Consider the following 144179-nt stretch of genomic DNA (forward strand, 5'->3'; position numbering starts at 1 on the left):
ATACTCGTAAAACTCCATGAACCTTGAATCAGCATACTCGGTTCCATTATCTGACCCGAGACATTTAATTATTCTCCCGATCTGGTTTTCCACCTCAACTTTCCACAATTTAAACCTAGCAAACGTCTTTGACTTGTGTCGCATAAAGTACACCAGACCTTCTGTGAGTAATCATTAATGAAACTCATAAAGTACATATGTCCACCCCGTGATAATACTCTTACTGGCCCTTAAACATCCGAATGAATGTAGTCAAGAATACCCTCCATTTTGTGAATGGCTATTTTGAACTACACCCTGTTCTATTTTCCACGAACAAAAAACTTGCAGAAATTTAGCCTGCATGTTTTTATACCCTTCAAAAGATTCTTATTATGAAGTTCCTTCTTCCTATGCTCACCTATATGCCCTAACGACATATGCCACATAACAATGTTATCTAACTCAGAATCTGTAGCTGCAACCTCACCTACAACTGTAGTACCCAATAGTGTATAGATGTTTCCCACTAACTTCAGTCCCTTCATCACTATTATAATGCCTTTACATACCTTCATAACCCCACTTTCACACTTGTAACTAAATCCGTTACAATCCAAAGTGCCCAATGAAATTAAATTCTTTTGTAGATCCAGTATGTGCCTTACATCATATAATGTTCTTACAACACCATCATTAATTTTAATTCTGACATTTCCTTTTCCAATTATTTTGCATAAAACTTCATTTCCCATTAGGACATAGCCAAAATTAATTGACCTATAGGTGCTAAACGATTCTTTATTTGGTGTTATGTGATAAGAGCACGTCGAGTCTAGGATCCAAGAATCCGTGAGACGATTTAACCCCGATGAAAAAGAAAACATATCACCATCACTGTTTTTTGAGTTTCCTTTTTCTACTACATTCACAAATTTTAAAGAACCTTCTTGATTGTGAAATTTCATTGTTGGCCTTCTTTCTTTGATGAAAACCTAGCAGTGTGCTTGTTACCTCTTCCAAATTTAAGGTTTCTTTACCCTATGTTAGAGTAGTACCCATATTTTCATACGTATGAGACACATGTAGGGAATTTGTTGGCGTTTTGAGTCCGATCTTTGTTTTGATGCTGACAAACACACGTGTTACTTCTATGTGTAATCTAGTGACTGAACAAGTTATAATTCAACACATACATAAGGGGAAGTGGAATACAAGAGGAACTTCAAGTTTATCATCATTCTGGCACATTTCATGGAGTCTTGAAGAGCAAAAAGAAGATGAAGACATTTGTATATTTCATTTGTAATGCATTTATTTTTTATTCTAGTTTGTAATAATGCATGCATATGCATGATATGCTTTGAATGCTCAGATAGGCTATAGACAGACCTTAGGGTAGTCGACTAACCTTAGGTTTTTATACCCTTTAACTAAATTGCTGCTGGCTTATTTCACACATGGTTGAATAAGCTCAAAAAGACCCTAGAAAGGTTCTTAGGTCTACACTTAAATGAATATGAAAATAGGACCTTAGGCTAAAATCAAAAGGACTTTAATCGACCGAACCTGGTAGGTCAAATTGCCTTGGTCGACTGAACTACTGATCGGTCAAAAAGTTGACCTGGATTCGGGTGACCGAACTCAAATGACTTGAGTGTCCACGGTTGATCGAACTCGTGTCAGGTACTCTTTCCACCAACTCGGTTGCCCGAACTTCACGTTCAAATATGCCTCGGACGACCAAAAGTTCAAGTTCGGCATACCAAACTTTAGACCGAGCGATCGAATCGCGCCCTCTTTTGGAGAATTGCCTCGGTTTAGCAAACAGAACCAAAATTCAGGAACCCAAACAAGGAAAACCTGTGTTTTCCATTGTGTCTATTTGGGCGACCAAACTTATAGCTCGATTGACTGAAACTCTCGGGTTGCTCATTTTTAATTGCAGTAATTAAGGTCAAAACTTAATTAAACTTTTTTGAAAATTCCCAATAGGTCCCTAACGGTCATATTTCTCAGAATCTCTATATATACCCCCTTCATTTGTTTAAATTGCAACTTTGATTAGTTATGTTTTCTCTCAAATCTTTTAATTAATCAAAGTCCCCCCCAACTACATTTTCATTTCAAAAATCATTTTGGGGTAAATATTTTTACTCTCCAATAACTCTCTTTTATTTATTTCTTGAAAATCATTTTTACAAGAGAGTGTTTATTTGGGCATTTTATTTTCATTCAAAGCTCTATACTCTCATTTACTCTTCACTTTGAAAATTATCTTAAGAGTAAGCTTTGAGATTTCTCCACATATTTCCTTGGTAAATATGTTGTTGGAGAAATATAGTTTTGCATTCATGCTTTCATTGAAAAATCTTTGTAGTGTAAAAATTATTTTGAAAACACCTTTACTCTACTGAGCATTTATTTCATATCTTTTGAGAGTGGATGTTTTATGAGCTTAATGTGTTTGTATGTTTTAGAAGCATTTTCATGTACAAAAATGTTTTCTATGTACTAGTTAGGTTCAGCCCGTTAATTGAACTGTGGAGTCTCAGTCCCATAAGTGACACCGGTTCGGTTCAGCCCGAAAATTGAATTGGGGAGTCTCAGTCCCATAAGTGAGACTAGTTCGGCTCAGCCTAGTAATTGAGTTGAGGTTTTCCTCGCCCTATAAGGAGAGGATGTAAACGACTTCTGTTCTGTCCGTTTAAGTGAGTAGGTATAGTGTAATCCTTGGGAGTTATGCCCAAGACAGGGACGTAGGCTGGTTTAGCTGAACCTCAATAACAAATATCTTGTGTCGCTCCCTATATCTCATTTAAATCACTACACTTTAAATTCAGTATGTGCATGCCTATTTATTTACTATTATATTATTTGCATCCACACTTTTATTTTAACTGAGATATGCTGCACATGAGTATGCTTGTACTCACAGTTTAATTATTTCACATACACGTTTGCATTATGAATGAGATATGATTTGTGGTGAATCAGTGAAATGTTTAATCGAAAAGTTTTTAAAACTCAATTTACCCCCCTCTTTGGATCACACAAATTACAACAAAATTCAATAGCTACAATGCCTTGTCTTCCTCCTCGAACTTCATATCAACCCACATCAAATCACTTACAATATGATTGAATGCATTGATGTGTTGGTTTAGATCCGAACCATCCGCCATCTTAAGCCAATACAACTTCTACTTAAGATACAATTTGTTCGTTAGAGACTTAGACATATACCGACTTTCAAGTTTCTACCAAACAGTTGTAGGAGATTCCTCATCCATGACGTGACACAGCACGTCATCGGTCAAACAAAGTTTGATAGTCCCCACAACTTTCGCTTCCAATTCCTTTCAACTTGTTTCATCCATACCTTCCGGTTGACTTCCATATAAAGCCTTCACCACACCTTGTTGCACTAACAAATCTTTAACCCTTCTCTACCATAGTTTGAAGTTTCCTGTTCCATTGAATTTAACAACATCAAACTTTGCGGAAGAAATTCCAGAAGTCATTACAACAATGCTTTGATACCAATTTGTTGTGCAAATCAATGTGTAGCGGAAACAAACAATCTTACAATGCAACACTTAACAATGAAATATACAAAAAACACAATCACATAGAGTATAATGAAAGCAATAAAACAATGACACGAAGAATTACGTGATTTGGCAATGCCTACATCAATGGGAGCAAACAACAATGAATTTTTACTATATGGTGTCCAAAAGACACTGAGTTACATAATACAACATGTATATATAACTTTCCTGGAGGCTTTCCCTCCAAAACCCAGCCTATCCAGCTTCCCAATTTAAAATTTGAAAACCAACGTTGAGAAACCGAACCAAACCGTCGATGGTTTCGGACTGTTAAGTGTTGCATTGTTAGATTATTTATTTCCGTTGCGCATTAATTTGCACAACATATACATTAATATAATAACAAATAATATATACTTTAATTTTTTTTCTTCACATAACATATATCTTAATTACATTGTATTATTTGAAAAAAAAAATTAATTTAACTTACTAAATAAAACACTTTTTTTTTATTTATTCATAAAATTTAATGTCTTTTATATATAGTGAATATAGATGATTTTTGATCACTTGACAACTATTTTAGTCATCCTACGGTTGTTTGATCCTTGCCGTTAAAAAGTTGCTAACAAGTTAAATGGAATGAAATTAAAATAAAATAGTATAAAAATATTTTTTATTATTATAATTAATGAATGTTAACTTTGTTAGCTTTTTAATAGTTTAGAAAGTATTACTTTTAAAAGTTTAACTAGACATTTATCATGAATAGCATAATTTAAGGAGTCCCATATTGTATGCGTAATAGGAAAATCTTAGGATTAGAAGGATGATTTTGATTCCAACTATATGAGACTCCTTTTATAAGGCAAACTCGTGAGACGAGTGGGACAAAGTGGACGATACCTTAATGGTTTTGAGTTCAAGACCTTTACATTTGATATTAGAGCCACTTTAGGGACACTATTATGTGGATGGATCCTATGCAGAGGTGTTGCTAAGAGAGGTATAAGGATGATTTGAATTTCAACTATATGAGACGCCTTTTAGAAGACAAACTCGTGAGACCAGCAAGTCAATACGGATAATAACTCACTAGAGTTGAATTCAAAAGTATTACACATTTGTTATTAAATTTAAAAGAATACGGAAATAGGATATCATTTTAATAAGAACAAGTCGATCGCCATTAATTAGTGAAAAAGACATCTATTATTAAATTTATAACATGGGTCCAATATTTGGGAGCTTAGAATTGGTATTCACAATATGTGCTTGGGAGATTAAAATTTGAAGATAAAAATTTTATTTGAACAGATTTTGATAAATATAATATATATATATATATATATATTAAAATTTATTTAAATTTATAAAAAATAAAAAAATAAAAGTTAAATTTATAATCTTAACAAAAATTTAAATTCAAATTCTTAAGAATTTGAGAAAATATAAAATAAAATAAAATTTAAAACCTACAATTTTCATAATAACCGGAAAAGACACAAATTTAAATTGGAGTTCCAAATAGGTTTCCATTTAGGGTTGAAAACTTGAAATGGATTTTACTTTTAGCGAATTACCAGGGTTAAAATGTGGTGTAACGGCATATGTCACGTTCAGTTGTCGTGGCGTAGTAGCAGTGCGAATGTCCCCACTCTTTCAGCCCAGGCTAGGCTGACGGCCAGACATCACATCACAGTCTCATACTCGTGAAATATGCAGCATGAGCAGTCTCCCTCTGTCATCCGCACAATACTATCGCCAGATCTCCATGGCGACTCCCCCTGAATTCCACAGCTTCATGCACCAATAGTCTCTCTCTCTCTCTCTCTCTCTCTCTCTGCTCCTTCTTTCAGAATGCCCTTGAGTGTCGAGGATTCAACACTTGACACTAATCCCGGCAACAAATCCTCAGAAAGACCGTCGTGCTTTAAGAGATCACGAACAATCGCCGCCGGCGAGCTTCGACGAGCCACCCCTCTCTTCCCTGCCCTCCGCCGCGTCTCCTCCTCTCTCTCGTGCTCTAACCGGCCGTTTGGTGCGCCGGCTCGGCGTGCTTCTATTAAGGCTTCGATTTTCGATGGCCGACACGGTAGGCTGGTGGATGCCGTGCAAGGAATGAGTGCTTCTGCGGCGGAGTCGATACCGAAGGTGGAGAAGGAAGTGGTTCCGATGGCGGCTCGAGTTTCAGGCTCAGGGACTACAGACGGCGCTTGTATAATTTGGAGATTCAACTGTTCTTGGGTTCTTTACTTGGTTAGTGATTCAAATTACTTCTTTGTGTACTTTTTTTTACTTTCCCTTTTTTCGAGCTATTGATAATGAGAGTAGAATATATATTCTACCTAGAGTTTGTGAAATCTAAAATGCTGCAAGCATCAGTGTGGTTGCAGCAGAGACTGTAGGAGAGACAGATACATGTGGCTTTTTCAAAACCTCTTTGGAGAATCTGGATCCTCGATTCTATTGTTTGCCGACAAAAAGAAAAAGAAAGAGAGAAAAATTAAAACCTTCTTGGACCGTTCAATGTGAAAACAACTTTTCATTTTTATAGTCTGTTTTTTAATTTTTTTTAATTTTTAAATTACAAATATGACACTATATTTTTTTTTAAAGTTGTAAGACGCAGCGCCAAATTTGTAAATTTTATGAAAAGTGGAAAATGAAAAGTGAACAATTTCTCACAACTAGATAGTTCCTTTATTACCCAGAGAAAGAGAAGCGCCTTTATTTACCTTGGCCATTATCTTGATAAAAAAAGGAAAACATTTTACCTAATGTTTCTTTTTTGGTTCTGAGGGGAAATATTTATGGACAGAACATATTGTCATTTGGAAATATTTTTCAAGGAAACAAAGTAATCTTTCCCTAATTTTTCTTTCTTTGGTTGGGGGAATATTTTTCCTGGGAAAATAATTTCTGCTGTCTGGTAGACTGGTACAATGAAAAAGTTGATAATTTACTTTACTTTCACAATCAATGCCATTTAGCAACTGCGCTCCAACCCTGAGCCTTTTTCTCCCTTAGAAATACCTTTACTCACTTAGTAAAGACAGACTAAGATCATGACATAGTAATCATCCCTGTTAGAAGCAAATTTTGCCATTCCATATGTTAAAATTCAGCCTAGTTCAACAAATAACACAGTTAAAACCTGCGCATGGTTCAAAACAAACAGCCATACAATCAGTAACCTGGGCATATTCTACCTTTAAAAAAAAAAAAAAAACTGGGCGTAAATAAACTTGACATAGTTTAATTGCAAACAATCATCCATTCAATAAATTCCGCCTTTGTCCAATGACCTGTCCCCACTTGCCAACTTATCAAAGCAAACATCTCTTCAATAACCATTCATTCAACTTCATCATAAACTAAAAACAAAACCAAATTTGTTGAAGTCCATCCATCAACTTACTGAAGGCACGATTTTATGCCTATAGGGGAAGCTTTTGAACAACCACAAATTCCACCCTCCTTCCCTTTAAATTAGCATTGTCATCAACACCAAAAACTGGTTGCACTTCAGTATCATCATGTTACTTTGCAAAGCTTACTTTATCATAAATGTTGCAAGTTATCATAGTTAAAAATATAAAACAAAATACCACAACTTGAGATTGTTGAATCATTAAGACATATTGGAAAATTACAAATCAAATATAGAAAATTACATATTGAAGTTGGAAGTTGGGCGCAAGTAGTAGTTCACGGGGAAGAACACACTGGTAGATGTTGTAAAAGAAATTGTTAGCAAGATACAACTATGTGTGTAAATGTATACATACCTACCTCGTATAAATTTATCCATATGACACATAGACCTACCTTGTATGAATTAATGCATGTGACCATGTGTGTAAATACCTACCTTCTATTGATTAGACCATGTGATCTATGTGTGTAAGAACATTGTATAAATTGAGCCCTTTAGGGCCAATAGAAGACACATCATTCATTCATTGATTTCAAACTATGATTTAACTAACATGGTATAAGAGCCATGTATGATTAACGAAAATGGTATAAGAGCCATGGTACTAACATGGTATCAGAGCCATGGTTGCCAATCCTCCACCATGGCTGGTGCTCCCCTACTTCACTGCTTGTCATCGCCAGTCCTTTGTCATCATTGGCGCTCGAGGTCTTAAATTTCGAAGTTCCAAAAGTATGGAAGTTTCAATGGAAATTTTGATTGCAATGTCAATTTTTATTTTGATTTTGATTTGAAAAAAATAACGGAAATCAATAGTAAAGCATTGAATTCTTTTATGAAACTATATAAATGGTTAATAGACGTAATAATGTAAGTTTTAGGACTAATATATTACAAGTTAAATACATCTATGTTGTGTATGAGGTTGAAAAGTTGTAATATAATATGTGTATCAAACACATATTTGTAAGATAATATGCATCAAGCATATTCAATTAATACAAATGAAACTCATAAATCATTTAAATGTTATTTATTATACAAATAAAGGTAATTTAGACATAAATGGTTAAATCAAATGTTGTTGTAAGTTTATTTTTTCATATAATTTCAGAAGCCCTCGTAATAATCTTTTGTTTTGGAAAAAAAATAATAAAATAAATTAGGAGAGAAATTTCACTTCAGTCCTGAGTAAGAGCGGAGCTCTACCAATTGAGCTATATCCTCCCGAGCCAAGTGGAGCACGTGAAGGTGGGGGTGGGGTGGGTTGCATAGCAGGATTGAGGAGAACTTTTCATAAATGAAAGACTAGCTAATCGACCTCCTAAATTAGAGTGGCAAGGGTTGGAACTAAAAAATGCTTTCCTTCTCCCTTCCCTGACTCTTTATCTTCAGCTTCAATTCTGCTTCCTGGCGAGAAATGTCATTTGAATTTTGAGGAAATTTTATTCTATAGCTAAATTTTCAACATGTTTCAATGGAAATTATGCAAGACAGAAATCGATTGCCATTTCGAGATTGAGGGTGATGGAAATAAGAAATTTCAACGGAAATTTCCCGTGCACACCAATGCCACCTTTGTGCACCCCATTAGTAGCACTCGCACATGTCATCATAGACTGCGTAGCTCCTTGCTCATCTCACTAGGCTCATATCTGCACCTAACTCTTTGCTCTCTTCTCCTTGCTCTTTGCTTACGTCTCTGAGCTCAGATATGCTTCTATCTTCTTATTCACCTCTTCGGGTTCAAATATGCTTCTATCTCCTTGTTCACTTCTTCAAGTTCAGATATGCTCCTAGTTCCTTGCTTGCCTCTCCGGGTTTAGATATGCTCTTGGCTTATTGCTCACCTCACTAAGCTCAGGTATGCTCTTATCTCCTTGCTTAACTCTCTAGGTTCAAATATGCTCCTAGCTCCTTATTCACCTCTTCGAGGTCCTTACTCACCGCTTTGGGTTTAGTATGCTCCTAGCTCCTTGCTCACTTCTTCGAGCTCATATATGCTTCTAGCTCCTTGCTTACCTTTCGGTTTCGGATATGCTCCTACTCCTTGCTCACCTCTTTGAGCTTAGATATGCTTCTAGTTCCTTGCTCACCTCTTCGGGTTCAATTATGCTCCTGGCTCCTAGCTTCCTTCTCTGGACTTAGATATGCTCCTAGGCTGCCTACCTTCATGTGCACCTCTTCGGCCTCAGATTTATGGAATACCATGACCACAAATGATCACGCTCCACCTTTTGCCATTGCTCCCTAAGTGTCCTATGTCATTTTCAACACTTAGTTTTTGTTAGAGGTTATTTATGTCTTTTAGTACTGTAATTATTAAGTGTGTTAATATGTTAATTAGTGAGAGTTAGTAAGGGTATTATTGTCATTATAATGTATTTAATTTGTATTATAAATAGAGGGAGAAACCTATCTTCAAGTTAGGTAATTCATTTTAATAAAAATCTTAACTTGGTATCAGAGCTAGGTTCCAACCTAAACCCTATTCCTCGTAGCCGTCATTGGAAAAGCCATTCCTGCAACTGTCCTTTGTAGATCCACCTCCACCCCTCATTATTTCACAAAACCAACCATATACTCAAAAAAAAAACCCTTCGAAGCCTAACCCCACAAAACCCCATTGCGAAAGGAGCTCCTACGTGCCGCTATGCGCTGGCCAAATGCCGGCAGTGCTGACCCCATGCGCTGGCATGAGTGAATTTCCGGCCACCTTTTGCTTTTTTTTTTTTCCCTTTCCTCTACCATGTTTTGATTCCTTCTTTAGACAATATTATCAACCTTTTGGGCCTATTTTTTGCTAAAAAAATCCAACCTTTTTCAACCATATACTCGCGATAGTCTGTTAATCTCTGTTCATGGTTTTTTAAGGCGTCTTTGTCAATTTTTTGGAGCAGTGGTAGCGTTCATATATCCAATTGTGAGGCTGTGGCAATGCTATATCCGTTGGTGAATCGTTCACCTCATCCATATTTGTGTCGGTGCTTCATGTAGAAATCCCAAGTATCTTCGAATATCTTGGAGTAATTTAGGGAAGTATATATTGTGTATTATTGAGAGAGATTTGTTTAGGAGATTATTTCCATATTTAGATCTTCCGATTGTATTATAAATATTGTAAATTGGTCTGTACAAAATTATTAAAGAAATATAGAAATTTCATTATGTTTTCATGGTATCAGAGCTAGGAGATTAAACCTAGCCATTAATGGCGGAAATTGCCAGCCAAAGTAGAGGTTCGATGACCTCTGAATCTCACAAGGTCCTCCAATAGAATTCCACAAGGTTCGAGAACTCCATGGATTCCTCTTCATCACCAAGGCTCTCGTCACCTTCTACCAGATGCCACTATAACGGCCGAGACAACCACTGTTACTTATCGGGATTAGACAACTATTCCAACCGCAGCCGTAGCTGTAGTCCCATCCATGGCTATAGAGCCCATCACCAGGATTTAGATCGCTGCCGTCGTCGTCATTCCGACTCCTACAACCGTCTAGATTTCAGAACAAGCCCTAGAAGGTTCGGTGATGGCGACCATCACAGGAACAAGAGCTGTGTGTATCTCGGTCACGATTTTAGGGGTAGGCATGATGACTATTCGGAGTCTAACGAGGAGCTGAAGGGTCTGAGCTTCAAGGAGTACCGAAGACTCAAGCGCCAGAAGCTTAGGAAGATGTTGAAGAGGTGTATTTGGAGCTTTACACTGAGCCCTCCGAGGAACAAGAACGAGGACGAGACGAAGAGTAGGGCGATGGAGTTCCACGTCTTACGCTTGAGGATCTGGAAGTAGATCTGCGTATGGATGTTCGGAGAAGAGAAAAATAAGAGCCCGCGAGAAGCCATGGCTTCGAAGGGTTCCAACGTCAGAGAGACAAATGCTAGAGGCAATTGAAAAAGAAGAGGCAATTGAAAAGGAAGAGGCAAGATTGGAGCAAGACCTTGGCGTTTTTGGTTTCGACAGAGAGATTGGGATTGATGAGAAAATGTTTAGGCAATTGGCGGACCAAACCTCATTTAGTTATTACAGAGCTTTATCTTCCACAAATATTTCTTTGGGTTCTTTAGCCCAAAGAGGTAATTTTTTGCAAGCCTTGAATATAACCTCTTAATCCAAAACTCTTTGGATTATTGATTCTCGTGCTTCTGACCACATGACTGATGCCTATCATCTTTTCTCATCATATTCACCCTGTGCTGGAAATTTGAAAGTTAAAATTGCAGATGGATCACTCTCTTCTGTCGCAGGGAAAGGGAATATTCGACTCTTTGACTCCATCACACTAGAGTCTGTTCTTCATGTTCCTAATTTATCCTGGAACTTACTATCCATTAGCCCATTAACAAAAAACTCCAATTGTTTTGCTAAATTTCTTCCCTCTCATTGTGTTTTTCAGGACCTATCATCAGGGAAGACGTTTGGCAGTGCTAAGAAGTATGAGGGACTCTACTACTTTGAGGAGGCTAATGTGAGTGAACAATGTAAAACTACTATTTGTGATTCTGCATCTGTTTCTAGTGATAGTGAAATTCTGTTATGGCATTCTAGGATGGGTCATCCAAATTTTCAATATCTAAGATGCTTATTTCCTTCCATTTTTTTCAAATAAAATGTCTTCTAAATTTTAGTGTGAGATTTGTGAACTTGCAAAACACTAGCGTAATTCCTTTCCAAAATCCACATACACACCATCCAGACCCTTTACTATGATTCACAGTGATTTATGGGGGCCCTCACGCTCTCTTAATCGCACTCACATGAGATGGTTTGTTACTTTTATTGATGATCATACTCGTATTTGTTGGGTTTACTTGTTGAAAGATAAACTGAAGTCCGTTTTATTTTCGCCAGTTTCCATTCCATGATTCAAACACAATTCCAAACTCACATTCAAATTTTACGCACTAATAATGGTACGAAATATTTCAATGATATCTTGGGACATTATCTTCAAGAAAATAGAATTGTTCATCAAAGTTCCTGTGTGGATACCCCTCAATAAAATGGGGTTGCTGAACGTAAAAATAGACATATTCTTGAAGTAGCTTGGGCATTGATGCTCACTACAAATATGAAAATAATTTTTGGAGCAATGCCATTTTAACAGCTACTCATCTCATTAATCGAATGCCTAGTCGAGTAATTTCTTTTGCCACTCCTTTCCAGAAACTCCAGGAATGGTTTCCTAACACTCGGCTCCACTCCAATCTCTTTCTGAAAATCTTTGGATGTACTGCATTTGTTCATGTTCATGCTCACAATCGGGATAAATTGGAACCTTGTGCCATTAAGTTCGTTTTTATTGGTTACTCTCCTACTCAGAAAGGCTACAAATGTTATGATCCTGTTACAAAAAAATTGTTTGTCAGCCTTGATGTCACGTTATTTGAAACCACTCCTTACTTCCCAAAACCCTCTCTTCAGGGGGAGAAATGGAGTGAAGATCGGTTCTTTGATTTCTCTATTGATGAATCCGTGCCATACATTGAGTCTACCATTGCATCATTTCCTGAGTCTACCATTGCATCATTTCTTGACCTGTCATGTACAAAAGATCACCTAACCTCAGGGGGAGATTAAAAAAAAAAAAACAACACAGAAATACTTGTTTACTCAAGAAAGCCAAACACAAAGAACAAGGAGAATCTCATACGTGAGGCACCAAGAGAGTTGGAACCGGTGATAGCTCCGAGCAACCATGAGTCCACGCCCAATCTCGATTAGGTAATAGATGGTCATGAGCTCCCTTCTGATAAGCCTCTACCTGATGACATCAATTTATCCATTGCAGTCAAAAAACAAATTAGGTCATGTACTCAATATCCCTGGTCAAAATACATGTCTTATAAAAGCCTGTTTACAGAATATCGTGCTTTTACTTCTAACCTTGACAGGATAAAAATTCCAAAGAATATCCAGGAAGTCTTGTAGATTCCTAAATGGAGGGAAGCTGTCATGGAGGAAATGTGTGCTCTGGAAAAGAATGGAACTTGGGACATTATGAATTTGCCGAGAGGGAAGAAGCCAGTTGGTTGTAAATGGGTCTTCACAGTGAAATATAGAGCCAATGGGATAGTTGAACGATATAAAGCCAAACTTGTTGCAAAAGACTCTACACAGACCTATGACATTGACTACACAGAGACATTTGCACCAGTGGTAAAATTGAATACAGTTCGGGTCCTCCTGTACTTGGCAGCTAACTTAGATTGACCACTACGGCAACTCGACATTAAAAATGCATTTCTAAATGGCAAGTTAGAAGAAGAAGTCTACATGATGATACCACCGGGTTTCAGTAAGAGAGGTGATGAAAATAGAGTATGTAAACTCAAGGAGTCCTTGTATGGACTCAAGCAATCTCCCAGCGCATGGTTCGACAGATTTGCGAAAGTGATAAAGAATCAAGGATATTGACAAGGGTAATTAGATCACACTATGTTCTTCCAATAGTCTGAAAGTGGTAAGAAAACAATTCTGATAGTGTATGTTGATGATATAATCCTAACTGGAGATGATACAGTGGAGATGAAAAGATTAAAGAAAGTCCTAGCTGTTGAGTTTAAAGTTAAAGATCTAGGACAAATGCGGTACTTTTTGGGAATGGAAGTTGCTAGATCAAAAAAGGGTATCAATGTTTCTTAGTGAAAGTATATCCTTGATCTCCTAACCGAAACTGGCATGCTTGGATGCAAACCTAGTGAAACCCCGATTGAAGCAGTAAAGAGGGTCGAAGACTGCGGAATACCAGTTGAAAAGGAGAGGCGTGAGAGATTGGTTGGTAAACTAATTTACCTATCACATACCAGACCCGACATTGCATTTGCGGTAAGTATGGTAAGTCAACACATGCATTCATCGAAAAAGACTCACCTAGATGCTATGTATAAGATCATCAAGTACCTTAAGGGTTCTTTGGGCAAATGACTCTTCTTCAAGAAATGTGAAAGTAAGGAAGTAGAAATTTTCACAGATGCTGATTAGGTAGGTTCGGCGGAAGATAGAAGGTCTACCAATGGATATTGCACCTTTGTATGGGGAAATTTGGTAACTTGGAGGAGCAAAAAATAGAATGTAATGGCTCGAAGCAGTGCTAAAGCTAAATTCAGGGCAGTTGCACATGGGATATGTGAAGGACTGTGGTTACGGAAACTCTTGGAAGAATTACAAATCTCGGTGAAATTCCCTATCAAACTCTATTGTGACAACAAAGAAGCCATCAGTATCTCTCTTAATTCAGTTCAACATGATAGGACTAAGCATGTAGAAGTGGACCGACATTTTATCAAAGAGAAGGTTGAAGAAGGAACCGTCTGTCTGACTTATGTGCCTACCAAGGAACAAACCGTAGACATCTTTACTAGAGGGCTAGCTTGCTAGAGCTTTGATGATTTCATTTGCAAGTTGGATATGATCAATATCTATGATCCAACTTGAGGGGGAGTGTAGAAATCCCAAGTATCTTTGAATATCTTGGAGTAATTTAGGGAAGTATATATTGTGTATTATTGAGAGAGATTTGTTTAGGAGATTATTTCCATATTGAGATCTTCCGATTGTATTATAAATATTGTAACTTGGTCTGTACATAATTATTAAAGAAATACAGAAATTTCATTCTGTTTTCACTTCACATAGTTTGTGATTGTCTTAATTAGTTGTGATTGTTCCTCTTGTTTGACATTGGTGTGGCTGCTGATTTGTGAGTGTTGGGATGGAATCTATGAATCCCAAAAATTTGTTTCCTACATCGCTGCCACGGATAATGACTTAAAAGTTGGTTGGAAAGAACTATGTTCAATGGTCTAAAGTTGTTCGTGTTTATTTAGCCGGTTTAGGAAAATCTGACCACTTGCTTGAACCGATCCTTCTGATGAGAAGAGAAAAGAAGTGTGGGTTCAAGAAGATGCCTTGATTGTTTCCCTCTTATGGAATTCAATGGAGCCATAGATTGCATGGATGTGTATGCATCTAGATATGTGCAAGGAGATTTGGGATTATGCCAAACTTTTATACTGTAGTAACATTACAGGTATGTATCCTAGGAGTACTTTCAGTTACAACAAGGAAATAGGAGTATTGTAGATTATTTTGGACAGATGAAGCATATTCATGAGGAGCTTAACGTTGTGCAACCTATAATTGCCGACGTTTGTGAGATGCAGAAGCAGAGGGAGCAGATGATAGTCTTTCATGTTCTAGCAAGCTTGAGACCCGAGTTTGAGCCAATCCGGTCCCAAATACTTAGTAGTGCCGAGCTGCCATTGTTTGGCGATGTTTATTCTTGTGTCCTTCATGCTTCCTTTAGCACGTATTCTCCTGCTCTTGCATCTAGCTTTGATAGGACAGCCTTTGCTACACAGGGTGATTCTAGTTCTCTACCACACAGCTGCAAAAGTTATTGAGGTGGTTTGAGTGGTCATGGTGGTAGAGACGGAAGCCTTAGCCCATTCTGGGTGGAGGAATGCTATTGTTGAAGAGATGAATGCTTTACATGACAATGGAACTTGGGACTTGGTACCTTTTCCTCTTGACTAGTCTGTGGTTGGTTGTTGTTGGGTTTACACTGTGAAAGTCAACCCTGATGGTTCTGTGGCTTGTGTAAAGGTTCGTCTTGTTTCTAAAGGATATACTTAGGTGTACGGTTTGGATTATTTTGATACTTTTTCTCCGGTTGCCAAACTTACATTAGTACGTTTGATCATCTCCTTGGTTACTACTTGTCAATGGCCTCTGCATCAATTAGATGGGAAGAATGCCTTATTGCATGTTGACTTTGAGGAGGAGGTTTATATGGAGCAACTACCTGGGTTTATTGCTCAGAGGGAACTAGGCTTAGTGTGTCAGCTCAAGAAGGCTTTATATGGTTTAAAATAGTCTCCTAGATTATGGTTTGGTCGTTTTAGTGCTATAGTACTTGAGTTTAATTTTCGATGGTGTGCAGTGGATCATTCCGTATTTTATCATCATATTTCATCGGGTAGGATCCTTCTTGTTTTTTATGTGGATGATATTGTTATTATAGGTGATGATGATAAAGGTATTCAGAGTCAAACTTTTTCTACAGACTAAGTTTCAAACCAAAGATTTGGGATTGTTGATATACTTCTTGGGCATTGAAGTATCTAGATCCCATATGGCAACTATTTTGTCACTGAGGAAGTATGTTCTTGATTTGTTAGATGAAACTGAATCGTTGGGATCTAAATTGGTCGATACGCCCATGGATCCTAACAACAAGTTAGTGACGAATATGGGTGATTTGCTACATAATCCTGGACAATACCAGAGACTTGTTGGAAAATTGAATTATCTCACAGTCGCTTGGCCGAATCTATCTTTTGCAACAAGTGTTGAGTCAATTTCTAGATTCTCCCAGGACAAGTCCTTGGGTCATAGTAATTCACTTCTTGAGATATCTCAAAGGTGCATCCGGGAGAGGCCTTTTATATCGTGATTAGGGTCACACTTATATCCATGGATATATAGATGTAGATTAGGTTGGGTTGCCTTCTGACTGGAGATCCACAACTGGGTACTGTATCTCGGTCGGTGGTCATTTGGTTTCTTGGAAGAGGAAGAAACAAACTGTGGTGGCCAGGTTAAGTGCCAAATTAGAATATAAGGCTTTGACCCACACTACTTGTGAACTTGTCTGGTTGAAGAACATGTTGGAAGAATTAAGTATTTCTCATTCTCAGCCTATGAAGTTGATGTGTGACAATCAAGCTGCTTTTATATTGCCTCCAACTTGGTATTTCATGAGTTGACGAAGCATATTGAAGTTGATTGCCACTTTGTTCGGGAAAAAATTGTGTAGAAGCTCATTACTACCGCTTATGTGAAGTCTGATATGCAGCTTGCTGATTTGATTACCAAAGCATTGGGGGGTGCTCGTGTCAAATTTATTTGTGACAAGCTAGGAACATATGACATTTATGCTCCAGCTTAAGGGGGAGTGTTAGAAGTTATTTATGTATTTTAGTATTATAATTAATAAGTGTGTTAGTATGTTATTTAGTGAAGTTAGTAAGGGTATTATTGTCATTAGAATGTGTTTAATTTGTATTATAAATGGAGGGAGGAGAGACCTATCTTCAAGTTAGCTTATTCATTTTAATCAAAATCTTAACAGTTTCTAAATTCAAGTTGGTCTCTTTACCTCGAGTTGGAGGGAGGATGTTAGCAAGATACAACTATGTGTATAAATATATCTATACCTACCTTATATAAATTTACCTATGTGACCCACATACGTACATTGTATGAATTAACGCATGTGATCCATGTGTGTAAATACCTACCTTCTATGGATTAAACCATGTGATCATGTGTGTAAAATCATTGTATAAATTTAGCCCTTAGGGGCAAATAGAAGACACAACAATCATTCATTCATTCGTTCTTTTCAAACAATGATTAGCTAATAGAAATATTGTCTGTTCTAGCCTACATTGTTGTGGACTAGCTACCATGCATTGTGTCGCAAGGTGTGAATACTGATGGTTCTCTGCCATGTGGAGTCAAATAAATGAGAATATGATTATCATTTCAAGTCAAGCATGCAACATGTAGTATCATATATGTTTTCTTGAAGTGGCCTAGATTTGTGGGATTTTGAATTGTATCACCAGGAGTAAGGAATGAAAAATTAATGTTCATAAATTAAAAGGGGAACACATCCTATCTAATTGACATTGTAGATATAGAATTATATCCGATGTTCACATCCACATGTGGCTAGGGGTGTAATTGGTTTATTATGGTTCGATTATGGGCCAAACCGAAAACCGAACCAAACCTTGTGGTTTTTAGTATTCCCAAACTGAAATCGAAATTGAAACCGAACCAAATTTATTACCCCCTGGAGAACCGAACATTCGGTGGTTCGGTTACGTTTTTTTTCCTATTTTTAATTGATTTTCTAAATATTCAACAATTGTTTTTCACAAGGGTTGTTGAGAATCTATTGGGCATTTTGATTTTTTATAATGTTTCATAATTTCAACAAAATTAAACCTGTTAAATAGTTTAGACAGCTGAGAATTTGTTGGTCTTGTTGAACCTTTTCTTTTTGTTCCTAATTCCTACTAGCTTAGTAGCTCCTACAAATCATCATAATGCAAATTACATATCAATTAACCACAGTGTCCCAATCCTTGGGCACTTTGATGATAAAATCTCTTTATCCCTAATTTCACAAAACAAGCAAGCAAATTCTTTGACACTTTAATAATTAGGTTTATTTGTTACTAATTACCCAAAATAAACAAACATTCACAATAATTAAATAAAATATGAAATATCCCAAATTAAAAATAAAAAGCAGATAGTAAAATTGTTCACCAAAAGAGAAAATCAATGGTTTTAAATTTTAAGGAATTGAAGTCATCCGCATTCTTCAATCCATATTCTTCAATCTTCAAGATTGTAGCTTCAATTCTCCAATCTCTGATGTGAACCCGTGGGATCGAAATCCCTTGAACCCACAAACAAATTGAAAACATATCCAAGAAAGGCAAGAATCAAGTCAAGATGATGTAGACCAGTTGAAATCTTGTTTCAAGAATCTAGATTCGGTGAGTACGCCACAAAGGGTTTGCCTTTGATATGTTCTTAGTTCAATCAAGAACAAGTAGAGAAAACTGAATTCTCTATGAAGAAAACTTCATTCAAGTTCAACTTATGGAGAATGTGGCTACAAGTTTGTTTTTAAACCCCTCCATGAAACCCTAGGGCTGACTAATGCCTACATCAATTAAAAGACATGGGCTGAACATCTCAAGCCGAAAACACCCTAAACTACACGCCTATAACTAATAAAAGAAGTCCACTTAATGAATTAAATAGGCCCAAACGCATACAACCATAGAAACATAAAATAGGCCCACACGCCTATACTTAATGAAATAAAGAGTCTGCACTAAACCACTAGGCTATGCCGCCCCCCTCTGTAGCTTGTATCACATGGATTAAAGCTGGTTCTTCTTCCTTTCAAGCCCATCTTGAATGTTGGGGTCTTGCTCGATAAATTTGCAAACTTGGCCCAAGTGGATTGCACCAATCCTTGCATTGCTTCCTTGATCTTCTTAGCGCTTGACCTTTTGATTGACCCATTTGGAACTTGCAAGGGATCTTTAAGACTTGGTTCACCATGGTGCCCATCATTCTCCCTCTCCTCAAAAGGATTCGACCTCGAATCGTCACCTACATCAAAGGGAGAAAGATCATAAACAGTGAAAGTAACAGAGACTTTATACTCACCTGGAAGATCCACTTTATAAGCTTTATCATTAATTTCTCAAGGATTTGGAAAGGTCCATCTCCTCGAGGATGCAATTTAGTCCTTTTATGGGCTAGGAATCTTTCTTTGCGCATGTCAACCCAAACCCAATCTCCTGGTTCAAAGATGACATGCCTTCGCCCTTTATTGGCTTGGGAAGCAAACTTTTCATTCCTCTGCGCAATTTGAAGCTGTATCCTTTCATGAATTGACTTCACCAATTCGGCCTTCCTTTGTCCATCCAAACTACTCCTTTCATTAATGGGTAAAGGCATCAAATCTAAAGGAGTAAGTGGATTAAAACCATAAACAATTTCAAAGGGAGAATAAGTGGTAGTATGCATAGTCCTATTATATGCAAACTCTAAGCAGTCCTCCCAAGTTTTTAAGTTCTTTGAATGACAGTGCGTAAGAGTTGAGTTAAAGTCTTGTTGACTACTTCGGTTTGTCCGTCAGTCTGTGGATGACAAGTAGTGGAAAATAAAAGTTTAGTTCCTAATTTTCCCCACAAAACCTTCCAAAAGTAGCTAAGGAATTTAACATCCCTATTAGAAACAATACTCCTAGGTACACCATGGAGTTGCACTATTTCCTTGAAAAACAAATCAGCTATGTTTGTGACATCATCTAATTTATGGCATGGAATGAAATGTGCCATTTTACTAAATCTGTCCAATACCCACAAAAATAGAATCTCTACCCTTTTTTGTCCTAGGCAGCCCCAAAACAAAGTCCATAGATATGTCTACCCATGGTTCACTAGGAATGGGTAAGGGTGTATACAACCCATGTGGTAAAACCTTAGATTTGGCCTTTCTACATGTAATGCACCTACCACATATTCGAGTGATGTCTCTTCTCAGCCTAGGCCAAAAGAAATGTTCATGTAAAATTTCTAAGGTTTTCTTGACACCAAAGTGTCCCATTAATCCCCCACCATGTGCCTTACATGCCAATAATTCATGCATTGAACAATTTGGCACACACAATTTGCTTTCTTTAAACAAATAGCCATCATGCTTGTAAAACTTACCAAATGTCGCTTTATCACACGCCATATACACATCAGAAAAATCAGCGTCATTGGCATACATGTCTTTTACATATTCGAACCCAAGCATTTTAGCACTCATAGAAGTAAGAAGTACATACCTCCCTGATAAAGCATCAACAACAATGTTCTCCTTGCCTTGCTTGTAACGGATGACATAAGGAAAGGTCTTGATGTATTTCATCCATCTAGCATGTCTCTTATTTAACTTACCTTGACCCTTGAGATGCTTCAATGATTCATGATCAGTGTGGATCACCAACTCCTTAGGCCAAAGGTAGTGCTACCACGTCTCTAAAGTGCAAACAAGAGCATAAAGTTCTTTGTCATAAGTGGGGTAATTCAGGGCCTCCCCACTTAGCTTTTCACTGAAGAAAGCTATGGGCCGCCTATCCTGCATCAAAATGGCTCCAATTCCAATTCCTAAGGCATCACATTCAATCTCAAATGTTTTGTTAAAGTCAGGTAATGCTAACACAGGTGCAGAACATAATTTTTATTTAATAGTAGCAAATGCATTCGCTTGATCAATCCCCCAATCATGGTCTTAAATTTCCACGAAATTGTCGAAATTTCCGTCGAAATTTCCGATTTCCGTCACCCTCGAAATCGAAATGGCAGTCAATTTCCGTCTTGCATAATTTCCGTCGAAATCCCAACGAATCATCCGAAATTTATCGAAACCTCGAAATTTAGCGGAATTTATCGAAATTTTAACTATGCAATGAAATTTTGTCGAAATTCAATCGAGAGATTCAAGAGTGAAGTGAAATTTCTCTTTTAATTTATTTCATTTATTTTATTGAAACAAAAGGTTATCACAAGTGCTTTTGAAATTATATGAAAAAATAAACTTATAGTAATATTTTATTTAACCATTCATGTCTAAATTATCAATATTTGTATAAGAAATAATTTTTAAATGATTTATGAATTTCATTTGCATTAACTGAATATGTTTAATGTACATTATCTTACAAGCATGTTTGATACACATACTATTTTACGACTTTTCTACATCATACAAAACATAGATGTATTTAATTTGTAATATATTAGTTGTAAAACTAATATTATTATGTTTGTTAACCATTTCTAAAGTTTCACAAATAATTTCATGTTTTATTACTGGTTTCCGTTATTTTTTCAAATCGAAATCGAAATTGACATCGAAATCGAAATTTCCGTACTTTTGGAGCTTCGAAATTTGAGTCGAAATCGAAATTTAAGACCTTGCCCCCAATGAAATCCAACATTCTTTTTAATTATTTCAGTGAGTGTTGTAGCAATGGTGCTAAAATCCTTAACAAAACGCCTATAAAAGCTAGCTAAACCATGAAAGCTTCTTACCACAGTGATGCCTTTAGGTGTTGGCCGCTCCTTGATGGCCTTGACTTTCTCTTCATCCACCTCAATACCTTTTGTACTAACAACATAACCAAGAAAAACAACTTTTTCCATACAAAAAGGTACATTTCTTAAAATTAGCATACAACTTTTCACATCTCAACACATCGAACACACATCTCAAATGCTCAATATGTTCATCTAAGTTCTTGCTATACACTAGGATATCATCAAAGTACATGACTACAAATTTGCCTATGAACGCCCGTAATACATGGTGCATTAATCTCATGAAAGTACTAGGCGCATTTGTAAGTCCAAATGGCATAACCAACCATTCATAAAATCCATATTTAGTCTTAAAAGCAGTTTTCCATTCATCTCCCTCTTTCATTCTAATTTGATGGTATCCATTTTTAAGATCTATTTTAATGAAAATACATGAGCCATGCAATTCATTAAGCATATCATCTTATCTAGGAATGGGATGACGACACTTTACCTTAATATTGTTGACCGCTTTGCAATCAACGCACATCCTCCAAGTCCCATCCTTCTTTGGCACTAGTAGCACTGGTACTGCGCATGGGCTCATGCTCTCTCTCACGTACCCCTTGCTCGTCAAATCTTCAACTTGCCTTTGAAGCTCCTTTGTCTCCTCCGGATTACTCCCATAGGTTGGCTGGTTTGGAATAACGGCTCCAGGTACGAAATCAATTTGATGCTCAATGCCTCTAATGGGCGGCAACCCACTCGGCATCTCCTTCGGAAATACATCCTCGAACTCCTGCAACAAAGAAACAACCAAACTAGGAAGAGATTGGTTAGTTTCATCAAGATTAAGATAAGATTCTTTGTAAACAAGCAAAATCATAGGTTGGTTTGCTAAGAAGGCCCGCTTAACCTCACTCTCCTTTGCATAAAAACTCATCTGTCTTTTCTTTTCTCTCTGCAGGTTCATTTTTTTTTTCTCTCGTGGCTCCATTCTCTTTTCTTTATTCTCAGTCACCTCTCTATTTTCTTTTTCACTCCCTCTTTTTCTCAAGGTTTCAACCTCACCCTCATATTTCTTTTCTCTCATTTTTCTTTCTTGTGTTTCGGCCTCACCCTTTCTTTTTTGCTCAATCTCACTTTTCAGCTTCAGGAGCAAGCTTGATTGTTTTTCCATCCTTTACAAAGCTGTACCTGTTCCTAAACCCGTCATGAATCGCCCTCCTATCATACTGCCACGACATCCCCAACAAAATATGGCTAGCATGCATAGGAACTACATCACAAAGCACCTCATCACTGTACCTCCCAATGGTAAAAGCTACCAAAACCTGCTTATTGACCTTTACCTCCCCACATTCATTCAACCACTGTAACTTATAAGGTCTAGGATGCTTTAGTAAAGGTAAGCTCAACTTCTCAACTAGGGTGGTACTAGCTACATTGGTGCACCTTCCCCCATCTATAAACATACTACACACCTTGTTGTTTACATAACATCTAGTATGAAATATGTTCTCTCTCTGCAGCTCCATTTCATCTACTTTAATTTTCGCATTGAGAGCACGCCTGACAACAAGAGATTCACCTTCTATGAGATATTCCCCTCCATCATCATCACTAGCATCGACCAACTCGGGCATCTCACCACTATCGCCCTCACTCTCAGTCATCACCTCCCCATTGTCAAGCATAACCATCACCTGCTTGTTTGGACATTGAGATGCGATGTGCCCTAAACCCAAACATTTAAAACATTTAATATCTTTAGTTTTTTGAAGGTTGGAAATCTACCTTGGGTTTGTTCTTCCTAGTTCCCTCATCTTTTCTCTTAGGTGGTTCGGCCTTCTCGTTTACTACAGCTCGATCATTTCTATCCCACTTTGGTTTCCAAGGATTGCTAGAAACTGAAGTATACCTTGCTGCCTCCTTTCTCTTTAACTGCCTCTCCACCTTCATAGCCATGTGCACAATGTCTTCTACCTCCACATAATGGTGCAACTCAACTACGTTGGCTATGTACCTATTCAAACCACTTAAAAATCTAGCTATTGTGGCCTTCGAATCCTCCTCTACATTAGCTCGAATCATAGCCCCCTCCATCTCCTTATGGTAATCCTCTACACTCCTAGACCCTTGTGTAAGGTTTTGTAGTTTTTGGTAGAGGTCTCTATAGTAGTGGCTAGGTACAAATCTCTGCATCATGAGAGCTTTCAACTCACCCCATGTTTCTACAGGTCTCTCATGATTCCTCCTCCTATTGGTCACTAATTGATCCGCCAAATAATTGCATAATCAGTGAACTCAATTACCGCTAGCTTCACCTTCTTCTCCTTTGAATAATTGTGACAAGCAAAAATCAACTCTATTTTCTTCTCCCACTCTAAATAAACTTCAGGGTCATTCCTACCTTGGAAAGATGGTATTTTCATTTTGATGCTCCCAAGGTTCCTATCTACCCCATCTCAACCCCTTGGATTTCTCCTAGGTCATCTTCCACGCCTACCTCCTCTAGGTCTGCCAATTCCACCCATTCCAACTTCATATGCTATGTCTTCCTCATCCTCATCATCTTCTTCGTTCTCATACTCATTTTCAACGCTAGGCTCACGTCTCCTCCTATCTCGCCCACCTTGCAGATTTCTAGTCACTACCTCTTGTTGATCCATCCTATCCCTCACCTCCCCAACACCAAATACAACCGTTCAAACTGTTGTTGCATGGCCTCCAACACAAAGAATGAGTTATCCGCCTCCTCCTTAGGTGTTGAGCCACTCTTATGAGACATTTTTAATGCGCTGCAAAACAAGAATGTTAGTGGTAAAACCTCACACACTCCCTTACGTGTTTACGCTCAAATATTGTCACTCCACTCATGCTTCACTCTTTTGGCCTTTTCCAATACTATTCTCACCCACTCTTGCCTTTTACCTTACTTGTTTTCCCTTTCAAGTTCTTTAAGAACTAGTTGAAACAACCTTGTATTATTCCAACCAACAATAGATTCAAGAAACAAGAAAGGAATAAAATGACATTGATCTCAAGGAATTTGTACGAGGAAAAGAGCAATTAGGAAACAAGATACTAAAGATGATATATTCGACCCCTTTGAAGATAAAGATCAATCAACACCAAATTACTTTAATTTTCAGATTGCAAAGTATATCAAAACAACCATTTTCGAAATTTCTTTTTTTCTTTTTTTTAATAACTATGCAGCAACCTTTGAATATGCTGCCTTGTCTTTATTTTTATTTTTTATTTTTTATTTTTTTTATAACTATGCAGCAACCTTTGAATACACTGCCTTGTTTTTTTTTTTTTTTTTTTTAAATACAGATTTGGTCACAAGCAGCAATAATAATTGCAATTTCCGAAAAATATTGATCTGATTTCAACAAGAAGAAACGGAAATAGAAGGAATCAAAGCAAAGATTACAGATTTGGAAATTAAAGCAAAGATTCGTGTAATCAATTAAATAATTCGTAGATCTGAATTCTTGAATCAAGTACACGAGTAATCAATTGTGAAAATCACAGATCTGAATTCAAGCACACGAAATTAGCAAAAATGAAGAAGGAATCGCCGATCAGAATAGAAAACCCTAGAACACGCCTAAGACAAAACCCAAATGCAAGAATTAGAAAGGATAAATCAGACTTGATTTGGAGCCTAAGCTCTGATACCAAAATGACGTGAATCCGTGGGATCGAATTCCCTTGAACCCACAAACAAATTGAAAACTTACCCAAGAAAGCCAAAAATCAATTCAAGATGATCTAGACCCGTTTAAATCTTGTTTCAAGAAGCTAGATTCAGTGAGAACGTCACAAAGGGTTTGCCTTTGATAAGTTCTTAGTTCAATCAAGAACAAGTAGAGAAAACTGAAAATTATTTATGAAGAAAACTTCATTCACGTTCAACTTATGGAGAATGTGGCTACAAGTCTGTTTTTAAACCCCTCCGTGAAACCCTAGGGCCGACTAAGGCCTACATCAATTAAAAGACATGGGCTGAACATCTAAGGCCCAAAACACCCTAAACTACACGCCTATAGCTAATAAAAGAAGTCCACTTAATGAATTAAATAGGCCCAAACGCCTACAACCATAGAAACATAAAATAGGCCCACACGCCTATACTCAATGAAATAAAGAGTCTACACTAAACCACCAGGCTAGGCTGCCCCCCTCTGTAGCTTGTATCATATGGATTAAAGTTGGTTCTTCTTCTTTCAAGCCCATCTTGAATGTTGGGGTCTTGCTCAATAAATTTGCAAACTCAGCCCAAGTGGATTGCACTAATCCTTGTGTTGCTTCCTTGAACTTCTTAGCTCTTGACCTTGTGATTGGCCCATCTGGGACTTGCAAGGGATCTTTAAGACTTAGTCCACCATGGTGCCCATCAATATCCATACAAGCATCATTCATAGTTCCTAATAAAATGAAACAATATGAAAGTTATAACAAGATAAAATTAAATTGATGATCAATGTTCATAAAAAAGATGAATGCATAATCTTACCAATATATCGACGGTGTCAATACTTGAATAATTTAGGCCAAATCTATCCAATTCTGAAATGAATGAAAAAGAAAAAGTCAATAAATTAGAGAAAAAATACAAAAAAATAATTAGAATAAAACAATTAGGAAATGCGAAAAAGATGCGTAAGAAATTAGTTTTTACCTTTCTCAAGTTTATCAAGTTCTTCAAGGTTTTCTTCATAGTTAAGTGGTGATGGTGAATTTCGCAACCAATCTTGAGAACATATAAGAGCCTCCATGATCTTAGGAGTCAATGATGTCCTAAAAGAATCAAGAACCCGACCTCCTACACTAAATGTAGACTTAGAGGCTATAGTAGCTATGGGGACAGCCAAAACATCATGTGCTACTTGTGAAAGGATAGAAAACTTTGGATTATTTATCTTCCACCATCCTAAAATATCAAATTGATGACTAGCCTCTTCAAGGTCCTCAGAAAGATACCTATCAAGATCACTCTTGCCTTCCCCACCTTCTTTTTTTGACTTATGCCTCTTGAATTTATCTGCCATAAGCATCCTTATCTTCATTAATGGTTTCTCAGCATCCACCATGCCACTAGAAGAACTAAAACCAATTTTAGAAGTTTTACCACTAGGTCCATTGCATTGTCTACCCCCATTTTTGTACTCATCAAACATAGAAAAAAATAACATCTTTCACCTTTTAACTCAAAATTGAAGATGTAGGAGGAGAAAACAGTTGCAAAAGGCCCCACTCCACATACCTTAACTTGTATCGAGGATCAAGAACGGTGACAACAAACATCACCATGTTGAGTTTTTCTGGATTCCCCAAATAATCATCATATTAGGTTCCCCCAATACAACATCTTGATTATTCCTTCCTCTATTTTTTATTTTATGAAACATCGATCAATCTTCACGTGTTTTGTTCTATCATGACCCACTGGGTTTTTTGCAATGCTGACGGTTGATTGATTGTCACAGAACATCTTCATGGGTTCTTCACCTGAAATCTTTAATTACTTTAGAAGCCTTCTTAGCCATATTCCTTCATAGATGCCATGTGCCATTGCTCTGAATTCAGCTTCTGCACTGCTTCTTGACACAATTGATTGCTTCTTCCTTCGCCATGTAACTAGGTTTCCCCACACATATGTGCAGTATCTCTTCTTTGATTCTTCTAAAAAAATAATCCTTTGCCTGGTGTTAGGTTCAGATATCGCAGGATTCTATAAACTGGCTCCATATGTTCTTCATTGGGATTGTTCTTGAATTGACTCACCATGCTGATAGAGAAGCCAATATTAGATTGGGTGTGAGACAAATATATAAGTTTTCCAACTAGTCTTTGATATCTGCCTTTATCCACTGGTGCACTGTCTTCCTTGGCTCCTAGTTTGGTTGTTGAATCCATAAGAGTATCTGCTGGCTTGCATTCGAGCATCCCAGTCTCTTTCAAAAGATCTAGAACATATTTCCTTTGGGAGACAAAGATTCCCTTCCTTGACTAGGCCACTTCCATGCCTAGGAAGTATTTGAGATTCCCAAGGTCCTTGATTTCGAATTCTTTAGCTAGAAGACTTTTGAGACTACTCATTTCCTCCTCATAATCTTCCATTAGAATGATGTCGTCCACATATATAATGAGGATAGAAATTTTTCCTTAAGGAGAATATTTAACAAATAGTGTATGATCTGATTGACATTGAGAATATCCATAGCTCCTGACTACCTTTGTGAATCTCTCGAACTAGGCTTTTAGGGATTGTTTGAGCCCATATAAAGATCTTTTGAGTTTGCAGACTTTGTTGTGTGTAGCTTGTGTCTCGAATCTAGGAGGAATTTCCATGTAGACTTCTTCAGCTAGTCTCCATTGAGGAAGACACTCTTGACATCTAGTTGGTGAAGAGGCCAGTCTAAATTTGCTACCAAATATAAGAGGACCCGCACTGTATTTAACTTGGCTATAGGGGCTAATGTCTCTTGGTAGTCGATTCCATATGATTTAGTGAATCCCTTTGCTAACAGCTGAGCTTTGAATCGGTTAACACTTCCATATTCATTGTATTTCACAGTGAATATCCATTTGCAACCTATTGGACGTTTTCTAGTTGGTAATTCTGTGATCTCCCACGTTCCATTCTTTTCTAGTGCACTGATTTCTTCCCAGACAGTAGACTTCCATTCAGGTGTATTAAGAGCCTCTTGTATGTTATTAGGAACTTGGATTTTGTCGAGGTTGGCAGCAAAAGATCTAAAATTTGGTGAAAGCCCCTGATATGACACAAAAGTGTATATTGGGTGTTTTGTGCATGAGCTCACACCTTTTCTCACAGCAATAGGACAATCACTATCATCATTAGTTAACTCATTATGGGAAGTCTCCGGATTAGAGTTACCTAATGGATTTTCACTTGATCTAGGGCTCGAATCAAACTCTTGGATTTGCTCAAGGGATGCTTGTTGTTCTATCTCTTTTTGGTTCCTTCTCCTCTGTGAATAGGTAATCAACTCATCATTTTTTGTTGGTTGAATAGTGTCCAGATGCTTATGTTTCATGGGAGATTCTAAGAAGGGATGTGAAGGAGAAATGGAGTCAGTAGTTGGAATAGATTCAGAAATTTGTGATAGGTGAGAAGGGCCAGAATCATAAGAAGGGTGAGATAACTCTTCAATATCCCAAAGCTAGAATTCCTATGTAGTCTCCCCATGAATTTCATAGTTGGAGTAATATGGTTATTGCTCAAAAAAGGTGACATCCATGGAGTGATAATATCTTTTAGTAGCTGGTGAATAACATTTATAACCCTTTTAGTTTGGGGAGTACAGGAGAAAAATGCACTTAAGGGCGCTAGGATCAAGTTTACCTTGGTGTTGACTATGAACATGAACAAAAGTTGAGCGCCCAAATACTTTGAAGGGAATAGTGGAGATGAGTCGAGTATTGGGAAAGGACTGAAGTAGAGTTTAATAAGGAGTTTGGAATTTGAGAATGCGAGAGGGCATCTTGTTTATGAGGTAGGCTGCAGTGAGAATGGCTTCACCCCAAAAGTGTTTCGGTACATGTGCAGAGAACACGAGGGAGCGGGCAACATCTAGTAGTTTCCGGTTTTTTCTTTCGGAAATTCCATTTTGCTAAGGAGTGTCAACACAGGAACTTTGGTGTATCATACCTTGACTCAAGAGATAATCGTCAAGAATGGATTTGAAATATTCTTTGGCATTATCAGTTTTCACAATATGCATTTTTGCTTGGAATTGTGTTTGGATCATGGTGTTAAAATTTTTGAAAATCTGACTTGCCTCTGACTTTTCTTTCATGAGGAATATCTAGGTAGGTCTAGTGTGATCATCTATAAAAGATATAAACCAGTGAGATCCAGTAATATTCTTGATCCTAGATGGCCCCCACACATACATCACTATGAATCATTGAAAAGGGTTGGGATGCTTTGTAGGGTCGGTTAGGATAAGAGTTGCGAACATGTTTTGAAAATTGACACATCTAACACTAAAAATCATTTGGATTTTTTTTTTATTGAATAATGAAGGAAAGAGTTTCTCGAGATACAAGAAATTTGGATGTCCTAACCTATAGTGCCACAACATAATTGCACTATCATTATTAGAACGAATGACAGAAAAATAACTTTGACTTCTAGACACTAAACAATTGGATTTGTGAATTGTTCCTTGAGGAGGATCATTAACCTTGAGAAGATAGAGCCCCGAACACGTCTTAGCACTGCCAATCGTCTTCCCCGAATCCCAGACCTGAAATTCACTCATATTTGGGAAAAATTTAGTCGAGTTGTTGCCAGTTGTGGTTGAGGGGCGTAAGTCATGGAAGGAGACAAGTGTGGTATTTCTAGTGGTTTATGTTGATGATATGATCATCACAGATAGTGTCCTTAAGTGGGATTGCAGATGTTAAATGTTGGCTACAAAAAGAATTTGAGATCAAGGATGTGGGCACTCATCTAATAAAGGTTTAAACTTTTGTCAGTGAAATGAGGCTGGTATGTTGGGAGCTAAACAACTTGTACTCCTATGGATCCCAATGGGATGTTTTATAGGGATGCTAGACCTAATTGAAGACAAGTGCCGATATAGGAAATCATTTGGTAAGCTAATTTATTTGACTATCACTAAACTTGACACATCCTTCGCTAGGGGTGGTGAGTTAGTTTATGAAAAATCGCAAGCAGGCACACTTCTACACTATTTGTAGGATTCTTCAGTATCTCAAGAGCTGACTTGACAAATGTTTGGTACATGAGGGTAATTGAAGCTGTGGTATTGGGGGATAGACTGCTGCACATTGGGCTGTTTGTTGAAGATTGAAGGTCCACAACTGGACCTTGCCATATAATTTAAGAAGGAACCATAAAAACGATGGAACCCACTATTTCCTTATCCATTTATATATAATATATGTTTTTGATACCAAATATTAATGCAATTTATTATTTTGAGGTGAAATACCTAGAAAAAATAAAAAATCGTGGTCAGGAAGGTTATAGTAGCAAAAGCCCTTGGGATTTTTATTTTATACATTGGAAAAATCCTTTTTGTTATTAATAGGTCGGTAAAGGATAAAAGAATAACTGAAAGAAAAGAAATGAATTTGTTATTCATCAAAGTTGTACATTTGTGGGAGACAAAATTCTATCTGTCATAGCATGAAACAAACTATCTTAGTGAGATTAGCATTTACTCATGGGTCTTATGTGTTAGTGAGCTAGCAAGGCTGAAGTCTTCTATGTCATAGGTGGGTTTCTTGATAACTTTTAGATTACCATTTTGCGTAAAAGCTTAAGCTGTTAAGGTTGTGGGCCAACAATGTATATCAAGCATCAACACTCTCCTGCATGTGCAGCCTGACAGGATGTGAAGATATAAACATACAGTAGATAACACCCATTATAGGGAGTAAAATAATTTTTTTAAACATCACATAATAAACGTGGGCAACAAGACTAGAACCCAAGATCTCTTGGTAACCTGCTCTAATACCATGTGGGATTACCACTTTACCTAAAAGTGGCAATAAAGCTTGAACGATGACAAAGCCTAGGGATATGTTTTCTTTTATAATCTTGTTTCCATTCATGTTGCTAGCAATCCTTTGTTTAATGAGAGGACAAAGCACATTGAAGTTGACTATAATTTTGTGAGAAATGTTGCAATGAAGAAGCTTGTGAGCACTCCATTTGTGAAGTATACTGATCAGCTAGGAGATGTATTCACAATCATTATAAGCTGGGTGCAACTGATACTTATGCACCTATAGCTTGTGGGGAGTATTAGAGAGGTGTTGGTTATTTTGTGCTTATTGTGAGCATGTGGGGTTATTTTTGTCATATATATTTAACTAAACAAATTGTGTCTGATTTGGAGAGAAAACAGAACATACATTTCTCTCTTCTAGTTGACTGCTCCTCTCCTCCCTCTTCTCCTTCTTTCTCCTTTTTTCTTTTACTTTATGCTAAAGTTCCATGTTTCCTCATTAATCCATTTAGATTGTTTTAGGTATACAACAAACTTTTCTAGGTCTCTGCTGTTTTCTTAAACAATCAAGAGAAAAAAAATTGCGTTTAAAATTCTACATAAAGAAAATAAAATTATAAATCAAAGCACAAGCAATTCAGAAAAACCAATATGACAAGTTCTTTGTGAAAAAAAAAAAGATGTACATTTCCAATTTATTAAAAATTCTGATTTTTATTTTACTATAGGCCCACTGTGGTCCGCCCCTTCCCCAAACGCCGCATACACGGGAGCTTTGTGCACCGGGCTGCCCTTTTTTTCAGAAAAGTTGTTTCATTGAAATATATTGTTGACACAGAGATGTATGACAATGATAAAATGATTAAAAAAAGTGTTGACAGTGTTTTATAGTGCATCATATATTTGGAGTGGAACCCGTTAGAATTAATAATTTGTAGCTTTTTTTGATTTGTGAAATTTGACTGTCCTCTGGTTGGAGATGCAAGGGGAACTGCTGTAGCTTTTAAAGTCCCCAAGGCTGCATTGGCACTAGCTCTTGATTTTTTCTGTTGCTTCCATTTTTTATGGTGTTGCTTGTCGGAGTGATTGACAGGGGGCTTGGGCATTGGATCTCCAAATGGTTCCCCCTTTAAGTGAATCTGGGCACTTTGTCTGCCTGCATGACATAAGGAAGTGATTAAAGCGAGGTTTTTAACTTTTTATTTGTACTGTATTGGGATTTGATGTGTAGGAAGTGGGGATATAATCTTCCATTTAGTTCAGTTTCTTGAATTAAATCTACACTGAAGTGAACTACGTGGATTTTGAAAATTTTAAACCAATGCTGAACTTGATAGCAGAAAAACTGAACTATGGTTACACGATTTGGTTAGGCAATTTGTTTTCTCTTTTTGGTCAGTTCTTCTAAAATGAGCTAAATTAAAAACCAATTCCAAACTTCTTTTGTCATGCTATTGTGTTGTTCAGCCAGTTTGAGTTTATGTTTGTGTTTCACAAGTGCTTGATTCTTCATAAAGGCGTGTGTTAGGCCATCGATTATCCGAAAAACTTAATTTGCTATTAATTGAGCCCAACAATGTCTATCAAGTCTTAACACTCTCCCTTCTATGCAACCTCATCTTGCATGTCGAGATGTGCACAAACAGAATAAAGTGCATTATAGCAAAGTTAATGTGGGAACCATCACAGATCACTTGATTTGAATTTAGGACATTTTAGAATATGAGCTCTTGCACCATGGTAGAACCACCAATTATCCCCAAAGTGTTAGCTGTTAGGAATTTGGCCCAACAATGTATATCACACCAACCAACATCATGTAAAAAATTCCATTGGTTATGCAGATGAGATGGTTATTATAATAATCTCTCTCTCTCTCTCTCTCTCTCTGATTTTAAACTTCCTTTTTTCTTTTCATTTATTTTTCTTTTATTGTAATTAAATAGAGTGTGATTTTGAATTCCTGTCTCTTATTTCTGATGATTTTATTATTAATGTTTCTATTGCAGCTCACTTTCTGTTGTATATTATCTGTATCTTATGTAATTTATTTATGGATCGAAACAGCAGGACTCCAGGTATGTTTCACCTTTTAGACAAATCTAACTTCCTTTTTGGATTCATCGTCATGATTTGTTCTGGAGTTAAAGTTGTTTTTGAAGTAGAGGTAGGTGTTTGTATGTTCAAACATGCTCATAATAAATCCTAATTTGCTTGCAGGAAGAGATTATTAACCTTCATAAAGAGTGTAGTCAGAAAGATGTTGGGAATAACATCATCAGAGTTTTGCAGCGTGAAGATATTAATTCATTGTCTTATTTTAGCAATGCTGATAGTAGAACTGTTGCTCTATATACTGTTCTGTTTGTACTCAGTATTCCATTTTTGTTATTCAAGTATCTTGACTATCTTCCTCAAATAAAGAATCTCTTAAAGAGGGAAATGAATAACAAGGAGGAAGTTTCCTTGAAGAAGAGAATTGCATATAGGGTGGATGTTTTTTTCTCCGTATATCCTTATGCAAAAATTCTCGGGCTTCTCTTTGCAACTGTATTTCTCATAGCATTTGGTGGCTTGGCACTGTACGCTGTTAGTGATGGAAGCTTTGGTGATGCTTTATGGCTTTCGTGGACTTTTGTAGTTGACTCAGGAAATCATGCTGATAGGGTTGGTACTGGGCCAAGGATTATATCTGTTTCTTTAAGTTCAGGAGGCATGCTGATATTTGCAATGATGCTTGGGCTTGTTTCTGATGCAATCTCAGAGAACGTTGATTCACTACGAAAAGGAAAAAGTGAAGTAATTGAGAGGAACCACATACTAATCCTTGGATGGAGTGACAAATTGGTGATTTTCTAGTTATTCATAAACTTGGTACATCACTTGTATTAGATTTTTTCTCCTTAGTCTGAGATTGGCATCTGAATGTTACATTCATTGTTATCAATGAATTATTGGGTTCATATATAATCTCCTGCTTTAGCTTTGAGAGTTTGTGGTACTACTAATATTTGTAGCCTTGAATATATGGCTATAAGAACATGTGTGTAACTGTGTATGTGTGAGACTATGCGCACACATGCGTGTGCATGTAGGTCCCTTTATGTGTCTGTCTTTGGGTTTCATTAAGATATTACATCACGCTTGGTTTGTGGAATGGGATGGGGTGGGAATGGAATGGAATTAAAAATTGAATGAAGAACATGCAAAAATCAAGTAAAAAAATTCAAATACATTCCATTTCATTCCTACCTACCAAAGATTTAGTATTGTTATTTATCATGCAATCTGTGAGCGTGTATATAGGGAAAAAAACAAGGTGCTGTTGGAAGTAGAACTCAGCTGCTTGAAAAACTGTGTCTGGTTGTGTTTGTTAAAAGCAGTTCCTGTCAGATTTTCTTGGGGGGGGGGGGAGGGCGGGCATTAAACAAATAAACATATCTAGTATGTGCGGAAGAAAATTTGGTTTAAGATCAAGCTCACTATGTGCAGGAATAGAGTTCATAATCGGATTTGGTGCTGTCAGCCTTTTTCTATGTTTTTTTTTGTTGTGCTGTTAGATTCTGTACCTCCTTGAGCGAGGTCCTGGGAAGACTTCTATATCTGACAGTCTGTCTGAACCCTGAGCACTCTCATTTCTTGTTTACTGAGGTTTTCTCAGTGCTCTTAATGATTTGATTTTCTGATAGAGATGGTTCACCATGTGAACCATGAAGTCACATTTTCAAACAATTTGAGGGCTGAGATGTTGATTGGTCACAGGGTTCACTCTTGAAGCAGCTAGCAATAGCAAATAAGAGCATCGGTGGTGGTGTTGTTGTTGTACTTGCTGAAAGAGACAAGGAAGAAATGGAAATGGATATAGCAAAGCTAGAGTTTGACTTCATGGGGACATCTGTCATATGCAGAAGTGGCAGTCCTCTCATATTGGCTGACTTAAAGAAGGTACATTCGGGGTACCTTTTTGCTTTTTTTTTGGAATATTTAAAATTTTTTTTCTTTATTGTTTTGGTTGGGTGGGTATGGGAGGGTGAGGGGGGTAATGGGGCTGGTAGTTGGTGTAATTGTGTTAATATTTTTCTTCTATATATTTTGCTTTAATTTTGGGTAACTAATCTGGAAGCCATTTGTATTGATTCTTGTTCATTTATGTACAGGTCTCAGTTTCAAAGGCCCGTGCTATTATTGTATTGGCATCAGATGAAAATGCTGATCAGGTTCTTTTCACTTTTTATTTTCTATTTCTACAGTGTGATTATTATTATTATTATTTTTTATTTTTATTTTAAAATTAATTCTATGTTCATATTATTCTCACCAGAGTGATGCACGTGCTTTGAGGGTTGTGCTCAGTCTCACTGGAGTAAAAGAGGGTTTAAGAGGTCATGTTGTTGTAGAGATGAGTGATCTTGATAATGAGCCCTTGGTGAAGCTTGTTGGAGGAGAACTTGTTGAAACAGTTGTTGCACATGATGTGATTGGACGTTTGATGATACAGTGTGCTCTCCAACCTGGCCTCGCACAGGTGAGTTTATTGAGATCTGTTTACTCTCTCTCTCTCTCTCGGTCCCCTTTTTTAATGAGAAAACAGTATTGCAAATATTTTAAGGTTGATTTGCCCAGGGATTATGAAACTATTTTCCCAATTGGCGTGTTTCTTGTATTAGGACAGCAGTTATTTGTGCAAAGGAAAGTTCAGCCTTTTAGTGGCTTGAGTGCAATGGCAATATTTATCACAAGTTTTGTTGTACTTACATTTGTATTGTGATCTTCGCTTCTGTTGAGGAAGCTTTTGCATTTGGTCGTTATAATTATTTCATTTTTATTATTCTCATTTACCTTTGGTACTCATTGGCAGTGCTTCATTTTTCATTCTAGTAATCAATGTGAGGTAATGTTCTCATTGCCTAATCCTATTGTGTGCTGTAATCATAATCCCACGTTGTATTCTGTTTAGTAATATCATGGAAATTTAATACTGCTTGTTTTCATTTTAGCACAATTGTTTCACCTAACAAAAGAACAATTTTTTTCATGAATAGAGTAATTGTTTCATGCAATATTTCAATGCGACCTTTTCATTTATCGCCTTTTATTGTAATAAACTTTCTAGGCCTCGGTTATTAATGGAAATCAAGTTGACTGTATTTTTGAAATGACAGGATACAGATGTATATCTAGAATGAGGTCATAGATAGAAAAATATATTCATCGTCATTGCTGATAGTAGAACTGTAGAAGGTTGACTTGGTGCAATGCCAAGTGCTCATCCATCCAGAGTGGAGCTGTGGGTTTGAATCCAGGACTCAGCCACTTCAGGAATGGGGGGCCACCTAGCATCCACCTTACCCAGGCCCTGCTATAAACAGGACCCTTGTGCACTGGGCTGACCTTTATAACTGATTGGACCATGAACTGACAATATTCCATGAAACACTTCTATAACATCTGATTGTAATTATAAAATCTTTACATTCTTATGTGATGTAAATCTGTGAAGTCATTTAGTGTTGAGTCTAGAAATGTACCATAGGTCAAATATCTGTCAATTACATTGCCAAACACGTTATTATATAGTTCCGAGTGAGTGTACTTCGTTCCAAGTTGGGGGAAAGTTATGGTTTGTAGGTTTGGCAGATGGAGGTAAGTCTTCTTTGAATGATGCATTCAGAAAAAAGGTGATTTATTAACCACATGCATTGATCTGTTGGGGACAACGGTGAAGGAGATTTGGTTTAGAGTTGAATTAGGTTTGGTTATTGTTCACAGCACTGTATCAATACTCTTCATAACCCTGTAGTGTGCTGTCTTCTTGAGGCTGTTTTTACTTTACTGTGGGTCCAATTTTGGGGTATTTTGGGTCTTTATTTATTTTTTAGTTATTTCTGGGTTTCTTTTATCTTACATATAGTTGGTGATGTTCAAGATTAGTTAATTTCAACGTCAATATTAAGTGTTTGTTTTTGTATGAAATTTCTTTTATAACTTAATGAAGAATTATCATACGTTTGTTGCAAACTTATTGCTCTAAATGCTCTAAGATGTGGAGGCTTTCTTCTTTGTATGAGTGATTCCTAGAATCTATTAGTGTGAGGCTACAAGTTACATGCCTTCTTATTTTTTCTATTCTAATTCATTGGCTCCAAACCAGATTTGAATCCACAGTTTTCTAGCCCTAATTTCACCTTCTGAACTTCCTTCTCAAATCTGAACCCTAAACTAGTTTCTCATATTTTCCCTTTGTTTTTATGCAGCATGGAGTTTTCAAATCTTTTTCTTAAAACACTTCCCTCTGATAAATTTTAATATTATAACATGCATGTTGGTACTGCTATGCTACTTGATTAAAGCTCTGAACTCTTGGGAATGTGGTGAAATGACTGCCCTCACTGAGGTAGATATATCAGTCTTAATTCTTCTAGACATACTTCATGCTAAGCGCTATATATATATATATGATGAGCTTTGAGTTCTATTTCCTTGAAACTGCTGATACTTTGTACCACGTTGTAGTCTGATGTGACATCATGATCAGATGGGCCAGATTTTTTTTTCCTTTTTCTTGTAGCAGCTTTAAGTTAATGGTTTCTAACACCAGCTTGTTTATCCAACCTTGAGTAGTTGTTTACATATGTTTCTGGCAAAATAATGTCCTTATTCCTTTGGCAGATATGGGAGGATATTTTGGGGTTTGAGAATGCTGAGTTTTATATCAAAAGGTGGCCTCAGTTGGATGGAATGCGTTTTGAAGATGTACTTATTTCATTTCCTGATGCAGTTCCCTGTGGAATTAAGGTTGCTGCAGATGGTGGGAAGATAATTATCAATCCAGATGATAATTATGTTCTGGAAGAAGATGATGAAGTCCTTGTTATTGCTGAGGATGATGACACCTATGCTCCTGGTCCTCTGCCAGAGGTAATCTTTTCTTTTATTGTCCAATTTGGCAGCACAGTGGTTGATATAAAATATTCTGAATTCTGATTTGCAGATTTGAAAAATAAAAGACTGGTATCTCTGGCTGATTTCTTGTGCTTTAACTGTTATAATTATCTCATTCAGTTGAAGTTGATGAGTGCCCCAACCTTTACATATTCTGTTTTAATTTCACACATTTGCAAATCATATCATTCTGTTGGTGCCTTGATGTAGGCCAGTGAAGAGGGTAGGAGAAACAGAGAGAGAGAGAGAGAGTTTTTGTTGATGATCATCACCACTAGCAAGCAATGACTGCAGGTTTCAAATAAAGTACTTGGGCACTTGATCTTACTTCCACGATTGTATGGCGTAAGAAAGGGTTGAATTTATTTCAACGAAAATATTCCTTGGACTTGCTAAGTGAGACTAGTATGTTGAGAGCTATGCTAGTTGTTACTCCTGTGGATCCTAACATGAAGTTGTCTAGGGATGCTGGACTGAACTTTGAAGCCAACGTTGGTGTATGCAGTTGGTTGGCTAGTTAATCTACTTGATTGTGACCAGACCTGACATGTCCTTTCTTGTGGGGACGGTGAATCATTTTATGGAAACTCCCAAACAGCCACACTGGGATGTTTGTAGAATTCTACGGTATCTCAGTGGTTCTCTTTGTAGAAGTTTGATGTATAAATGTAATAGAAACTGTGTGATCATGGATAATTGTGCTGGTTTGTTGATGGTTGAAGGTTTACTATTGGATGCTATACATTTGTGAGAGGTAATCTTATTACCTGGTGTAGCAAGAAACAAACAATTATAGCAGGATCTAGTGTTGAAGCAAAGTACTGACTATGGCTCATCTGTGTGTGAGTTTATGTTGTTTAAGTCTCTTATGTCAGAGGTGGGATTCTTGGCTACAAAACTTGTATATATATTTTTTGTGATAATGAAGTTGCCATTTATGTTGTAGGTAACCCAATGGGCATGTGAGGACAAAGCACATTGAAGTTGAGTGTCATTTTGTGCGAGGTGTTGCCATGAAGAAGGTTGCGAGGACTTCATTTGTGAAATCTACGGATGAGTTGGGTGATGTTTTCATGAAGGCTTTATTTAAGTCTGCCTTATCTAATGGTTGAAGCAAGCTGGGGTTAGATGAAGTTTATACACCTCCAGCTTGAGGGTGAGTGTTGGAAGAGAATATGCTATTTTAGTAATTAAGTGGTTTTAGTGGGGGCAATTTGTCTTTAGTTCCTTTTTCATTGTTAGTATATGTTAAAGCTCGATATACATTGTTGGCCCACAACCTAACAACATAAGCTTTTAGGTAAAGTGGTATGCTAACATTGTATTAGAGCAAATTACCAGCAGTTCCTGGGTTTTAGTCTCATTGCCTGCGTTTATTGTTGTGTTTAAGAAATTATTGTATTCCTTGTAATGGGTGTTATCTATATTGTGTTGTATCAGAGCGGAGTACCAGGAGGTCTTGGGTTCTAGTCTTGTTGCCCGCGTTTATTGTTTGGTGTTTAAAAAACTTATTGTATTCCCTGTAATGGGTGTTATTATCATGTGCTTATCTCTCCAAGTGCTGTCAGGCTGCAGTTCAGGGGAGTGTTAAAGCTTGATATACATTGTTGGTCCACAATCTAACAATTTAAACTTTTAGGTAAAGTGGTATTCTAACAATATATAATGGGCAGAGCTGAAGCTGTATGTGGAGCAAAATCTCTAATATCTAAATCTTAGTTATCGTATCATTGCCTAAAACTACTTGTAGACAGTCCCCCATAGCTTATCATGCTGTTGATGAATATTATAGCATCACTAGTAAGTTTTTTGATATGCAATTAATAGACAACTTGATTTTTCTTTGCTGAGCAATTATAGATATGTACTGCATTGTGAAATTATATATAGGTTTGGAAAATAGATATATCCTCGTTTAGCAGTTTGTGACTATCGTGATGTGTGTAGTGATAAATTATATCATTGAAGGGGTGTGTATTGTCCTTTTTGTCTTTAAAGAAAAAGATAATTAGAAAAAAATTGGCCAAGATTTCATTGATGGGGTGTCTATATCGTTAGTCACTTGTTTAGGTGAACAATGTGCTATAGTTGTGTTAGAGGTATAGTATTCAAGGTTCCTGTAGTATTAGGCATCCCAACAAGCATCTCATCTTATTGCATCTTTGCTCAGAAGGATAATCCTATAGTTTATGTCATTTGATATTTCTCCAACTAGTCACTGGGTTATCGAATTTGTTGCTGTTGGCCATATGATAGGGCATAGGTGTCACCAACTTCTTTTCTACTCTCCAATATTCTAAAAATCTACCAAAAAAAAGGCTCCACTACTATAGTTAAGGGGATAGGAATAGTAAATCCTACTCCTTCCATCTCTCTCTCTCTCTCTCATATCTGTTTTGTACATTCCTAAATCTCTCTTTAATCTCATATTTATTAGTAAAAGTACAAAGTCACTAAATTATCCTGTAACCTTCGTTCTTGGTTGTTGTTATTTAGGATCTAAAAGTGGGGAAAGACGATTGGCACAAGATGTAAAGCTAGTGGAATTTACTACTTTGAGACGCTCTCTCCTCCTATTGCCTATAGTGTAGCTGCTACACTACATCAATTCCATTGTCGCCTTGGTTATCTGTCATTGGCAAGTTAAAACAGGTAGTTCCCACGTAGAATTCTATGTCGAATCTTGAGTGTGTGTCTTGTCATTTAGGAAAGCATCACTGTGTTCCCTTTGAGTCCTAAGTCAGTAAATGAGTAGTTTACCCTTTTATGTTGGTCCATTCCAATCATTGGGGTCCTAGTTGTGTCACGTCAAAGTTGGGGTTTTACTTTGTTACATTTGTCGATGACTACTCCAAATTGACTTGGTTGTATTTAATAAGAGATTGTTCTGACTTATTCAATACCTTTTGTGCCTTTTGTTTTTAGATAAGGACTTTATTTGATATGTTATTAGGATACTTAGTAGTGTTAATGCTAAGAAATACTTCAGTACTCGAGTCACTACCTATATGATTAACTATAGTATGATCCATCAATCATCTTAAGCCCACACTCTACAACAAAATGGAGTTGTAGAGTAGAAAAATATACATATTCTCGAAGTCACTTGAGCCATGCTGTATCAAATGACTGTACTCAAAGTTTTTTGGAGTGATGTCATGCTCATTGTTTTCTCTTTGATCAATAAAATTCGATTCTCTATCCTTGAATGTAAAATCCCATTTTCAGTTATCTTCCCTGAAGCTTCTTTGTCCTCATTTCCTTGTCATATATTCAGTTGCATCCTTTGTCCATATGTTAAGTTCAGGAATTGATAAATTGGATCCTCGAGCTATCAAAATTATTTTTCAGGGCTATTCCTATACTTGAAGGGATATTGATGTTGTAGCCCTACTTTACATGAATTCTTTGTCTTTGCTAATGTCACCGTTTTTGAGTCTACACCATACTTTTCTGATTCCTTAAGTTTTGTTGCTGTTGATTAGTCATTTCCTTTGCCTAGCCTTCAAGATCCTAACTTACTATCTCCTTCTAGTCCTCATACATCTTCTTCTAGTTTGAGTTCTTGTTGCTTGTATCATCCCTTTGTTGGTGTGCACATGGCAACCCAAGGGAGGAGAGCTAGCTTTAGCTTCCACTTCTACGCCTCTAGTTCCCTCTTCAAATGATCCTATTGCCCAAGATGTATCCAATATCCTATCTCTAATTTTTTTTTAATGATTTCTTGTCACCCTCATATTACTGTTTCGTTTGTATTCTGTCTTCTGTTCTTCTTCCAAAATCTATTTTGAAGCCTTGTCCCATTTTGGGTAGAGGATTGCATTGATTGTAGAAATGCATGCACTACATGATAATGATACTTGGGAGTTGGTATATCTTCCTCTTGATATGTCTTGGGTTTGTAGTCCTTAGGTGTATGTTGTGAAGGTCAATCTAGATGGTTCCTTGGTTCAATTGAAGGCAAGACTTGTTGCTAAGGGATACACTCAAGTGTATGGTTTGGATTATTTAGACATATTATCCCTAATCTCCAAACTTGCCTTAGTGCGTTCATTCATCGCCTTAGCCACCACCTATCACTGGCCTCTACATCAGCTAGATGTGAAGAATGCTTTCCTATATGGTGATCTCTAGGAGGGGTTTATATGGAGCAACCACCTAGGTTTGTTGCTCAAGGGGAGCTAGGCTTAGTGTGTTAGCTTAAAAAATAATTATATGGTTTTAAACAATCTCCTCTAGCTTGGTTTGGTCGATTTAGTGTTGTAGTACTTAAGTTTAGACTCTGAAGGCGTATAATAGACCAGTCTGTATTTTATTGTCGCACTCCATTTGGCAAGATTCTTCTTATTGTGTATGTTGATGATATTGTGATAGCTAGTAATGATGATCAAGGCATCCAAGGCCTAAAATTTTTCCAATTGATTAACTTTCGGACCGAGGATTTGGGACCATTGAAGTATTTTTTGGGTATAGAAGTATCATGATCTCGTATAGGGACTGTCTTGTCACAAAGGAAGTATGTTCTTGATCTTTTAGATGCGACTAGGTTGGTAAGATCCAAACCTGTTGATACACCCATGGTTCCCAACAGTTAGTTAGCACTAGACATGGTTGATTTGTTGTCTAATCCAAGATTGTACTGGAGACTTGTTGGAAAGTTGAATTATCTCACATTCACTTGACCAAATATATCTTTTACAACAAGTGTTGTGAGTCAGCTTCTTGATTCTCTGAAATTAAGTCACTTGGATGCAGTAATTTGTGTCTTGTGATATCTCAAAGTTGCACTTGGGGGATGTCTCTTATAATTTAGGAATATATAGATGCAGATTGGGTCGGGTCACCTTCTGACAAAAGATCCACAATTGGGTATGTTGACTTTTTGAGTCCGATCCCCGTTTTGATTATGACAAACCACGGCATCTCATGTGTGTCTTTGAACAGATTTATAATGCAGAAGACACAAATGAGAGGTGCAATGTGGAAGCCTTGAATGCATACCAACGATCATATTCCAAGGCGTATTCCATGGACAATCAGAGGGGTAGAAGACTTGAAGACTTTATTTATTATTTTCTAAGTCGTAATAATTATTTAAGTTTAATGTGTGCATGCATATCATATGATCTAATTTGAAACTCAACCAAGACCTTAGATTGACCATAGGACCTCCACTTTTTCATAAAATTTCTGACTAAGGGTCGGTCAACCGGCCAGCTGACCGGAGAGTAAAAATGTGCGTTTTTCTCTATCCATAACTTCTTATCTTAAAAATTGTTCAATATGAAAGTTTTGGGATTTTCTTTTAGCTTTCTGTTGATACCAAGAACGTTTAATTTGGAGTCATATAGAAAAAGTTATGGCTAAAACACCGAAAGGTGTCCGTAGCAGAAAAATTCCCTTCATGTTTCTTCCGTCTCCATGATGGGCGTTTTTCTCAATCCATAACTTCTTATCTTAAAAAGTGTTCAACATGAAAGTTGTGAGATGTTCTCTTAGCTTTCTGTTGATACCAAGAATGTTCAATTTGGAGTTGTACAGAACACGTTATGGCCAAAAAACCGAAGGTTGTCTGCGCAGAAAGCTCCCCAATGGCCGAAAAACGGCTAGTTTTCAAGTTAAATATTATTTTAATACCCCAACGGCCATAAAATGGTTAGTTTTGGTTTTGGCCTATAAATACAAGTCAAAGACACTTGGAAAATTAAGGAGAGACATCTTAAGAACATATCTGCACATTCTTTGTTTCTCCCTCATTTTCATACCCTCTTTGTGCATTAAATTTCATATTTCTCCTACTCTTTCACTTTGAAATTTTTTTTTTGGAGAAAATATTGTGGGTTATTGAAGGAAGTTTGGAGCATATATCTACTTGTATATTTCTACTTCAAAGGCTTCTTTTTCTCGAGGTAATTTTGAAAAGGCTTGAGGATATATTTAAGTTTTTATATATTGCTTGGAGGCCTCTACCTTTTATTCTTGTTGTTTTTCAAAGATCAAATTTCTCCTACTCTTCTTGAAAATATTTTTGGAGAAAAATATTTTGGAAGTTTTATTTAGAAAGGCTTGAGTAAATTTTTCCCATACTCTTTTTTGTTGAAAATATTTTGGAGAAATTTATTTTGAAATTGTCTTGAAGGCTTAAGCATGCATTTAAGCTCATACATATATATTGCTAGAAAGCCTTATTGAATTTATTTTTGTAAAGGTCAATCATTTTAAATGAAAACCCTAACTTCTCTTATTCATTTATTAATCTATGGGTTAGTTCAAGAATGCTTTGAGCATATATATTCATTGATATATATATATTGTTCTTGAGAAGCTTCTTGACAATGGCTTGAGCATTCACTTTCATATATTTTTCTTGGAAGCCTTATTTAAATTAAATTTTAAAAGGTCATTTTCATAAAGAAAATCATTTTCCATACTCCCATTGGTTTACTTGAAAAATATTTTGAGAGAAATACCATACTCTACTGAGCTTCATTTTAATATTATATGAGAGTGCATTTTAGTGCTTCATATTGTACATCATTTGCTTAGTATAAAAGCACTTTTATTATACACAAAATTTATTTATCTATTGTATTCCCGATGTGTGGTTGGAAGAGGATTGCACTGTCCTGTAAAGTGTATCGGAGTAGCTCAGACCCGGTTAGGAGAGCTAGGAGCACCGTCCTGTAAGGTGTGGTTGTAGGTTGTGGCTCAACCTTGAAATTTGAGCTGGGGAGACTCCGCCCCGTAAGAAGATGTGTAACCGGCTTCTGCTTCGCCCATTTAAGTGAGCAGGTTAGTGGAATCCTTGGGGGTATGCCCAAGGCGGGGACGTAGGCAGGATTAGCTGAACCTCGATAACAAATTTTGTGTTTGTGTGTGTGTGTGTGTCTCCCTATCTAATTTAAATTCCACACTTTAATTTTCGCATGTGTATGAATGTTTATTTATTGTCATTCTTATTTTTCATACACGCTTTAATTTTTAAATAAGATTTAATGTGGTGAATCGGTGAAGTTTAAATTAGCAAAATATTTTTTAAATCCCAATTCACCCCCCTCTTGGGATCACACCATAACTCGCAGGGTATTATATCTTTGCTGGTGGTAATTTGGTTTCTTAGAGGAGAATAAGAAACAAATTGTGGTGGCTAGGTCAAGCGTTGAGTTAGAGTATAAAGCGATGACTTACACCACATGCAAACTTGTTTGGTTAAAGATCATGTTGGAGGACTTGAGTTTTCCACTTTCTTTAGTCTATGGAGTTGAGGTGTGATAATAGAGTTGCTATTCATATTGCCTCTAGCTTGGTCTTTGAGCGCACAACACACATTGAAGTTGGAGAAACTTGTGTAGAAGCTCATTACAACCATTCATGTGAAATCTGATTTGTAGGTTGTTGCTTTATTCACTAAAGCCTTAGGGGATGCTTGTGTTAAATTCATTTGTAACAAGCTAGGAGCATATGATATATATATGCTCCAACTTGAGGGGGAGCGTTAAAGGCTATTTTGGTCATTTAGCATTTTTAGTATGTGCTAGTGTTATGATGGTAAATATTGAAAGTGATGGTGTAGTCCCAAGAGAGGGGGTGAATTGGGTATTTTAAACTTTTAATGCGCGGAAGCTTGATTAGTTTTGAAACGTATTTACCACGTACTTCAAATATTTAAATCAACACAAAAGTTTAATCAGCGAATGGCTATACCAATGAGCAATTCTAAATATATATAATCAAAACACAAGGCTTATTTTATTTCTAGCAGATTAACATAGGTGAGTAGATATTTAACCATACAAATATTAATCTTGTATTTAAACAATGAATATGTCAATATCAAACAATCTCAACAATTTTAACCAAGAAAATATCCTTCCTGTATTTGAACAATTAATCAACTAAAATGAATTTATCTAAGCCAATTGAATCAATTCAGAATTTGCAATTTCAAGCAGCATTTGATTTTCAAAGGGAACTTAAATCATTCACAATATCCACAAGTAACTTTAAATCAAACTCAGTATCCTCAAATCAGTCTCAGCATTTAACAATTCCCAAATCAATTTTAAATCATACATAGCAGATAATTATCAATTTATAATTGCAAGAAAGTAAAGAGATTATGGGAAGAAGAACACCAAGATTTTTTAGAAGGTTTGGCGGCCTGCCTGTGTCCTTGTCTCAAGCAACCCGCTGTGAGGATTTTCCTTACTCTCTTCGTTCAATAGGTGGCATTCCCTCTCTCTTTTCAGTAGGTAGAGACACCTCTCAAGCAAGAACAACCCTCTTGCTAGTTCGATTCTATCCCCGAATCGAAAGTTCAATAAGATACATAGCATATTTTCGTACAAGCAGAATACCCTCTAAGAAGAGCAAATTTGTACAATACAAAATCACTAATAACCTCTCAATAAGAAGATGTAATGAAGCTCAAGAGGAAGCTAGGGTTTTTTGGACTGAGATATTTGAAAACGAAGAGCAAAAACCAGATTTTGATTTTCAATAATGAAGAACGGCACACAGCAGCTTTAGCAAGATGAAAACAATAGGATCTGTGTGCAATTGAATTGATTGGAGTTGCCCTAGTGCGATTAGGGTTTCTCTTAAATAGTAGGTTTTGAAATTTGACTGTTTTCCCATGGTTTGGAAACAATATATTCTCAAAATGGTAAGAAATCGTGTTGTTTAAAAACTCAGCTGTGAACCTTCGGTCGCCTGAGCTTATGCCTCGGTCGCCCAAACCATTTAGAAAAAGAATTTTCAAAACAAGTAGTAGCACTTCGGTTGCCCGAGCCTATGCTGACTATCAATCTGGTCGCCTGAACACACTGATTCCATATCAATTTGTTCAGTTTGTTTTGAAATTCAATGTTCTTTATTTCAAAACTCATTTGTGTTTTTTAAAACATATTTCAAATTTGAAAACAACATTTTTCGAGTTTTAGAAATAGGTATCTAAGTCCAATTGTATCCTAAGAGCTTCATACACAAGCTTAACATAGAGAAGCACTTACATGAGACTCCTAAAACAGTACACATCAAATTAAAGTTAAGTCCTCATGTTCTTGAAGCTTTATCTTCATCCAAGCTTGAGCCAATCCTCATTTAGCTTTTGTTCCTCATGGCTTTTAAGCTTTAAGTATGATCCAATGTGCTTGTGAGTTATGACACTTGTAAATTTACTTGAAGCACAATTAGAATCCTTAGTTTGTTATCATCAAAACAGAGACGAAGCCTTGTTAAGCCAATAATCTCCCCCTTTTTGATCATGACAAATAAGGACCAAAATAAGGTAGCCTTGAAAAGGCTGCCCCTCACAATAAACATAATCATCAAGCAAATAACAAATTCATTGTTCTCCCCCTTAGGATAATATGAGTACAAGTATGTTTTCAATACAAATGTAGAAATCCCTACAGTGTGAATGACGGCCACGGTTGGTGAATGACAGCCAGCAGTGTGAATAACAGCCACGGTTGGTGAATGACGGCCACCTACCATGGTAGGTGAGCCACCGCCACCTACCATGGTGGGTGAGCCACCACCACCTACCATGAGAACTTGCCACAAGTCGGAGAATTCCTTGATTACCTCATGGCTTATCAACTCCATGAGGCCAACTATCAGGAAAACACATATGTTCTTACCCACAACAAAAGAGGTGTGGGATGCAGTCCGAGAAACCTACATTGACGAGGAGAATGCTTCCGAAGTATTTGAACTTAAGACACGTTTATGGCAGATGAAACAAGGCGAGAGGGAGGTGACGGACTATAACATGGAGATGCTGGCACTGTGGCAAGAACTGGATTTAACTAGTGAAGAAGAATGGCGGCTAAGGACAGTGCGCTATTCAAGAAGAGATTGGAAAATGAGAGAGTTTTTGAGTTCCTTGCAAGTTTTAATCAAGATTTAATTCTGAGCCGTAGACCTCTACCATCCACTCGAGAAGTGTTTGTTGAAGTGAGGCGTGAAGAGGCAAGGCGCAAAGTCATGTTGAAGGAAGCTACAGCCACGATACTAGAGGGCTCAGCATTTGTATCCCGTGGGACCTACAGTGGGCCAAATACCAAACAACCAAAGGGCTGCCTCTGGTGTGAACATTGCTGAAAGCCTGGCCATTCCAAGGATAATTGTTGGGAGATTCATGGCAAGCCAGCTGATTAGAAATCATGGCAGGGCACCAAAACCAGAGGCTATCAAGCTTGTTCTGAGACTCAACCCGAGAGGCAACAAGTGGCGAGCAACCATTGTGACAGTGGCAACAGCAGCACCTCTAGCCATGACCAACTACAGAAAATCATGGAGATGCTATCTGCTCTCCAAGCCTCGGGTCAGACACCAAAAAAATACTCCATCGGGTAATTTGGCACACAGAGGTAATTTCTCACAAGCCCTATACACCTTTTGTAACCATACACCCTGGATTATAGATTCTGGAGTCTCTGACCATATGACAAACTCTTTTCACCTTTTCTTATCATATACCCCATGTGCTGGTAACCTAAGAGTCAAAATTGTTGACGGATCTCTTGCTTCTGTTGCTGGCAAAGGGAGCATTTGGACTTCTGACTCGATTACTTTAGAGTCTGTTCTTCATGTTCCAAAATTATCTTGTAATCTTTTGTCTGTCAACCAACTCACTAAACACTCCAATTGCTCTGCTTAATTTATTTCATCCCATTGTGTTTTTCAGAACTTGTCACATACCAGACCAGACATAGCTTTCGTAGTAAGTGCAGCAAGTCAGCATATGCGATCTCTAAAAGAAGCACACCAGGAAGCAGCCTTCAGGATCCTAAGATATCTAAAGGGATCACCAGGGAAAGGTTTATTGTTCAAGCGAAGTGAACAAACACAGCAAGTGCACATACATATAGTTCTAGTTCTCTCAATATGTTGTTCAAAACATATAGTATATTTTGCGTTATTCTCCCCCTTTTGACGTCAGCCAAAAGGATATGCAAGAACATATACATGCCATACATAAATTTTTCAAACATCCAGCATGCAATTCACAAGTATGACATCATTCCATATTCAGCATGCAGTTCACAAGTATCTTATCATCCAATATTCAGCATGTTCACAATGATTTCATCATTCAATATTCAGCATGCAATTTGCAAGTTCAGTATTGCTTAACCGCAATAGATAATGATTTCAAATAACATAGATAGCGATATAAACATCACATGGTAAAGCTGTTTTCCAAAAACAAAAACAAACAAAAATATTACAATCAGAATTTTAATCGTTCCAAAGAAGATGTTTAAACAATCATAACAACAACAACTCTCGTCTAGTCCTCCTCAATAGCATCGTCACCGGATGAGCTTCCTTCCTCATCCGGTTTTGGTTTTAACATATTTTCTTTTAAATGGACACTCAAATTTTATATGCCCCTTTTTCTTACACAAGAAACATGTGGTGTGTGCATATGCATTGGTTGAGGAAGTGCTAGCATGGTTTTTAGAAGCTTTTACAAAATAATCCATGTAGAGGTTCTTTTTTCTCTTATTTTCTATTCCATTAAATCCAATGCCTTCTTTGTCTAAAGACATACTTTGAGACCCAACTAGTTTGTCAAAATTTTCTTTTCCTATTGTGAAATTGTAGATGATTTTAGATTGATCTTCTATCTTTCTTTCTAGACTAGTTATTTTTGAGTCTTTCTCATTTTCAAAATTGGCTTGTAATTTTACATTCTCTAGTTCTTTTGACATCTTGTTGATCTTACTTTCTAGTTGAGCAATATACAAGCCCTTTTCTTTTTCAACAGAGTTAGTCGACTCTAATTTGTTGATTAACATGTTATTCTCACTTTTTAGTGTGTTGTTTCTCTTAGACACCTTGACAAAGCTTTTATGTAGTTTAAATAACTCTATTTGTATTTCAGTGTATGATGGCATGCTTTCATAGGATTCATTACAAGATTCATCACTAGATTCATTGAATGAGTTTGAGTAAGAATTTACCTCATCATTTAACACCATGAAGCAGAGGTTTGCCACTTCCTGATCACTCGAGTCGCTTTCCGATTTGCTTGAGCTGGAGTTGTCCCAAGTTGTGGCCTTCATTGCCTTCTTCTTCTACTTCTTAGATTCTTTCTCGAGTTGTGGACAATCAAGTTTTATGTAACCTACCTTTTTGCAGTTATAACATGTCGGAGGTTTTGCTTTTGTTTCTTTCTTGCTAGTTTCACCTTTGTCCATTTTAGATCCTCTAAATTTTCAAGTAAATCTCTTATTCATTTTAAAGAATCTACCTAGTCGTCTAATGATTAAAGCTAGGTCATCATCATCCATCTCTTCTTCTTCTTCTTCTTCTTCTTCTTCTTCTTCTTCTTCGTCACTCGAGCTTTCTTTGGAAGCTTTGAGTGCTATGGATTTCTTGGTTTTTCCAACCTTAGTTGATCTTTCATTAATGGCCATTTCATACGTGAGAAGTGACCTAATGAGTTCGTCTAAGGTTATAGCTTTTAAGTTCCCGCCTTCAGTTATGGTAGTGGCCTTGGGTTCCCAAACAGGAGGAAGTCCTCTAAGGATTTTCCTAATCATTTCGTAAGTTGGGTAGTTCTTCCCAAGTGGTTTTAGGGAGTTTATTTGTTGGTGAACCTAGTATACATACTCGATATAGGTTCTTCGGGGTTCATCCTGAAGGTTTCATACTCACTGGTGAGCATGTCTATTCTGCTATCCCTAACATCTACGGTTCCCTCATAGGTTATCTCTAGTTTTTCCCTGATTTCCTTGGCAGTCTTACAACCCATTATCCTATTAAACTCATTTGAGTCTAACGCACAATACAGGACATTCATTGCACTAGAGTTTATATGTAATTGTTTCAAATCTGCCTCATTCATTTCGTTTTCCTCCTTAAGAATTTCCTTATTTTCACTAATGTTAGAAGGAACATAGTTCCCTTGGATTACAACTCTCTAGACTCTCCAATGCATCGTTTGTAAGAATATCCTCATTCTTTGTTTCCAGAAGGTGTAATTTACACCACAGAAGATTGGGAGTATAGTGGAGGATTGTCCTTCACCGAATGGGGATACACCTAGGTTGGTCATTGTGATCTTTGTGCAACTACCTGTTAAGATTTGTTACAACCTATGCTCTGATACCAATTGAAAGTGATGGTGTAGTCCCAAGAGGGGGGTGAATTGGATATTTTAAACTTTCTTGATTAATTTTGAAACGTATTTACCACGTACTTCAAATATTTAAATCAACACAAAGGTTTAATCAGCGAATGGCTATACCAATGAGCAATCCTAAATATATATAATCAAGACACAAGGCTTATTTTATTTCCAGCAGATTAATATAGGTGAATAGATATTTAACCATACAAATATTAATCTTGTATTTAAACAATGAATATGTCAATATCAAACAATCTCAACAATTTTAACCAAGCAAATATCCTTCTTGTATTTGAACAATTAATCAACTAAAATGACATTATCTTAGCCGATTGAATCAATTTAGAATTTGCAATTTCAGCAGCGTTTGATTTTCAAAGGAAACTTAAATCATTCACAATATCCACAAGTAACTTTAAATCAATCTTAGTATCCTCAAATCAATCTCAGCATTCAACAATTCCCAAATCAATTTTAAATCATACACAGCGGATAATTATCAATTTATAATTGCAGGAAAGTAAAGAGATTAAGGGAAGAAGAACACCAAGATTTTTTAGAAGGTTTGGCGGCCTGCCTACGTTTTTGCCTCAAGCAACCCGCTCTGAGGATTTTCCTTACTCTCTTCGTTCAATAGGTGGAGTTCCCTCTCTCTTTTCAATAGGTAGAGACACCTCTCTAGCAAGAACAACCCTCTTGCTAGTTTTATTCTATCCCCGAATCGAAAGTTAAATAAGCAATATAGCAGATTTTCGTACAAGCAGAATACTCTCTAAGAAGAGTAGATTTGTACAATATAAAATCACTAATAACCTATCATTAAGAAGATGTAATGAAGCTCAAGAGAAAGCTAAGGTTTTTTGGACTAAGATATTTGAAAACGAAGAGCAAAAACCAGATTTTGATTTTCAATAATGAAGAATGGCGCACAGCAGCTTTAGCAAGATGAAAACAATTTGATTTGTGTGCGATTGAATTGGTTGGAGTTGCCCTAATGCGATTAGGGTTGCTCTTAAATAGTAGGTTTTGAAATCTGACCGTTTCCCCATAGTTTGGAAACTATGTATTCTCAAAACGGTAAGAAATTGCGAGCTGTTTGAAAACTCAGCCTCGAACCTTCAGTTGCCGAGCTTATGCCTCGGTCTCCTGAACCATTTGGAAAAAGAATTTTCAAAACAAGCAGTAGCACTTCGGTTGCTCAAGCCAATGCTGACTATCGGTCCAGTCGCCCAAACTTACACTGTCTGGGCTTTTTCACTAGCAGTTTTAGTTCGGTCGCCTGACCCTAGAGTCCGGTCGCCCGAACACACTGATTCCAGACCATTTTGTTCCGTTTGTTGTGAAATTCAATGTTCTTTATTTCAAAACTCATTTGTGTTCTTTTAAAACATATTTCAGTTTTGAAAAGACATTTTCCGAGTTTTAGAAATAGGTCTCTATGTCCAATTGTATCCTAAGAGCTTCATACACAATCTTAACATAGAGAAGTACTTGCATGAGACTCCTAAAACAATGCATATCAAATAAAAGTTAAGTCCTCATGTTCTTGAAGCTTTATCTTCATCCAAGCTTGAGCCAATCCTCATTTAGCTTTTGTTCCTCATGGCTTTTAAGCTTTAAGTATGATCCAAAGTGCTTATGAGTTATGACACCTGTAAATTTACTTTAAGCACAATTAGAATCCTTAGTTTGTTATCATCAAAATAGAGATGAAGCCTTGTTAGGCCAACAAATGTGAGTTTGGTAAGGGTATGTAGTTCCTGACATTTATTATGAATGGAGGAAGAGAGCTATCGCTGTGATTACGTCCTCTCAATTCACCAAATACTTCAACAGTTTCAAACGGAAAGTCAATACTTTTATTGCTCAAATTTCAAAAGGAAAGAAAAGTTCATTATTTTCTTCTAACAATGGAATTGATTTAACATTTTAGAAAAATTGCTATCTCATTTTTGCTGTATCAATATGTGCAGGTAAGAAGGGGATTTTTTCCTCACATAATTGATCCTCCAAAATATCCTGAGAAGATACTGTTCTGTGGCTGGCGTCGTGACATTGACGATATGATTATGGTAAGTTTCTTGTAATGCCACTCTTCAATATTTCTTTGAAACCATTTTTCGATAAATAAATAAGTGATTATATTGATGTGTTGAAACTTACAAAATGTAATTTATCTAAAACATATGAGTTTGACGTTGAGTGTTGGAAAATTTAAATTTTAAAAATTCTACTTATTTTCTTTAATGTTGAGCACTTGCACCACCAAATAATGAATTGGAATGCCAAATATTATTTGATGCACAAAATTCCTTCAAGGGTGGAAACATTGCTCCTTAGGTGGTAGCCCAATGGTTTGATCATGGGCTAGTCATGCTGGGCTGAGGTGAGGAGGGGTTTGCGATTGAGGATGAGCTTACACCATTGTGTAGCCCAGGCCTTGATGGGAGACAATGGTTACAATAGAAGGGGCAAAGGCCTTATTTTAAAAGCCCAAGTTATTTTTTGGAATTGTGAAAGGGACCAACTTGGGAGGTCATGGGTTCGAGGCGTGGAAATAGCCTCTTGCAAAAATGCAAGGTATGGCTGTGTACTATAGATCCATTGTCGTCCGCCCCTTCCCCGAACTCTGCATACATGGGAGCTTTGTGCACCGGGCTGCTTTTTTTTTTTTTTTTTCTTTTTCTTTATATGTTTTTATTGCAGGGACATTTCGATAATATGATCTTGGGCTGCAGCATTGGGTTGCTAGATTGGGGTTTCTCTGTTCTAGGCTTATTTTTGCAATTTGGGGCATAGATAACAGGTTTAAATGGTTCCAGAAGAGAGTCCAAGCCTTGTTAGAAAAGTCAAGCCTTGGGCCCCAAGTTTACTTGGTTGCTTTCTGAGCTCTCTCTCTCTTACCTGTATAAATATGCTTGAAATCAACTTGTTTTAACATGCAATGAAATAAATCAATTCAGCTCTTTTGCCTGATTTGATGTAACTTTTTTTAATTGTGATGCCTAAGATCCTACAAGTGATTGATTCTTTTTTCTTCTTCTGATTCTTCATTGATACAGTGCTCACGGGTTGTTAGAGCAAGTAACTTGCCCTTCAACCTATTTCTCCCTCATTTTGCAAGTCTAATTAGAGCCCTTCCCATCATCTCCATCGAGGGTTTTACAAAGCTAGTTCTTAACAACTGTTATAGGTGTGATTTGCTGAAAGAGCCTTTGTTTTGCTCATGCTCCTACCTCTTCAACCTTTTATCAGTCCTATTAGAGAAATTTTAACAACTGTAGATCCTACAGAATAGTTGGATTTCGTATTCTATATTTATATATATAATCGATATCATGTACTATGAAAGACAATAATACCCCACAAACCCATTGCCATAAAACTTAGGAAAACAACCCCACAATATCCTTTTAAAACACCTCAAAAAGCTATTGGAAAACCATTAGGGCCTGGAGCCTTATCTCTCTCCATCTCAAACACTGCCCTTAACCTCCTTGGTGTGAACATGTCTCTGTAACCAGAGAGGTCTAATCCTCATCAACAATACTCCAATGAAGTCCCTCTATCATCATTTTTTTTTGGTGTCAATCTTCAGAATATATTCCCTGTAGAAGTTTGTAATTGCCTTGCTTATTTGCTTGAGATATTTTACCAATCAGTCAGAGTCTAACTCAAGCTCATTAATAAGACTTTTCCTCCTCCCATTAGCTTTCCTATATCTTATGGAACAATCTAGGGTTACAATCCCCCTCTTTACCCCTTTTGATCCTTGACCTCTGTCTCCAACTAATATCCTCCCTTAAAGAATCACATCCTAATCATTAATAGGATGAGTCCTTGTAGCCTATCCTTCTCTTCCAGAAGTCCACACTCCTCCAATATGATCAATCCTCCAATCTCAAAAACGTTATCATGTTCCCCTCATTTATGTGACCAAAAACATCTTTATTTCATACTTTCAATTTATTTTTTATGAACTTCAATATTTTTCATTATTTTAAAATCCTCCCAGCAAAGACAAGCCTCGACTCGATGGTAAGGGTATTACATCTAAACTAGAAGGTCAAAGGTTCAAAGAATTACTACATCTTGCCCTCCCTAGACTTCTGATGGCGTGGGAGCCTTGTGCATTGGATGTAAAATTTAACTTTTCTCGTATCTGCATTATAAGTATCTCAGTTGAGGATTCCCTTCCATACCTGTCTGACCTTGACACGATAAAAACCGAAGGCAATGATGACTTTCTGGTGATCTAAGATTTTGTCTCCCCATTTATTCCTTCCTTTTTATCAGTTGAACTTGCATTGTCCCAATTTATAGCCCAACTGCAATCGAATTAGCTTCCTTCTGCACATATAACCCTTCATCCTACATCGAAGCTCCCCTTGAGGGTTCTTTAGATTTCATAATATACTCGCTCCCTCATCTCTCTGCCTACCAAAAGAAGACATACCCTGCCTCCTCACACAAACCCCTTTCATCGATTAGAATGTGTTACAAAGCTGATACTTCTCCACCTACTTGCTCTTCCCTAATCCAAACCTGTCGCTCCCTTCCTTTTTGAAGCCCCCTGTTACTGTATCATAAGCCCGAGGTATACAACCATTAGCACTCCCAATATGCTGAAATTGCTGTTGGGCTTGACTCTTGAACAGTATTTAATTGCACAACCTCTTTACTTGCACATTGGGCCTCTGGAACATAGGCCTGTGAAAAGGAAATAGCCCCATTCTTGCACTGGAGATCCTATGTTTGGGAGAGGCTTTGAATTTGGATTTGTGTGGATTTGGACAAAATACAATACAAAATTATATTGAATTTTGCCCAAGTCCAGACAAATCCTAATTCAAGGCTTGAATCCATTCTCCCAAACACAATGTAAAAGCTTCCTTAAGAGCCGTTCAAGTATTGGTCCAAATATCCTTTAAAAGCCCCTGGCTTGTTTCCCAGAAGTTGGGCCGAATGGATAATGATATTGAGGATACCAATCAAAGCCCACTCCCTCCTTTGGAGCCCTTGCGATCATCCCCTTCCCCTCTGTAGTTTCCTTGAACACTCATGGACTACCAGCTGCCACCACTCAAGTGTTGAGAACCTAAGAAATTCCGACTTTGCTACCCATCCTTTACTGTATTTGAGACAACTAAGCAGGGCCTCTTTCCAACTCCGGCAGTTATGATTGCTTAAAGATTGACCACAATTGTACTTGTCTTGTACAAACCCACAATCGCTTGCAACTCTTGCATGAAATCTCCCATCCCAACCCTTTTTGACCTCTAGGAACACAAATAACGTAACCCTTGGCATTTGGTCGTCAACTAAACTCTATTGAAATTAGGATGTATTCCCAAGAGGGGGGTGAATTGGGTTATTTGAAAATTATTTGCGGAATTCTTAGTTACTTTAACCCTTTCCAACACAAACACTATTCTATCTTCCAATATATATATATATATATATATACGCAGCAATCAAACTATATCAATAAGGAGTCTTTAGATACGAATGTAGAAATTAATACACAGTCTGAATTTACAATATGAGATAACTCATTCAGTTAAGCACTTGTTCGGAATATAACTTTCAGCTTGAATCAAGAAGGTTCACAACAATGTACTCAAGAATAAATTCAGTGATTCGATTTAAGCCTCAATGAGATAATCGGTATTAAGATATGATTTTCAGCAACAAAAATATTTTCTTTCAAAAACAATTTTGTAAGTCACTTGTTTAACTTCAGCGCGTATGCTTAAATCTTAAAATTGATTTACAATTATTTACTTAGATTATTTTCTTACAAATTAAGAGTTGTATGTTTATCTGAATTTTTAATCTAACAACTCAATCATACAACTGATATATGTTTAATATCAATCACTTGGCATTCAACACTATTTGATATACAGCAAGTTTCAATATTCACTAGTATTCAATATTCAACAAGATTCAATATTTACCAAGATTTGATATTCAGCACTAATCAATATTTAGCAAGATGATAATAAAAATTTATTCAAGCACGCAGGTTATATCTTGCAGAAATTAAAAGAGTAGGGAAGAAGAAGCTGAACACCATTGTTTTTACAAGGTTCAGCCGCAGCCTAAGTCCTTGCCTCACGCAACGCGCTGTGAGGATTTCCTTTCCCAACTTTGTTACAAGGTTAAGTTACAACCTCTTTCCCTCAAAGGTGGAGTTCGCCTCTCTAACGAGAATCCCCTCTCACTAGGCAATGATTCAATACCTGAACCGTCAAACAATACAACAAACAGCAAAAGATTGCTTGTACAAGATAAACGCTCCTCGAATGAGCATATTAGTACATGTTAGATTCAAAACAATACTTCAAATAAACAATATGAAAGTTGAAGCTCGAAAGTATATCACCAGAATTGATTCAAACGTGTAAGATTTGAAAGATCAGATCAGTTTCTGAGAGTATTCGCAGAGAACACAGCAGTAGTATAACCAGAGAGTTTTTCAAAGTATGAACGTGCCATTCTCATTTCTTTTTGAATTTTCAGTTACCCTAATGTGCGAGAATAAGACGTTTATATAGTGCACTAGGGTTTTAAAAAGTTTCCTTAAGGTTTTCTCATAATTTGGAAATCAATCATGCAAGATATGGAAACAAGATTAGAGCTGTAACTCATTTAAACATACGCATCAGTCGCCTGTCCTCGTAGGGTCAATAGCCTATGCTCTTTTAAAATTAGTGTATTCTGAAAGTCAGAATGGGGTTAGTCGATTGTGCACGATAGGTCAGTTGCCTGTGCCTATTCTGTTGGTATATTTTCAAAATAGTAGCACCACAGTTGCCTGATGATTTATCATCAGTCGCCTGTCCTTTCAACAAACCTTGTTTTTCATTATTTTTGGTTCCAAACTTAATTCATATATTGGAAAACTTAATTTGGATTTTCAGAAAATATTTTCCATGTAAAAAAATCAGGTATCTAAGTCCAATGACATATCCTAGGAGCTTCAATCAATCAATATTGAGTTTTGAAGTACTTACATGAGACTTTCATATGATTTTCCTATCTACGTTCCTCAGTCTTCATGTTGTGAAGCTTCCAATATGTCTTCTGAGTTTTATGCACTGCTTCAATGAGTTTCATGTCTCATATAACTTGAATTCTTCATGATTATCATGTCTCATAGCCTTAAGTGTGATGTTTCATTCAAACTCTTCAAGCACATCCACTTGAAGTCTTAAGATCACCTGAGTTCTGAAACTCAAAACTTGCATAGACATGTTAAGTAACCTTGATTTGTTATCATCAAAACGAGATTAAGCCTTGTTAGGCCAATATCTATGAACTTACTCTTTTGATTTTCTTTAGTCAACTCCCTAACCTTTATCCTGCTGAACCTTCTATAATGAGTTCTCTTCTTTGATTTTGAAAGTGAAGGCAAGAATTGGAAAACCCATTTAGCCTCAGACAGGGGAATTTGTATCCATTGCATATGAGCAAAACCCCCGTCCTCAATATTTTCTAGTTGCAGATCGAAGGACTTTCTTTTGGTCTGCAGCGTTTTGTGGAAGTTTGCTTCCGTATCTATATATAATCACGGCCATCAAGATGAATGACAGAAACCGGAAAGAGGATTGAGAGTGAAAACAATTGAGCAAATGCGGGTGCAAGAGTGAGAGTCGCTATCCTTTGTAAAGAGTACTTAAAACACAAAACTTCTGTCGATTAAAAAATTATTAGAAGATAGGACTTCAAATTCAAAGTGGTCCATAATGATACCCACGCCACCTCTTGACGAGAGAGATCATATTCTTTCAAATGGAAGGAAATATCATTAGTTGAAAGATTATTGTCTCTCTTGTCTTGTGGTGGGTATTGATATGGACCCCCCTTGAGTTTGGAATGATATTTTTCTAGAGTACGCTTTGCCATGGATTGATTCAATTGTGAGAGATTTTTGACAATTGGGGGTTGTGATGTGAAATTAGGCTTGAAATTCATGGGTTGGGAAGGAAGTAATTTCAAGGCCATGTATTTGGAGTTATAAAGTAAATTGCGTATTTGGCTTAAATTCAATACACTAAAAGTTAAAACCAATCTATATATTTTTATTTGGACCCTCCAAATTCAAATTCAAGTTTCTAAACAGACCACTAATAATTTCTTAATTGACAAAAATTATGTGATTTAGGAACTCAACGATTGTATTTTCTCACAATTATCTTTTTTTCATACTTATTTAGGACATTTATTTTTCACCATCTTCTTAATGTTAAATTTCATTTTAACGGTCATGTGAATCGGTGCATGTGATTAATATTTTTTCGAGCTTTTCCCTTCAAATTGATTTTCTTTTTTTTCCATTGCCATTTTCCAGGTTCTAGAGGCATTGTTGGCACCGGGTTCAGAACTATGGATGTTTAACGACGTTCCAGAAAAAGAAAGAGAGAAGAAGTTGACTGATGGTGGTCTTGATGTTTCTCAATTGGAGAACATAAAACTTGTCCATCGTGAGGGAAATGCTGTCATCCGTAGGCACTTGGAGAGTCTTCCTTTGGAGACATTTGATTCTGTAAGTTTCATATTCTTATTACTCTCTCTCTCTCTCTCCATTTGCGCGTGTGCAGTTCATATGGCATACCAACCTTGGGACAATGTTGAGCCAACCAATTGAAAATTGATATAGATGGATATATCAAAAGGTTTGAAATACAAAGGTAGTAGGGGAGATTTTAAGAATGAAATAAGTTAAAAAACAACTTGGCTTGAATTCTATGTAGGGTCTGTGTTAAAACATCTATGATGTGTTTGCATGGGATTTGAGCTCTTATTGTTGCTGGGAGTTGATTGATTTCCTTGCATATGTATTGGATTGGATTGTAGATTATGTGGTCAGAAAAGGCATGTGGTGACTTGGAGAAATCATCGAGTCATTTCTTTTGGGCTTGTCTAGCATACATTTATAATATTGTTATGTTTTTTAGCCACAAGCACGACATCCAAAATTTGTTCTCGAATAAATGCACTGTGCATTTTCTTCTCAGGTACTGTCATAAACGATTGCATGTATGCACTCTTAATATGGATGACAGAACCACATTTGTTTCAAAAAACAATGTAGGATTGAATTATGCTGGTGCATCCAAAGGTGTGCACCTATGAAGCATGGAATACGGACATGGGTGTCTGACATGTCGACACAAAATATCTTAAAAAATAAGGACACAAGATGGAAAGGACGTAGGGGGGTTAAAATTATATTTTTAAATATATAATTATGTTAATAAAAATTTCTTATCCAACTATGATCCATTTAGGAAAAAAAACATTAAAACATAATTTAATTTGCGGCAGCCAGCAAACTAAATTCTAATGCATAAGCTATTTTGTTTAAACATTAAATGTTCGTACTGATAATTTAAATCAAAGGTTCATGCCTTCATATGGAATCATTCATAATGCTCTAAACAAAATGGAATTATCAATTAGGAAAAAGACAACAATTGTTAATGGCTTCATTCCCTCAGGCAATCCTTCATGGCTTCAAAGTTCAAGAAGATGCAGAATTTAGAGAAAGAAAAGAAAAGAACACTGGGTTGAGGGTTCCAACTTCCAAGCTTCCAGCACATGCAGTTGCAGGATTGCAGGTTTCCAGCAGCTGCAGAAAAAAGAATGCAGATTCATACCTGGCTTGAGGCCTTGAGGGTTCTTAGCTTTCTGCAGTTGCAGTCTTGAAAGTTGCAATAATTCTTCGCTTTCCTTGGTGATGGTTGTGTTGGGAATTGGAAGAGGTGGACCACAACGAAAGACTAGCTCTTATTGATTTGAGGAAATAAAATAGGTGCCCAGCACCTTACACTTGGAAAGACAATGAGACAGTCGCACCAAACAACAAAAATCCTTACTCTAATATACATCACAATTATAAGATGAGATTCAACATTCTTAGCATCTCACTTACAGAGCAATTCCTTGCTGTCCACACTCCACACACAGCACACACAATTTCTGCTGCTTGTCCAAAATTGGACCCTTGATCTTTTATATAGGTACTGAAAGTGGGAGGAAGTATAAATTTCTAAGTAGCTCTAGTTGGGGTTTCTAGATAGAAGTAGGGAGAATTATAGAGATAAAAATTCTAGACAGCGGTATAGAATTATTTGAAGAAAGGAAATTTCCTGGAAGAGAGAGAAGGAGAAGCTTCTAGGAAGTAGAGAGAGGGAAGAACAATCTAGAGAGTGAGATAGAGAAACAATTCTGGAGAGAGTGTGGAACTGTAGAAATCCCGTGTATATTGGAGAGGTTTAGGGGGTATTTATTGTATATTATTGAGTGAGATTCTTTTAGGAGATTGTTTCTATATTTAGAGTAGAGATTGCATTATAAGTAGTTTGTATTGGCTTGTACAAAATTATTCAAGAAATACAGAAATTATTCATTTTGATTTCATGGTTTCAGAGCTAGGAGATTAAACCTAGCTATCAATGGCGGAAACCGCCGGCCAAAGTAGAGGTTCGATGACATCTGAATCTTACGAGGTCCTCCAACAGAGTTTCAGTCTGCGATTCGCCCCGTCTCTGCATCAGAGGGAAGACCTCTCGATTTAGGGTTTCCTACTTTCATTTTTCGTCACCGTCGCCAACTACTGCCCATCACTCATTTGCGGGGCCTTGCAAGTCTATGACAACCCTTGCCTCCCGGTGTCGCCGTACCTTCACCTTGTGGTGTCGCCGAACCTTCGCCTGTTCGCCAGTTAGCCGTTCACGCATCGCTCGCTCGTTCGCTCACTCGAGTCGCTCGCTGTTACATTCTTCACAAACCATGGAACGAGATCATATGGAGGTTACTGATAAAGAACACATTGACTATGATTTGAGTGAGCCAATTGTGGGTGAGGAACTTGAAAGCTTAAATTTACTGAATAATGGTAACAACACAGGCCATGAGAAACATGATTCTTCTCCTCACACAAAGCTTCCAAGTGCCGACTCTATTCATATTCTGCTTAAGCAAGCCCTACATGTTGATGATCGTGCACCTTTGTTAGATTGCCTTTACACACAAGATGAAGAGGTTATCTCAAATTCCACAAATATTTCTTCGGGTTCTTTAGCCCAAAGAGGTAATTTTTTGCAAGCCTTGAATATAACCTATAAATCCAAAACTCCTTGGATTATTGATTCTGGTGCTTCTGACCACATGATCGATGCCTATCATCTTTTCTCATCATATTCATCCAGTGTTGGAAATTTGAAAGTTAAAATTGTAGATGGATCACTCTCGTCTATTACAGGCAAAGGAAATATCCGACTCTCTAACTCCATCACACTAGAGTCCGTTCTTCGTGTTCCTAATTTATCCTGCAACTTTCTATCCATTAGCTAGTTGACTAAGAATTCCAATTGTTCTGCTAAATTTCTTCCCTCTCATTGTGTTTTTTAGGACCTATCATTTGGGAAGACGATTGGCAGTGCTAAGGAGTGAGAGACTCTACTACTTTGAGGAGGCGAATGTGAGTGAACAATGTAAAACTGCTATTTGTGATTCTACATCTGTTTCTTGGGATAGTGAAATTTTTTATGACATTCTAGGATGGGTCATCCAAATTTTCAATATATAAGATGTTTATTTCCTTCCATTTGTTCAAATAAAACATCTTCTGAATTTCAGTGTGAGATTTGTGAACATGCAAAACATCAGTGTAATTCCTTTCCAAAATCCACATACAAACCATCCAGACCTTTTACTATGATTCACAGTGATTTATGGGGGCCCTCACGCTCTCTTATTTGCACTCACTCGAGATGGTTTGTTACTTTTGTTGATGATCATACTCACATTTATTGGGTTTACTTGTTGAAAGATAAAACTAAAGTCTGTTCTATTTTTGTCAATTTCCACTCTATGATTCAAACATAATTCCAAACTCACATTCAAATTTTACGTATTGATAATGGTACGAAATATTTCAATGATATCTTAGGACATTATCTTCAAGAAAATGGAATTGTTCATCAAAGGTCTTGTGTGGATACCCCTCAACAAAATGGGGTTGTTGAACATAAAAATAGGCATATTCTTGAAGTAGCTTGAGCATTAATGTTCTCTATAAATATGAAAAAATATTTTTGGGGTGATGCTATTTTAATAGTTACACATCTCATTAATCGAATGCCTAGTTGAGTTCTTTCTTTTGCCACTCCTCTCCAGAAACTCCAAGAATGTTTTCCCAACTCTCGGCTCCACTCCAATCTCTCTCTGAAAATATTTGGATGTACTGCATTTGTTCATGTTCATGCTCACAATCGGGATAAATTGGAATCTCGTGCCATTAAGTGCGTTTTTATTGGTTACTCTCCTACTCAGAAAGGCTACAAATGTCATGATCCTGTCACAAAAAAATTGTTTGTTAGCCTTGATGTCACGTTCTTTGAAACCACTCCTTGCTTCCCAAAGTCCTTTCTTCAGGGGGAGAAATGGAGTGAAGATCCGTTCTTTGATTTCTCTATTGATGAATCTATGCGATACATTGAGTCTATCATTGCATCATTTCTTGACCTATCATGTACAAGAGATCACTTAAAATTTGGGGGAGATGCAGAAAAACAAAACAACACAGAAATACTTGTTTACTCAAGAAAGACAAACACAAAGAATAGGGAGAATCTCATACCTGAGGCACTAAGAGAGTTGGAACCGGTGATAGCTTTGAGCAATCATGAGTCCATGCCCAATCCTGATCTGGTAATAGATGGCCATGAGTTCCCTTCTGATAAGCCTGTACTTGATGACATCAATTACCCATTGCAGTCAGAAAAAAAACTAGGTCATGCACTCAATATCCCTATTCAAAATGCATGTCTTATAAAAGCCTATCTACAGAATATAGTGCTTTTACTTCTAACCTTGACAAGATAAAATTTCCAAAGAATATCCAGGAAGTCTTGAAGATTCCTGAATGGAGGGAAGCTGTAATGGAGGAAATGTGGGCTTTGGAAAAGAATGGAACTTGGGACGTTATGAATTTGCCGAGAGGAAGAAGCCAATTGGTTGTAAATGGGTCTTCATAGTGAAATATAGAGCTGATGGGTTAGTTGAACGGGATAAAGCCCGACTTGTTCCAAAAGGGTTTACACAAACCTATGACATTGACTACACGGAGACATTTGCACTAGTGGCAAAATTGAATACAGTTCGGGTCCTCTTGTCTTTGGCAGCCAAGTTGGATTGGTCACTGCAGCAACTCGACATTAAGAATGCGTTTCTAAATGGCGAGTTAGAAGAAGAAGTCTACATGACGATACCTCCAGGTTTCAGTAAGAGAGGTGAAGAAAACATAGTATGCAAACTCAAGAAGTCCCTATAAGGACTCCAACAATCTCCTAGAGCATGGTTCGACAGATTTGCGAAGGTGATAAAAAACCAAGGATACCGACAAGGGCAGTCAAATCACATAATGTTTTTTGATTAGTCTAAAAGTGGTAAGAAAACAATTCTGATTGTGTATGTTGATGATATAATCCTAATTGGAGATGATACAATGGAGATGGGAAGATTGAAGAAAGTCCTAGTTGCTAAGTTTGAAGTTAGAGACTTGGGACAAATGCGATACTTCTTAGGAATGGAAGTTGCCAGATCAAAAAAGGGTATCAATGTCTCTCATCGAAAGTATATCCTTGATCTCCTCACTAAAATTGGCATGTTTGGATGCAAACCTAGTGAAACCCCCGTTGAAGCAGTAAAGAGAGTTGAAGACTCCGAAATATCAGTTGAAAAGGAGAGGTATCAGAGATTGGTTGGTAAACTCATCTATCTATCACATATCAGACCCGACATTGCATTTGCAGTTAGTGTGGTATGCCAACACATGCATTCACCCAAAAAGACTCTCGGAAACTCTTGGAAGAATTACAGATCCCTGTGAAATTCCTTATCAAACTCTACTGTGACAACAAAGCAGCCATCAGTATCTCTCTCAATCCAGTTCAACATGACAGGACTAAGCATGTAGAAGTGGACCGACACTTTATCAAAGAAAAGGTTGAAGAAGGAACCATTTGTATGATGTATGTACCTACCAACGAGCAAACCGCAGACATCTTTACCAAAGGGTTAGCCCAACAGAGTTTTGATGATTTCATCTGCAAGTTGGATATGATCAATATGTATGATCCAACTTGGGGGGGAGTGTAGAAATCCCATGTATATTGGAGAGATCCTGTGTATATTGGAGAGATTTAGGGGGATATTTATTGTATATTATTGAATGAGATTCTTTTAGGAGATTGTTTCCATATTTAGAGCAGAGATTGTATTATAAGTAGTTTGTATTGTCTTGTACAAAATTTTTCAAGAAATACAGAATTTAATCATTCTGATATCAGGAACTTTCTAGTGGAAGAAGCTTCTAGAGAGAGAGAGAGAGAAAGTTGGTGCTCTCTGAACACTCTTCCTAAATGACTACTCTCTTTCAATGTCATCCTAGAAGTCATACCAAATTGCTTTTTGAATCCTTCGAACTTGACACCATTGAGTCCTTTGGTAAGTAGGTTTGCAATTTGGTCTTTAGTCTTGATGTACTTCATCTCAATCTCTCCTTGCAATAATTTCTCCCTGATCAAGTGATAATGCACCTCTACGTGCTTACTTCTTGCATGGAATATATAGTTTTGTGTCAGCCGTGTTGCTAATTGATTATCACAGTATAGTTCTATTGAATAATCAATTGTTTGGTGAAGATCCTTCGTAAGCAGCATTAACCATGTACTTTCTTGTGCTGTGACTGCTGCCGCCCTATACACTGCCTCAGTAGTTGATAATGAAATTGTTGTTTGTCATTTACTGCATCAAGAGACTGCTCCAGAGCCAAGATTGAACACGTACCGAGTAGTCGAACAACGTGTGTCATGATCACTAGCAAAATCTGCATCACAATACCGTTTAATTTCACTTGTTCCTCCTTTACTATACAAGAGCCCAAAGTCAAAAGTTCATTTCATGTACCTTAGAATTCGTCGTAATGCATCTAGATGAGTCTTCTTTGGTTTCTGCATGTGCCAACTTACCATACCAACCACAAATGATATATCTAGTTGTGTCATTGTGAGGTAGATTAATCCTCACATCTTCTGAGACTTTGCCCTGAACTAAGCAAAGTCTTGCATTGGCTTCCATTGGAGTGGAAAGTGGCTTGCCTTCGATCATCCCAAATTTTTGCAAAAGATCTGTTGCATACTTTTGTTGACATAAGAAATAATCTTTAATTAGTTTGTTCCACCTTGAGACAAAGAAAATGTTTAAGCTCTCCAAGCTCCTTCATTTGGAATGGAATTGAAAGATTAGCTCTGGTTTGATGTATCACCACTTGATCATCCCTAGTGATGATCAAATCATCAATATATACGAGCACTATTGCCAATCTTCCTTTTTGGGCCTTCATGAACAAGTTGGAATCCGCTGGTGATGCTGAGTAGCTGCTTTGCATTAGGAATTCTGCTGTCTTACGGTTCTTGTTTTAATCCATATAATGCTTTCTTTAGTTTGCACACATAGTTTCTATGCTCCTTGCTCTTGAACCCTTTGGGTTGTTCCATGTATGTGGTTCTATGTAATTCTCCATGCAAAAATGCATTCTTTACATCCATTTGCCAAAGCTTCTAAGACTTGCTGGCTGCAAGTGCAAGCAAGACATGTTGGTAATTTTTGCTATTGGGCTAAACTTTTCTTCATAATCTAGTCCATGTTTTTGAGAGAGTCCTAGAGCCACTAGTCGAGCCTTATGCCTTTCAATTGATCAATCAGGCCAATTCTTCACTTTGTAAACCCATTTGGAGGATATGGGTTTCACATCCTTATGCATTGGCAACTATTCTAGTGCTTGAATTTCTTCCACCATTGCCTTCTTCTATTCTATGCTCTGTGATGCTTCTTCAAATGAAGTTGGCTTTTGTACTCTTCCTTCTTCAGTCAAAACTGCATTTGCATATTTGGGATTTGCCCTTTTTTGTCTTGTGGACCTGCGAAGCTGTGGCTGAAGAGCTTCTTCTTCTTCCAACTCTTTTGGTTGACTTGGCCCATTTTCTTCAGCAACCCTATGGTGCATTCCTGTTTGCCATGGATGTCTAGATTTTTTTGGGAACTTAACTTTGGCTTCTTCTCTAGTTTGACCTTCCAAGGGTTCAACTTCCTCAACTCTCTCTTGGTTCGGCTGAACATACTTAATCTAAATTTGTTCCTGCATCTTGGTTTGTACTTTTCCTCAATTTCCTTGGTATCTGGAAGCTGTACTACTTTTGATGAGTCTGATGACCATCATGATGATGCCTCATCAGACACTACATTCTTGGAGACATAACAATGGCCTGATTGTGGGATCACAACATGTCCATCCCTTTCTTTGATTTCCATAGCCCACAGATATGTAGTGAATTAACTTCTTGTTGAACTTGCTTAGTAAATGATCAGACACAAATACATATGATACACAGCCAAATACTCGAAAATGAGTCACTGTGGGTTTGATGTTGCACAACTTCATGTAAGGTGAAGTGAATCCCAACTTTTCTTAAGGTAGTCTATCAATCACGTGCGTTGTTGTCGTCATGCACTCGGCCCAAAAACTTGGCGGCATGTCTTAGCATGCAACATGCTTCTACATATTTCTGCAAGATGCTGATTCTTTCTTTCTGCTACTCCATTTTTTGCAGTGTCTTTGGGATAGTCAATTGTCATTGTATATTACATTCATGAAGATAGTCTAAGACGTCTTTCGATGTATGCTCTCCCCCATTATCTGTGTGTTGACACTGTGTCTTCCGCTTTGTTTCTTTTTCCACTATCTTCTTGAATTCCTTAATATTGTTTAATGCCTTCGATTTTTTTTTTTTTTTTTTCATAAAGTCAACCTAGACATACCTAGAGAAGTCATCTATGAAGGTAATCATGTATTGAAATCAATTGATGGACTTCTATTTTACTCTTCTATATATGTCCAAGTGAATAAGTTCAAGAGGCTTCTTGGATTTTAACGTTGAATCTTCAAATGGTAACTGATGTGCTTTTCCATGCTAGCATCTAGCGCGCACAATGAATTTTTGAACATTTGTCTAGGGGAGGCCTTTGTGCATCGACTTTGTCGTCATTATTTTGAGCTTGTGATAACTTACATGCTCAAGTCTTGCATGCCATAAGTCCACTGTCTCATTCACAAGTTCGCAATCTCATTCTTCTCATCCTATCTAAGTATGCTTATTAAGCCGACATTATGTAGATAGACTCCAGTCTTTGCCCCTTCATGATTGGTGTACCCACAAGTTGGAAACTCTAGTACACCTTGGCATTGTTTAGGTCGAACGCCACGCAATTCCCTAAATCAGTGAGTTGTGATACTGATAGTAGATTTTTCTTCATTCTAGGAACATGCGACACATTTTTTAGTTGCACTTATTGCGCGCTGAATCTTGGTATCATCACTGTCATGCCAATATGAGCTATTGGCAATTTAGAGTTGTTGGCGGTTACCATGACTTGCCTCCTTTATATTTAGAAATACTTTCTAGTTTCACTTTGTCTCCATTCATGTGATTGGAACATCTAGAATCCACTATCCAATCACTATTATAATTAATTAGTTTATCATTTACTATGATGAGTGTTGATTCTTCCTTTGGTTCGGAGTTGCATGCTCTTCATTCGGTATATCCTCCATTATTGCAAAGGATGCTTTGAGGTCCCATTCCTATTCACTATCATTTTCTTTGGATGGATATCACGGCATCTTCAGCTCGTTTGTACCAACAATCTCGAGTGAAGTGTCCTCTCTTCCCATAGTTATAGCATTGTTTTGCCGTCAATATTTCTTGTCTTCATTTCTTCTTGTTGCAGTTTTGTTGAGCTCCCCCTTGTTGAGAACTCTTGTCTAGCCTTTTTTTTCCTTGTTGTCTTACATCCTTTAGATTTGACTTCTCCAACGTGTGTTCTTGCAGCTACTTTATCCTTTCCTTTAAAGAAAGCCTTTTCCTCATCCTTTAGTTTGACTCTAGACATTTGTTTGTTCAAAGCCTTCTGGTTGGTTAATATGTTTTCTAACTTTGTAAGAGTTGGTTCTTTGGCCCATCCACGAGTGGCAGTGATGAGACTATTATATTTCGGCCTAAGACCGTGAATAATAATTCTTCTCATTTTTGTTTGTGATTTTTATTTTCGAAGTCTAACTTTGAAATTTCTTCACATTTAGATTTTACTTTTGTAAAATATTTACTTGCAATCATGTTTTGCTATGAGACTATTAGAAGCTCATTCTCTAACTATTGGAGCTTTGCATCATTGGCGAATAGAGCTACTAGGGTGTCCCATGTGTTCTCTTGGGCGTTTTTGCATTCTTGATGTGTTGTCATAGGTCGCCTTGTACTATTACTACCAGCACATACAATGCTTTGCTGGCTCTCACTTTCTATTTCTTTAATTCTTCAACATCAATTGGTGGTGTAGTTTGACTACCATCAATGATCTCCTATAAGTCTTATCCAAGCAGGTAAAACTGCATGCAAGTGCTCCAATTTTTATAGTTATTGTGGTTGAGCTTCTCTATGTTGCTTGCTGAGGTTGCAATATCCGCCATTGTTACTTGGTGATGCCCAACACTTAACCAAGTAAGCTTGGTCCTAGACCAACTGACTTCACAATCTGCATACTAGCGGAATCTGCTCGTACCACGATATTTGCAATGGTCCCAGACCACTGGCTCTGATACCACTTGTTGGGAATTGGAGGTGGACCAGAACCAAAGACTAGCTTGTATTGATTTGAGGAAATAAAATAGTGCCCAGAACCTTACACTTGGATAAACAATAATAAGAAGACACACACACCAAAAAAGAAGCACCCTCACACACTCAAATATATCTTACTATTACAAGATGACACCCAGCACGCTTTGCACTTGCATTTACTGAGCACTTCCTTGCTGCCCGCACACAGCAGATACTCACAATTCTTTCTTGTACACACAACACTTACAGTTTCTGCTGCTTGTCCAACATTGGAGCCTTGAGCTTCTTATATAGGTGCTGAAAGTGGGTGCCAACTAAGTAGAAATTTCTAGGCAGCTCCTCCTAGTGTTTCTAGATAGAAGTAGAGAGAATTCTAGAGAATAAAGTTCTACAGCGGGGTGGAGAATTATCTGAAGAAAGGAGAAGTTTCCTAGAAAGAGAGAATGAGAAGCTTCTGGGAAGGAGAGAAGGAAGAACAATCTAGAGTGTGAGATAGAGAATGATTTCTAGGGAGAAAGAGTGAGAGAGAACTTTCTACAGAAAGAAGCTACTATAGAGAGAGAGAGAGTTGGTGCTCCCTGAACTAGTTGGGGCAATAGGCAACAAGCAAGTAGGCAAGTCAGCTTATGTAGAATTATAAGTACTTTTTTCCTTTGCTTTGGCCGCTTGATATTAGAATTTTGCTTAATTAAGGAAACATATCTTTTTAAGGCTTGATTTACATTGTTGGCCCACAACCGATCAACTTACACTTTTAGGTAAAGTGGTAATCTAACATGGTATTAGAGTTAAGGTTGCTAGGTGGCCTGGGTTCTAGTCTTGTTGCCCACGTTTATTGTTTCTTTGTAAAGAATTATCTTATTCCTTGTAAATTTGTAATGGGTGTTGTTTATTGTGTGTTTATCTTTTCACATGCAATTGGGCTGTACTTGTGAAAGAGTGTTAACGCTTGATGTACATTGTTGGCCCACAACCTAACAACTTAAATTTTTAGGTAAATTGGTAATCTGTCAATCTCTCTTTCAAAATGTCATATTTCTTAAAATTTTCTGTTGTTATCACTACTTGATCTTGCTGATTTTTTTATTTTGAGGTTTTAATAATGATAGTTGTGTGTCCCAGAAGTGTTGAGTACTTCAAGTTTCCATCTCCAATATGTGTTAGATAATATATATATATATATATATATATATATATATATATATATATACAACAACAACAACAAAACCAAGCCTTAGTCCCACTAAGTGGGGTCGTCTATATGAATCCTTTTCCGCCAATTTATGCGATCATGGACCATATATATATATAAATTAAATCAGACACACCTTTGCCTTGTTTGACACTCGTTAAGGCCATGTGGGAGTTGTGTCCATGTTGGAACATGTCAGATACATACATGTCTTCTTGTTTGGAGTGTCGATTTTTACAGGCACTCACAAAGACAAACAAAATATATTAGTATTTGTAAAACATAGGCAAAGGAAAAAAAAATGGTTAAAATTCCAAAATTAAGGGGCCATGTGGTAACACAACCAAAAATTATTAAAATGAAAAGAAGAAAGGAAAACTAAAGAATCAATAATAGAAAATAAAAACTGAAAACTAGCTACCTACTTGATTAATATTTTTAAAACTAAAACATGGTAAAAACTTGCTTAAACAAAATTTTTTTTTCTTTGAATCAAATAAAAATTAAAAATTTATGATTAAAATAATTAAATTATAGAATAATACAAATTAAAAATACAATCATAAAATGAAAAGAATTTATTATGATTACTTACTTAATTAGCACATTTCAAAATTCACTTTATAAGAAAAATCTTATTGTACATGACAATTGATAAATAGTAAAAATATTTTGAAAATAGCTTTTATTAGTTATTGAGTTTTTTTTTTTGAAATTTTATGGACATTTTAATTTTAATTTTATTTTAGTTTCATATGATCATTTTATTTTAAATTTAACCAAAAGTGTGTGTGCATATATAGAATGAATGATCTAGTAAAAAAGTTAATTCTGGATATTAAAATATTCAGGCAACAAGTTGTCAAAACAATTGAAAACCATAAAAATTTGGTTTTAAGTGTTTTTGCAAACAATTGGAAAACTAGCAATGTAAACAAATGCATTTTTATAACCTATTTCTTTACTACATAAAAACAAAAATAGAAAACATAAAAACAATGACGATACTGAAAAGGCTCTAAGTTAAAGTATTTGGTAAATTGAAAGACTTAATTGCAATTATAGGTCTCTCCTATATTTATAACACATACTAACTCACGCATTATGATAGAGCAATAAGACATACAAAATGACAAAAATAACCACTAACACACCCTCAAGCTAGAGCATATATATCATATGCTCCTAGCTTATGCTCCAAGCTTGTTACAAAAGAATTTAACATGAGCACCCACAAAGCGTTTGTGAATAAATCCATAGGTGGAATTTAGACTTCACATGAGTAGTTATAATAATATTCTATGCATGTTTCTTTTAAACAAAGTAACAATCAACTTCAACGTGTTTTGTGTGCTTATGGAAGATTGAGTTAGAGGCAATATGAATAAAAGCTTGATTATTACACATCAACTCCATAGATTGAGAATGTGGAAAACCAAGTTCTTCCAACATGTTTTTCAACCAAGAAGTTCATATGTAGTGCGAGCCATAGCTTGATGCTTTCAGCACTTGACTTGTTTACTAGAGTCTGTTTCTTACTCTTCCAATATACCAAGTTACCATCAACAAAATACAATACTTGGTTGTAGATCCGTTGTTGGAAGGTGACCTAGACCAATAAGCATGTGTATATCCTTGAATATAAAAGTATCCATGATCTTGATATAAGAGGCCTCTCCCAGGTGCACCTTTTAGGTATCCTTAGATGCAAATTACTTCATTCCAGCGTCTTGTTCTTGAAGAATCAAGAAATCCACTCAAAATACTTGTTGCGAAAGAATATCCGATCGAGTAACTGTGGGATAATTCAACTTTCCAAGAAGTCTCTAATAGTTCTACCATCTAAGATTGCCCAACAAATCATCGATATTTGGCACTACTTGCTGTTAGGACCCATGTGGTTTGGATTCCAAGTGTCATCCAAAAGGTTAAGAACATAATTCCTCTATGAAAAAACAGTTAGCATGCAAGATTTGGATACTTATATAAAAGTATTTTATTGGTCCTAAATCTTTAGTATAAAATTTCATCTACACCTAAATATTTGGTATGAAATTTAGTCTACAGAAAATGATCTAGGCATTGGATACCTTGATCATCATCATGACGAGTAATCACAATATCATCCACATATGCAACAAGCATAATCGTACCTGATGTAGTATAATGACAAAATACAATGTTCTACGCACCGTTGAATGCCAAACTCAAGTAATACAACACTGAATAGTGCAAACCATGCTCGGGAAGACTTAAGCCATATAATGATTTCATAAGTTGACACACTAAGTTTGATTCCCCCTAAGCAATCAATCTAGGTGGTTACTCCATGTGAACCTCCTCTAGGAATTCTTCATTTATAGCCTTATAAGTGGTGGTTGAGGAGATGAACGGATGAATTGAGGCAGGTTTGGTGACTAGGGAGAATTTGTTTAATTAATCCAAATCATACACCTGAGTATATCCCTTAGCAACAAGCAGATCTTAAAATGGACCACAAAACCATCAGATCTAACTTTCACAAGAGCGACAACCAACCATAGACTTATCACAAGGAAGAGGTACAAATTCCCAAATATCATTATCGTGTAATGCATGCATCTTTTCAACCATGCAGTCCTCCATCTAGAATGTGCTAAGACTTCAGAAACAGATTTAGGAGGAGTGGTAGAAGATAGAGTAATATGAGGGTGATAAGAAATCACAAGAAATGAAATTAGAGATGCGATGATGTATACAGATGCATTTACCTTTCCAGACAGTAATGGGAAGATCAACACATTGGGAAATGTTATCAAGTTGGAAAGCCAAATGTGTACTAGTTGAAGCTGGAGGAAAATCTCCTTCCTTGATCCACCATCATTTATATAGCTACAAATTAGGATGATTGTGGTGATAAGGACTCAAACTAGATTTAGATGCATGGGGATGACTAGGCAGAAATAAAAAACCAGAATTAGGAAGGTTAGGCAAACGAAGGATTTCATCAAGGTTAGAAGCACTCAAGGACTTAGAATAGTGTAGTGTAGACTCAAAGAAGGCACATAAGAAACGATGCAAGATATGACTGTAATAGTGATATCCTTTTTGAGTATATGAGTAGCCTCGAAAAACACATTTTATAGCATGAGGATCCAACTTATGATAATGCTTTCCTAATTGACAAGACTCACACATAACTAAACACCAAAACTCAAAGTAGGAACTCATTTTTTTTTTTTTTAAAGATTCCTAATGAAGGATGACCGAGGTGACAATGGATTTGGAGTGGTGTAGCAGCACTAGTGCAAGCAATAGAAGGAGATAGCAACCCAAAGTGTATAAGTCCACTAGCTTCCCCTCCTCCGCCAATTGTCTTCCTCGTCTTCAAATCTTAAATGACAACAAAATCAAGAAAGAATGTTGCTATTGTTCATTCATGGATTTTCTAATTTTGCTAACTGACATCGATATGAAGGGAAACTTGGGAATATACAAAACAAAAGGGAAGTTCGAATTATCATCACTATTCTCGTAATTGTAGTGCTGGACCCATTAGCAAGTCAACACAAGGTAGGCTTTCAAAATGCTTAGGGGAAAAAAAAGTTTTACGTATCATATGTTAAGTAGTGTTTTGATTCTATGAACCAAGGGCTAGTGCAAGAAATTCTAGACGACAAGAAAGCTATATAGTTACCTATTTGAGCAAGAGATGCAATGGAAAGAGAAGTTTGATGGGATGCTTGATATTGCTGAAACTTGGAATACTCTTCCTATGATACAGTACATAGCACCTTGCTCGAGCTAGAAAATGTGGAACTTGTCATGGCTGCATTGGCAATGTGCTATGGTTTAAAGATCCCAACACTGCTTGATCGTGTGACCTCCTCATCTACAATGAGTGTACTTAAAACTTTTGAGAATGCTTGGCAAAAAATCAAATCACCTTGTATAATGAGAGCAATCTTCTTAGAGCTAGAAGTTGAAACCTGGAAGCAGTTTAAGGAAGGAATGTGTACTCGAGGGAGCAAGAGGACGCAAGAAATGAACATCAGCAAACATAGCAACTTTGCACTACCAAGGATCTTGGACTGAACTGTCTTAAACTTAGGCCACTAGGAACATCTCACAAACATTGGCGGTCATGGGTTGCACAATGTTAAGTTCCTCCTGGATGCCCTTCATGTCTGCGAAGTACTATGTGACACTCCTGTCTCCATGTTGTAATTGGAAATACTAAAGGGATAAATCGTATACATGTGTAATCACTGTAATGTTATTGGAATATAAAAGCTCGACCAAATTGCAAATCTCCTTGCATACATCCAGATGCATACATTGTGCAATCTGGGGTTCTGTTGAGTTCCTCAATAGGGAGACAATCAATGCATCTTCTTGAATCCATGCTTCTTTCCTTTTGTTGTTGCTAGGCCCGGATTGAAACAGGTGTTTAGATTTACCTAAGCCTGTCAAATAGATTTTGACAGCAACCACTGCACTAATTCTTTCCATCCAACTTCTCAGCTGTTATCTGCAGCAATGATGAAATAGACATGCTCTTTGGATTCATCGACTCCATCCCAACATTCACAAACTAGACCAACCATAATCAAGGTTAATGGCCGGAACAACCACAAACAAGTCACAAATAAACTGGCATTATACTGCCACAGCTGCTGGAAACTAATACACAGCCCTAAGAAACCAACACATAGCCCTAATTGGTACCAAACAACAACTAACAAAGTTTTATGAGTAAACAAGTGAAGAAGGTTGGATCTTTGAGCAAAATAAGTGACCAAGAACTTGATATTATGGAGCATGGAAAATATTTAAGGCATTCAGGAAGAAATTGGAGCAAAAACAGGCTTGACATTCTCTCACATGCCAGTGCACGAGGTTGGAGCTGTCAGCTGTTGGCTAGCATGTGGGGCGGGGGGGGGGGGGAGGGGTGGTTCTTCCAGCGATGAAACTTCACAGCCTTTGAGAGATTGGCAGGTTCTGTTACTGGTTATGGGGGTTGGCTTTGTTAAATATGAAGAGGTTGTTGAGGTTCTAAAAGGGCAGCTACATCGAGTAATGTTCTGGCAGTTGCAATGTTTTCTGGCAATTCCTGGACTTGCTACTGGTCTCTTTTGGTGTGCATGATTCTCCTATAGAAGCAGGTTTGCGTAGGATTATGAGGTTTAGGGTTTGGTTTGGTGGTGGCTATGCACCTTTGATTTAGGTTGGATCTTGCTCTATTACCATGTTGAAGTATTTGGTAAATTGGAAGACCTAATCGCATTCGTAGGTTTCTCCCTCTATTTAAGTACATCACAATGACCTCAATACCTTACTGACTTACGCCTACTAACATGACAATAACATAGACTAAATGACCAAAATAACTAGCATCATATGTGAACATGGATTCTTGTAACTAGTTGCCCAAAAGTTAAAATGTTGATGGTTTTGTTGCCTTAGGCCTCATTATTAAGTTGTACTCTCTCTTGTTTTTTTTTTTTTTTTTTTTTTAAAATTTTACATCATATTATTTGTTGTTCATTGTTGTAAGGTTATGATCATTAGGGAATGGAGAGGCTGAGTTGAACCCATGATATAAGGTATAGTGGGGGTTCCGACACCATTAGCCTAAGCCTTTTTCTCAATCATACCATAACTAAGCTATATATGATTAACTGATTTTTTCTTTAATATAAATTGCATTTCTAAAGGACTTTGAGGGTTGTTACCACAGTACAGAAGATTAACTAAATGGAGCAGTATAAGTTCTCTAACAAAATTCAAAAGAAATCTAGAGTTCTACAGAATTTCCATTTAATGTGGGATGAAGGAATGAGAACCATCTACACTTGATATTTTCCAAAGAAGTTTCAATTCCTTCATATGCACTTGGGTGTTTCTGTCTCCATGTGCGCTTGAGCACAGCCAAAAGAATGACATCCCATATTTGATTCAGCACATTTCTAAGAAATAATGAGTTTGTATGGAAACCTACTTCCTGTCAATTAAGTGATTGCAGTAAACTTCATTTACAATGAATAACTTGCTTGTGGTATTAAGGGTTCAGAAAAAATTCGCTGCTTCTGAACCTCGTTGATGCCATGCTCCATTACTTTTGCATAGTTAATTGATTTTGGTGATGCACTTCTCCTCTTTTGTTTGCACACAAGATTTTTCTTTGTTAACTCCATTTTTTGACTTATTACTTACTTTAAGTGGACAGATTTTAATTCTTGCCGATGAATCTGTGGAGGACTCCATTGTACATTCTGATTCACGGTCTCTTGCTACCCTTCTCCTCATTCGAGATATTCAGGTAATTGCCATTGCAGCTCTTAGCTATGGCGAATCACAATGTTAATCACAGTTCAGGACCATTCGTTATTTTCTTTCTTTTTTCTTATACTAATTTTAAAAAAAAAAAAATATTATTTAATGTGACATTTCTTGAATTTATAGTACATGCCTGTCCATATATGTGCTTGTTTAACATTAATAGGCAAGCATTCTCATATATATGGACCTTTATCTTCTATTTTTAACGAGGCCATGATTAGCAGCTTGTTTCCCTGTTAATTAATGATGATGGAATATTTTGGTCAATGCTGATGTTTCATTTTTGGTGTCAAATCATTTTTTCTTTTATGATTAAAATGGGTATATTTCATAATAAGCAAACTATTTTTGACTTGAATTGACACAACTAAACATCTAAGTTTACAAAAAATATTCTTCTGTAAATTTATTTGCATCATACTCATTGACCATTATCTGAGACTGGAATAATAATCTTGTGATCAGCGGAGGTGTTTTTGAATATTATTGGGTTTTGGTTGGGAATCCCCTTTATCCAATTAAATTTTTTTTCCCCTCCTTTTCTTTGTGCTTTTTTCTTCTTATTCTTGCTCAAATCAGCCTTAGACAAATGCTCTTAGAGTCCTCTTAGTGGTTTGATCACTGCAAATAGCTACTCCTTCAAAATCTCTGGAATGAATAGTGGATCACATATGTAAGGCTGCTATCAAACTAAGCCTAGCCTAAACTATCTTGAGCCCGTACCAAACCTCACATGGTTTGTATATGGGTGTTATTGACCAACTTGCACAGACACTTGTTATGGTTGTAATTGTATTCTTTGTACTTTTTATGAGTTGGAGGTAGATGTCAGATATTTTAAATCACCATAATTTGTAATGTGTGCTCTTCATATTGTCTTATGTGATTTTGCAATGGAATCCAACCTTACCTGAGCTAGAAACCTTTGGCTTAAGCTATTGGCAGGGAATATCATTAGCTGTGTTGAAGTTTTGGAAACCAAACTCCCTCTCTCTCTCTCTCTCTCTCTCTCTATTTGATGCCTGATAGAGAAAAGAAAGTAGAAAAGGTAAAAGTGGAGAAAGAAAAGGTCAATACAGAGGGGAAGGAAACAGGGAAGGAGAGAGAATACTGTGGAGTGTGGAGAAATCTATGAAGGGATAAATAACTAAAAGAAAACCCAATGATCAATAATCAATAATCAACACTAAAATAAAACTGAATATTGGAGCTCACTTTCCACAGCTTGGACTGTGGAGAGTGATGTCTAGGCTTGGAAAGGTACCCACTTAGGTGTAGATAGAAACAAAAAGGCTTTAGATTTGATTCATATCACCATTTTTGGGTCTTGTGGGGGGTGAGAAATAGAGGAGCTTTTGAAGGATTAGATATGCTTCTTACACTTCTCATTGTTATCGAAGATAGATGGCTTAGTACTTTAACTTCTTGGTTTTCATAATTTTAAAATAAAATTTTGACTTTTGTTTGACTGACTTTAGTCCAACTCTTAAAAGTGTTGTCAGTCCAGGGGCTGACGGAGGAAAGACAGACTTGAGCTAATACAATAAGCCCAAATGCCTTTCATGATGACTGGGCTCAAGCCCGTAACAACGTAAAAAAGTAATGGGTAATGGGGTGGGTTGAGTTTTTATAAGAGGAGGAGGGCTTCCCTCATCTTGATCTTGGTCAATGTTGGACAAGATCCATTCAATCTGATCATCATCAGGGAGCATTGAGAAATTTTTCAGCAGCCAGTAGCACCTTCCAAATGTGACAGAAGCTGAGGGTGATTGTGGTTTTCCGTTGGATTATTATAATCTGCAGAGCTTTGAATCCTGCTGTTGTGAAGTTTCATTGAGTCATTCGATGCATTAGTGGAGCCTCCTTCTCATGTGTAAATATATTTATAGTAGGGGCACATTTTAATATCTCTGTCCTTGATGTTCTTTTCCCCCTAGATTGTTTATGATTGTGCAATCTCTTTCATGGCAAGTTTGTTTGCACTTTTGCTCCCTTGAACCTCAATGCAAGTGTTCTATATCGGAACCAAGGATTTTGCATGTACAGTATTTATGTTTTGCCCTTGAACATTTTCAGGACGATGATGATGGAGCCATTTTGGCTTCTTTCCAATGATCACAAGTATAGTTGAAGGCTGGTTTTTGGTACTCTGGTTTTAATCAGTGTGCCTTAAAACCTGTTAGGTAAAAGACGTGGATGCATAGTGCCAGCATGCAATGTTGTCTGAGAATTCATTTGTCTCAGTGAAATAATACATGCTTTAATGATAACTTGAACTTGCCCCATAAATCAATCAAAGACTGTTCTTTGTTTTATCAATTTTGTACTTTTGTTGAGGTAGAGCAGTGGAGGCTCATAAAAAAGTTGACTTTTACGTGGCCCAGAGTGTGCAGCGGCAGCACTGCAGAGTGTGCAGGGGAACTATCTCCTCCCTTGTCCCACATTGATGGAGTAAGGAAGGGGGCTTTTCCTCTTCTATAAAAGCCCATCCTCTCCCTTTTTCATTATATTACCTCTCTCACTTCCCTAAATTAAAATAGAATAAACAAAATTTCAAAATAATAATCAAAGTTGAAAGTAATTATGAATTATGAGTACAAGAATAAATAAACATGTTAAAAAATAAAATAAATTTATAGTTTATTTTTTGGTCAGATTTTTTGGTGAAATCAAACCAAAAATTAATATTTTACAAAATAAAAAAGTGAAAACTAAATCAATAATCCATAAACAGTTTTGTTCCTGTTTTTTAGGTTTTCGGTAATATTTGTTTTTTAGTGGGTGGTATGTTTGACTTGAAAATAATATTTTCCACTTTCTTGGGTATGCCCTTGGTGTAATGAAATTTAGGTTTCAAGCTTTTGGACATTGGAACTTCAGAAAGAGTGAATTATCATTGTTATATGACTTCTACATCAAGTATCAAATTAACTTGAGCATGATATGGATCACTATTGAATTCTATGATTCTAGTGCAGTCCCATCCACGACTAAGACCATTGAACCTGTATTGTCTATCTTGTGTTTGTAATCTCTGCATATGCACATGTTGTAGTCTCAACAAATATTGACTTGCATGCTTGCAGGATAAATTCAAGGCAAGATCATTGAAAGAGAAGAACAGAAAGTGATGCTATAAAATATGTTTTTGTTTCTATATTTTAAGAAATCTCTCTTGTAGTCTGGTCTACTTTTTTTATCACTAATAAAATTGCCTGACCTGTCTCGGGTTGCAGTCAAAACGTCTCCCTTGCAAAGATCCTTCACGGCATTCTGGATTCTCCCATAGCTCTTGGATCCGTGAAATGCAGCAAGCTTCAGATAAATCAATAATTATTAGTGAGATTTTGGACTCTAGGACAAGAAACCTGGTGTCTGTATCAAGAATTAGTGATTATGTGCTGTCAAATGAGTTGGTTAGCATGGCACTAGCAATGGTATCTGAAGATAAGCAAATAAATCGTGTTCTTGAGGAACTCTTTGCAGAAGAGGTACTGTTTGATACCCCACATAAGATCGATTATGATTTTTTTGTCAAATGAAGAAAAATATTTTTGAACATCATGGTGTTATTTAATGTATTATATGCTGTTTACAACTATCATTAAATGATTAGATTTTATTCTTTTTAGTTTCTAAATTGATTTTCTGCCTTAATTTATGTTTAAAAATTATATCACAGTATCATTATCTTGATTTTATTTCTAAGCAAATACAATTTTGTATGCCTCTAAAAATCATCAATAAAAGTAGAATAATATTATTTGCAATATCTAATCATGATATTTTAAGCTCACCTTCGCTACTGTGTCTAGTATAGTAATTTGATCTCTCTTTCAAAATGGATTTAGTTATAGTTTTAGTTATTCTTGATAAGCATTTAACGTTTATCAACATTGGAATTAGAAAAGTTAGAAGTAAGAGCTAACTCCATTTTCTGAATATAAAGAATAACCTATGTTCGTTTCTCTTAATATATTTATTTTCTTATTAAAAAATATATAATTGCCTACATGACCTACATGCCACATATCAATAGAAACAATCAAATAAGCAAAAAATGAAGATGCATTTTTTTTTTTTTATAGTTTTAGAAACATGTCTTGATGGGATTTTTCTCAGCAATGCAGGTACAAATGGCATCTTATAGTGACATATCCTTTTACTTGTATTTTAGGTTGGTTTACTGGTTTGTCCATGATGTAGATTTCGGTACCTTGGATCTATTATGCAAGGTGTAGGAGAAATTGAAGAGGATGTAATGCATAGAGTTAAAGCGGGTTGGGTAAAATGGAGAAGTGTTTCAAGTGTGCTTTGTGATCGTAGAATACCCTTAAATTTTAAAGAGAAGTTTTATAGGATGATTATAAGACCAGCTATGTTATATGGATCATAATGTTGGGTGACTTAACAACATATCCAAGAAGTAAAAGTTGCCGAGATGTAAATGCTTAGATGGATGAGTGGTATAACATTGAAAGATAAATTAAGAAATAACATATTTGTAGTAAGTTAGGCGTAGCTCCCGTAGAAGATAAGATAAAGGAGGGACAACTCAGATAGTTTGGGCACTTGCAATGTAGGTCACATAGTGCGTTAGTGAGGAAGAGTGAGTTAGTTACTGTGAGGGATAATAGAAGGGGTCAAGGCAGACCTAAATAACTTGGAATGAGATAGTGAGTAAGGATTAAATAGCCTTGAATTTTTGAAAAGAAATTGTCCATGATCACATACCTTGACAGAAAAAGATTTATGTAACTAACTTCACCTAGTAGGAATGAAGGCTTCGATTTGTTGTTTTTGTTGTGTTACTGAAAGCTTAATCATGAAATTGAGTAGGAAATTTTTGCCTGAAGTTATTTTAAAATCTAGAATACTTCTAGTAGCATATTTCTTGATTCCAACATCTTCATAGTATATCTTTCACTAAAATTTTCCAAATCTCTCTTGCACGTTTAATCCTTGCAGACTAATTCAACATTTTCCTAGGCTTCTTTTTCATTATCATAATTTTCAGTGTCCTTGTGAGTTGGATGAGTTGAAACAAACAAAACATTGGCAATTTCCAGCATCATTGAAACTTTTTGTTTCGCACATATCATATTTGAACCATTAAAGGGCTCAATTTTGGACACATATGGGACAGCTGTAGCTTTCTACTCTTATGCTTGTTAGACATTGAGAGATTGGAACACTATTGTTGTCACTAAAACATAAAAAATAATCAATAATACTTATTGAGGCGCATAGTCACTGCCCTTAACAGCATCTCAAATGTCAAGGGAAACAGTTTGAGATGTTGTAAAGCCAATATTTGAGCTAAAAGGAAATGAATGGCTGTCATGGGGAGTCCACCTGCTGAGGTTCTAAATGCACTACCCTTGTGTTTGGGAGAGACTTTGGATTTGGATTTGTATGGATTTGAACAAAGTATAATACAAAATTGTATTGAAATTTGTCCAAATTGACAAAGATACAAATCCAAGGCTCGAAATCCATGCTCTCAAACGCAATGTATGTATTTTTCAAGAGAGAGTTCAAGGCCCATGCCATTTGCACCAAACTCATCAATTTTCCTTTTTCCAGTTAACTCTGACTTGACTGAAAGTAATTTAACCCCACTGAGTCTGCTTTTTTGAAATGAAATTAAATTTGATAAGGTAAATGCACATAAAACATAAAATTTTGTTAAAATAAAATCATATGTTATATTTTCAAATATTATTTTATGCTATCTACAAATATATCATGGTTAACCTATTGAAAACATAAAATATTCTCAAGTATTATTTTATGCTATCTACAAATATATTTTAACCTGTTGACTATGTCATACTTCATTTGCTTGTGAACCATCTTATTAGTTTGCTGTGTCAAAGTTCCATGGGATGGTGTTCCCTTCTGATAAATATTTGTTGTGATACACATGCGTGTTAACTATTTGATTACTGTGCAATTTTCCTTTTAGGAGTGTCGGGCTTGTGTCATTAGTAATCTTGTACTGTTGTGCTTCAATTTCTTCCTTCTTTCTCCTATATTTCAGCAGTTACCATATATTTATGTCTAACTTGATACTGGTTTTGTCCTAATCCTTCTATTGATTGTATTATATAATAGTGAAGTGAGACACCAAATTATTCATTCTTAACATCACTGGTGATTAGATGGAAGGTTCCAACTTCTGCCTTTTAGCCCGTGTAATGCAATGATCATCTGAATCATGCAAAGAAGTTTGGGTGAAGATAAAATAATTAAAATGCTGATAATTGTTAGGGAAATTACAAAATATAGACACAACACCTGAAATGTATGACTAAAATTTATCCAATCTGTGCCCATGTGTGCATGCACGCTTGCATGTGTTGTGTTCTTGCATCATGCATGCCTCCTACTACATTTGCCTGGGCTTTTAATTGTTCCTTTTTTCCCCTCATTTTTCAAGGACAATGATTTTGGGCAGAATTCTAATGTCTTATATCTTTTATTTTGGATTTTCCTTGTAGGATTGCCTCCCTCTTCAAGTTTTTATTTTTTGATTAAGCTTCTAGTCATGAAACATTATCAAAATTATGAAATGCGAGCCTTATTGTATTTGATGGATTGTTCTTGCAGGGAAATGAGATGTGCATCAAACCAGCAGAATTCTATGTATTTGACCAGGAAGAGCTCTGTTTTTTTGATATAATGATTAGGGGTCGTCAAAGACAGGAAATTGTGATTGGATACCGCCTTGCAGCTACAGAGCGTGCCATAATTAACCCTGCAAAAAAGTCAGAGCCAAGGAAATGGTCCCTTGATGATGTGTTTGTTGTGATTTCATTGGGTGATTGATGAGACTACGAGAAATCTCTTTTTACCATTTTGCTGAGGGTATTCTAATGCAGTTGATACCCAAAGCTTACCCCAACTGCTGAGTGGACTAGTGATCATGGCCTTTCATGCTAAGCATGAAGTGTTTTCAATCCTTCCTACTTCCCTTGCCCCGTCCTTGCCTATTAAAATATCAAAATAGAAAAAATAAAAATAAATTATGCCACTTGACCCAACTCCCCTTATCTTTACGATTTTGAAAATTATAGCTGAATTTGGTTGAGCAAATCCACTTATTCTAATAGAAGGGATGACATCTCATAGAAATACAATGACTTGGCAATCTGCGGTTGGAGATTGCAACAGAGGATGGAAAGGTTAGTCCAGATATTTTGTACCTGTATTTTCCAGCTAATATAAGTTGCCATGGTTTAGCATTAGGTTGCTGTATGAATTGTAACTTAATTTGTATCCAGGAAAAATTCTCTCAGCCTAGTGGAGCATTTTAGGATGCCAATCATGATGTTGTAAGCTAATTTGTTGTACCTGAGTATGAACTCATCATTCTAAACTGAATGTTGGGAAGAAATTAATGAAATGTTAATGTGGGGGACAATTTCCTCATGGATCCCTGTTTATATAAGTTTACCAATTTGCATATTTTTGACATCGATTTGGTTCATTCTGATTTTTGTCATACTCAGGGACGGTTCTATTTCTGTATTTCCATGCCGTGATTGGCATTGGCACGACTTAGAGAAGATAACAAAACAAATGGAAATCCAATGGCATGGCAAGCTATGATACTCAATTGCTGACGAGTTCACAAAAAAGAAGACTAGGGTGGACGAAAAATAAGTTAGGGTAGAGGTACTGTGTATGAGATTGTCATTGGAAGTATGCTGTGCTTTGTAACTTGGAACTTTAAACACGTTGTACCGTATGAATTATCATTCTAAGCAGCTTGTTAGCTTACCCCCCCCCCCCCCGGCGGCACCTTGCAGGTGAATGAAGTAATTAATCTTGTATATTTCAATGCATAATGATAAATGACTATACATTGCTTTTTATACATGTTCAGAAATGAACAATGATATATACACAGTAAATGTTGCAACCAAGACTCAAGGAGATAATTGAGGCTTGATTGGAGGAGTGATTGACAGCTTGATCGGAGGAGCAATGGTAGGTGTCGACACTGGAGGAGAGAGAGTAGGTGTTGACTTATCATGCCCTCGCAAGATTGACTGGCCGTTAAGGACACCAATTGGTTCGATGGGTAAGAAAAGGTAATTGAGGCAGCGTTTTGGTAAGAGAGTCAGCTAGTTGATCAGAAGTATGAACATGAGAAACACGTAGGCGACCTGTAGCAACTTGATCACGAACAAAGCGAAAGTCGATGGCGATGTGTTTCATACGAGAATGGAAGACTGGATTGGCACATACATAGGTAGCACTCGTGTTGTCATAGTAAATGACCAGAGTAGGGGATACAGGTACACGCAGCTCTTGAAGGAGATTGATTACCCAATTTACTTTTGTTGCAGTTGAGGCAATAGCTCGGTATTCGACCTCGGTGGAGGAGCGAGCGACATTCTTTTGCTTTTTAGAACTCCAAGAGATGGGATTGGCGCCAAGAAAAAGAATATAAGTAGAAGTTGAAGTCCGATCATTAGGATCACCAACCCAATTAGCATTGGCAAATGCATGAAGTTTTCGAGGGGAGTTTTTACGAAGCATGATGCCATAGTCAAGGGTTCCAACTAGATAGCAGAACAAGCGTTTAATTGTTGATCAATGAAGGGTGGAAGGAGAGTGCATGAATTGAGACAACTTGTTAATGGCAAAGAACACGTCAGGATGTGTCAAGGATAGGTATTGCAATGACCCAAGAGTTTGACGATACAAGGTAGCATAAGTTGCCATCCGACAATGTGAGAGTTTCAGTTGTTGCAAGAGGGGTAGAAATAGGCTTGGCATCATTCATGTTCACTTGATGCAAGAGGTCTTGCATATATTTCCTTTGAGGTAGAAACAAACCATTAGAGGTAAAGTAAGCTTCAACCCCAAGAAAATATGAGAGATTACCAAGATCCTTAAGAGAGAATCGTTTGGAGAGAACAGTGATGAAGTCTGTCACATAAGCAGCGGAGGATCTAGTGACAATGATGTCATCCAAATAAACTAATAGATAAATAATTGTGTTGGAAGAGTGGAGCATAAACAATGAGGTATCTAATCGAGAGTTAGTGAAGCCTTCCGAGATAAGAAAATTGCGAAGTTCATGGTACCATGTGTGAGGGGCTTGTCGAAGCCCATATACGGCCTTGTGTAAGCAACAAACATGATTAAGAAGATTGGAGTTGGTGAAGCCAGGGGGCTGGTCCATGAAAACTACCTCAGATAAAGAGCCTTGCAAGAACGCATTATTCACATCTAGTTGGCGAAGAGACCAACCGTTAGTTACAGCAAAAGTAAGTAATAACCGAATAGTAGCAGGTTTGACAACCGAACTGTAGGTTTCAGGAAAATCTATCTCAGGTCGTTGATGGAAACCTTTGGCCACTAAGCGAGCTTTATAACGAGCTATGGTCCCATCAGGATTCCTTTTAATTCTATAGACCCACTTACACTCCAATAACATTTTGTGTAGGAGTACGTGGAACAAGAGACCATGTGTGATTGGAGAGTTGAGCATTGTATTCCTCGCTTATGGCTTATCGCCATGGGAGGTGTTGCTGGGCCTGTTTGAAGGTGGAAGGTTCAATAGTGGATGGAGTGGTGGTTGTGTGAAGGTCAAAGATATGTTTTGGCTTTGTAATGTTATTACGTAGCCTAGATAAGGGTGAGGTTCTACTGGAATAGTAGATGAGGGAGAGGACATCGGAGATGAGATACTTACCTGGGAAGGATTGGATGCATCTGATAGTGGAGGTGTGGAGGAGGGTCCCGAGGATGAAATGGCTTGGTGTGGAGATTTAGTCTGGTAAGAAGAAGACTCACCATGTGAAGTAGTAGTAAGAGGAGGAGATATAGACTCAACTTGAGGGATAGAGACGACATGCAAATGGAGGTGATTAGGAAAGAAGTAGGAATAGACTCTTGAGTTGATTTGGATAACCAGTTGGTGGAGGAAGGTAAGATGAAAGATGATGTGGTGTGAGAATTGTTATTCTGAAGGGGAAAAGTGTGTTCCAAAAACACGACATGTCTAGAGATGTAGATTTTATTGGTGGAGGGATCAAGACGCATATAGGCATGATGTGGAGTTGAGTATCCAACGAATATACAAGGACAGGACTGTGGTTGGAGTTTGTGAGAGGTGTAGGGTCGCAACCATGGGTAACATAGACAGCCAAATATTTTCAAGGATAAAAGAGATGAGAGAAAGGAGATTGGTGACGTGTTACTGGAGAGGACATTCAGTTGATGAGGTAAACGGCGGCTTGAAATGCTAAGGACCAATATTGGAGTGGAATAAATGCATGATGTAGTAAGGCTAGTGCAGTTTTAACAACATGACGATGTTTATGCTCAGCCGTGCCAACATGTTTTGGGGTATGAGGAGGAGATTTGAGATGATGAATACCAACCCGAGAGAGAAAATGTCCAAGACTAATGGTTTCACATCTTCCATCTGTATAAACTGTTTTAATCTTTGTAGAAAAATAATTTTCAACAAGAGATTTAAATCGTTCAAATATGGAAGTAACATCTAATTTTTTCTTGATAGGATAAAGTCAAGTGTATTTGGTAAAAGTAATCCACAAAAATAACGTAATAGTGAAAATTATTTTCCAAAGGTCTAGAACAAGTTAATGACGAGACACCAAAGGGTAGTTTGTGACTTTTACTACGTAAGCATGCATTACAATAGTAAGACAAGAAACTGGACTTAGAGAAAGGTAGTTTATGAGAGGCAATGATTTGATGAAGAATTTTGGAGGACGGATGACCAAGGCGACTATGCGGACTGATGGTTGGAAGGGGAGCGTCTGGACAAGGTTGTTGTGAGAGCCGAGTGTTGTGGTGAAGAGGTTGTTCTGCTAATTGAAGTAGGCCACTCATAGACGTTTCCTCTATTTCGGCCTCTCACCAAGGATGCCCTCGTGGTTAGATCCTTCACAAGAAAAGAATTCGGAAAAAATTCAATAGAGGTATTATTGTGAGAGCAAAATTGAGAGACAGAAAGAAGATTTTTCTTGATGTTATGTGCATACAAAACATTATTAAGTTTGAAAGTGAAATCACATGAGTTAAGAGTGGTAAATCCAATGAGTGATAGGAACGTTATTACCATTTCCAACCATGACATCATCATTGCCACTATTCTCATAGTGAATGGACATGTTATGCAAATCTGAGGTGATGTGATGAGATGCTCCGGAGTCCACTATCCAACCTGACTGATTACTTGGAGTTTCGTGAGTTGTGAAGTTGGCTTGCGGCCAGGTGATGGGTAAGGAACATGATCTGCATACTTTGGCAACGTGACCAAGCTTGTCACACAATTGATAGATGACCTGAGGTTGGTTCCATTGAAGTTAGGCTGCCAAGTTTGATTTGAGGAGTTTGACATGAGTCCTTGAGTTTGTAAACCGCTAGAAAAATTTTGGTTGCCACGGTTTCTATAGGAATTCTGTTGAAGCTAATGGTTGTTGTTCCCTAAGTAGCCATTATTGTTTCCTCCAAATCGAGATTGTTTTTGAAAAGTATTGAAGGTGTCATTTCTGCCTTTCTTACTGTGTTGCTTTTGGGAATATTGGGCAGTGATGTGAGAGTCGGTCGAGTATAATCGGTCGAGTATAATTGTTTGAAGCTCGTTTCATAGTCCATAAGCTTTTCCACTAATTCTTCAAAGGAGATGAGTGATTCTCTTGCACGTAAGGCAGCTTTGAGTTCTTTGTAATCATTGGTGAGACCATTGAGTGCTTGGACCACTATTTCTCTATCACTCAAATTGTGCCCAATTATGGCAAGATCATCAATAATGGTTTTAACTGTTTGTATAAATTCAAAGATGCTCTTTCCTGCTTGACTAACCTTGGTGAGGGAATCAATTAGACTAACCATTCGAGTATTAGATTTGTTGGTATAGGTAGTTTTGAGTTTGCGCCACGCCTCCTCAGCATTTTTGCATCGAGATACAAGTGGTCCTGTTGGTCCAGTGACAGCTGTTTGGATAGTAAGAAGTAATAGTCGATCTTGACGAATCCAAATTTTATACTTTGGATCATTAACTGGTAGGCATGGATGAGTTTTATCTACAAATTCCATGAGATTATACCCAAGAAGAAGATTTGTCATTTGGGAGTTCCACATTGAATAGTTTCCACCACTAGAAAGTTTGTGGGTAATAAGTGTGGATGTATTGATTGAGACAACATGAGAATTTTCTGGCGGATATAACTGTAGCTTTACTAGATGTAGCCATAATTAAACGATGGGTGAAGATAAATAAGCTAGTTGTACGAATATATAGGAGATCAGGGGTTGAAATTTCTTAAGAGAAAAATTGGAAAGGGGACAAATGGATGGAAAAGTTCTATGATCGGAATGCAAAGCTCCCTATATATATATATATATATATATTTGTATATATAAAATTACGGAATGTAGGAATATGAGAAAAGAAGCTGCTGTATATTATTTTAAGGTGGAGACACTTTGAAAATGGGGAAGAGCTCACTTTAAAGTGAAGACACTGTTTGGGGTGAGATGCGAGCAACGGTGACCGGCGAGAGGAGAGAAGCGGGCGACCGGAGAGACCCGAGGACCGAGAGGATCTGCAGACTGCAGCGATGGTGTGCTGGTGCTCGGCTGCTGGAAGAGTAACTGGGGAGAACCTGAGGGCCAAGAGGATCTGCGGACTGCAGCGACGGCGTGCTGCGTGCAGTGGGCAGATCAGAGGGCAAGGGGTATGGTCGGCGCTGGAGCTGGAGTCGGAGTCGGAAGTGTTTCCTGTGACGGGCTGGAGGGAAAATGGGTTTTGGGGTTATCTTGAAGAGTCTCTGTTCCGAAGCTGGCTGGAGGGAAAAGGGGTTTTGGGGTTCGAAGGCCGGACAGATACAGCAAGATCCAAATAGGGTGAGAGGGGGACGAAGCAGGGAAGTTGAGCGGAGCTGTCTGTGTTGGGATAGAGAGAGGAGAGGCGCAGGTGGCTTGTCGATTTCACGAACCGACAGGCTCTGATACCATGAATGAAATAATTAATCTTGTATATTTCAATGCTTAATGATAAATGGTTATACATTGCTTCTTATACATGTTTAGAAATGAACAATGATATATACACGGTAAATGTTGAAACTAAGACTCAAGGGAGATAATTGAGGCTTGATTGGAGGAGCGATTGACAGCTTGACCGGAGTTGACCGGAAGAGCAATGGTAGGTGTTGACACCGGAGGAGAGAGGGTATTGACTTATCAGCAGGATCTCATCTCCTTTGACATGCCAAGTAACTCAAACCCAAACCATTGGTTTCTGTTAATATAATTTTATTTGTGCTGACGAGCAGCCAGTTGTTTCCTTATTGTGCTGGCTCACAGCCCCTTCTGTTTGGCTCTATATCCTGGACCCCACTCTTCGGAATGCGGTGCTTAAATGCTAAATCACAAAGGAAGAAAGTACGCCAGATACGCATGCGCACGTTGATGCAAATGAGCATTAGGTCTTTGCTCAAAAGTCCTAAGAAAAAAATAAATAAAATAAAAAAGAAAGAGGCCTCCTAAATTGGGTTGTAAAACGAAATACGAATGATGCTAATGCTTGCATTATATAATTATCATGGTGGAGCATACAACTTAAATAATGAAGCCAGACTGACATGCTTCAGCTACTAATTACTAGAACCTCCCTCGCTTTACGCACTGAACACCACAAAAACCTTAACAAAAACATAAAAAACAAAAAAGCAGAAAAAAACCATAAGACTTTCTGGACTTGCATCAAAGGATGTCTCTAGAAGTATCTTTCAAATGGCGAGGTCCATCATGTCCATCACGAAGTTATCCATCATCAGAGCATCAACTTCGCCTGAGCAATACTGGAGCATGGAGCTGCGCTTCCCTGGATGGAAGGACGATGGAATTGGCATTGTCTTATGGTTGGTTGTGCTGGGATTAGTAAGTTGCTTTTGAAGAGGGCATGCCGAAAGCGGAAGAACGGGTAGGTTCTGGCAATTGCAAATCTCAATCATGTAGCCATCCGGGTCATGGAAGAAAAGCTGATCCACTGTAATCCCAGCTTCCTCTACTACTGCCGTCACGTACTCGATTCCTAATTGTCGCAGCTTGTCCATCAGAAGCTCCATGTCGGAGCATTGGAAGGAGATGTGGTTGTCCTTGGGATTAATCTTACCCTTCTTTGTAGGAACTTTGTCAGATTCTAATAAATGGATGCCAATCCCATAATTGAACAACCTGAGGAATTCAACACCCAAATTATTAATTAGGATATGATATATCCATCTAGTACTGTGGAATATAATTCCAGGATTCTGGGCAGTTTTTAGTTAGAAATTTGGTTAAAATAGATAACCACTTCACATGAAATGAGCTGATTACAAAGCTCGATATGGATATGTGATGTTAGAGAACCAATTCAAAAAGCAAGAAGGTTATTAATTGATATGAAGGCTAGGGAGCAGCGCAGGACATTGAAGAAAAAGAGAGAGAGAGATAGCAAATATACCAGGCTCCTTCAAATTTGAAGGAAGAAGGGCGTTTGATGAGAACAAACCCCAGCACATCCTCGTAGAAGCGAACAGACCTGCTGACAGATTTGCAGACAAAGGAGACATGGTTCAATGACAGCAATGGCAGCTTAATATTGGATGACCAGCTGCTGCTTCCCCCAGTACCCATCTCCTCCACACTGCTCACAATTTCTCTCCCCATCTCTCTCTCTCTCTCTCTCTCTCTCCTCTGGCGTTTGTCCTGGTGAGACTGAACCGAAACCTCAACTTATAAAGGCTATAGGGAGTGGGTGACAGAAAGGAGTCAATCACTCTCTCTCTCTCTGGCGTTAGTCCTGGTGAGACTGAACCGAAACCTCAACTTATAAAGGCTATAGGGGGTGGGTGGGAGAAAGGAGTCAATTAATTTTATTGAGTAAACAGAACACGTGGGGAGAGAATATGGGTTGTTCTCGTTGAATCTCAGCCTTACAGCCTACGAACAGGAACGCGTTTGGGGATCCCTCACGCCGAACTCATTTCTCATCGCATATTTCCGCGTGATTCTTTTCTTTTTTTTTTTTTTTATCCGTAAAAGTAATTATATTCCTCAAAATAGTATGTACAAAGGCTTCACATCTAACACAATCATTCATGAAAGGAAAACTCCTAAATACAATCTAGCCTAGGCATACCTAGGGGCAAACCAGCCAGTCAACCAATCTTATTACATTCCAGGAAAATGAATTTAGGTCAAAAGTATAGAACTCTCCATCTCAACTCCTCAGCTCATGGAGATATGGGATTTTTTCATTAACAGTTCTATATATGTGCATCTGAATATATTTTATAATAGCTTCAATCGGTGTGTCATTCCCTTTAAACTTTTTCACGTTTTTGAAATGTTAGATTCCATAGACAGTTGAGGCCAAACTTTTACCGGAGAGGACATTCGGTTGATGAGGTAAATGGCGGCTTGAAATGCTAAGGACCAATATTGGAGTGGAATAGATGCAAGATATAGTAAGGCTAATGCAATTTCAACAACATGATGATGTTTATGCTCAGCCGTGCCAACATGTTTTGGGGTATGAGGAGGAGATTTGAGATGATGAATACCAACCTGAGAGAGAAAATGTCCGAGACTAATGGTTTCACTACTTCCATCTGTATAAACTGTTTTAATCTTTGTAGAAAAATAATTTTCAACAAGAGATTTAAATCGTTCAAATATGGAAGTAACATCTAATTTTTTCTTGATAGAATAAAGTCAAGTGTATTTGGTAAAGTAATCCACAAAAATAACGTAATAGTGAAAATTATTTTCCAAAGGTTTAGAACAAGTTAATGACGAGACACCAAAGGGTAGTTTGTGACTTTTACTACATAAGCATGCATTACAATAGTAAGACAAGAAACTGGACTTAGAGAAAGGTAGTTTATGAGAGGCAATGATTTGATGAAGAATTTTGGAGGACGGATGACCAAGGCGACTGTGCCAGAGACTGATGGTTGGAAGGGGAGGGTCTGGACAAGGTTGTTGTGAGAGCCGAGTGTTGTGGTGAAGAGGTTGTTCTTCTAATTGAAGTAGGCCACTCATAGACCTTTCCTCTATTTCGGCCTCGCACCAAGGATGCCCTCGTGGTTAGATCCTTCACAAGAAAAGAGTCAGGAAAAAATTCAATAGAGGTATTATTGTGAGAGCAGAATTGAGAGATAGAAAGAAGATTTTTCTTGATGTTATGTGCATACAAAACATTATTGAGTTTGAAAGTGGAATCACATGAGTTAAGAGGGTAAATCCAATGAGTGATAGGAACGTTATTACCATTTCCAACCATGACATCATCATTGCCACTATACTCATAGTGAATGGACATGTTATGCAAATTTGAGGTGATGTGATGAGATGCCCCAGAGTCCACTATCCAACCTGACTGATTACTCAGAGTTTCATGAGTTGTGAAGTTGGCTTGCGGCTAGGTGATGGGTAAGGAACGTGATCTGCATACTTTGGCAACGTGACCAAGCTTGTCACACAATTGATAGATGACCCGAGGTTGGTTCCCATTGAAGTTAGGCTACCAAGTCTGATTTAAGGAGTTTGACATGAGTCCTTAAGTTTGTAAATCGCTGGAAAAATTTTGGTTGCCACAGTTTCTATAGGAATTCTGTTGGAGCTTATGGTTGTTGTTCCTTGAGTAGCCATTATTGTTCCTCCAAATCGAGATTGTTTTTGAAAAGTATTGAAGGTGTCATTTCTGCCTTTCTTACTGTGTTGCTTTTAGGAATATTGGTCAGTGATGTGAGTCGGTCGAGTATAATTGTTTGAAGCTCGTTTCATAGTCCATAAGCTTTTCCACTAATTCTTCAAAGGAGATGAGTGATTCTCTTGCACGAAAGGCAGCTTTGAGTTCTTTGTAATCATTGGTGAGACCATTGAGTGTGTGGACCACTATTTCTCTATCACTCAAATTGTGCCCAATTATGGCAAGATCATTAATAATGGTTTTAACTGTTTGCATAAATTCAAAGATGCTCTTTCCTGCTTGACTAACCTTGGTGAGGGAATCAATTAGACTAACCATTCGAGTATTAGATTTGTTGGCATAGGTAGTTTTGAGTTTGCACCACGCTTCCTTAGCATTTTTGCATCGAGATACAAGTGGTCTTGTTGGTCCAGTGACAGCTGTTTGGATAGCAAGAAGTAATAGTCGATCTTGACGAATCCAAATTTTATACTTTGGATCATTAACTGGTAGGCATGGATGAGTTCCATCTATAAATCCCATAAAATTATATCCACGAAGAAGATTTGTCATTTGGGAGTTCCACATTGAATAGTTTCCGCAACTAAAAAGTTTGTGGGTAATAAGTGTGAATGTATTGATTGAGACAACATGAGAAATTTCTGGCAGATATAACTGTAGCTTTACTAGATGTAGCCATAATTAAACGATGGGTGAAGATAAGCTAGTTGGGCGAATATATAGGAGATCAGGGGTTGAAATTTCTTAAGAGAAAAATTGGAGAGGGGACAAATGGATGGAAAAGTTCTCGGAATGCAAAGCTCCCTATAAATATACAAATATATATATAAATATATATATATATATATGTATGTATAATATATATATATATATATATTTGTATATATAAAATTATGGAATGTAGGAATATGAGAAAAGAAGCTGCTGTATATTATTTTAAGGTGGAGACACTTTGAAAATGGGGAAGAGCTCACTTTAAAGTGAAGACACTGTTTGGGGTGAGATGCGAGCAACGGTGACCGGCGAGAGGAGAGAAGCGGGCGACCGGAGAGACCCGAGGACCGAGAGGATCTGCAGACTGCAGCGATGGTGTGCTGGTGCTCGGCTGCTGGAAGAGTAACTGGGGAGAACCTGAGGGCCAAGAGGATCTGCGGACTGCAGCGACGGCGTGCTGCGTGCAGTGGGCAGATCAGAGGGCAAGGGGTATGGTCGGCGCTGGAGCTGGAGTCGGAGTCGGAAGTGTTTCTGTGACGGGCTGGAGGGAAAATGGGTTTTGGGGTTATCTTGAAGATTCTCTGTTCCGAAGCTGGCTGGAGGGAAAAGGGGTTTTGGGGTTCAAAGGCCAGACAGATACAGCAAGATCCAAATAGGGTGAGAGGGAGACGAAGCAGGGAAGTTGAGCGGAGCTGTCTGTGTTGGGATAGAGAGAGGAGAGGCGCAGGTGGCTTGTCGATTTCACGAACCGACAGGCTCTGATACCTGTTTAGAAATGAACAATGATATATACACAGTAATTATTTCACGAATGAAATAATTAATCTTGTATATTTCAATGCTTAATGATAAATGGTTATACATATCTTCTTATACATGTTTAGAAATGAACAATGATATATACACAGTAAATGTTGCAACTAAGACTCAAGGAGATAATTGAGGCTTGATTGGAGGAGCGATTGACAGCTTGACCGGAGGAGCAATGGGAGGTGTTGACACCGGAGGAGAGAGGGTATTGACTTATCAGCAGGATCTCATCTCCTTTGACATGCTAAGTAACTCAAACCCAAACCATTGGTTTCTGTTAATATAATTTTATTTGTGCTGACGAGCAGCCAGTTGTTTCCTTATTGTGCTGGCTCACAGCCCCTTCTGTTTGGCTCTATATCCTGGACTCCAACTTTTCGGAATGCCGTGCTTAAATGCTAAATCACAAAGGAAGGAAGTACGCCAGATACGCATGTGCACGTTGATGCAAATGAGCTGTAGGTCTTTGCTCAAAAGTCCTAAGAAAAAAATAAATAAAATGAAAAATAAAGAGGCCTCCTATACTGGGTTGTAAAAAGAAATACGAATGTCCGCAGTATACGTTCTAATTTTTGCACGCAAAAGGAGATGCTAATGCTTGCATTATATAATTATCATGATGGAGCATACAACTTAAATAATGAAGCCAGACTGACATGCTTCAGCTACTAATTTACTAGAACCTCCCTCGCTTTACACATTGAACACCACAAAAACCTTAACAAAAACATAAAAAAAAAAAAAGCAGAAAAAAACCATAAGACTTTCTGGACTTGCATCAAAGGATGTCTCTAGAAGTATCTTTCAAATGGCGAGGTCCATCATGTCCATCACGAAGTTATCCATCATCAGAGCATCAACTTCGCCTGAGCAATATTTGAGCATGGAGCTGCGCTTCCCTGGATGGAAGGACGATGGAATTGGCGCTGTCTTATGGTTGGTTGTGCTGGGATTAGTGGGTTGCTTTTGAAGAGGGCATGACGAAAGCGGAAGAACGGGTAGGTTCTGGCAATTGCAAATCTCAATCATGTAGCCATCCGGGTCGTGGAAGAAAAGCTGATCCACTGTAATCCCACCTTCCTCTACTACTGCCGTCACGTACTCGATTCCTAATTCTCGCAGCTTGTCCATCAGAAGCCCCATGTCGGAGCATTGGAAGGAGATGTGGTTGTCCTTGGGATTAATCTTACCCTTCTTTGTAGGAACTTTGTCAGATTCTAATAAATGGATGCCAATCCCATAATTGAACAACCTGAGGAATTCAACGCCCAAATTATTAATTAGGATGTGATATATCATCTAGTACTGTGGAATATAATTCTAGGATTCTGGGCAGTTTTTAGTTAGAATTTTGGTTAAAATAGATAACCACTACACATGAAATAAATTACTCGTAATTCTGCATGCTCTAGAATGCAAGAATGAGCTGATTACAAAGCTTGACAGCTTGATATGGATATGTGATGTTAGAGAACCAATTCAAAAAGCAAGACGGTTATTAATTGATATGAAGGCTAGGGAGCAGCGCAGGACATTGAAGAGAAAGAGAGAGAGAGAGATAGCAAATATACCAGGCTCCTTCAAATTTGAAGGAAGAAGGGCGTTTGATGAGAACAAACCCCAGCACATCCTCATAGAAGCGAACCGACCTGCTGACAGATTTGCAGACAAAGGAGACATGGTTCAATGACAGCAATGGCAGCTTAATATTGGATGACCAGCAGCTGCTTCCCCCAGTACCCATCTCCTCCACACTGCTCACAATTTCTCTCCCCATCTCTCTCTCTCTCTCTCTTCTCTGGCGTTAGTTCTGGTGAGACTGAACCGAAACCTCAACTTATAAAGGCTATAGGGGGTGGGTGGGAGAAAGGAGTCAATTACTATCTCTCTCTCTCTCTCTCTCTGGCGCTAGTCCTGGTGAGACTGAACCGAAACCTCAACTTATAAAGGCCGTAGGGGGTGGGTGGGAGAAAGGAGTCAATTAATTTTATTGAGTAAACAGAGCATGTGGGGAGAGAATATGGGTTGTTCTTGTTGAATCTCAGCCTTACAGCCTACGAACAGGAACGCGTTTGGAGATCCCTCACGCCGAACTTATTTTATTTCAACGCCCTTCTACGTACTCTATTGGCATTAATACACATTCTCATCGCATATTTCCACGTGATTCTTGAATGTATCTGAATTAATTTTTTATTGGGAGTAAGGAGTTTGGACTTTGTATTCTGAATTTTTATTTAATAAATTTAAGTATGACATAATATAGAACATATGGAATAGCTTTTCCTTTAGAAAGTTTGAACTTGAAATTTTGAAATATTAAGTTTTTTTTCTTTAAAAAGAGTCACTTTCTTTTTTATATTTAGTTATCAAGAAAGTGAGAAAGAAAGAAAAATATATAATAAATTAATAAATAAAATTTTAGTTTTAAAACCATTAGCATTGGATTTTAAAATTTTTATAATTAAATTAGAATAAATTTATTTTTAATAAGATCTAATATTGAGAGAAATTATAATAAAAAATAATTTTTTTTATTTCCTTTTCCTTTTTTTCACTAATGAAAATCTTTAATCCAAATGGACCTAGTTAATTTAAATATAATATAATACAAAATTATGTTAAATTTCCTTTTATATTCACACATTTTAAATATATTTTTTAAAATTTTTATATGCTCTCAAACCCCATATAGGCAAATTTGTGATGGTGGATGGTTTTTTTTTTTTTTTTTAATCAACCCTATATGGAATTGATTTAAGGGTAAATGAATAAACCTTGCCTTGAAGCTTGGAGTTAGGACTTTAATTAATATGTTTAGATAAAACTAAATAAAATTAAATTAATGATGCACTTAAGAGCATTAATTTCGAATCTTAGATTTGAATTTGAGTGGATTTGAATAAAATTTAATACAATTTTATATTACATTTTGTCCAAATCTATATAAATCTTTTTAGGTCTCTGCCAAACAAGAATAAATTTATCTAAATTTCTAATTTCTTAATGTGTTACAGAGTAATTTTAATTTTATGTTGTACCAAGGACTAAACAATTATATTAAATTAGTAAATTATCTACTGTAATAAATATAATAACTTAGACATTATTTACTTTATAAAAAAATTACGTATTCGTTAAATTGGAAAGGAAGAAGCTTGTCTCGTAGCATTGTTTGGTTCACGGTATCTTTAACACCTTGATCGGTTCGGACTAAGGAGTGCCTTGGCCCCAACACTCAAGTAAACCAACAATAAATAAATAAATAAATAAAATAAAATAAAATAAAATTGAGGTAACTTGATCAACCCCAAACTGAAGAACACCTTCGCTCCAAGGCCCAAGGGAGTGGAGGAGACGAGGAGAAAGAAAGGGATACATGCAATTCTTAGTGAGGATGGATTAGAGGTAGTGAAGAGTCCCGGTGAAATCGAGGAAGCTATTTGAATACACTCAATAATATGCCTCCTCCTAATATTATTCTCCCAGTTTTAGTAAATCTGTGTGTGCTCTGTTCGACCGAACCAAGTAAATCCGGTGTTCCATTCTTGTTTGTTTATTTTTTTCGTGTGTGATTGTTGCTTTTAGATCCACCCCCAACAATTGGAGCGAGGTTGGAGCAAAATCGCCAGATTGGAGAAAAATTCTTGGATTGGAGCCTATGTCTAGTAGCCCAAAACTTAGTTTTGAGCCCACCATTGCGTTCCTCTCGTCAAGACAAAGCCAAAGGTTGTAACCGAAGCTCGAACAGAGCTTAGAAGAGGCCACACGTGCAACCAACGTCCAGGTTACATTCCCACGTGCAGTCAACGTCTAGGTGACATTCCCACCCGCCCCCAGATGCCCTCATGCAACGGCAAGTGATCGGCAGGTCATCTCACTTGCTTCCACGCACCGGCGATCGCCCAACAAATTGAAGGAAGAAGATGACGTGATGTCAGCGCCACGTCACCCCGTCCAAGTCAACGCATGGTTAGCCGGACCCCGCAACACGTCAGTATAGTTAGTGCTAGGTCAGCGCACCACGTGGCGCCGAGTAAGCGGCCACATCAGTTGGGTCCCGCAACAAGGCAGCAGCCGAGTCAGCGGCCCACATCATTCAGCCCATGCCATGTCAGCAATTGGGACCCGCAGTGATATGCAAGTAGGTGGACACAATAGTGCCACATAAGCGGTGGTACCCCCACCTGTGCCACGTCAGCTGATGGTGTCAATTAACGGCGCCGCTAACTCCATCAGGAATGTTAATTCAGGTGTAATCCCAAGAGGGGGGTGAATTAGGTATTTTAAAAATATTTCAGTTTATTTTACCACTTAATCCCTATTTCAAAATTTAACAAATTAATTGCAGGGGCTTGAAGTTAATTCAAATTATTATCTCAATAAATTCTATTTTACCCAATTGATTATCAAGTGTGTATAATATACATCAACATACAAACATGCAAAAAGCTGATAATGTAATGCAAGCAAAATTTAAAAAGATACGGGAAGAGAGAAGGCAAATACGATTTTACGAGACTCAACCAACCCAGCCTACGTCCTTGCTTTAAGCAACCCACTCAAGGATTCCACTAAATCTCTACTCCTTTAACCGGGAAGGATCTTCCTTTACAAGCTGCTGCTTACAAAAGGCACAGCTTCCTTCTCACTCGGTTCACAACCTGAACCGTGATTACAATATAAAATTTCAAATATGCAAAAACTCAATATTGCTTCTAACAAAGCTAGTGAGTACAATGGAAAATCTAACACATATTCATATGATAAAATTTGAAGCTCAGTATGTATGTAATGATGATATCGTTATATGAATAAGATGCTTTACAAATCAATCCTTTAAATTAATATCTCCCAAATATGATTTCATAAATAAATGCTTTGGAGAAAAATAAGGTTCGATTTCATAATACTTTAAACAAGATTAGAAAACAAGATCCTTTCAAAAATAAACTTTGATAATGCACAGATCTATATTTTTGCTATCAATAACCTGTAACGTTGGATCTTTGAATAAATAGACAACTTTGAATATAGCAAATATTTAAACACTATGTTTGAAAAATAATATCCCTTAATAATATGTATTTAGAGGTTCTTAGGATTTGCAATCACATACTTTTTACACTAATCAAATAGCAACCCTTTGAATGAAGATATATTTAAAACTTTCTTCAAGATTTTAGTTTCAAACAGAAGCTTTTCTCAAGTAGTGATCTTCCACACACACACACACACACACACACACACACACACACACACACACACACACACATATATATATATAATAACTCAAGATCAACTTATCAAAAAGAATATTCAATGATAAGTTTGGGAGATGAAGAACTCTTTGAGAACAAGCAAACACTTAGTTTGATCACCAAACCTCAATACCATATTTGTTTGCACAATAGTTGCTGAAACCCCCTTTGGAAATCAACGTAGCCCAAGCTTTAATATGTTGTAAACGCTTTGAAATAGCACACAAGAGCTTAGCAATAAGTTCAACAATGTTCAAATATGTGTATACGTTTAAGGCTCCCAATTCTCATACAAAAGTTGAGGCACTAGGGTTTATAGGTTGATTATATAGGTTGTTGACTCTACGAGTCCAATCCGGTTTCGATAATGACGAATCGCTTGGTATTTGATCTGTGCATTGAGTTTATGAACATGACCTATATTAAGCATGTACGGAAGGATAACGAGTCATGGAAATCACAATGTAAAGCTAACAAATCTTGGTAAGATCCATGGAACTCAAAGAGTACGAGAATCAAGTTGCAAGCGGCAAAGTTCAAGAACATCTTGGGAATGGGTATTTAGAACTCATGTACTTATATTTTCATATAATTTAATTTGAGGCTCAACATAACTTAGGATGATTTTAGGATTCATGCATTTCATGTATATCATTAGGGGACTTTCATGGACGTAGAAATATTCTTAAAACCTTGGAAAGTACCTTTATAAAAGAGCCAAGAAAGAAAGTAAAATAGATTTTTAAATTAAAAAAAAAAAGGAAAATTGAGAAAAAGGGGACTTCAGTAGCCTGAACTCACCCTCAGTAGCCTAAAGAATTTCTTCAGGAGCCTGTAGATTAAGTTCGGTAGCCTAAAAAATTAATGGGAAAACACAGCAACAAGGTCGAGATACTTCAGTTGCCTGACCCTGGAACTTCAGTCGCTTGAAGTCACTATAGGAGCCTAAACTTCAACATTAGTAGCTTGAAGTCGCGGGAAAGTTTAAAAATCATATTTTTATTAAATGAACTCGCGAGCTATTTCTTTGATCCAACGGTTGAGATCAATCCTAAGGGTAAGACACTATAAATACTAAATATCTAAACCCTAGAATCAAGCTAAGACACTCAAGAAAGAGAAGAACACATCTTATTGAAAGAACATTGAAAACTTGCTCTTATTGATATACAATTGCCTACACTTCAACTTCTAATCATCGAGCTTGGGCAAATCAACTCAGAATCTCAAAGGGATCTCTCTTATACATCTTGATTGTCAACTTGGTATTGAGGTTTGATCATTCAAGTTAATATTTTCAAGAGTTTCCCATCCCATCACTTGTTATTGAATATCATTAGAAAAGTTTGATCTTGAGTGTGCACATACATATAAAAATTGTTTTTGAAAAGATCACTACTTGAGAAAGTTTTTTAGCTATTGGTTGATTGGTTTTTTGATTCAAGAGTATATATATTGTTCATAGAGATTATTATTGTAAAATCTATTTTTGATTAAGTATTAAGAGGTTGATCTTGAGTGTGCATATATATATATTAAATCACTTTGATAAGAATACCACTTGAAAAGAGCTTTACCTATTGATTAAATATTTTAGGTTCAAGTGAGTTTTTCATTCAAAGACTAAATACTTTTAATATTACAAATCCACTTGATTAGATATCCTTGGAGTTCTTAAATACATATATTGTTGAAGGATATTTTCTGAAATAGATTACATTGGTTTTTGATCTTTGGAATACATATCTATATATATATATATATATATATATATATATATATATTTGCATATTGCAAAGGTCGTGTTGTGATTGAATATTTGAAAGAAAGCTTTGTGATTTTGATTGATTTAATATTCAAGACAAAGTTTTTATTAATAAGTTCACATCAAATATACTTGTGCATTTTTGCAAAGAGAACTAAGAACCCTAAAATTCTCCAAAGCGTTTTAAATATATCATTACTTGGGAGTTTTGGTTAAAGAGGGAAATTGTTTATTGAAGCATTTCATTTATAAAACGATGTTATCGTTTCATTCATATTGAGCTTCAAGTTTTATCATATGATTATGTACTAAGACTTTGAATTGTACTCACTAGCTTTGTTAGAAGCAACATTGAGTGTTTTGTAGATTAAATTGTATTCAAGGTTCGGTTTGTGAACCGGGGTTGAGGAGAGAGCTGTATCTCTTGTAAGTAATGGATCAGGAGGGAGCTGTACCTCTTGTAAGTAGCGGATTGTAAGGGAAGCTCCGTTCCAATTTAAGGAGCAGAGATTTTAGTGGAATCCTTGAGTGGGTTGCTCAAGGCGAGGACATAGGTTGGGTTGGTTGAACCTCATAAAATCGTGGTTGCATTCTCTCTTCCCTTATCCTTTTTACTTTTCACATCATATTTCAATTTCCTATTTGCTTGTGTATGTTGAATAACTTTACAAGCTTTTAATTGTGTAAAAGGGAATTCATTGATTTAGTAATTCAAATCAACATCAATTCCAGCCATTAATTAGTTAAACATAGAAATAGGGATTGATTGGTAAATAAGTTTTTAAGATTTTTTTAAAATACCCAATTCACCCCAACTCTTGGGATTACACCTAAATCAACAATTGGTATCAGAGAGGGTTTACATAGACGTAATTGTTAATTTGTAAAAAGATCACATGAATTATTGTGGTGTATGCCCATTTGGTGTGGAACAAATATCTGCAAGACCTCCATTGTTTTATGGTGAAAATTTCACCGAATGGAAAATGAGAATGACTATTTTTATCAAATCCATGGATTGGAGAACTTGGAGAATAATTGATCAAGGAAACCTAGCTCTTATGAAAATTATTGATAATGTTGAAATCCCTAAATCTGAATATGAGCTGAATGAGAATGACATGAAAGTAATGCAAATAAATTTTGGTGCTATGAACATTATATTGCTTGGTTTAGATACTAATGTTTTTTCATGAAATCAAGTCATGTCAAAGTGGTAAGGAGATATGGGAAGAACTCAATAGGAGATTTGGAGAGATCAAAGGAAAGAAGTCCTCTACTTGGGAAGATCCATACTCAAGTGATAAGGTAGTAGAAAACTATGACCTAGTTGCATTGGTTGATGAAGAGGTACACTCTACTCACTCTACTTCTCATTCAAATTCTCAAAATGATTCATGCAATCACTGTGATACATCTTGTGATAGTTCTCGTAGTGAATATTATGATGAATCTGATAATGATAACATGCCATCTTATGAGGAATTACAAAAGGAATTTGTTAATGCTTATAAAATGTTAACAAAAATGACCAAAAAGAAAATAATGTTGGAAAGTGAAAATAAAGAAGTAGCAAAACAGTTAGAGGATTTTCGAGAGTCTCATACTTCTTGGGAAAAAGAAAAGACTGAAAAAGATTTAGAAATTAAGAGATTAGTAACCAAGAATGAGACAATATTGAAGGATTTAGAATTAAAAGGTTGCGTTGAAAAAGAAAAGGACTTGAAAATCTTGAAATAGAAAACAACAATGATATGATGGCAAAAGAGCTAAAAGAGTTAAGATCTAAGATTTCGAGTGATAATGCAAAAGATCTTAAAATTTCTGAACTTGAATGTAAAACAAACAAAATGATCGATGAATTGGTAAAATTACAAGCTATTTGCCAAAAACTCCTCTTTAGACTTTAGGATTGAGATCTTAGGAAAATCATTCACGTAAACAAAAGAGGGTCGTGAAGACTAATAGGTAAATTGTAAATCTTAGTATGTGTATCTACTACACTAGTATTACACTAAGAATCCTACAAGAAAGTCAAGTCAATATGATTCTCTAAGCAAGATATCCAATCTAACTACCTAATGTTTTCATATCATAATGATTGGATAAAATGTTAAGATATTGAATAGCACGCAAATCTTGATGTACTCAAAAGTGAAGGTTGAGAGATTAACAACTAAAATATTGGGAACTTTATATCTTAGCAATGAGTAACATAAATCATAACATTGAAGAATAAATTCACTTCCCAATGGATTAAAGCATTTCTGTTTAATGAATAATTCTTAGTGCTTAACGCATGCTTAAATATTAAAATCCCAAGTTAAGCAGATCATGCCAATGCACAAGATTGAGCCTTAGGAATAAAACATAGATTAAAAAATCTTTTAATCCTAAACTCATTCTTGGAGCTTCAAATGGTTAAGTTAGTCATCTTCCTAGCCACAAGCACTAATAAATCATAAACTCTACATCTTTCAAGTGCTTATTAAAACATATTCCATTATAACCAAATCAGTGGAATTCTCTAAAGGAATAAAATTGTTTACCTAGAGATTGTTAATGAATATTCCCATTGTACTTAAAATGTAAAAATTCCTAAGTTTGATATGTGATTAAGCAACATCCACCACAAGAAATCTGTAACGACCCAAAGAATAATGGTATTTAAATAATAAAGAGGGAGAGAAATGGAAACAGTAACAGAAGGAGGCAGTCGACTTTGTCGACGAACGCGGACATCGTACTTTGGGAAAATACCCCAATAAATTTATTAGTGCCTTGTCAACGAATACAGGGATTTGTCGATGAGGGTACAATAGGACCTTGTCGACGAGGGCGAGCTTCATCGACGAGAAAATACCGAGAGGGGTTTTTAGGCCATCTGAAATTTGTTGACGAGGAAGTAAGGTTCATCGATGAAATTACTTAAGGACTCGTCGACGAGATGACGTGGCTCGTCGACGAAGGCCACAGTATAAATAGTATTTAACTCGAATTTTTACACAGAAATTTCATCCGAAACCCTCTCTCTCTCTCCTCTACGACTCCTCCTCCCTCTTTCTTCAATTTTGGCCCTATCAGTTGCCGGATCGACAATCTAAGGCCACCACGATGCTCATGGCAAAGTTCTTTGCGAGTCTGCCGGAGCGGATCGTCGGTGAAACGAAGTTGGAATTCATCCCAAATCCAAGGTAAGGTTTTTTATTCAGTTTTTGACCTTCTGACAGTTGTAGGAAATGATGTAGGCCAAGAAATATTGATATTTTGTTCTGAAAAATGTGGTTTTTAGGGTGTTGAGTGGAGAACCCTGGGGGTGTAGGACCCGTTACAAAAAGGCGATTTTAGCAGAAACTAGGTAAGGGAAATATGCTATGCTAGGATTTTAAGAATATTAACAGAGTTTTCATAGATACATATATACCAGCTATTATGTAGTTTTTATAGAATGAATGTTTTAATGTTGTGTGGCCTGAGTAGATATTTGCCTGATGTAAAATTTATACAGTACTTCAACATATCATGTTATATAGCATGTATATATAGTTATTCCCAGATGATTAACAGACATATTTATATAGATTTTATTTAGTTCAGTATATCATAGTTTTTACAAAATGCTATATTTTCCTGAATACCATAACACACAGTTTATAAAGATAGATTATATAGTTATAACATCGAGATGCTACAGTTATTCAGATTTTAAAGTATTTATAGTACAAAATTATAGCATTATGGTTATTTTGGAAACATAATGAAAACAACAAAGGTATATATATATATATATATATATATATATAATGTACTTATATATTATTATATCCCTGTGGAGATATTACAGACAGATACAGTTTACAGAGCACAGTACCGTTGCTATATACAGATAGAGTGCAACCACATATCTCAGATAGTGTGTGGGTATCATCTAACCGTGCTCGGAGAGGATGCAGCTCCCTAGTACACTGAGTAGAAGGGGCCGGTTAGACGAGGTAGCAGCCAGTCCCGCGTTTAGGAGTGGATACAGTTTGGCCGGACTGAGGTAGTGTAGAGTATGATGACTTACCTGGAGGGCCGACCAGGTTAAGTCTCGCCTACGGGTTGCACAACCCTGTTATGAGGGGTCAAATCATGACATACAGAGTCTCGGGGAAAGAACATAGTTATATATATATACGTATACAGATTTATAGTTTTTATTGTATATAGTATGTTATAGTAGTATAAATGATAGAAAGCTCAGATGATACAAATGTTTTAAGCTTTTATACATGTGTTTTATAGATTTTCCAAATCATGTAGTTTTAAATATTATTATTATAATTTTATGACTCAGTCACCACACACTAGTAATAGCATATTTCCACTTACTGAGTGTCGACTCACCCCATAACTTTACCATTTTTTAGGTGAGCCAGTTAGGCGAGCAGATCAGGCTCGCGGATAGCGATCACTTGGTCACCCTAGTTATAGGGTAAGTTTTGTGTAGGGTTTTGTCTTTTGAGTAGTTGACACTGGAAAGAGAAATGTATTATGTAGCTATGGTTGAAAATACTGAATTCTATTATTGTATATACATGTATTGGTGGTTATGTGATTTATGTTTTTCGACTGCATAGGAGTGCTCATTACATGCAGGTATTGGAGTAATTTATTAAAAAAAAAAATGGTGAAAATTTTGAGGATGTTACAAAATCTTTACCATACCCTGATCATATCCGGTAAAGACTCATCCATTATAAGGTAGTACCCTTACTTAAAAATTGAAGACATACTTATAAGGTACCGTCCAATAATTGGATGATCAGAATGGCTAAAGAGCAGCATTCCAAAATTAATATTATTCAAAATTGCTCTTTGGCCTATGTACTTGAATATATTCACTTCCTCGAAAATATTTTGAAGATTGTCTACACACAATGAATATTCTTCCGAATTTAATGATAATTAGATCTGCAAAATCTCACTTCACAAGCTCTCAAACTTTAAATCAAATCTATTAGAAGAGTTTGAATGTGTAAAATGGCTAAGCTATATGCTATAGGTTTCAATCTATATGATAATTCGAATGACTAGGAGACCTGTGCATTGAGATCCATAAGAAAAGAAACAGTGTAGGCTTATGACCCTGAGGTAAAAATTGTTTATGATTTTTGCTTCTCTAAGCTAAAACAGGTAAAGTCAATTATAAATCATTCAAAATTTGAGAACACTTGGCTAAACTGGTGAAGAATGATTACAAGGAAAAGACATAAAAATATGATAAGTGCAAAATTGAAGGGGAGCAAATTAACTTGAAAATACTATGGCTCTGAAACATAAGCATAATCACATTGAGTGTTATACTTTGTGTTTACCTCTGGTATCAAATCATGAAAGGTATGTGTAAATTCTTGTGTGCATATTTGATACAACATGTTAACCAAATTGATTTTTTTTTTTTATACTGAACTAAATTGGTTGCATGCTTAAAAATAATTAGGGGAGCTGAGCTCCATTCCTAGAGAAAAAGCATAAAGAACTCATGTGCATCATAGTATCACTCTAGTTGGTCTAAAATATTCACAATGATTGCTTATATGGCTTTGAACTAGTAGTGACATAAATCTTCAATAAGTATAAGCATTTCATTTCATCTATGCAAGTATTACAATTCATAGGGGGAGCATCTCGAAATTATTTCCTATCTTATTATGCTTGCCAATATGTATTGTGCTTAGATGTGTAGTGAACTTTCTGTTGCATGCCCTCAATTTTGATGATTCTATTGAATATGCAAAATGAGAAATATATTACTTTGCTGAAAATTGTTTAAGTTAACCACATGACCTGATTTTGAAATGAATTGATATAATGAGGATCTGTATGATTAGTCTTTCTGGTTACAATTCTTTTCGGAATGTACTTAAAGCAAATATCTATAGCAAAACTTGTTTTGAAGATTCGAAAAGGTGAGAGATATATACCAGAGTAAAATTTTGGATAAGAACTAAAGCGGGAGAGATTTTTTTAAATTGCATAATTCATAATGTGTATAAACTTAAATAAGTAAAAGAGGGGAGAGCTTTTCTGAGGTAAAATAAGTGTGGTTGCCTAGAATTATATTAGATGACATAATTCAGGGGGAGCAACGTCACTTAAGATGTAGTCACTTGGTATCAAATCAATCAACTTTTAGTATCACATTAATCAACATTTGGTATCAATATTTTGTTCACATTTGATATAACATTAGTTCACATTTGATATCACATGAATCAATATTTGGTATCCTCACATAATCGTTGAAACTTATGCATTAGCAAGGGGGATGGTTGATGTAAAAAAAAAAAGGGGGAGAAGTAAAGTCTATTAAAAATATAATGGTTGAACAAGATTAAAACTTTAAGATTTCAAAGGGGAGAAGAACTTAAGGGTATGTCCACTCATGTCTTATTATTATACACCTTTTTGTTGATGTCAAAAGGGGGAGAAAAATCGAGAAAAAATAAATAAAAACAAATCAGAAGCAGAGAAGAATGAGCAAAAACTATTATTGATGTTATTCAACGAGGGAGATATGCAAAGTTCAAGAACTGTTGTTGATGTTATGGTTGAAACCTCATGAGCATATTCATTATGAGCATATTTCATACTTCATTTGGATTCAGGCAAAACACTTTGTGTATGAACATGACCATATTGTCATTCATTGAATATTTGATGCATTAATTGAGGGGGAGCCTTGTTACGCATAACCCATTATATATTTTTTCTCGTGCAATTGTCATCATAAAAAAGGGGGAGATTGTTGACTCTACGAGTCCAATTCAGTTTTGATAATGACAAATCGCTTGGTATTTGATCTGTGCATTGAGTTTATGAACATGACCTATATTAAGCATGTATAGAAGGATAACGAGTCATGGAAGTCACAAAGTAAAGCTAACAAATCTTGGCAAGATCCATGGAAATCAAAGAGTACGAGAATCATAATGCAAGCGGTGAAGTTCAAGAACATCTTGGGAATGGGTATTTAGAACTCATGTACTTACATTTTCATATGATTTAATTTGAAGCTCAACATAACTTAGAATGATTTTAGGATTCATGCATTTCATGTATATCATTAGGGGAATTTCATGGACTTATAAATATTCTTAAAACCTTGGAAAGTACCTTTAAAAAAGAGTCAAGAAAGAAAGTAAAATAGATTTTTAAATTAAAAAAAAAAGAAAGGAAAATTAAGAAAAAGGGGACTTCAGTAGCCTGAAGAATTTCTTCAGGAGCCTGAAGATTAAGTTCGGTAGCCTGAAGAATTAATGGGAAAACACAACAAGAAGGCCGAGGTACTTCAGTTGCCTGACCCTGGAACTTCAGTCGCCTGAAGTCACTATAGGAGCCTGAACTTCAACATTAGTAGCCTGAAGTCGCGGGAAAGTTTAAAAATCATATTTTTATTAAACGAACTCGCGAGCTATTTCTTTGATCCAACGGTTGAGATCAATCCTAAGGGTAAGACACTATAAATACTAAATATCTAAACCCTAGAATCAAGCTAAGACACTCAAGAAAGAGAAGAACACATCTTGTTGAAAGAACATTGAAAACTTGCTCTTATTGATATACAATTGCCTACACTTCAACTTCTAATCATCGAGCTTGTGCAAATCAACTCAGAATCTCAAAGGGATCTCTCTTATACATCTTGATTGTCAACTTGGTATTGAGGTTTGATCATTCAAGTTAATATTTTCAAGAGTTTCCCATCCCATCACTTGTTATTGAATATCATTAGAAAAGTTTGATCTTGAGTGTGCACATACATATAAAAATTGTTTTTGAAAAGATCACTACTTGAGAAAGTTTTTTAGCTATTGGTTGATTGGTTTTTTGATTCAAGAGTATATATATTGTTCATAGAGATTATTATTGTAAAATCTATTTTTGATTAAGTATTAAGAGGTTGATCTTGAGTGTGCATATATATATATATTAAATCACTTTGATAAGAATACCACTTGAAAAGAGCTTTACCTATTGATTAAATATTTTAGGTTCAAGTGAGTTTTTCATTCAAAGACTAAATACTTTTAATATTACAAATCCACTTGATTAGATATCCTTGGAGTTCTTAAATACATATATTGTTGAAGGATATTTTCTGAAATAGATTACATTGGTTTTTGATCTTTGGAATACATATCTATATATATATATATATATATATATATATATATATATTTGCATATTGCAAAGGTTGTGTTGTGATTGAATATTTGAAAGAAAGCTTTGTGATTTTGATTGATTTAATATTCAAGACAAAGTTTTTATTAATAAGTTCACATCAAATATACTTGTGCATTTTTGCAAAGTGAACTATGAACCCTAAAATTCTCCAAAGCGTTTTAAATATATCATTACTTGGGAATTTTGGTTAAAGAGGGAAATTGTTTATTGAATCAATTAATTTATAAAACAATGTTATCGTTTCATTTATATTGAACTTCAAGTTTTATCATATGATTATGTATTAGGACTTTGAATTGTACTCACTAGCTTTGTTAGAAGCAACAATGAGTGTTTTGTAGATTTAATTGTATTCAAGGTTCAGTTTGTGAACCGGGGTTGAGGAGAGAGCTGTATCTCTTGTAAGCAGTGGATTAGGAAGGAGCTGTATCTCTTGTAAGCAGCGGATTAGGAGGGAGTTGTACCTCTTGTAAGCAATGGATTGTAAGGGAAGCTCCGTCCCAATTTAAGGAATAGGGATTTTAGTGGAATCCTTGAGTGGGTTGCTCAAGGGGAGGACATAGGCCGGGTTGGCTGAACCTCGTAAAATCGTGGTTGCATTCTCTCTTCCCTTATCCTTTTTATTTTCCGCATCGTATTTCAATTTCCTATTTTCTTGTATATGTTGAATAGCTTTACACACATTTAATTGCGTAAAAGGGGATTCATTGATTTAGTAATCCAAATCAACATCAAATTCTAGCCATTAATTAGTTAAACATAGATATAGGGATTGATTGGAAAATAAGTTTCAAAGATTCTTTTAAAATACCCAATTCAGCCCCCCTCTTGGGATTATACCTAAATCAACATAGGTATTCTCGACCTTAGGATAAGCCCTAACCGTTGGATCAATTTGATCAAGTGTATAACCCGCGTGTTCTCTCGCTAAAGATCAGATTTTTAAACTTCCCGGAGGTTCAAACGACTGAAGATTGGGGTTCAAACGTCTAATGTTTCTTAAAGCATTGAAAATTATAGTCTAGACATAGGGTCAGACGACTAAACTGAGGGTTTAGTCTTATGAAGTCCCAAATCAAACAACTGAACTGAAGATTAAGACGTCTGAAGGTGTTCTGCCTGTTATGTGTTTCAAAATTAATTCTTCAGATGACTGAACTAATTCTTCAGTTTTCTGAAGAAATTCTTCAGACGTTTGAAGTAAAACTTTAGTTGTTTGAAGTTGCATGTTCAAACTTCTGAGGGTAATCCTCAGTCGTCTGGGCAGTCCAACTTCAGTTTTTTTTTTCAAACACCATTTTTGGTTTTTTACTTTGCTTCTTCATAAAACATTTTTCGGGGTTTTACATAGAGTTTCTATGTCAATGAATAACCCCTAAAAGATTTTCATGAGATGCATGAATCCTAAGGTCAGTCTAGGATATATTTTTAGCTTCAAATTAAATCATATGAAATATGTAAATACATTCAGTTTTAAATAACCATTCCCATGATGATCATGAACTTGACGCTTGCATCTTCATTCTTCTACTCTTTTAGTTCCATAGATTGTGTCAAGTTATATATATGCTTTAATTCTCATGGCTTCCATGACTCCTAACCTTCCGTGCATGCTAAATATTGTTCCTGTTCACAATCTTAATGCACAGATCAAATACCAAGTGATTTGTCATTATCAAAATAAATTGGACTCATAGAGTCAACAATCTCTTCCTTTTTGATGATGACAAATACACGAGCAAAAATATAAAATGAGTTATGCCTAATAAGGCTCCTCCTCAAATAATGCACAATCAAATATTCATCAATATGAAATATGCTCATACACAATTGAAAATAGGCAATAGTTTTGCACGTATAACTCATGTACTTATGTACTTTTACCAACTATTTTTTCTATAACCTTATATTCTTCTCTCCTTTTTGATATCAACAAAAAGTTATATAACAAAAATGTTTTGATATAATTAAATCTCAATTTTTTTTTAAAAAAAAATAAGCAACCTTCAGATTTTAAAAATTGTACTGTGAAAAATGTCTCCTTGTGTTAATTCAATTTACTTCTCCCCTTTGCTAATGCAAAAAAGAAAAAAAGAAAAAATGGTGTTGTTGAATTAAATTGCTATGTGAAAATACACAATGTGTCAAATTTCATAAACATGGATAGGCAAAAACAATCACTAAAGTTCAAAGTTTATGTGAGGATTAACATGTGTCAATTAACATGCACTCATCATGATACGAGTTTAATACCAAATGTGATACCAAATAGGAACAAATGAGTCGAATTTGGAAATTTTAACCAATTGTGAATATTAAGTGATGTTGCTCCCCCTAAATTATGTCATCTAATATAATTCTAGGCAACTTCTCGACTATGCATCAAGCCTAATTCACGTCTAATTTGGATAAACCTATCCTCCGCAAGTGGTTTCGTGAGTATGTCTACCCATTGTTCATCTGTGCATACAAACTCAAGTGTCACATCTCCTTTTTGCACATAATCACGAAGAAAATGATGTCTAATTTCTATATGTTTAGTTTGTGAATGTAATATAGGATTCTTTGAGATTTTTATTGCACTCGTATTTTCGCATCTTATAAGAATTATATCATAGCTTAATCCAAAATCCATCAGTTGTTGCTTCATGCATAGCGTTTGAGCACAACAACTTCTTGCCGCTATGTATTCTCCCTCAGCTGTGGAAAGAGCAACTGAATTCTGCTTCTTGAAAAACCAAGAGACTAAAGAATGTCCTAAGAAATGACGTGTGTCACTTGTGCTCTTCCTATCCACTTTGCTACTAGCAAAATCAGTATCTGAATAGTTGATAATCTCAAAAGATGTATACTTAGGATACCATAACCTCAGTTCAATAGTTCATATCAGGTATCTAAGTATTCTTTTGATAGCTAACAAATGTGACACTTTTGGTGCAGCCTGAAATCTTGTGCACACACATACGCTGGACATTATGTCAGGTCTTCTGGTAGTCAGATATAGTAAGCTACTGATCATTCCACGATAAACCTTGAGATATACTGGTATACTTTGTTCATCTTTGTCTAATTTCAAAGAAGAGCTCATAGGTGTCCCTAGTATTTTTCCAACTTCCATATTAAACTTTTTGAGTAGATCCCTAATGTACTTCGATTGATTTATAAAAATTCCATGCTTCGCTTGTTTGATCTGAAGTCATAGGAGGAAATTTAGTTCACCCATCATGCTCATCTCAAATTCATTTTGCATAGTGCTTGCAACTCATTGCACAAGTCTTTATTTGTTGCTCCAAATATGATATCATCTATGTATACTTGAACTAGGAGCATGTCATCTTTTTTAGACTTTATGAAAAGTGTTGTGTCTATCCTTCCTTTGATAAATCCATTATCCAGTAGAAAATCACTTAGCCTTTCGTTGCAAACTCTAGGAGCTTGCTTTAAACCATACATGACTTTAGTTAGTCTATAAACATGTTTTGGATACTTATGGTTTTCAAAACTTGGGGGTTGTTCTACATATACCTCTTCACTTATATAGCCATTTAAAAATGTGCTTTTGACATCCATTTGATACAACTTGAAATCCTTAAAAGTAGCATAAGCTAAAAACATTCGAATGGCTTCCATTCTAGTTACAGGTGCAAAGGTTTCTTCAAAATCTATTCCTTCTTCCTGGTTATATCCTTGAGCTACTAGTCTTGCCTTATTTCTAACAATTATCCCATGTTCATCTTTCTTATTCTTATATATCCATTTTGTTCCAATAATTGTCTTATCCTCAGGTTTAGAAACTAATGTCCATACTTTATTTCTCTCAAACTGGTTTAGCTCTTCTTTCATGGACATCACCCAAGATTCATCCTCAATTGCTTCACTCACATTCTTAGGTTCTTCTTGAGACAAAAAGGCAAAATGACTAATCATATTCCTAAGTGAGGATCGTGTGGCTACCCCACGTAATGGGTCACCTATTATTTGATCAATGAGATGACTTTTTATCTACTTCCATTTTCTATGTACTTCATTAACCTCATTTTCAATTTGATTAGTTTCAGTGGATAGTTCTTTAATTTCATTTCTCTTTTCTGAATCATTTTTAATAGACAGTTTTTCAAATTCCTTATTTATCTCAATTTCATCTTCATCAATCCTTTTAGAGAAGGGATTTGACTCATCGAATACTACATGAATGGATTCTATAACGGTTAATGTTTGTTTATTATATACTATGTAGGCTTTACTATCTAAGGCATACCCTGGAAAGATACCTTCATCTGATTTCACATCAAACTTCCTTAAATGTTTATTGTCTCTAAGCCCAAAACATTTATAGCCAAAGACATGAAAATATGATATGTTTGGTCTATGGCCATTCCATAATTCGTAAGGAGTCTTATTTAGAGATTGTCTAATCAAAACTCTATTTAGAATACACCAGGCGGTATTTACTGCCTCAGCCCAGAAGTACTTAGGTAGTTTATGTTCGTTAAGCATAGTTTTGACCATTTCTTGTATAGACCTACCCTTTCTTTCAACTACACCATTCTGCTATGGTGTTCTAGGAGCCAAAAAATTATGAGATATTCATAATGAATTGCAGTAGTCTTTCATGCCTTGATTTTTAAATTCTCTACCCCTATCACTTAGGATTTTAGTGACAGTATAACCCTTTTCATTTTGAATTTTCTTACAAAGATTTATAAATTGTTCACACGCTTCATCTTTATGACCTAAAAATAGTACCCATGTATATCTTGAATAATCATCAACTATGACGAATGCATATGATTTTCCTCCTAAACTCTGAGTTGGGTTTGGACCAAATAAATCTAAGTGTAGCATTTGAAGTGGCCTAGTAGTAGAGATTACTTTCTTCTTCTTAAAGCTAGTTCTTGCTTGTTTTCCTAGTTGGCATGCATCACAGATTTTATCTTTCATGAATTTAGTCTTAGGCAATCCCTTAACTAATTCTCCTTTCACACGTTTAGATATTAAGTCCATGTTTGCATATCCTCGTCTCTTATGCCAAATCCAACTAATCTCATTTATAGCAGAAAAACAAGTAGCATGTTGAGAAGCAAGATTGTCAAAGCTAGTGGTGTAAACATTTTCATGACGATCAGAAGTAAACAATATTTTGTCATGTGCAAATGAGACTTTATAACCTTTATCACATAGTTGACTTATACTCAATAAGTTATGTTTCAATCCCTCAACTAATAACACATTATCAATGACAGGTGAAGGTTCCTTACCAACCTTACCAACTCTTATGATTTTACCTTCAGAGTTATCCCAAAATGTATCGAATCCTTCATCTTTGGATATGATAGATGCGAATTTAGCTTTACTTCTTGTCATATGTCACGAGCATCCGCTATCCATATACCACTTGTCCTTCGAGGAGGACAGTCTCAAGCACATTTGTAGGACATAATCAGATAACTACTTTTGGTACCCAGATTTTCTTAGGTCCATGGGGGTTAATACTAGATTCTCCTTTGATTTTCCAGACTTTCTTAATTTTGACATCTTTATTTTTGAAAGGGCAGTCAAATTTTATGTGACCCAACCTCTTATATTTAAAATATGTAATATTTCTATGATAGTCTTTAGTTAGAACATACAATTTCAACTCTCTCACAAAATATCCCATGTAGAGATGTCTCTGTTTTAGATTCTCTTTCCCATTAAAACCAAGACCTTCCTTCTTTAGGGAATTTCTTTGAGCTCATAGGAGTTTTTTAAAATTATTTTGGTCTTTTGTAAATTTATAAATAATCTTAGATTTATCTTTCAAATTCTTTTCTAACTCCTCAATTTTCAAATCCTTGTCTTTCATAAGAAGTGCATGAGGACAATTTGGCCTTGTCTTTTAAGGGTATACAGATATTCCTATGAGTGTCCCAGCCCACCTTTAGAGCCTTCTTCTTCTTCTTCTTCTTAGACACTTTCTTCAGTTGAGGACAATTTGGCTTGATATGTCCAAATTCTCTACAGTTATAACACATGGGAGAATCATCCTTTTGCTTCCTTCTGCTTGACTCTCCCTTTTTTGTTTTTGAGCCCTAGAATTTTCTGGTGCATTTCTTGTTCTTTCTTATGAATTCTCCAAATTTCTTAGTGATAAGTGTCATGCTTCATCCGACTCTGAATCACTTCCCTCACTAGAGCAGTGAGATGATGCCTTAAATGTTGTAGCTTTCTTTGCTTTAATTTGCTCATTCTTCCTCTCATTTATTGCAAGCTCATAGGTGATGGGCGATCTAATTAGTTCATCAATAGATATCTCCTTCATATTTCTCCCTTCTACTATTGCAATAGCTTTAGCTTCCCAAACTGAAGGTAGTCTCCTAAGTATTTTCCTAATCAATTCATAGGTAGGGTAAGATTTACCAAGAGCATTTAAAGAATTCATGATGTGTGTGAATCTAGTGTACATGGATTGAATAGATTCATCAGCAGTCATTTTAAATGCCTCATATTCACTAGTGAGCATGTCTATCCTACTATCTTTTACTTTCTTAGTACCTTCATATGTGTCTTCTAATTTTTCCCAAATCTCTTTAACAGTTTTACAGGCCATCACCTTATTAATTTCATTTACATCTAGTGCAAAGAATAACAAATTCATTGCAGTAGCATTTATTTGCACAAATTTCCAGTCTTCCTCTGTATATTCATCTTTAGCCTTAGGAACATTTACCTTGTCAACTACTTTCATGGGAGCATGGTTTCCCTTAGAAACCATTTTCCATACTTTCCAATCAGCATTCAAAAGATACATACTCATCCTACGTTTCCAATAAGTGTAATTTACACCACAGAAAATTGGTGGTCTAGTGGACGAGTGTCCCTCATCGAATGGAGTTACACCGATGTGTGCCATGTGATCTTTTTACAAAATGAATAGTTATGTCTATGTAAACTCGCTCTAATACCAAATGTTAATTCAAGCGTAATCCCACGGGGGGGGGGGTTGAATTGGGTATTTTAAAAATCTTTTAGTTTATTTTACCACTTAATCCATATTTCAATATTTAACAAATTAATTGCAGGGGCTTGAAATTAATTCAAATTATTATCTCAATAAATTCTATTTACCCAATTAATTATCAAGTGCGTATAATATGAATCAACATACAAACATGCAAAAAGCTGATAATGCAATGCAAACAGAATTTAAAAAGATAAGGGAAGAGGGCAGACATGATTTTATGAAATTTAGCTAACTAGGCCTACGTCCTCGCCTTAAGCAACCTACTCAAAGATTCCACTAAATCCTTGCTCCTTTAACCGGGACAGAGCTTCCCTTACAATCGGCTGTTTACAAGAGGCACAACTTCGTCCTCACCCGGTTCACAACCCGAACCGTGATTACAATATAAAATTTCAAATCTGCAAAAACTCAATATTGCTTCTAACAAAACTAGTGAGTACAATGGAAAACCTAACACATATTCATATGATAAAACTTGAAGCTCAGTATGTATGTAATGATGATATCGTTATATGAATGATATGCTTTACAAATCAATCCTTTAAATCAATATCTCCTAAATATGATTTTTTAAATAAATGCTTTGGAGAAAAATAAGGTTCAATTTCATAATACTTTAAACAAGATTAGAAAACAAGATCCTTTTAAAAATAATCTTTGATAATGCGCATATCAATATTCTTTCTATTAATAATTTGTAACATTGGATCTTTGAATAAATAAATAGCTTTGAATATAGAAAAGATTTAAACATTATGTTAAAAATAATATCCCTCAATAATATGTATTTCGAGGTTCTTAGGATTTGCAATCAAATACTTCTTACCCTAATAAAATAACAACCCTTTAAATGAAGATATATTTAAAACTTTCTTCAAGATTTTAGTTTTAAACAAAAGCTTTTCTCAAGTAGTGATCTTCCACAAATATATATATATATATATATATATATATAATAACTCAAGATCAACTGCTCAAAAAGAATATTCAATGATAAGTTTGTGAGATGAAAAACTCTTTGAGAACAAGCAAACACTTAGTTTGATCACCAAACCTCAATACCAAAGTTGTTTGCACAATAGTTGCTGGAACCCCTTTTGAAAATCAATGTAACCCAAGCTTTAATATGATGTAAACACTTTGAAATGGCAGAAAAGAGCTTAGCAATAGGTTTAACAACATTTAGAGATGTGTAGACGTTCAAGGCTCCCAATTCTCTTTCAAAAGTTGAGGCACTAGGGTTTAGAGATTGATTATATAGGTAATATTCACCTTAGGATAAGTCCTAACCGTTCGATCAATTTGATCAAGTGTATAACCGGCATTTTCTCTCGCTAAAGATAAGATTTTTAAACTTCCCATAGGTTCAGACAACTGAAGATTGAAGTTCAGACGTCTGATATTTCTTAAAGCACTAAAAATTATAGTCTGGACACAGGGTCAGACGACTGAACTGAGGGTTCAGTCTTCTAAAGTCCCAGATCAGACGATTGAACTGAAGGTTCAGACGTCTGAAGGTGTTCTGTCTGTTCTATGTTTCAAAATTAATTCTTTAGATGACTGAACTAATTCTTCAATCTTCTGAAGAAATTTTTCAGATGTCTAAAGTAAAACTTTAGTCGTCTGAAGTTGCATCTTTAGACTTCTGAGGGTAATCCTCAATCGTCTAGGCAGTCTAACTTTAGTTTTTTTTATTTTTTATTTTGTTTTTAAAAACCATTTTTCCTTTCTTAATTTGCTTCTTCATAAAGCATTTTTTGGGGTTTTACATAGAATCTCTAAGTTAATTAATAACCCCTAAAATATTTTCATAAGATGCCTGAGTCTTAAGGTCAGTCTAGGATATATTTTGAGTTTCGAATTAAATCATATGAAATATGTAAATACATTCAGTTCTAAATACCCATTCCTATAACGATCTTGCACTTGACGCTTGCATCTTCATTCTTCTACCCTTTTAGTTCCATAGAAAGTGTCAGGTTATATAAATATATATGCTTTAATCCTTGTGGCTTCCTTGACGCCTAACCTTCTGTGCATGCTAAATATTGTTCCTGTTCACAATCTCAATGCATAGATCAAATACGAAGTGATTTTTCACTATCAAAACAGGATTGGACTCATAGAGTCAACAAGGAATATTCCATCAATTAGAGGAATATTCTGTTATGTTTGACTAGATTTGATTGGTTTGACCACGAACGTTGACTGGGCTTTTCAGAGTCATTATGGGTCCGTTTTTCGAACGACTTGAACCATTTCCAAGGTTTTCGGACATTCTGGATCCAACCGTGCTGTCAATTTGAGCTAATTTCATCTTGAGATTGGTGAATCGAGATTTTAAATGAAAAAAGCTCACAAATCAAGATGTTTGATGACACAAACTTTGGTTTTTGGAAAATGCAGATTGAGGACTACTTATTTGGTAAGGAGTTGCACTTGCCATTAAAGGAGAAGCTAGAATGCATAAAGGAGAGCGAGTGGGAGTTGCTTGATCAAAAAGCTCTCAGAGCTATCAGAATGACTTTGGAAAAATCCGTTGCCTTCAACATTAAGTACTTGACAACCACCAAATCTCTTATGGATGCACTATTCAATATGTACGAGCAGCCATCAGCTGCGAATAAGGTACACTTGATGAAAATATTATTTACCATGAGTATGTTTGTAGGTGAAAGTTTTAGCAAACACCTGAATAATTTCAACGAGCTATCAGATCAACTCACCTCAGCTGGAATTACATTTGACAGTGAGATCAGTGCCTTACTAATTCTCAGTTAGCTACCTGAGAGTTGGAAAGGTATTGTTACGATAATCAGTAGCTCCGTAGGAAAATCAAAGATGAAGTACAATGAGGTCATTTGCATGATTTTGATGGAAGAGATCAGAATGCAGTCAAACAATGCCTCCACTTCAAGTTCATTCTTGAATGTAGAAAGCCGAGGAAAAGGAAGCAGGCATGGACGATCAAATAAACATGGTAGATCTAGGACCAGGCAGTTGCAGTCAAACAATGCCTCCACTTCAAGTTCATTCTTGAATGTAGAAAGCTGAGGAAAAGGAAGCAGGCATGGACGATCAAACCAACATGGTAGATCTAGGACCAAGCGGTCTAGATCCAAAAATCCCAGAGGTTCCCAAGGCATAAAGAACGTTGAGTGATAGAACTGTGGAAAGGCCGATCATTTTAGAAATCAATGCAAAAGTCCGAGAAAGGAATCTGAGGTGAAGACAGAAGAAAATCTCACCTCTTCCTCAGGAGAAAAAGATGCATTGATATGCTCTCTATAAAGCAAGCAGGAGTCTTGGGTCTTAGACTCCAGAGCCTCATTTCATGCCACTTGTAGCAGAGATTGCCTAGAGGAGTACACACTAGGTAATTTCAGTAAGGTGTACCTTGGCAATGATCTTCCTTTCGACATAGCCGACAAGGGAGTTTTGAAGATCAAGATAAACGGGTTAGTATGGAAGCTGAAGGATGTCAGATATATTCTAGACCTGAGAAATAATTTGATCTCAGTTGGTCAATTGGCAGATGAGGGATACACGACAACATTCATTGGCGATGAATGGAAGGTTTCAAAGGGTGAACTAACAATTGCACGAGGTAAGAAAAATGGAACACTTTATCTAACCTCCAATGCCTCCATATCTATTTCAGTTGCTGTAGGAAATGATGACAACAACATTTGGCACCAATGACTTGGTCACATGAGTGAGAAAAGACTCAAGGTGATGCACTCAAAGGGAAAATTGAGTGGTCTACAGTCGGTCGAGATTGATATGTGCGAGGATTGCATATTCGGGAAATAGAAGAGAGTCAATTTCCAGACAAACACCCACGGCCCAAAGAAGAAAAGACTCTAACTAGTCCACTCAGATGTATGGGAACTAACGCCCGTCTCATCAATAGGTGGAAGGAATTACTTCATCATGTTCATTGATGATAATTCTCGGAAGGTATGGGTTTACTTTCTTAAGTATAAGTCGAAAGTATTTGATGACTTCAAGGTATGGAAAGTTGTGGTTGAAAACCAAACTGGTTTGAGAATCAAGAAGCTGAGAATAGACAATGGTGGCGAGTATGAAGACACCGGGTTCAAGAAATTATGCTATGAGCATGGTATTAGGATGGAAAGAACCGTGCTAGGTATGCCTCAGCACAATGGTGTAGCCGAGCGGATGAACTGAACATTGACTGAAAGAGCCAAAAGCATGCGTATACAATCAGGCTTACTGAAAAAGGAATAGTGTTTCCAATAGGGGGGTAAATTGGGTTATTTAAAAATTTTAAGTTCCTTTTAAATTCTATTGACCTTATAGGTCGCACCCGATTTTGATAATGACAAATCTTGATATTTGATGTTTGTCAAGTGTTTGTGCAGGCTCAAATTTATCTTCCAAAGAAAGACACTTGAAGAAACAAGAAGACCATGAAGTTTTGTAATTTTACATTGTAGTATATTAGTCATATTTGTAATAAGGTCTGTAATAGTAATCTAGGGTATGGCTTGTATGTTTATCACTTGCACATCATGCACACAAGATATAGTGTGAGCTCAACCTGACCATAGTAGGACCCTAGGCTCTCACACACACACACACACACACACACACACACACACACACACACACATTGCATAAAATATGAGTGTGAAATAACTGTGCTTAAAATTGAATATATCTAAGCAAACCAAGGCGAGTCGACCGCCCGAACCCTGGTAGTTTAAACTGCCTCGGGCAACCGAATATTGGAGGTCAACATGTTGACCTGTATTCGGGCGACCGAACTAAACATATACACATAGTCCTCAGCCACCCAAATGCATCGAAAGGGACCACACACCAACTCGGGCGACGGAATGTTTCAGTTCAAATATGCCCCGGGCGACTGAACTTAAGAGTTCGGGCACTCGAACCCAAGACTGGGCACCCGAAGTTACGTAGCTTTGCTACTGACTTTGATTCGGGCTGTCAAACCTTCAAACATGCGACCAAATCTCATTTGAAATCTTGTATGACTATGTCTGTTCAGGCGACCGAAACAAGGTTCAGCCACCCGAACCTCGGACGGTTAAAATAATTTTAACCACGGTAAAACTGGGTTTATACGGGCAAAGTGAATTTTAATTATTTGGGACTTTCTTAATTATTCCCATTGTGTCCCGAGCGGTTATAAATTTTTACCAGCCTATAAATAGGCCTTCATTTGCATGATTAGACAATGATTAGCAAAAATTTTCTCTCTCCTGAAAATCCAAATTTTACCCTAATACTCTCAAACTTGCATCCTCTTGATCAAATCCAATATTGTGAGAGTTTCATTCGTGTTTATTTGATTGCTGCTCAGATCTAATACTCCCATTGTTGTGTGTGCTTGAGATTTATTTTGTTGGGAGCAAAGCTTAGGTTTATCCCACAGATTTCTCATTTATAAATCTCGTGTGGGACTAAACCAAGAAAGTTTAGGATATTTGCACTTCATTGCAAGTATCCAATAGCTTTTCTTTTGGTGTGCAAAGATTTTTTAAACAAGCAAGCAACCTTTTCAAACTAGCTTTGTGCTCATTTCAATGAAGAAAATCATTTAGAAACTAGTTTGATTATCTCCATAGTATACTTGGAATATTGATGTGTTGTTGAAATATTTTGTTTAGATTCCAAGTCATTGCTTGTGTTAATTATTCTTGAGCATCATACTGATTATATTGTGTTGAACACTCTTGAGCTTCATATTGACTATACTGGGATGAGTATTGATAGAACAAACCTTACATCACTGATCTTACACTATATCCTTGCTTTTGATCTATATGTGATTGCGTGTATTATTTAGGTACAAATCTGCTTTACGTGAAAGCACTATTTCATTGTACCATTTGATTGTAAATCTGAGTGATTCCAGGCGTGGCCTGAGGGGCGGTAATCCAGCCCGGTAAGGATTGGTGTAAAGGTTGAGGTAAGCCCTGTGCTAATTGACCTGGTTTATATAGATGCCGCTCCACCTGTTTAAGTGAGCAAGTTATAGTGGTAATCCTTGTGCTTGTTAGTCAAGGTGGGGACGTAGGAAATTGGCCGAACCTCGATAACATATCTGTGTGTCACCCTCTCTTTATTGCTTTCTAATGCTTGTATGATTGATTAAATTGCTTTATTTATTTTCTGGTATACATTTACTTTACTTGCACTAGATTGACCATAAGGTTGTGAATATACTGGTGTTAGGAGGAATACCTAGGGGTTAAATTTTAAAAATACCAATTCACCCTCCTCTTGGGATCACAGTAAAGCTAACAAATTCTTTGTTTAGTTCTTAAAGGAAAACTTAAATTAATCAATCAATTCTCAATCAAAAACTAAAAACCATAATTAGTTGAAAAATTAAACAATCTAATCAACCACACAATGATTTAAGATAACTAATATAAACACTTAAACAATCAAGATTATGCAACTCTTTGAAAGCTTTCTGTAATTTGTATGCAAGCCCTATTTTGGAGTGATTTTCATTGCGTTCTCTTAATTAAGACTTCCACAAATTAACCAACGTACTCCCTTGTGGGTTTTCACAAACGGTTAAGTGAAATGTACTTTCTATAGATTAAGAGTCTTCATTGAATTCAGTGTTTAAGCACTGCAACCTGCACTTAGCATACACAAGAATATATATAGTGCAGAAATTAAAAGAGTAGGGTTGAGAAGAACACCAAATTTTTACTAGGTTTGGCTTATCCCCAACCTACGTCCTCGCCTTTGGCCAATACCATTAAAGGGGTCCACTAAATCAGTTCCTTTCCGGGCAGAACAACACTGTTACAATCCCTCCTTCAATTAGATTAGTGTGTGCCTCTCCAAACGATAACCCTCGCTTGGTCCAACAATGATTCAAGGACCTAAATAGTCAATCAATCTAGAAGAAAAGATTCAAGAGAATTTGTACAAGAGATGCTCTAAAAAGAGCTGATTAGTACAATTTCAAACTATATACTCCAAAGTGATTCAATATGAATTTTAAACTGAAGATCAAGGGAGTGTATCACTGATTAAGTCTTTCAATAATTGAAAGATTCAGAATTGAGGCACAAGATCAGTGTTGAGAGTCAACAAAGCTTTAGTAGAATTTCGTGCACAATGAGTGAGCAAGAGAGCCCTTGAATACTTTAGAGCAATTGAGAGTATGAATGCTGAATTTAATGCTTGGTAGTTTAAATCAATGATCTTGAGGTGTATTTATAGATTTAGAAAAGAATTTAACTTGATCCCTAACTTTACTTGGAGTAGTGCCCAAGTTTTAACTAAGTTTGAGCCCCAAGCAATCAAAATTTTAAAAACTTTTCGTTAAAAATTTAAAATTTGCTGCGTGGTAGTAGCCTGGTGCTTTTGGTCAGGTGCCTGTCACATTAAAACTTAGTATAAAAACAAAGTCAGTAGGGTGGCAGTCGCTTGGCAAAACCAAGTCAGGCTTCTTAGATTACCTCATTAGGCGCTTGTCAGGTTCCAGGCAGTAGCTTGACGACCTTCTATTTGTGTATTTTAAAACCATTTAATTTGGTAGCTACTGATGATTCTAGTTAGGCTCCTGTCAAGGAAAAATGCTGATTTTAAAATGATTTTTGTAAGAACTCTCTTTGCTTCTCAATTCTTGGAATTTTCAATTTGTTTTCTAGAAAAATATGTTTCAAGATTTTAAGTTTTAGGTCTCTAGGTCTCTTCTTCCTAATGAGCTTTAAAAATAATTTCATATTTGATCATACTTGAAGTACTTACAAAGCTAGTCCTATTGACTCATTTATCTCTTCAATTCTTGAACTCCTTCAAATCTTGAGTTTATTACTTTGAGTTCTTTTAATTATGAGCCTCATTGTTCTTCAAGCTTTCAATCTTGATCATCAATATTAATGTCAGCTTTCAAAACTATTCCTTGTGATCATATGAAGTATGCTAAGCACCAATATCTATTTTTCTTGAAACATCACAGCTTTGAAACAAATTAAATAACCTTACTTTGTTATCATCAAAATTAAGATTCATAAGCCTTGTTTTGGCCAACACTTACCATTGTAGTTCAGGGAAGAAGTAGTTGGCACAACAACGTTCTTGATTAATAGAGGTCCATTAGTACCATTGGACTACCATATACCTGAAAAGGTATGAAGCAGGAAAAAAGGTGAGACTTTCAAATTTGAAAGTTTTTGGTTGTGTTGCATATGTACATATCAGTGATCATGTCAGAAACAAGCTCGATCTTAAGTATTAGAAATGCACTTTCGTCGGTTACGGTGAAGATGAATATGGGTATTGCATTTGGGATGTTGAAAACAAGAAGTTGATCAAAAGCAGAGACATGATTTTTAACAAAAAGGTGATGTACAAAGATAGGCACACAGCAGAATCCACCAAACCAATTCAGAGAGGATCAACCTATGTAGATATGGATGATGTCCCAAAAGGTGTCGGGACGTAAGAGCAAAATGCCAAGAATCCTTAGGCGAAGGAACTAGTGGAGCAGATCATTGCACCACTGTCTCCTCCTCAAGCTCTGGAGCTTAGGAGATCTTCTTAGTCCCCTATACCAAATAGAAGGTATATAGATTATTTACTTCTTACAAATGGAGGAGAGCTCGAATGCTATGATGAAACATATCAAGTGGTAGATACAAGCAAGTGGGAGCTTGCGATGAAGGATGAGATGAAGTCCCTAACCTCCAACAAAACGTGGGAACTAGCTGAGTTGCCCAAAGGTAAGAAGGCCCTTCACAACAAGTGGGTGTATAGGATCAAAGAAGAGCATGACAACTCCAAGAGGTACAAGGCTCGGTTGGTAGTCAAAGGCTTTGAGTAGAAGGAAGGAATTGACTACACCGACATCTTTGCACCAATTGTGAAGTTGACAATCATTAGATCAGTCTTGAGCATTGTTGCCTTGGAGCAATTGAATGTGAAGACGAAATTTCTTCATGGAGATATTGATGAAGAAATTTACATGCACCAGCTAGAAGGACTCTCAGAGAAATGTAAAGAGAATATGATGTGACGATTGAAAAAGAGCCTGTATGGTCTCAAACAAGCTCCCAGGCAATGGTACCAGAAATTTGACGGCTTTATGCACATGAATGATTTTCTAAAGCGCAACGCCGACCACTCTTTCTACTTCAAGAGGTATCAATATAGCTATACCATTCTGTTATTATATGTGGATGACATGCTAATCACAGGACCAGATATAGAAGAGATTAGGAAATTGAAGCAATAATTGTCAAAGGAGTTTGACATGAAGGACTTAGGCTTAGCAAAGCAGATACTTGGAATGTGGATCTTCAGAGATAAGCGACAGGGGACATTGTAGTTATCTCAATCGGAGTACATTAGCAATGTTTTACAGAGTTTTAACATGAGCAGTTACAAAGCAATAAATACACCATTGGCAGGACACTTTCGCCTTTCCAAGGATCAGGCTCCCCAAACAAATGAAGAGAAGGATTTCATGGCTAAGGTACCTTACGCCTCAGCCATTGGAAGTCTCATGTATGCTATGGTTTGTACCAAACTAGACATTGGCCAAGCAGTGGGAGCTATCAGCAGGTTCATGTCAAATCCAGGGAAGACTCACTGGGAAGCAGTGAAGTGGATCTTCAGGTACCTCAGAGGCACTGTTGATAAGTGCTTATGTTTCAACAAAGGAGACTTGAAAGTCAAAGGGTATGTAGATGCCAATTTTTCTAGTGAAGTTTATCATTGCAAAAGCACCACCAGATATATGTTCACTGTTCACATAACAGTTGTTAGTTGGATGTCGCAGATACAAAAGATTGTTTCCCTATCCACTACGGAAGCTGAGTACGTAGCAGTGATAGAAACCAACAAAGAAATGATTTGGCTTTAAGGTTTGTTGACAGAGCTTGGATAAAAGTAGGAGAGGAATGTTTTGTGTAGCAACAATCAGAGTGCGATACATCTGGAAAAGAACTCAGCATTTCATTCAAGAACCAAATACATTAGACTACGTTATCACTTCATAAGATCTTGTTGACTTTGGTGCAATCCCAAAAGAGGGTGGTGAATTTGAGATTTAAAAAATTTCTCCCCTAGGTTCAACTAATCCAACAATAATATTACACAACCTAGGGTATTTCTAAAATAGACTCAATTCCCCAAGCAAGTATGTATGCAGATATTTAGAGTAGTTAAAACATTCACAGGAGTTCAAGTATAGCATACATGTGCGTAATTGAAAATGTGAAAATTAAACAGAAAGTTGACACAAAATATATTATTGGGGTTCGACCAATACTTCTTACATCCTCGCCTTAGCTCATTGGAACAAGGATTCCACTATGGCTCACTTAACGAAAGGAGCAGCACCTAATACAACCAAGTCAAATTAAAGCAGGGCTAACCTCAACCTTTACAACCAATTCTTCTGAGCTGGATTGACGCCTCCTCAGGCTACGACTAGAATACAACCAATTCAAAATACAAAGTGTGTACAAAATGAATGTTTCTCCAACAAGCAGATTTGTACCAGTATAATCAACACACTACAATATGATAAGCTCAGCGTAGTATAAATGTCTACTCTAAAAAATAAAGCAAGTAAAGCAATCAGTACGTGAGAGTGTATGTGTTAGGATCTTTGTATCAAAATGATAATGTTAATCACAAAAAGTAGTAGCAAAGATCACAAGCACACTTCAAATATCTTCAACAAATATTTTTCTTAAAATAAACCACAAGAAATATTTGAAATTGGTTTGTAAAAGCTTATTTCACAAATAAAATACAATACAAGCTCTTGAGTATTGCAATGATTATGCAAAACTCACAAGCTCAAAGAAGCTTTTCCTACGGAAGACTTATTAACGAAGTTTCCTAGAAAAACATGAAGCTTACTCTCAAAATAAAATGAATCGCAATCAAAACAAGAAAAAGAGAGTGTAAGCTTAATGAGTTGAGCACAAGAACACTCTTACTAATTGATTTTTGCAATATGGATGAGTAAGAATGAAAGTACGAGGCTTGAATATGAGAAATGAGATTTTTGAATTTTAGAAAAAATATGCCAATTATATATTCTAATGTTGTGCCAATCCATGTAACTGAGGGGGTATACATAGACACCCCTGAAATTATAATCATTTGTGATCTATCTGGTATTTTTGGAAAAGTTTAAATAGGGTTAATAAAAATTAACAGCGTTTTAACCTTAGCGAAATTCGAGCAGCCCGAGAGGGTCGGTCGACCATTTTTATGGTTTGGTCTATTAGGTCATTTTACAACTAGGAATTGGGTTGACTAGGGCATTGGGATTTCCCCACGTGCCAATTCGGTCGACTATGGGCGTTGATGTTCATTTTAAAGATGGTCGACCAAATGGTCAAACTTTTGACCCTAGGGAGGTTCAGTCAGCCGAAGGTCTTAGTAATTTTTGGTTTGGCCGACCAAATGGTCAATTGTTGACCTGGGGAGGTTCGGTTGACCGAAATTGTTCTGTATGTTAGGGTTTGGTCGACCAAACACACTAACTTTGTGCATTCAATTTCTAACTCTCTTTTAAATGCACCTTTATTTACATAATTGATATTGCTAAGTTATAGGGGGCTTATTCATGCAACAATTTGGGACCTAAAGCCAGTCTATGGTCTTTGAGCTAATCCCTAAAAATTCCAGCGTCAGTCAACCTTTGGTCGACCAAAGGGTGATCCCTAAGGTCATTCAACAGTCTTGAGCTTATCTGTCCCATCATGCATACAATGCATTAATTATTACAAACCATAATTAATATTACAGACCCAAAATAAATGAAATAAAAATTACAACAATAAACACTTTGGGTCTTCATTTGCTTCAAGTCACCATATAGCTTTGCTAGTTTTATCCTGCACGAAAACTCGACAACCATTAAATACTAAAGTATTTGTCATAATAAAAATGGGATATGACCTATAAGGTCTATAATCTACCCCTTTTGATGGTGACAAATACCTTATGTAAAAGTGGGTATAGCCAATAAAGGCTCCCCCTGAAACTATGCATAAAGGAAATGTAAAGTTCAAGCATTTTCCTAATTACCCAGTTTTTCCCTACTTATCCCCCTTTTGGCAACAGCAAAAGGGCCATGATAATTTTTTAGCACATTGGCTAGGCATGGAGTAAGAATCATTTAAATACAAGATATGGTTTGGGAAGATTTTTAGAAAATTCGGTAGCATGCTGTTTGAAAATATAGCATTTCCCAAAAATATTTGTATAGAAATGACTTGATTGAGTTCAAGTTTACAATTATCCATAATAACTAACTCAAACAGTCTAGTATGGTCAAGATAATAAACATAAGTATAACTCTCAACATCCAAGAGATATAATAGTCATGCAGCACAACACAAACAAACTCACAAAGTATAAAGCAAAGATAGATTTAATCTTTTCATAGCCGTAGAATTTTAGAACAAGTAGCTCCCCTTTCAATTTGAAAGCAAGCTTGGATGCAAACAATTGTTTATACCAAAGGATGATAAGTGCAAAACAGTATAAGCAAACAATCTTAAATTCTTAAATGCTTTTAATGGATATAAGATTAAGCCATTTTTATTCATGCAGCAAGTTTATTCCATAGAACTCATGTGCGTAAGAAAACTACAATGTAGGACATGCAAAGTTCATAAATCCCAAGAATAATCCATATCATCTCATATTTAAAAAAAAAATGGGATATGATGGTCATGGTTTTCATAAGAGCCTTAGGCCAAAATCAAATGATGATTCGATGCATATGAATTCACAAGAATGTTATAATAGCACTTTTTTCCTAATGATGGAGCTCAGCTCCCCTATATATCCTCAAGCACACATAGGTGCATTTCAATTCAGCATGCGATAGTCAATCAAGGCAATTTTCAAAGATTATGCAAAAATTGTGTAGTAGGGTTTCACAATAGAATGACACAACTTGAATGAGCGTGTGTAAGATGAAGTATTTTCCTTATGCTGTGCAATTTCCCTTAGTTCATGGATGATCATCTAATAATGTGATATCAAATTAACACAAGATGATTGATCATTTTAGTCTTGAATGAAGTTTAGAATTTTAAAGTAGAGACCAAAAGAGTTAATCCATCAGCATGCAATTCATAAGACACTGCATCGGTCATGCAGTTGGCGTTCCATATAAGCATGCATATCAGTAGTTTAGGTAGTCAATAATATAACAGATATACTATCCATTGGAAGATGTAATCATTTAATGCATTATGGATAGTAGGAATTCAGTCATGTTCTTACGAAGGCATATATATATATATATACACATATATATATTTAGTCATGGAAGAGAAATGCTCCTCCTGAGCTATGCGCTAACTCATTTTATGCCTTTCTTTTATCTTTTCAATTTCTCAAGTTCTTTTGCCAAGTGTTTTAAGATTTTCAAAGATTTAATCTTGGCTTTAAATGCTTTCGGCTTAAAGGACTAAAAAGTCACAATGAATGTTTCTTAAAATATACTAAGCCAAAATTGTCTCTATTGTTATGAGTTTTAATGTGTGTGATAGGCACAAGTTTGAATAGCTTTGGACTTTAGTGATCGTACATAGGTTTCCTTTGAAATTTATTCGTTTATCCAGATTGAAACCTAGGCAATCATTTTAATCATTCAACATCATTTGAAGCTCTAAAAGATTTGACTTAAAGTTTGAGAGTTTGTGAAAGAAGTTTGAATAAACACTCTTTGAATATTTAAATCACTAATGCGTACAGAAGAGTATTTAGAAGATGTCAGACATTTTTCAAAATATTTTTGTACAAGTAATCATGTTCAGGCTTGGGCAAAGAGCATTAAGGATATATATGCTAGTTGTGAACAATGCTCTTTGGAGATTGGAAGGTATCCTTTAGATATAATCATAAGGATACCTTTTAATTGGAACTAGTAGAGTAGGTGTTTATGATCAATAGTGCTTAAGCCTATAGTGATGACTAAATTTTGATCCAGACTTTTAGGTTTAAAGATAAACTTAGGGATAAAGGATATATAGTGCGAGATGAATCCCAAAATCTTAACTTTGTGGGATGGACAAAGTATGCTTAGCTTAAAATGTTTATATTTAAGCATGATTTAAGCATTAGGAAATATATACCAAGCACAATTGCCTTGTCCATTTGGAAGTGGATTTTTGACTTCAAGCAGACTTCTGTCAATATTCTCACATTCTATCCAATCATTATGATATATATATGTATGTATGTATGTATGTATTTATTTATTAATTTCAGGTTAGACATTTTGTTTTAATTTCTGTATTGGCTTAATTTTTCAAGATTCTTAGTATGAAAAATTTTATATAGTGGACATATACTAAGTTTTTACATTTTCGATCCGAACCACTTCCTAAGCCTTTAGTCAACACTACCCCCTATAGCTAATCCTAAATGCTAAGGAAGAATTATGCAATCATGTAATTCCTATTTGAGTAAATTCTTCCTTGAATTTCAAGGGGTTTGCTTTCTTAACAACTTATACCATTTTTCTGTCTTTCATTCTCGATGGGTTAGGAGTCGGTCATTCTTTGACTTTTCATACTCGTTTTGGTTTCACACCTTTTTCTTTTGAATGGGCAATCAAATTTTATGTGCTCATTCTTTTTACACAACACACATGTGGTGTGAGTATATGGACTGGAGGAGGTACTAGCATAATGTTTAGATTGTCTTACTAAGTACCCCATGTATAGGTTTTTTCTTTTCCTGTTTTCAATTCCATTATAACCTATACCTTCTTTATCTAAAGTCATCTTTTGTGAACCTAATAACTTATCGAAGTTGTTTTTTCCTCTATTAAAAGTATAGATGATCTTAGCCTCGTCTTCTAATTTTCTTTCAAGATCTTGAATTTTGAAAGTCTTTAATTCTTTGCAAACATCCTGTAATTTTACAAATTCATTAGTTAGTGTATTTGCTTTACACTCAAGTTTTGAAATAAGAAGATCCTTTTTTATTATCACTGCAAATTTGGGATCTTAAATCTTTTAGCTCTTTTTCCAGCATTGCATTCTTGTTATCCAATTTTATGATTTTCAACTCATTTTCTTTTACAACAAGAATTTTAGATTCTAGATTTTTCAATAAAGACTCATTCTTGTTTTTCAAGGCAGTATATCTTTTATTAACTTTAATAAGAGACTTATGAGTTCTAATGTATTCAACTTGCAATTCCTCATAAGTAGGCATGTTATCATCATCAGATTCACTACAATATTCACTACTAGAAGTATCATCCGATTTAACACAATCATTGCATGAATCATTTAATGATGTGGAAGGAGACGAATTTATCTCTTCATCGGTTAAAGCTATGAAGCACTGATTTTCTCCACCATGATCCTTTGAGCTTGAATCACTAGGAGTGATAGCCTTTTCTGACTTAATTTTTGCATACCTCTTTTCGAGGTCCTCCCATATTTCTTTAACATTTTGACATGCCCTTACTTCATGAAAGATATTAGTATCTAAGGCATAAAATAAAATGTTCATGGCATCAAAATTTACTTGCATTAAATTCAAATCATTCTCATTCAGCCCAATTTTTGATTTAGGAATTTCAACATTATTGACGGTTTTCATAAGCACAATATTCCCTTGAGCAATAACTCTCCAAGTTCTCCAATTCAAGGATTTGATAAAAATAGTTATTCTAAGTTTCCAATTGAAAAATTTTCACCAAAGAACATTGGAGGATTTGCAAAGAACTTACCCTCACATGATGGGGATGCACCAACATGAGCCATCATGATCTTTTACAAAATAACGTTTAAGTCTAAGTAACAAAGCTCTGATAAAAATTGTTGACTTTGGTGTAATCCCAAGAGGGGGGTTGAATTGGAGATTTAAAAAATTTCTCCCCTAGGATCAACTAATCCAGCAACAGTATTACACAACCTAGGGTCTTTATAAAATAGACTTAATTCCCCAAGCAAGTATGTATGCAGATATTTAAAGCAATTAAAAAATTCACAGAAGTTCAAGTATAGCATACATGTGCAGAATTGAAAGTGTGGAAATTAAACAGAGAGCTGACACAAAATATGTTATCAAGATTCGGCCAATGCTGCCTACGTCCCCGCCTTGGCTCACAAGTACAAGGATTCCACTACGGCTCACTTAACGGGTGGAGCGGAACCTAATACAATCAGGTCAAATTAAAGCAAGGTTGACCTCAACCCATACAACCAATCCTTCTAGGATGGATTTACGCGCCCTCAGGCCATGCCTGGAATACAACCAATTCAAAATACAAAGTGTGTACAAAATGAATGCTTCTCCAACAAGAAGATTTGTACGAGTATAATCAACACACTACAATAGGATAGGATATGATAAGCTCTCTATAGTTTAAATGTCTACTCTCAAAAATAAAGCATGTAAAGCAATTAGTACGTGAGAGTGTATGTGTTAGGACCTTTGTATCAAAATGATAATGCTAATCACAAAAAGCATTAACAAAGATCACAAGCACACTTCAAATATCTTCAAAAATTTTTTTTCTCAAAATAAACCACAAGAGATATCTGAAATTGGTTTGTAAAAGCTTATTTCACAAACAAAATACAATACAAGCTCTTGAGTATTGCAATGATTATGCAAAACTCACAAGCTCAAAGAAGTTTTTCCTATGGAAGACTTATTAACAAAGTTTGAAATTAGGATAGCTTCCCAAAAGGGGGGGTGAATTGGAATTTTAAAATTATTTCAAGTTTAATTCTTTATTTTATATCAACAATCACAACAAGTAAATACAAAAACAATTCAACCACAACCAATCAACAAGATAATCAAAATCTTGATCTTTGTATCAATAGCCCTGTAATAAATTGTAAAGCACGCTGAATTTATGTAAGCCCTGTGTTTATTCCAAACTCACAATTCTTATTTGTGTTTAGCTTTTAAACAAACTTTCAGATGAATAAGTTTAGGATGATCAACCAACGTAGTCCCTTTTGGTTTCTGCAATCAATGCTGATCAAGCCAAAACAAATTATCCTTCGGTCAATTTAACAACTATACACTTAGAATTAACAATTTAAGCATACACGAAAGTTGTAACTATTGCTGAAAAATAAAGAGTAAGGAAGAAAAGAGACACAAGATTTTAGAGGTTTGGCTTATAACCAGCCTATGTCCTCGCCTTTAGAAAACCACCAAAGGATTCACTAGTTCAGTTTTGTTGACGGGTGGAACAATACGAATTACAATCACTCCTTCCTTTAGGTTAGAGCCTGCCTCTCCAAACGAAATTCCCTCATTCGGTCCAACGATTCTACAGCCCTGAATCATCTATAAACAAGAACAAAGATAGAGAAAAGTTTGTGTACAAGAAAACACTCTCACAGCAGAGTAGGCTAGTACAACATTCAGCACAGGAATACTTCAAAGTAAATCAAACATAAAAGAATTGAAGCTCAATACTGAATTTAGATCACCAAATATCTTCCAAGTATTGAAATATTTAGACTTTGATGGCTTTACTTCGAAGTTTATATCAGTAGTAACTCAGTAGTTGAAGATGAATGAGCACAATAAAGTTTGATAGCTTTTTAGAGAACTTTGATTGTTGGAAATTTCTTGGTGTATAAAATCTTTGAAGTTTGGTGCTATTTATAGAAGTTTAAAAGTAATTCCTTACCCCCAAAGTTTCCTTGAAGTAATCCCCAAGTTTTTTAAAATAATAGTGTCCAAAAAATCCATTTAAAAAACCTTCCTGTTGAAAGTTTTTAAGCCAACATTTGAGTGGCAGTCGCCTGTCACGACCTGGTAGTCACCTGTCATAGAAGAAACTCACAACACAGAACACTGGCAATCATCTGCCAGAACCTAAGCAGTTGCCTGGCATGACCACCCAGGTGCCTGGCTATGTTCAGGCAGTCGCCTAACACCCTACTGCCTCTTTGAAAAATTCTTCATTTAGTTTGGCAGTCGCCTACCACATGAAGGTAGTCACCTGACCCTTCTGTTTGTAAAAAAACTTTTCTGTTTTAAAACCCTTATTTTGTTTGATTTGAAACACATGCTTTAGGGTTTTTCTAAAAATATATTTCTAAGTTTCTTTTGATTTTATGAGAGCTTCAATTCAGTTTATACTTGAAATTAACTTGAACTACTTACATACAAACATACTTAAAACTTTATTCTGTTGATCTTCTAGTCATTGTTCTTCCATTATCTTTGAGTTTCTGATATTTTCTTTGAGCTTTCATCAAATTATCTTTAATCCTCATGCTTTTCAAGATCTTTCTTGATCCATAAACTTTATCATCCTTTTTAGCTCTGTCACTACCTTTAAGTTTTGCCTTTTTCCTGAAAAACCTTCACTTAAACCATATTAAATATATCATGATTTGTTATCATCAAAATAAGAATTGTAAGCCTTGTTAGGCCAACAATCTCCCCATTTTTGATGATGACAAATCGAGAGCAAAAAAAAAAAAAAAAAGAGATAATACTCATAGCTCCCCCTTTCAACAAGCATGATATATTCATAGTCATACAAATATGATATATTCATAGTCATATAAGTAATGAATTCATGTTACTTGCAAAATGATGATAACTAGCATGATATATCCATTCACACAAGATAATCCATACATATTCATAGTTTTACAAACCATAGCATATTAGCATATTTCATTTTTGCACTCCCTTCTCTCAAACATCTCCCCCTTTGGACATTGATCAAAAAGGAGAAAAGAGTAAAAAAAATAGAAAAGTGCTGCAATACATAGTGCTTATAGAGCTTACAAACATAAAGAACATACTATCCCGTAAAGCACTAATACATAAAAGTGATAAATAGCTCATAGATGAAACACATCAATCGGAGACTTCCATAGACCCACTTTCATCTTCATTTTCTTCTTGTTCTCTAGATTTTTCAGTAGATTCATCATCACTTGATGGAGCAGAGCTGATATCCATATGAGATTTGCCTTTAGAAGAGTTAGCCAGATGTTTCTCAATCTTGTCAACACACTGAACAAGGCTGGAATATTGAGTTTCCACAGTAGAAACCTTCTCCCTAAGTGTACCAAGTCCAGATTGCATTCCATCACTAAAGGTCATATAGTGATTAAAAAATGGAACGAACCAAGAAGGAGTTTCTGGGTCAAGTTGAAATGAAAAGGCTGGTATGGAAGACTGAGGCGGTGGTGCAAATGATACGTGACGATGTCCCTTATGAAACCACCCTTGAGGAGAGTTCTTATATCCCATACGCTTAAGAATAGTATCAGAAAAGGTATCGTAATGGGTTTTGCTAGTGAAGTTAAATGATGGTGTAAGAACATTGAAATGAGCAAATACCATATTTAACATCCCAGCATATGGTAGAATGACATGAGGGGCATCAACTTTCATAATAATCCATTTGATAATTAAACTTGGAAGATCCAACTTTTCCCCTTTAAGAATACACCACATAACAAAACAATCTAAGAATGAAATATGATCATGAGAACCAGAACGTGGTAGGATATTGTAAGTAATAAGTTTGTGTAGGATTAGAGCTTGTAGATTGAGCTATTTGTAAATAGGTGGATGCCCAAAGTTGATAGGTGTATCAATTATGACTAGGGGTAAAAATTCCTCTAGAATAAATCCTTGGGATATCCATTGTTTCTCAACAATGTGGACCTCAAAATCTCCTGACTTGACTCGAAGAATTTTTCCCAAAGATATGGGTGTAAGATGAATATTTTGCCCTAGAAGATTTGTTTTGATCCCATTTTCAAACCATTCCATATTTGCATAGAAAATTCTAACCACGTTTGGATAGTATCCTTTTGCTTGATAAGTAATAAACTGATCCCACCCAATTTCCTTAAAAAGTTCCATAATTTCAGGAAAATCTGAATTGAAGAAAGTAACATCAAGAACTTTACCTATAATGGGTTCGGCTGAAGCAATTTGATTCCAATAGAGTTGCTTAGCATGTGGAGTTAATAACCATTTCTCTACTTCATCATTGTTGATCCTTGTAGAAGAGGAAGAACCCTTGTTACCAGTAGATTTTATCCGTGGCATGTTTGTGTGGAAGAGGAAAGCTGATAAACCCTAGGTTATATTCACAATTTGAGGTGGAGGGTAGGTTTGATGCTCAGTTTTAGGCTGATTTGGAGGAGGAGTCTATGTGGAAAAGAGTAGGAAAAAGGATTTTCAGAGAGAGAGAAGAAGGAGCAGGCACTTGAAGGAAGTTAAAATGACATAAAACAGGGTTTTAAAACCTACCCGCCGTGAGGCAATCGCCTGCTAGGATAAGACAGGCGCCTGTCAATAAAAAAACTTGAAAGTTAGTAGCCTAGTAGTCGCCTGGCATCTTATGTCAATATGTTTTGTTCTTGAGTGAGATACTGGATTTTTTGAAATATTTATGGCACTTGTGTTGTCACATTTTATTGGAATAGTTTGATATTGAATTTTAAAATCTTTTAGTTTCTGTTTCATATACAATGTTTGGGCACAGCAACTCCCTGCTGCTATGTATTATGCTTCTGCTGTGGATAATACTACAGAGTTTTGTTTCTTTGAAGGCCATGAGAGTAAAGAGTGTCCTAGAAAATGACACGTTCCACTCGTGCTTTTTCTATCTATCTTGCATCCAGCAAAGTCTGCATCAGAATAGATTATCATTTCAAATTCAGTTTCCTTTGGATACCATAAACCTAGTTCAAGTGTGCCTAGTAGATATCTAAGGATTCTTTTAACCGCTGATTGGTGTGATTCCTTAGGAGCTGATTGGAACCTAGCACACATACATACGCTAAACATAATATCCGGTCTACTTGCTGTTAAGTGAAGTAAGCTTCCTATCATGCCTCAGTAATGCTTAGTATCTACTTGTTTCCCTGTTTCATCCTTGTCAAGACTAGTTGAAGTGCTCATGGGAGTTCCTATAGGTTTACTTTCTTCCATATCAAACTTCTTTAACATGTCTTTAATATATTTAGTTTGATTTATGAAAGTTCCATTTTTTACTTGTTTGATTTGTAACCCTAGAAAGTAATTTAACTCTCCCCATCATGCTCATCTCAAACTCTTTTTGCATAGACTTAGCAAATTCATTACACAAATCCTCATGAGTTACTCCAAAAATAATATCATCAACATAAATTTGTACTATAAGCATGTCTTTGTTTTTGGTTTTTATAAATAAAGTACTATCTATCTTTCCTCTTGAAAAATTGTTTTGAATTAGGAACTTGCGTAGCCTTTCATACCAAGCTCTAGGAGCTTATTTCAATCCACATAAAGCTTTAGTTAACTTAAATACATGATCTGAATTTTTTGAATTTTCAAAACCTGGAGGTTGTTTTACATATACTTCTTCATTTATATATCCATTTAAGAAAGCACTTTTTACATCCATTTTATATAATTTGAAGTCCTTGTAGGCTGCACAAGTTAAGAGCATCCTAATTGCTTCCATTCTTGCTACGGGGGCAAAGGTTTCATCGTAATCGATACCTTCTTCTTGATTATAACCTTGTGATACTAGCCTAACTTTATTTCTTACAACAACTCCATTTTCACCATTTTTATTTCTAAACACCCATTTAGTTCCTATGATTGATTTTTCTTTGGGTTTAGGTATAAGTTCCCATACTTGACTTCTTTCAAATTGATTTAGTTCCTCTTGCATAGCTATAACCCAAGAGTCATCTTTTAAGGCCTCTTCAATATTCTTGGGTTCATCTTGAGATAAAAAGGCATAATGGTTGCAAATGTTTTTTAATGAGGCTCGAGTGGTTATTCCTTTTGAAGTTTCTCCAAGTATTCTTCTTTTGGATGACTTTTAGCATATCTCCATTCTTTAGGTAGTTCTAGATTTTCTACAATGTTTTCATTTGATGTCTCATTATTATTTTCTTCTTTTATTTCAAGATCTTCTTCTTTTTATGGAATATCTTCTTTTTCATCATTCTTAATTTTATTTTCATAATTGTTTGATTCATCAAATGTTATGTGTATTGATTCAATGATAGTAAGAGTTCTCCTATTATAAACCCTATAGCCTTTGCTATTTGTAGAGTAGCCTAAAACGATAGCTTTGTCAGATTTTGCATCAAACTTTCCTAAATCATCTTTAGTATTAAGGATAAAACATTTGCATCCAAATACATGAAAGTAAGAGACATTAGGTTTTCTTCCTTTCCATAGTTCATATGGTGTTTTTTCTATACTTGATCTTATAGATACCCTATTTACAATATAATATGCTGTATTTACAACTTCAGCCCAAAAGTATTTAGGTATGTTATTTTTGTTTATCATTGTTTTTGTCATCTCTTGTAGGGTTCTATTTTTTCTTTCTACAACTCCATTTTGTTGTGGAGTTCTAGGTGCAGAGAAATTATGGTTTATTCCATATTCATTACAGAATTTATCAACCTCTTTGTTTCTAAACTCCCTACCTTGATCACTTCTAAAACTTGTTACATTATAACCCTTTTCATTTTGTAATTTCTTACATAAGGTGATTATCATGTCACAAGCTTCATCTTTATTTGTTAGGAATAATACCCAAGTAAATCTTGAATAATCATTCACTATTACAAAAGCATATTGTTTTCCTCCTAAGCTTAAGGTTCTAGTTGGACCGAATAAGTCTAGGTGTAATAGTTCTAAGGGTCTTTTAGTAGATATATACTTTTTCTTTTTAAAGCTTGTTTTAACTTACTTTCCCTTTTGGCATGCGTCACACATCTTGTCTTTTATGAATTTGGTATTTGGTAATCCTTTTACAAGATTTTTCTTTGATAATTTGGATAATAAGTCCATGCTAGCATGTCCTAACTTCATATGTCATAGCCAACTTATTTCATTCATGGCTGCCAAACAAGTTATGTTTTGATTCATTAGATTCTCAAGGTTTATACAATAAACATTATTTATCCTAAGAGCTATAAACAAGATTTTATTTTCTTTGGGATTTTGAATAACACATTTTTCTTTCATAAAGGTTATTTCAAACCCTTTGTCACTCAATTGGCTAATGCTTAAAAGATTGTGTTTTAAACCTTCTACTAATAATACATTATCAATAGTAATAGAAGGTTCTTTACCTATTCTCTTGATGCCAATGATCTTACCTTTGGCATTATCGCTGAAGGTGAGATATCCTCCATCCTTTTGTTTTAGAGGGGAAAACTTGGTCTTATCGCCGGTCATGTGTATTGAAAACCCGCTATCCAAGTTCCACTTGTCCATTGATGATGTTGTCCTAAAACATACCTACAATGGAGGATTCATTGTGTTAGTCTTTGGAACCCAAATCCTTTTAACTTTCTTTGTTTTTTTGTTAGTTCTATTATTAACTTTCCATTCTCCTTGTACTTTAACATACTTCCTTTTTAGTGAGCAATCAAACATTACGTGACCTTTAGTCTTGCACATATAGCAAGTAGTGTGTTCATGTTTGTTGTTTAGGGAAGTGCTAGCATAGTGCTTGGCTTCCTTGACGAAGTATCCCATGAATAATTTCTTATTCTTTTTGTTTGTTTTACCATTGTAACCTATTCCTTCTTTATTCCCATGTAGATTTTGTTGTCCAATCATTTTTTCAAAATTATCTTTACCTTTTGTAAAATTATATATAATTTTTTCTTTATCTTCTACTAATTTCTTTAGTTCATTTATTTCTAGATCCTTTCTATTCAAGTTTTCTTTATGAGTTTTTCCTAATTCTTGAGTTACTTTACTTACTTCCTCCTCTAACTTCTCAATACAAGAATCTTTTTCTTTTTCAATGGTTTTGAATGATTCAAGTTGCTTCAATAGTTCTTTATTTTGATCCTTCAAGGTTATATATCTTTTGGAAATTTTTATGAATCTTTTGTGTAAGGAAAATAATTCAGATTGTAATTCTTTGTATGAGGGCATACTATCACATGACTCGTCATAAGATTCATTGCAAGATTCTATTGAAGAGTAGTAGGAATTTACCTCTTCATCATTCGCCATAAAGCATACGTTTGCCATCTCTTGTCCACTTGATTCGTTTTCCGTTTTACTGGACCTTGAGTCATCCCAAGTAGCCTTCATAGCTTCCTTCTTTTTCTTCTTGTCTTTCTTGAGCAATGGGTAGTCCGGTTTGATATGTCCTAGTTTCTTACAATGATAGAATATAGGAGGTTCACTTTTACTTTTATTTTCTTTTCTACTTGATTCTACTTTTTCATTTTTTCTTTTGTTGAACTTCTAAGGAAATCTTTTATTCCTTCTATAAAACTTTCCTAGTCTTTTAGTGATGAATGCTAATTCATCTTGATCTAAGTCACTTGTTTCACTTTCTTCTTGACTTGAGCTGTGGCTTGATGCTTTTAGTGCAATAGATTTCTTATGCTTTGGTTCAGGATTTCTTTCTTTTAGAGCCATTTCATAGGTAAGAAGTGAACCTATGAGTTCATCTAAGGAGGTGGTCTTAAGGTTTCTTCCTTCGGTAATTGTTGTATCCTTAGGTTCCTATATGGAGGGAAGGCCTCTCAAAATTTTCCTAATCATTTCGTAGATGGTATAAGTTTTTCCTAAAGCACTTAAGGAATTAATTATGTGGGTGAATCTTGTGTACATACTTGATATGGATTCATCTGAATTCATCTTGAAAGCTTCATATTCGCTTGTTAACATGTCTATCCTATTGTCCCTAACATCAATAGTTCCTTCATATGTAACTTCTAATTTGTCCCATATTTCTTTAGCTATTTTACAAGCCATGACCCTATTAAATTTGTTAGTGTCTAAAGCACAATACAAAGCATTTATAGCACTTGAGTTTATTTGAAGCATTTTATAAGCTGAATCGATCATATCATTTTTCTCTTTTGGAATATGTTTTCCATCTATTATCTTGGTGGGAATAAGGTCTCCATCCATAACTACTTCCCATGCTTTCCAATCCATGTGTTGGAGGAAGATTTGCATTCTCTTTTTCGAAAAGGTGTAGTTGTGTCCACAAAAGATTGGTGGACGAGTTAAGGAGTGGCCCTCTCCAAAAGGAGCTACTCCTATGTTAGTCATTTAGATCTTTTTAGAGCTTCTGGTTAGGAATTTGCAATAACTAGGCTTTGATACCAATTGAAATTAGGATACCTTCCCTTGAGGGGAGGTGAATTGGAATTTTAAAATTATTTCAAGTTTAATTCTTTGTTTTATATCAACAATCACAACAAGTAAATACAAAAACAATTCAACCACAACCAATCAACAAGATAATCAAAATCTTGATCTTTGTATCAATAGCCCTGTAATAAATTTTAAAGCATGCTGAATTTATGTAAGCCCTGTGTTTATTCCAAATTCATAGTTCTTCTTTGTGTTTAGCTTTTAAACAAACTTTTAGATGAATAAGTTTAGGATGATCAACCAACGTAGTCCCTTTCGGTTTCCGCAATCAATGCTGATCAAGCCAAAACAAATTATCCTTCGGTCTATTTAACAACCATACACTCAAAATTAACAATTTAAAGCACACACGCAGGTTGTAAGTATTGCTAAAAAATAAAGAGTAAGGAAGAAAAGAGACACAAGATTTTACAAGGTTCGGCTTATACCCAACCTACGTCCTCGCCTTTGGCAAACCACCAAAGGATTCACTAGTTTAGTTTGTTGATGGGTGGAACAATACCGATTACAATCACTCCTTCCTTTAGTCTAGAGCCTTCCTATCCAAACAAAATTCCCTCATTTGGTCCAACGATTCTATAGCCCTGAATCGTCTATAAACAAGAACCAAGATAGAGAAGAGTTTGTGTACAAGAAAACACTCTCACAGCAGAGTAGGTTAGTACAACATTCAGTATAAGAATACTTCAAAGTAAATCAAAATATAAAAGAATTGAAGCTCAATACTGAATTTAGATCACCAAATATCTTCTAATTATTGAAGGATTTAGACTTTGAAGGCTTTACTTCGAAGTTTATATCATCAGTAACTCAGTAGTTGAAGATAAATGAGCACAAGAAAGTTTGAGAGCTTTTTAGAGAACTTTGATTGCTAGAAATTTCTTGGTGTATAAAATATTTGAAGTTTGGGGCTATTTATAGAAGTTTAAAAGTAATTCCTTACCCCTA

The 144179-nt window shown here is 36.2% G+C and overlaps 3 protein-coding genes across 12 annotated transcripts; 1 reads left to right on the forward strand and 2 right to left on the reverse strand.

The window, feature by feature from the left end:
* Positions 1-5220: 5220 nt before the first annotated feature.
* Positions 5221-84979, forward strand: LOC131164761 (ion channel DMI1). Of its 10 annotated transcripts, XM_058122190.1 has the most exons (12): positions 5221-5795; positions 33185-33253; positions 33396-34022; positions 34938-35120; positions 35333-35392; positions 35497-35700; positions 37845-38093; positions 53238-53336; positions 59621-59815; positions 77414-77506; positions 80763-81017; positions 84139-84979. In XM_058122190.1, exons 1-12 carry the CDS (start codon positions 5397-5399, stop codon positions 84355-84357), a joined length of 2652 nt encoding a protein of 883 aa, XP_057978173.1. In that variant the 5' UTR covers positions 5221-5396; the 3' UTR covers positions 84358-84979. The 10 variants fall into 10 exon arrangements, with proteins under 10 accessions (XP_057978173.1, XP_057978178.1, XP_057978175.1 ...); XM_058122195.1 differs by lacking the exon at positions 59621-59815; XM_058122192.1 differs by lacking the exon at positions 53238-53336.
* Positions 84980-91087: 6108 nt separating this feature from the next.
* Positions 91088-92436, reverse strand: LOC131163867 (glyoxylase I 4-like). The gene is made up of 2 exons (XM_058120673.1): positions 92030-92436; positions 91088-91758 (listed from the first exon to the last, which is right to left on the reverse strand). The coding sequence occupies exons 1-2, from the start codon at positions 92233-92235 to the stop codon at positions 91311-91313; spliced, it is 654 nt and encodes a 217-aa protein (XP_057976656.1). The 5' UTR covers positions 92236-92436; the 3' UTR covers positions 91088-91310.
* A 3939-nt stretch (positions 92437-96375) lies between these two features.
* On the reverse strand, positions 96376-97725 carry LOC131163868 (glyoxylase I 4-like). Its single transcript, XM_058120674.1, has 2 exons — positions 97378-97725; positions 96376-97058 (listed from the first exon to the last, which is right to left on the reverse strand). The coding sequence occupies exons 1-2, from the start codon at positions 97581-97583 to the stop codon at positions 96611-96613; spliced, it is 654 nt and encodes a 217-aa protein (XP_057976657.1). The 5' UTR covers positions 97584-97725; the 3' UTR covers positions 96376-96610.
* Positions 97726-144179: the final 46454 nt, after the last annotated feature.

This window comes from Malania oleifera, chromosome 9 (assembly GCF_029873635.1).
Source record: "Malania oleifera isolate guangnan ecotype guangnan chromosome 9, ASM2987363v1, whole genome shotgun sequence".
Classification (NCBI taxonomy): domain Eukaryota; kingdom Viridiplantae; phylum Streptophyta; class Magnoliopsida; order Santalales; family Ximeniaceae; genus Malania; species Malania oleifera.

What these genes read in the sequence shown, in the direction of transcription:
- LOC131163867 (XM_058120673.1), bottom strand. Translation starts at nt 92,235, where the DNA reads ATGGGGAGAGAAATTGTGAGCAGTGTGGAGGAGATGGGTACTGGGGGA. An exon ending in TTCAAATTTGAAGGAGCCTG is followed by an intron (nt 91,759 to 92,029) that starts GTATATTTGCTA and finishes TGAATTCCTCAG; the next exon opens with GTTGTTCAATTATGGGATTG.
- LOC131163868 (XM_058120674.1), bottom strand. Translation starts at nt 97,583, where the DNA reads ATGGGGAGAGAAATTGTGAGCAGTGTGGAGGAGATGGGTACTGGGGGA. An exon ending in TTCAAATTTGAAGGAGCCTG is followed by an intron (nt 97,059 to 97,377) that starts GTATATTTGCTA and finishes TGAATTCCTCAG; the next exon opens with GTTGTTCAATTATGGGATTG.
- LOC131164761 (XM_058122190.1), top strand. Translation starts at nt 5,397, where the DNA reads ATGCCCTTGAGTGTCGAGGATTCAACACTTGACACTAATCCCGGCAAC. An exon ending in TCGAAACAGCAGGACTCCAG is followed by an intron (nt 33,254 to 33,395) that starts GTATGTTTCACC and finishes ATTTGCTTGCAG; the next exon opens with GAAGAGATTATTAACCTTCA. An exon ending in ACATTGACGATATGATTATG is followed by an intron (nt 53,337 to 59,620) that starts GTAAGTTTCTTG and finishes GCCATTTTCCAG; the next exon opens with GTTCTAGAGGCATTGTTGGC.